The sequence below is a fragment of the Aedes aegypti genome, chromosome 1, assembly GCF_002204515.2.
Source record: "Aedes aegypti strain LVP_AGWG chromosome 1, AaegL5.0 Primary Assembly, whole genome shotgun sequence".
NCBI classification, from domain to species: domain Eukaryota; kingdom Metazoa; phylum Arthropoda; class Insecta; order Diptera; family Culicidae; genus Aedes; species Aedes aegypti.
The window spans coordinates 105717369-105861547 of NC_035107.1; positions in this window are offsets into that span (position 1 = coordinate 105717369).

Sequence of the window (144179 nt, forward strand, 5' to 3'; positions counted from 1 at the left end):
CGCCCCCAAGATGGTCGATTGAGAATTTTTTCCACAAGGTCGACAGGATGATGACCGAACTAGCCAATTGGCAGCCAGTAGTGATTGCTGATGACAGTAATGCATGGGCAGTGGGGAGTGGGGTAGCTGCTGCATCAACCCAAGAGGCCAACTATTGTTGGAATCCCTAGCCGCATTAAATGTAGAGCACTACCAAGCTACATGGAGCTGCTCGAGGAACATAACCCCCACGGAACCAGTGAAGGAACAATCGTCGAACCAGCAGATGATCTACGAGAGGCAATCAGGTTGCTTCTGGATTCGCAGCGAACCCTTATGACATCCCAGGCTGCAGCTTCGAACAACGTGTCGCAGTTGGCTGATCAAATCGGTTCCATAAGTCTTTCCCATCCGGTTGCTGACGTTCAAGCGTCCGGTGGCAAGTTCCACTCGAGGTACGCTTGCCAACAATAGCCATCCCAGTCTTCAGAGGCGACCGGAAACACTGGACCTCCTTCAAGGATCTTTTCGAAAGCTGCATTCACTCGAAAAACCTCAAAAACTCCGCGAAGCTGCAGTTCCTGCTTACCCACCTGGATTGAGAATCGAAAAAGTTGGTTAGTTCCTTCATTATCACCGACGCCAACTATGTAGAAGTATGGGAGAAGCGGAACGAGTTTGGCGACAAGAAGAAGTACACCATCGCGGCACTTTTCAAGGAATTTGTGGACCAGCACGAAACCCGGTAAGCAAATTCAAAGCTTCCTTGCAAGCACCCAGCAGCCTTGCCCGCAGTGCTCTGAGGCTTACACTATATACCAGTGTGTCAACTTCAAAAGGATGGCAGCGAATGACCGTCGACATTTAGTGCAACGAGCCAAGCTCTGCTTCAGTTGCCTTAAAGTGACCCATACTGTGAAGAACTGCACGCCTGCAGTGGTGTGCAAACAATGCACAATGGTCCAGATAGCAAGTTTAGGCGGACATGAACTTTTCGACGTCATTTTGTGGTATTAGTGTATAGGTTGCTTCCCAAAAGTGTCTCAAAATTAGTTGTACTACAATTCGCACGAAAAGGATTTTTTTTCTGCACTAATCGCAATAGTGTCCTATACGCCAACTTTTTTATGTAAATAGATAGCAAGTTGGTACATTCAGCAAAGTTGTAGCATATTTCAATACAAAAACTTTGTAGAACAATTTTTTTCTCTATCTCTTATACTTTCTGAGATAATTTACCTTTTATATATGAAAAAATGAAGAAAACCATTTTTTCACTCATAAGTCATTTATTTACAAATTTTAGCAGTCTACTATGTTCTACAAAATTTTTGGTACTGCTTTATTCTACAACTATGGTGAATATACCACAGTTGTATTTCTTCTCGTTTTCTTTTTGTCTTCTTCTTCTTCCTGACGTAACGTCCCAAAGAAGATTTTAATTTAAAATCATGCCGTATTAAAAGTCATAAATAGTAATATGTTGCAAGAGTTGAGAGGCATTCAATTTATTTATCTTGAGTCTTTGATTTATGTGTAGCAGTAATTATTGCAGTAGTTAAAGTCGATTTGAAATCAGTCATAGTAACCATGTCAAAAAATACAATTGCGATTGCTACTCACATCAGATCCAGTGATCTCACTGACAAATCGTCGAATCGCACAGAAGCATTCGGAATTGCTCGAAGAAGCGCAAGAATTATTGAAAATGTTTTGAATATTATGCTTTTTAACAAATATAGTACACTCTACAATATCTTAACAGGTGTTGATTATTTCATACCGAATCGCGGCGGCCATGACTTTTGTGTGTTTTATAAAAAAGACGACTAATTAATGTGTTTTAATTGCAAATCACCCGTCATTGAAAATAGTCTTAAAATATATATAAACATAATATATTCACCAAATTTCACTCAAATACTCTTTAAGGGGTGTAGAGTAGACTGATGCAAATTTTGAAGTTTTTGCTCCCCTATGCTTAAACGATGTCAATTATGATGAAAATGATCCTCCCAAAATTTGAAGTGATTCGGTAGAAATTTGGTTGTGCACACGCTATTTGAAGTTTATATGGAAATTACTATGGAAAACGCAAACCTTTTGTGTTCAGTCCTCTAATAGCTCGTCATTATAATCCATGAAAAAGTGAACACACTCATCTCGTGTGGAAACTTCCTAGCTACAACTTTGCCGAAGACCACATTTTGATGGGCCGTAAGGATAATTTGTTATTATTGACACCAAAGTCTATATCATGCTGAGATGATCATTCAATTACTTTCAGAGCAACACTGCTTTTTTGCTGTAGAACATAGTAGCCTGGATTATTTTGATCTATTCTTCCCGCCAGGAGCACCACTGTTGCCTGCCGAACAGTTGGTGAAGCATGTTACTTGCTAACCAACTTTATGATGATGAATAACAATTTATCCTGACGTCTAATCAAAAAGTGGTGTTCGGCAAAGTTGTAGCTGGGAGGTTTTCACATGAGATGGGTGTGTTCACTTTTCCATAAAATATTATGACGAAGAGATGGAGGGCTGAACACAAAAGATTGGTGTTTTCCATAGAAATCTCCATATAAACTTCAAATGGCGTGTGCACAATCAAATTTCTTCCGAATCATTTCAAACTTTGGGAGGATGCTATTTACCATAATTAAAATCGTTTAAGCATAGGGGAGCTAAAATTTCAAAATTTGCATCACTCTAGTGTAGAGCCACGGTGTGACAGGTAGGTTCATTTTCAAGTGCATCTTTGCGAGTTATTTGGCCTGCAATACGGTATGATTTTAAATTAATATCTCCTACAATAAGAAAACCAGAAGAAACACAATTGTGGTATATTCACCAAAGTTGTAGAATATAATAGTACCAAAAACTTTGTAGAACATAGTAGGCTGCTAAAATTTGTAAATAAATGACTTATGAGTGAAAAAATGATTTTCTTCATTTTTTTATATAAAATCTCAATTATTTCAGAAAGTATAAGAGATAGAGAAAAAGTTTGTTCTACAAAGTTTTTTGTATTGAAATATGCTACAACTTTGCTCAATATACCAACTTGCTATCTATTAACATAAAAAAGTTGGCGTATAGGACACTTTTGCGCTTAGTGCAGAAAAAAAATCCCTTTCGTACGAATTGTAGGACAACTAATTTCGAGACACTTTTGGGAAGCAACCTATACTCTAAAACCACAAAACGACGTCGAAAAGTTCATGTCCGCTTAAACTTGCTATCTGGACCACTGTGCAATGCAAGAAAAAACATCACTCACTGCTTTGCACAAGTGGTGACAGCTCTGCCTCCGATTCCGGCCAGCCCCGTGAAGGATCAGCAGCAGCAAATCAGCAACATTGAAGTGAAGCGGAACAAACGGCATCATATATCGGGGATCTCAAAACGAGCTGTCCAGTGAACTTCCTCAGTTTGCTGCCTACGGCTGCCGTTAAAGTGTTGGGGAAGAACAACGTCCATGGAGAGGAAATGCAGCATCAATCCAGAATTACAACAACACTAACAGAAGTTCATGACTGAGTACGAGATTCTCGGTCACATGGAGAAGATACAGCCATGCGAGGTGGCGGTCGCACCGGAACAATCCTTCTATCTTCCACATCATGGGGTGTGGAAAGTGGACAGCGAAACGACGAAACTTCGCGTCGTTTTCGACGCCTCGAGCAAGAGTGCTCCCGGGGTGTCACTTAATGATCGCCTGCTAGTGGGACCGAACTTGAACGAATCGCTCTTCAACGTTTTCATCCGCTGGCGCACCTACAAGATTGCCTTATGTGCCAACATCGAAAAAATGTATCGGCAAGTTCTTGTCGCCAAGGAGGATGCCGATTTCCAGCGAATAGTGTGGCACAACCATCCGGTGCAACCTCTGGAACATTATCGTTTGCTGACCGTCACCTACGGTACGGCGATCACGGCATTCCAAGCTGTGGCGACCTTACAATAGGTAGCAGAGGATAACAAGAAAACTCATCCGATGGCGACAGAGCGAAAAACTTCTACGTGGACGATCTGCTCTCTGGGGCGGATTCCATCGAGGAAGCCAAGTTTCTCCGAAACGACATCGTTCAGGTACTCAACTATAGGGGCTTCGGTTTGCGCAAGTGAAGCTCTAACGATCCGCAGCTATTGGAAGTTGACGCGGTACAGGATGCTCCCATTCACTTGAAGCTACCCCAAGAAGATGATTCCATCAAAGCTTTGGGGATCAGATGGAATCCGCAAGAAGACTCGTTCTCCTTCAAACTCACGTTCGACATCGATAGCACGAATACTAAACGACAGCTGCTATCCGATTCGTAGAAGTTCTTCGATCCATTCGGGTGGATCGCCCGATTGTCATCCGAATGAAAATACTTTTCCAACATCTATGGCTCTACGACTTGAGTTGAGACGATCCACTTCCTGCTTTCATCCTGGAAGAGTGGATAGCTTTGAAGGAGACACTGCACCATATCGAGAGAATCCGAATCAGAAGATGGATTCCGCACTCTGGAGGGAAGCTACAACTCCACGGATTCGCCGACGCTTCTGAAGCTGCATACGCACAACTCTAGCCCGTCCTTTCGTGCACTGTGGTGTCGACTATGCAGGCCCAATCCTTCTGCGCTCATATAACCTTCATATGGCAAAAACTATTAAGGGCTACGTCGCTGTCTTCGTTTGCCTTGCAACAAAAGAAATACATTTGGAAGCGGTCTCAGATCATTCGACTAATGCATTTTTGGCCGCCTTGAAACGCTTCTGTGGTCGTCCTGGTCTTTGTAGCGAAATTCTGTCTGACCTCGGAACAAGTTTTGTGGGTACTGATCATGCCATCCGTGAACATCTGCAATCACCGGAATTCAACCAAGCAGTGAGTCGATACCTCTTGGACCTGAAAGTAAAATGGACATTTATCACTCCATCCGCTCCCCACATGGGGGGAATCCGGGAGACCGCTGTGAAAAGTTTTAAGAAGCATCTCCGAGTCGTGCTTGCAAAACAACGCTTACGTACGAGGTGCTTTCAACCGTCTCGACGCAAATTGTGGCGTGTTTAAATTCGCGTCCGTTATGCCAGCTATCAACATCGGTCGACTCATACGAGGCCCTAACGCCAACCAACCGATAAATTTGCTTCGCGAGCCGAACATCAAACACATCCAGGAGGATCGTCTGAACAGATGGCAACGTGTACAACGACACGTGGACGATATTCGTACACGATGGAGGAACGAATATGTTGCTACACATCAACCTCGTAACAAGGTGAACGGATTCAGCAGAATCTGAATTCGGGGCAATTGGTCCTCATCAAAAATGATAATACAACGCCAGCGGCATGGGAACTCGCCAGAATTGTCGCTACCCATCCGGATCAGTATGGTGTTGTACGCACAGTTACTGTACGACGTGGACAGAACGAGTATCAGTGAGCGGTGCACAAGCTGGTTCCGCTTCCTATGGATTGAGGCATCCGTCTAAAGGGCCGGGTGGATGTTCACGTGCAGATCATCCCTACATGCTGTGTAGACTTCGTGCACATCCCTCGCCAAACGTCACCATCGTAGCCGCGCGCTGCCAACATTATTCCATTTCCCTTTCCCGCTAGGAAAAAAGTATAGTCATCCGACCAACCGGGCGTAATAAGTGTGCTCACTAAAAGTAAAATTAAAGTTTAGTTAAATACAGTCCGTTTTGAAGTCGAATGTAGTCTGCCGTGTTTTATTACATCCCGTTAGCTCCCTCGCGTACAGGCACGTTATTGGAGAGGTTGATCCTTAAGGTGAAGCGGCGTGTAACTCAAAGAATCATTAGAATTATCATTGATGCAACAGTAGTAGTGTCGCCTTTCCATGCATATTTTCAAAACAAACAAACAAAAAATATAACATTTGTGTTAAGCATATTTTTATGTAAACACATGGAAAATTTAGTAGATTAACGAGTATTGGAAATCAAAATCAACTGTTCAATAGTACATATCAAAAGAAAACATTACAATTTAATGAAAGGCAACGGAATTTCTCTGTTTTTTATTAGATTTATCGCATATTTTTGTTATGCATCGGTATGGTTTATGTTTGCAAAGGATGGCGGTGTTGCCAGGTGATTGGTGACAGAATTTTCTAGCAATTGTTATATGCTTGTTTTCGGAACATTTGCTGCATATTATAAAAACTTATCATTTTGCAAATAGTTTTCCATCACAAAATCACTGATTTAATAAAGTTTTAATGATTTTTGTGATCAATCCACATTAAATGCTATGATTTTACAGATAGCAACTCTGACATCACTGCGCTAAACGATCGCGATGATTGTGCACACACGATAGACGCGTCCCGACGCATCCCGACGCATCGCACTGTGGAGCTTTTCAATTATTTTAGGTGGTCCAAATTGATAACACTTGGTATGATTTTATGCTTCGTAGAGATGGTTTCTGTAATTTGAGAGAATCGAAGAACAAACAACGTATGAGTTTCAAGTTTCTATGCTTTGCCCAACCTTTCCGCACTGAAAATTAACAGAAAAACAGAACAGAAAAAAAGTTGAATATTTTAGACTATAAACACAGGCCTGTCTCAGTGTGCGGCGGCGGCGTCGATTCGCAACAAGTGAAAACCATCGCCATCATTGCTTTGAGTGATGCGGTTGACAAAACTTTATAAATATTGAAATCCCGGTGGAAATGTGTTCCTTTAAGGAAAGTGAATAATAGATTTGTTTAGTGGAAGTGTAGTGAACGCAATATGGAATCCGAAACACAAATGCTTGCCGCTGAATTATAATCGAAAAGGTAAGCACCTTCTATTTACAAGTGTAGTTGTGTGAGGCAATGAAATGCGTCATTAAATCGGAGATTTTTTTGAGAATATAAATCTCATGTATATTGTCGCTAAATTGATAATGCTGTATCTGAAAGTGTTGATTAAATATTGAAATACCACCTGAAGCATTTTTCTTCGCATAAATTATCCATTTAATCAGGTGATAAGTAGTTATATTTCATCGATGTTGCAAATACCAATACTATCATAACAATATGTTAATGATTTTGGAAGAAGCCATTTTGTGATGATGCACCAAAAGGCCTTAACAGGCAAATACCGTATACGGAATGTGCGGATCTACTCCTGACGCTATCCGTTCGGTCGTCCAGACAGCTGAGGAGCATACAAGGAGCGGCATCCGTTACTGCACGGTTGTCACTCTGGATGTGAAGAATGCGTTCAACAGTGCAAGCTAAGAAGTAATATCCCAACGCACTTTACCACCTAAAGGTACAGGAGCAGTTGTGTAAGCATCTAGAAAACTATTTCGATGGTAGGATTCTACTGTTTGACTCAGAGGAGGGGCAGAATAGCGTTCGAATTACCGCAGGAGTTCCTCAAGGTTCAAATCTGGGCCCGATGTTTTGGAATGCGATGTACGATGACGTAGGCTGCACCTTCGCTGACGACAGCATCCTAGTGGTCTATGACGAATCAATGGAGGAAGTAGAGTTGACAGCAGTGCACTCTATTTCCATAGTGGATGAATGAATGAGGTCTAGGAAACTAGGACTGGCCCGTTACAAGACTGAGGTGGAGGTTCGAGCAACGGGCGCTTATCTCGGTAGGTGATTGCACCATAGAGTCCAAGCGATCCCTTAGGCATCTTGGGGTAATGATCGATGATAAGCTCAGCTTTGCTAGTCACGTTGAATATGCATGGATTAGATTTTTCTTCAAAAAAAAAACTAGATACCGTAATTTTGGGTGAAATTGATCATTTTTCACTGTTTTCCATGTCTGTTTTCTATGATGTTTCCAATTCCAAACAACTTAATGCAGGAAAAAAAGTACGACGGTGAGCTTCATTGGTTTATATACTTAAATTTTCATACAGTTGTGATTTTAGTGCTGAAAATCGTCTCTAAAATAAATCAAGAAATTCCATTTCGGGGTGAAAATCACCTGTTAAAACAATTATTGTAAGTTTTGAAAACAACTTTACTTATTCAATTTGAGCCTCCTGAATCCAAATATGCTTGCCAAATTCTTAACAATGCAAAATTTATGGAAATAATTAACAATTAATTTTCAGTAATACCGCAGAAAACGCCTAAATGTAGGCAATTCCCAAAGCAATTTGATGATATCTATACAAAAATTGAATTATTACAACAAAATGAACAAATTGGTACGAATTTTGATGATACAATTCGTTTTGGAGATATATTTCAAGCATCCTTACAAATTTTCAGGTTGACACCATGTCCAAATCCTTGTTTAAAACTACAAGTTTATTGATGTCTGCCAATACCACACAGAACACGATGATGTAATTTCCTATTATTTTAATAGAAATAAACATTCCATAACAAAAAACGCTTCACAACATGCAATTTGACAATAGTTAAGACAAACAACGTTCATTGGTTTCTGTGCTCTATTAGAGGGAAATAAAATCGTGTGACACAGTGATCAATTTCACCCAAATTTACGGTACCGCAGTTTGTTTTGTTGTTGAATCCATTGTCGTTCTGAGAAATATCATATTACGTAAGGTTTTTAAAATATTGGCCAGTTGATAAATGCATACAGAATTCAGTCAACTTGCATACAAGTTTATCAGATTACATGGTGTTTTATGTGCTTGATTTGCTACAGAAATGAGTGTTCTAAAGCTTTACAATAAGGATTAGAAATTCGCGTAGCACTCAATCCAAAAATGTACCTTTAGATATTTTGGAAAGGTATTGCATTCAACCATAACGTTTCATGATTGTTTTCATCGCTTCTGTACTCCCTAAGTGGTGCATTCTTGTTGGTAACCCGATCTGTCATGAAATAACTTCATCCATTCAAGTGAGCGCAAATGAATTATTGAAAGCTGCTAATGAATACATTGAGGGAATAAATAGCTCTGGACGCTTGAAAAAAAAATATAAATGTGACCAGGATCCACCGCCGGGCACAGAGGCACTATTTCACATGAGAATTCAATGCTGTGGCTTTGTATTTAATTAATGGATGCATTCATTTTATGAATTGCCACGATATGCATGTGGTCTATATTTCTCCGGGATCATTGATAATGGTTGATAAAGCGACTAAATAAATACATGTAGCAAACATGGGGAAAATGTATCATTTGTTGGAGCTTGTTTTCTAAATGTGAATCCAACCGTATGCTAGAAGAAAAGTAATCGGATGACTGATTGTCATAGATTCATTTTTCCACGTGGTTTTTCCTATTGGCTTAGTAGAAGGAGGATTTATTTATCGGTCAAGCATAATTTTCCGCACTCGTTGACACACGAAATAAACGCGGCGACCATATGCTATCGATCACAAATTACCCAATTCCTGGAACAGCGTTAAATCTGCTAGCACAAACAAACCGACAAACTTCGTTCATCGGGTAGACATTTATGATATTAGTTACAACGGTTCGTAGTACCCCTCAGCAGTTTATTGAGAACGCCTACAGATAAACTACCCTCCTTTAACTTGTATTCAAGTTCACCCAGGTTGACAGATAGAGGGATAGAGTGACAGCCCTATAGACAGACGAGTTATGACAACAGATCACGGCTTTTATGTATCGCAAATTTCATTCATATATGAAAGAATCAAAATCTTTTCAGAGCACAGTTAGAAAAGGGAATATTTGGAGGGTTTCCGTAAATTCGTTTCCTGGGTCTTAAGAATCGCTAATTGAACTTGTGACCCAAATTCTGAAGAGTTTTTATACATATGATTCAAAACTACTCTGTATGTACTCAAGTATGTACAAATCACTACTATGCGTTGATCTCAATGTCTGATTGTCTGTGCATTGCACTACTGTTTTTCGACTTACTTCTCCCGCCTACATATGTTTGCATTAGCATTAGCAAAAACAAAGACGCCAAACAGAAAACAACACGACCGTGAACCAATTTCAGGCTTTCGAGGGCGATTTGGCCAATGACGATGCCCGCCTCTGCTCGGCCATATAGTTAACCTAACCTCTCTTTCGGTATGGTAGGTAAATAGTTTTTCCCGCGTCTGGCGTTTTCCGGCAAAACGGCATTTTTGGCGCTCGCTCATCGTACCGTAAAACGGAGTTCCTTTGAAAATGCGGGTAACTCTGATAGTGATAACTACACGAGAGAAATTCTCGCTGAAATCAGTTGTTAAACTTCCACTAGGCTGATTAGCCGTAAACCACGAATCATAATTAATTTAAACAAGCATTTTTTATTAGTTAAAGTGACCAGACGTCCCGGATTGTGCGGGACAGTCCCGGATTTGAGCAACCTGTCCCGCATCACCAAGCGTCCCGGAAACGTGCTGCTTCCACTTTTCGATCACCTTACGCTCGTCCGTCAAAATGCTCCCTTCTACAGGAATAGGCAAAATGATTGAGATAGGCAAAATTTTGCCCAAATTCAAATGCTTATAACTTTATGAAAAATGGATGAAATTGGATGCATCTGGAAGCAGTCGACGGCAAATTTGGTCCAGTTTTAGGAACTTCCTTGGCCATGCATATTGGCCACTGGACACCGGAGATGTTCCGGATTTTCTGAGGTCATGTCCAAATGTCATTTTTTCTGTCGCATGTATTTTTGTGTGGTGTAAAGTTAGATAGATGTTTGCAATTTTCCTAGAAACTAGAACTAATAGGAAGTTGAATGCCACCGGACGCATTAAGATTGGTTGGAAATCTTCAGAAATATGACCATTTCCGTAAAACTGGTTCCGGAAAGCATGGTCAGTCATGTTTGTATTTCCAATCATGTAAATATTATCCGGAGCTATATCCAAGCGGACACCAACCTTAAAAATGATGTTTCCTGCAGCGTATTCAGAACCATTAGATGCACAGACCACTCTATAGAACGTTCCAGGTGCCCTGGGGGAAGTGGTCAATTAGGAACATATCCGGAACCATATCAATATGGGCATCAAACTTCATTATTTTCAAAGGTTATGCTTTCCGAAGCATTTCCAGCATCACCGGCTGCCATAACCACTTTATAGTAGGTTACAGGTGCCCCGGGGGATGTGGCCAATTCGAAACATGCCCGAAAACACATCACACTTCGGTGAATCGTGCGACAATCGAAAGCTTAACCATCCGATTGATTTACCATATGAGAATTGACTAAAAAAATATAATAATTGAAAAAACAGACATACTAAAAATACTACTACGAAAATTAAGGTTTAACTTTCAAGGAATTTCGGCATGGGAAACTTTTTATCAGATTAATGGCTAAAACAATGTAACAAAATTGGCCAATAACATTCCAGCAATAAATTCTTTTTTTGATTTTGATTCAATGTTTTAAATATTCGCATGAATAAATTTATTGCTTTAACTATATTATTTCAAGAAAATTTATTATTTCATAAATTATTTGATTGATTTCCTACACATTTGTAGCAAATTATTTTCAAATAACTTTTCGATATTATTCAAAGAATATTATTATTATCAAATTCCTCAAGGAATATTGAAGGGTGGCTTCAGAACTTTTGCAAATCTCATGGAAATTAATCAAATAATATTTTTCATACCTTCAAAGCGAATTCTTCCTGGTGGACATCCATTCCTTCTATGTCTACTTTTCATTAGCAAGTTGATTCCAGAATACGTTCCCGGATTTGCCAAAAAAAAAATGTTTCTTCTGTCAAATCTAATGCTGGGATATTTCACTGAAAGTTCTACTAGAAATTATTCTGTGAATTTCTTTCAATATTTCACTAAAATTTTATAACAAATTCTTTTGCGTCGCTCATCAATGGTCCTTAAGAAATGTTTCCAAAATACATCACAAGTTGCGTCAAATTAATCTTTGCTTTTTTTCGAGACATTTTGCTTCAAATATCCGGTTGATTCATGAATTGGAAAGAAAATTGTATTTGAAACATCTCTTGCCTTCGAATCTTCAAAAGAAATTTGTTGAAATACCCCTGGAAAACTTTAGCTTCCAAAGCTAGCACGGCGGAAAAGGAATTTTTAGTGAAACATGTAGTAAAATAACTGGGAAGGGGGAAAGGATATTTTAAGATATTCATAAAGAAATTTTTATTGATCTTTCCTAAAACACTTGCATAGAAATAATTTTACCAATTATTGTCCAAATTCCTATATTTTTGGCCGGAATTTCTAGAGGCTTTCTGGCAGAATCCTAGAAAATTAGAAGTCAAAGAAGGATAGATTTCAAAAATAATTACTAAAGATGATTCTGATGGAATCTTAAAAAGGTAAATTGTAGGAGTTTTGAAAAATTTCAGAATTCTTAAACGTATGGTTCTTGATTTCTGAAAGTTCATCAACAAATTTTCAAAGTAATGTACAATACATCTTTGGTAATGTTCTTAAAAAATACCAGCAATATTTCAGCTTTTAACTTCTACTGTACTACAAAATAATCGATAATAGATTCAATTTAGTTTGTTTGATATTTCGAAAGGTAGGAAAAAATGGTTTTTACTACATCAATATGTTCACAATATAGTATCATGACACTTCGGAGTTCATACAAAATATTAGCTAAGATTTTGATATTATTTTACTTTCAGTAAAACTGCGTTTTAACACCTATAATTTTTTTATTATAAAAGACGATTATGAATTTTACGACAGGAATGCAGTAAATTTTTCCGAATTAAATGTCAGCTGCAATTATTAAAAAAATACCTACAAAGTTCTTTCAATCCTTTTTTGTATGTGTTTTTTTAGAAATCTGATATGGAGTAAAGGAATTTATAAAGCAATTCCTAAAAGTATTGCGATATTCAAAGAGTAGTTTTTGAACCAAAGTATGGAGAGTGGATAAAGAGTTCTGTTTGATCTTTCGACCTTGACGCTTGCTCCTACGGGGGCCAGCGACGAGGGCAGGATCAAACATGTCGCGCGTCGGTCTAGTAAGTGAAAAAGTGGCGTGATCGGTTAGTTCTTTTTGATCCTTTGACCTTGACGCTTGCTGCTGGGCAGTGCGTCAAGAAAGCCAAGTTTTTTTTTCCTTTTCGGGTCGCGCGCCTATTTTTTTCTGAGTGCTTTTATATAGCCGAGCAAACGAGTGAGGCTGAGAGTGGATTGTGGCTGCACAGTGAAGGATAAAGGATCAATTGGTGAGCTCGTTTCATGCTACTTTTTCTAATCTATAAAATATATATGACTGCACATTTAATCGTTACAATTGTGGGACGTAAATATGAATTTTCAACAAACTATGAATTGTTCGTCACTGTGAGTGTCGACACAAACTCTGATTCATGAATTATTTATGTTTCACATTTTTTTTTCAGAACACCCCTTTTTACCTTTATTTTTGTAATTAAAAAAAAACTTTGAATGGTTCGACACTACAAGTGTAGACTTACGAAAGGTTCACTTTATTCAACAAACTTTGGATAGTTCGCCACTGTAAGTGTCGGCATAAGAATAAGAGTGTTCTATGATGTTCCAACCAATCGAGTTTTTTTGTTTCTTTTCAAATAAGTAAAATATAATAACACATGCTTTCGTCCTGACAGCTGTAGGAATGTTACATTTAGGTATTTGTTCAACAAACTTTGAATGGTTCGTCACCTCAAGTGTCGGCATAATTTTCCGCTACATAGAAATTGTTCATATCAAATGAAAATATTATATTTACAAATAAGCATGTATCTTGTCTTGTTTCTGGCGTTACGTCCCAACTGGGACAAAGCCTGCTTCTCAGCTTAGTGTTCTTATGAGCACTTCCACAGTTATTAACTGAGAGCTTTCTTTGCCGATTGACCATTTTTGCATGTGTATATCGTGTGGCAGGTACGAAGATACTCTATGCCCTGGGAATCGAGAAAATTTCCTTTACGAAAAGATCCTCGACCAGCGGGATTCGAACCCACGACCCTCAGCATGGTCATGCTGAATAGCTGCGCGTTTACCGCTACGGCTATCTGGGCCCCTAAATAAGCATGTATATATCTCACAAATCATTATTTATCATGGTCTAATCGCTTATCAAAGTGAATCCTGTGACCCAACGATCCTTCCCATTAACAAACATCCCTCCCAGTAACCTTTGTGGAGATGCAGAGGCAAACATGGTCTCGAAATAGCAAAGGTTACACACTAACATTCCTTCCCCCAATCCCACCTGACTGCAAGGACGTGGCCGGCGCCGTTATTGACCCTGTATAAATAGAGGCACTGAATTATGCACATTGAAGAAGATTATGGCCAATCCCAGCCGAACTTCTAGTTGATTCTTTGTGCATTTCGGTCAATCACGTCAGTCATCAGTCTAAGCTAAGCTAAGTATGGAGAGTGGATAAATTTTTAAATGTTACTTATGAAAGAATCATGAGATTACTAATAAAAAAATGAAATGATTTCTAGAACCTAAAATAATACTTGATGGAATTTCTGGAGATATTTTTTGAGAAGTTCAAGAATGAATTGCAAAATCTTAGTAAATCAATGAAAAATTTCTTCAAAAAAATTCTTTCGGGAATTTTTGGAGGATTTTCTTTTGGGAACTTTGTTAGTGCGGTTTGAAGAAAAAAAATCTCTGGAAAATACTTAGATGAATGATTTAATTTTCTCAGATATCCCTGAACAAATTGCTCTGGAAATCTTTGAGTATTTTCGTGGAAGAGTTTTTGAAAGAAAAGTTCAACGGTTTCCGCTAGGAACTTTATAAAAATGTTAGAATATTTAAAACATTTCTTAGTTAAGCAAAGCAAAGAAAATAAAACAAAAATTCCGAGGAAGTTAAACATTTAGTATCAAACTCCATCCATGGAGTCCACCAAAGGGAAAATTTGATGTATTATCACTTGAATAAATTCGTTTTTTTTGCTGGGATGTTGCTCCTTGGGATGTTGCTCCTTGATTTAAGAGAAATATAAAAAATGCAGGTAGATCTGCGTTGATGATAGATTGGCTTTTCAGTCCTGACAAAATTTAAAAAAAATAATTTCGATCGAATAACACCTAGTTTTTAAATTGGGATAGCTTCCACGGTGAAGAATTGATCGGAATGATCGTTTTAAGCTTTTGAAACCGTGTGAAGAAAATAACAAAAGTCAAAAGCTCAGAGGATTTATATTTCTAAAGTTAGGGATTTGTATTTTTTGATTGCAGTTTTGATCCATTTAACTTTTTAAGGAACTAGGTTAATACGTCGCTTTATTTCTCATCCGACTTCTGGAAGTGCTTTATATTAATTAGAGCAAATACATCGCATAGGGTCGGTGTTCCCTTAGTAGACAGTCCCCTATATTCGCACTAGTAGCTTTTTACGACCGTTTTTCTATAAATCGTTGCAAAATATTTTTTGACATGAATGTCAGGAGTTATTTATCTAAGTGCCATTGATTCACAGCTCAATTTTGTTCAAGAAATAATTTTTTGCTTAAAATTCTACTCTTGCACCTATAGTACACATACTGTTCCTATAGTAGAGAAACTTTGTTTTTTTTTGAATAAACATACGATTTTGATTTTTTTTTTTGTTTTGCCTACGCCGTAAAGCTATTGAAACAGGAATTAGAAATAGTGCTACTATAGTCACATATGTTCCTATAGGCACAAGCGATAATTAATGCAAAAGTTTGAATTTTCGTTGTTTCCATATTTTTACAAAACCAAGGTGAAAAGCACTTTCAGTTTACGTAAAAATAATGCCACAATACAATCCATGCAAGATGAGTGAAATATTGAATGGCTTGTATATTGAGCAGCATCGCAATGCCGTAGAACGGAATTCACATTTTTAAACATTTAGTATCAAACTCCATCCATGGAGTCCACCAAAGGGAAAATTTGATGTATTATCACTTGAATAAATTCGTTTTTTTAATCTTCCTTCGTATGAAACATTAGTTTTGTTACAGTTTATTTTATTTTGTTATTATTCGGTCACTATTCGGCCTATTCGGCCGAATAACAGATTTCATTATTCGGCAGACCGAATATTCGGCAAAATCAAAATAATCGAGATATTAGGCCCGAATATTCGGCCGGCCGAATATTCGGTACATCTCTAAACAGCACTGTAGGGCTTCAAAAGCAAACTGTTCTGAGGAAATCGTGAAATGAATCCTTGCTTGGTGATCTTGAAGACATTTTTGGTGTTTTTTCTGATTTAAATCCTAAACAAATTATTAATGAGCAACTGGAGGACACTTTAAATTAACAGTTTATATGTAACTAGTGGTCCGGGCAAACTTCGTCTTGCCATCAAGTAGGCTGTTGAAAGCCGTTATAAATCTTCCCATACAAAATGACAGTTCCGTTCACTTTCGCTTTCCCGACTTTCTCGGTGAATATCCTGGAACTTTTATTCACACGAACACGTCGGAACCCTTGACGATCAAAATGGAGAAAGAATCATCCAAACTTGTTGACCCGTTCGTAAGCCATTTCGTGACATACAAACACCATTCCATATTTATTTATATATTAGTGGTCCCGGCAAACTTCGTCTTGCCTTCAAGTAGGCTGTTGAAAAACGCTTTTGATTGTCCCATAAAAAATTACAGTTTCATTTGCGCTCGTTTTTTTAACTTTCCCGGTGAATATCCTGGGATTTTTATACACACAAACACGTCGGAACCCTTGACGAACAAAACTGAGAAAGAATCATTCAAATCCGTTGATCCGTTCGTAAGCCATTTCGTGACATACAAACACCATTCCATTTTTATTTATATAGATAGATATAAATATAAATATAATAATAAGTACGTAGAGGACCTTCCTTAAAAGAATTTCTAATACATTTTCTGGCCGAATTCTTCAAGAGATTGCTTAGGTAATTCGATACAAATTCTTCGAGAATTTTTTTGGTGAGATCAGAAAGTCTGGGTATGATTTACTGTGGAAAGCCCAGGATGAACTTCGTGAAAACCGGTAAAAGAGTTCTTGATGAAAGCACTGAAAATTATGAAAATAATTCATAGCGAAATTTCCTTAGGAATTCTAAGAGGAATCTCTTCATGAACATGATTTAATCCTTGAAAAAATCGTGGAAGAATCACAAAAGACGTTCCTTGTGATTTTTTCGCTAGAATTCTTGAAGGATTACAAAAAGAATGAATTCGTACATTTAAACTACAAATGAAACTGCCCAAGTAACATTTTTAGTTTTTTCATTTACTACAAGCTGTTGTTACCACCATATCGTTAAAACTCATTTCAGAACTTATTAGTCTTAATAACCTTAATAAACCTTTGATAAAACTCCGTTAAGCCCGAAAAGGCCCACACTACAGGAGGTTGTTAAGACTATACCTTAAAACCGTTTCTAAACTTCTTAGTTTTGTATCGTATGAATACATCTACCCTTGTAGTATGCTATAAAACATTCATAAAAGCTATTGTATAGCCTTATTGAGTTCAACTAGCGGTATTAAATCTTTTACGATATCCTAATACACGGAATAAAACCAATGTTAAGTGCTTATGATTGAACATACATCAACCAATAAGTTGTTTATAAGCCATAACTTTTTTTTTAATTGAAACCATCATGATGTCTGCCGACTCATAATAATCAATTAAAACAATATTTTTTTGCGTGGCAGAAAATTTTCTTACGATCGCGTGAAATTCCTGCCAATAAAAATTTACTGGTGGAATAACATAAAATTTTTCGATTTACAGCAACGCGCCACAGTTACGACTAATCTCCACTGGCTATCTAATATTTTACTCCATTCCATTTTCAGAATGATTTCATGCTCATCTTAATCATAAATTGAAATTTCCCACGCATATTGTAATTATCAATCCGAAACGGCGACAATAAAAATGGATTCCATCCAGTTAAATCTTGCTGGTCTTGTCTGGGATAGTTTAAGATCATTTGGTGATTATTCTGAACAATATAATCATTCAAAAGCGCTTTTGATCCTAAGAACCCGTGCGCAAAACCCTCACTGGCTAAAATATTCCTAAATCAGAATATTTGTTCTGCACTAAGACAAATAGGTTTTTTGGGAGCCTTGATTTAAACTTAATGCACTCAGGAAAGCTAGTGCTGTCAAAAAGGTAAACAAAAAGGAAGATTCAGTTTTGTGATGAAATTCATTTTATTGAATTCGTGCCGTTATGTATCTAAATGTTTTATTGGACTTGATCGTGGTTAATCGGTTGTAAGTGATAAGTGCCTGAAAAATGAAAGCTTTTTTCGTGTAGCTCAGCTGTTGTGTGCAGCATAGTTGTCCCACTAGAACGGGAAGTTCAGGCAAGCATGGGAAAAATATGCTTTATGAGGTAGTCTGTTAATTCTTCGAGAGGAATATTTGTCATTTCTATGTTTGCGTTCTGATTAATCCATCATTCACTACATGATTATCCTTATCAACATAATGATATTGATAACCACACGCAGATTGCTTTCCAATAACATGCATCAGACAGTTGAGATTTAAGAAGGCTTTAACATTACTTAGTGTGGCCTTAGAAGTTTTACTTATGCCTTGACAAGACAAACAAGATGATGTTTTATATATAGGTTTTAATAGACACTACACAGCTCCTTCAAAATATAATTTATTATCAACAAGTGTGGCCAGCAAATAAGTTTTAACGGGAGCTCTTATAGATATCTACAAAGCATTTTAAAGTGGGTTTTACTGAAAAGAACGTTTGGCACTTTGCAATGCTTTATTAAATCTGTTAGGAATGTATACATCTCTAATAAAACCTCCATAAATAACATCTAAGATCAAGAAGCACTGAAATTGTTACTTGGGTGATGTGCCGCGAAATGAGACTAAATCACAAATTATTAAAATCAATACAAATCTGTTAAAAATACGAAATTTGTGAAAATCGTGATTATCGCGACCGGAGATGAACCAGCCGTGGGCTGAAAATCTCCCTGATAGACATAATAATAATAATACATCTGTAAAAACAGGTATATGCTAGGCCCCCTCCAGACAAAAATCCTAGCTACGCCAATGTCGTCCAGGCGGCGTTTTTCCTCCCGAATGAGGCGGGTCTCCTGTTGCCGTTTCCGTCTATAACGTTCCACGTTCTGGCGGGTTCCTTGCTGCAGCATGACCGCCCGCGCTGCGTTCTTCTCCTCCAAAAGCTCCTGGCACTCCTCGTCGGACCAATAGTTCCGTCGACTCCGTCCCACGAACCCGACGTTGCTCCCAGCTGCATTGTTGATGGCTGCTTTCACAGTTCTCCAGCAGTCCTCAAGAGCGGCTTCATCCAGCTCACCCTCTTCCGGTAATGCAGCCTCGAGGTGCTGCGCGTATGCAGTTGCGATATCCGGTTGCTTAAGCCGCTCTAGGTCATACCGGGGCGGCCTTCGGTACCGTCCGTTGTTAACGACGGAGTGTTTTGGACGCAGTTTAACCATCACCAGATAGTGGTCAGAGTCGATGTTAGCGTCACGGTAAGTCCTGACGTCGATAATGTCGGAGAAGTGCCATCCATCAATCAAAACGTGGTCGAATTGTGATTCTGTCTGCTGTGGTGATCTCCAGGTGTATTGGTATGGCAGGCTGTGCTGGAAGTAGAAGCCATATGCTTGGAGGCACCGAAATCAATTGGTCGTAAGTCGTAAGGCAGCTGTCGTACTTCCCGATCACGTGACTCTGCATATCACCCATCAGGGACAGACGCTGTTGGGAGCCGTTCCAAACATGGAGTACTGGCACTACAAGTTTGCAGAAGCCAACAGCCCCTTTTTATAGAATTTTCGCACTTCTAGCAAAGCTAGAAACTTTCACATAACCCGGCTAGCTGGGGAGCACATGGGGCTTAGGCTCTGTTGTTCTCACTTAATGGTCTACAGCGGATGCAGATCTCGAGTGCGGTAACAGAGAAAAAAAGGGAAAACAGATTTGTACCACGCCACTTTTCTTTGGCTTGGGCTACAAGTCCGATGTCCCCCTGGAACTACCTCATGGTATTACTTCCGGGGGCGGAGAGCATGTTGATGCCTCTACGCCTTATCGTCACCTCTTGCTCTATTTGATCTGGCTGCAATTTGTCTCTTCAACGTCACTCACATTATTAGGCCGAGTATGAGATTCCGGTTGGAGGATGGCTTCCGGTTCACTGGCACTCCGACGCTTCAAGCCGGTGATACGCTCGTACTACTCAGAATAGCCCCCGACGATGGATCTATCCTACTCCAACGAAGATTTCCCCGGCGGCGGAAGATCTTTCGAACCGATGCTATCCGGGCAGATGCCGAGGTCGGTCCTGCGAATCCGGTGGAAGGAAACATCCGGTTCACCGATCATTTGCCGGTGCTGTTTCGCGATCTACTGCGCTAGTCCCCGGCGGAGGATCTAGCCTACTCCGATCGCGTCCGATGGTCTCCTCTCATAAACAGACTGACTTGTCGAGTGCCGAGGTCGGTCCGACAATTCCGGTAGAAGGTTGGCTTCTGGTTCATCAGCGCCCCGACGCCAAGCACTACCAACAAAGTGTGTGAAGTTGGACGTTGTTACATCTGGGTCAGCCTGAAGAGTCTTCACGTTCCGGAGTCAGTGCACCGGCGGTCGTGTCTGTGCATTACCCGCTTCAGAGTACGATGCTATTTCGCATCCCGGTCACGTGTCGGGAGATTCTGCGTCTACGAAAAGAAGTTTAAGATTCATCATGAGCCTGTTCGATCCCCTTGGCGTATATCCCACGTCCTTATATATGGAAAGATCGTCATTCAAGATCTGTGGCGGAGTAAAGTCGGATGGGATGATCCTTTCTCTGAAGAAGTCGATGGAGATTGGAGGAGATTTGTAGATATTTTCGGTAGGCCGAACCAGACGCAAGTGCCCCGCTGTTACTTTCCCGATTACGACAGGAACAGCTATGATACTTTGAAGCTCCATATGTTTGCCGATGCAAGTTTGTCAGCGTTTTCGTGTGTGGCGTTCTTCCGCATCATTGATCGAAGGCAGGTACGGTGTTCGTTAGTGGCTTCGAAGGCGAAAGTAGCACCGCTTATGCCATTATCGTTTCCGCGACTGGAGTTGAATGTTGCGTCGTTTGGCGAAGTCCATTATCGACAGTCATTTCCTGGAGATCAAGATGCGATACTGCTGGACTGATTCCAGAACCGTGCAACTGTGGATACGGTTAGATGCCAGGAGATATCGTCAGTATGTTGCCGTGCGAATAGGTGAAATCCTCGACGACATCACGGTACTGGAGGGGAGACACGTGCCGTCGGAACTCAACGTTGCCGATGATGCGATGAAATGGAAAGGCGCGCCATATCTGACTCCAACCAACCGCTGGTTCAGGGGTCCGGACTTTTTGTATAAGATGGAGAGTGAATGGCCACATCAAGGGATTGAATACGTCGGAGATCCGGCAAAGTTACGGGCAGCAGCGGTACATGTGCACCGCGAAGTCATCAACGGAGTTTTCATTGATGCAGCCGATTCTCGAAATCAACTGCGTATGTTTTCCTATTCGTTCGTTAGTGTTGTGGCACACGAAGTACTGTGGAGGCACTTGGAAGGTTGGATCAAGAGGATTTTCAGAAAACGGAGCGGGAATTGTGGAGAATCGCGCAAAAGGATGCGTATTTAAATGAGTTAAATGCTTAAGAGCAGATAAGATCTGAATATAACAACGAAGCGATCAGCGAAGTGGAAAAATGCAGTCCGTTGAGGAAGCTATCGCCGTTCATCGGTGAAGGTGGTGTGATGCGCATGGGCGGTCGTATTGAAGCTTCGCCATTTGCTACATACGATGCAAAATTTCCTGTCATATTGCCCAAAAGACATCAAGTTACCAATCTCATCATCGACAAGTACCATCGGATGTACGGGCATCAGAATGGTGAAACTGTGGTAAACGAACTAAGGCAGAAATACCACATGCAGAAGTTCGCAGGATGACTAGGAAGTGTCAATGGTGCCGCATATACAAAGCAGAACCACAGATCCCTCGGATGACTCCGCTGCCAAAGGAACGTGTTACGCCGTTTGTAAGGCCGTTTTCATGTGTCGGGATAGACTATTTCGGTCCGTATTCTATCAAGATCGGCAGGAGTCTCGTCAAACGATGGGTCGTACTTTACACCTGCCTTGCAGTTAGAGTAGTGCACCTGGAGATTGCGGCATCTCTGTCTACAGAGTCGTGTATGCTGGCACTTCGTCGGTTCATCGCTAGACGAGGAGCACCGGAGAAAATTTTCACCGACAACGGTACAAACTTTGTTGGCGCAGAAAGGGAGCTAGCGAAGCAACTGAAGGACGTCAACATGAAGATATCCGAAAGTTTCACCAACACAAACACGAAATGGAGTTTCATTCCTTCTGCCTCCTTACACATGGGGAAAGGATGGTCAGAGCGGTAAAGGTGGACATGAACTCGGTCAACCATCCAAGAACCCCTTCGGAAGAAGTCCTCCAAACGGTTATATGCGAAGCTGAGTCCATCGTCAACTCGAGACCTTTAACGTACGTCCCCTTGGAAAGTTCGGATCAGGAAGCTCTCATGCCAAACCATTTCATTTTGAGGAGCTCGACGGGGGTACAACAAACTAAGAAGCTGCCTATGGAGGAAAGAAGAACACTTCGAAACAACTGGAATCTCTGCCAACATATGCTGGATCAGTTCCGGTACAGGTGAATTCGGGATACTTACTTGATACTTGATGGGCTACAATTCGCTAAGATGAATCTGCGCCGAATGGATGAGTCTTCTTCACTGGGCTCGGTCCTGGGCCAATCGCTTCCAGTCGCCCTGAACGTTAAGTGCCCTTAAGTCCTCCTCAACCGCAAAAAGCCATCGTGTGCGCGGCCTGCCACGAAGTCGGCGGCCTCGTCCGGGTTCTCTGTTGAATATTATCTTTGCTTGTCGTTCTTCCGGCATACGGGCAACGTGACCAGCCCAACGCAGCCTGCCGTGTTTTATGCGCTTGACAATATCCACCTCTTTATACACTTGGTACAACTCGTGATTCATACGACGCCGCCAGATGCCGTTTTCTAGTTTACCGCCGAGTATTGTTCGCAGCACTTTACGTTCAAACACCCCGAAAGCTCTCCGGTCGACTTCCTTCAATGTCCATGATTCATGGCCATATAGGACAACCGGAAGGATCAGTGTCTTGTATAACGCGAGATTTGTTTTCGTTTGCAGGCTACGGGACTTCAGCTGGTTACGGAGCCGTAGAAAGCCCGACTCGCAGCTGCAATACGTCTTTTCACCTCGCGGGTAACATCATTATCGCATGTCACTAGTGTTCCAAGATACACAAATTCTTCCACCACTTCAAACTTTTCACCACCTAGCACCATTTCGTTACCACTAACACGTCCGGACCCACGTTGACCACCGGCTATCATGTACTTCGTTTTTGTGGTGTTGATCGTGAGCCCAATCCTCGCTGTCTCCCTCTTGAAAGGCACGAACGCCTCTTCCACTGCCCGACGGTCAATTCCGATGATGTGGATATCGTCCGCAAAGCCAAGGAGCATATGGGAACGTGTGATAATGGTACCGCTTCTCTGCACACCGGCTCTCCTGATAGCACCTTCGAGCGCCATGTTAAACAGCAAGTTAGAAAGAGCGTCACCCTGTTTCAATCCTTCTAAGGTTACGAACGATGACGAAATCTTGTCCACCACCCGCACACTTGATTTCGATCCATCAAGCGTTGCACGAATCAGTCTAATCAGCTTCGCCGGAAAGCCATGTTCGGACATAATTTGCCACAACTCGTTTCTCTTCACTGAATCGTACGCTGCTTTGAAATCTACAAACAGATGATGAGTCTGCAAGTTGTACTCCCGGAATTTATCTAGGATTTGACGCAGGGTAAACATTTGATCCGTCGTTGATCGGCCCTCTCGAAAACCAGCTTGGTATTCGCCGACAAAGGACTCCTCATACGGTCTCAATCTGTTGAACAGAATTCCAGACATGATTTTGTACGCCGAATTAAGGGGGAATTCGGGAATACCTGCCAAATATTACACGAAGGACCGAAGTGGTTCGCAGAAACTAAGCCCATCGCAGTTTGAAATGTAGTCTTCACAGTAGACGGAAGTCTTCGAAATCGCTGGACGAGAGGTGTAGTGACAGCTGTATTCCCGGGTTCCGACGGCCGTATCAAACAAGCGGAAGTTCAAACTAGCTTGGTAAAACTACGTAGACCCGTAGCAACGCTCGCGGTAATTGATATATGTCATGAAGGTAAAGCTCAAGGAACCGAGTCGCTTTACGGAGCGGGGAATGTTATGAGCGTTACGAGCAGCACAGAACCCATTCTAAGCTCGACGGAGAAACGTTCACTCGGTATCGAGAAGGTTGGATAAACGACGGTCTCCTGTCCCTCTCCTGACATTGACGGATAGAGAAGAAGTTGTCAAACACTGATGATGTATGGGAGATGATATGAGTCAGCAAAATAGAAGAATCAAAAGTTAGATTTGAGTCTCAGCACTGTTTCAATTTATTGAGCTATCTTTTACTGTTTATGTATCTTAAAATTACGCGAGTATATTATATCTGAATTGCTAATTGGAAGAATTTCTATGTGAGTTACGAACTTTCTTTAATTTGTATATTATAAAAATATTATGAATCACTTAAAACTATAGGGTGTAATCTTCGAAAAGGAGTTAATTTGGAGTCATAGCTACGAATTTGAATAAGATTAGCCGTTGTTTTTGATTGTAAGTACTTTTTACAATGAATAAAGAGTTTATTCCAATGCAAACATTACCCATTGAATTAGGGTGTAAACTCAGGTGCCACATTCGTCGACCGGAAGTAGATTTGGTGTTAAGAGTCACCGGAATTGTAAGGCTAAATTACTTCTATCACCACTATCAATTTGACTAATTTTGCTGTATTTTAGCTTTAAAGCGCTGTTAAATAAATGGTACAGTTTCGCTAAAAGATCCGTGAATCCTGTTCTTAATGTCGACGTCACAACACCCCCCTTCTCTAAGAGAGCATCATGCCAAACACTGAATCCCACTGTAATCACGAAAATATTTGCATTTTCCAATGAAATCTTCAAGAAATATTTAAAAAATGCTAATCAACGTTACCCCGGTTTGCGGTACCAACGAAGCCGGTCCATCCGCATGTGGAGAACGGGCGCAAATATTGACTTGGGCCACTGCGGATCTCCGACGGTATGTTCCTTTCCTTGGCGGCGCCATCCGGAAATGCTTTTGGCTGAAGGCACGGTAGTGTTGGTGGGCGCTGGGTGATTGTTAGCCTAATAATATATCATTGGCTTGGTTGGTAGACTTTTTTTACGTTCCCGCAAATGAGAGATATTTGTATGACCCAACTAGGGTGGAAAATCCCGCCGAAAGTTTCACTACACGTTTTACGGTTGTTTGAACGCCACGTGTGTGACGTCAGTGGTTTGAGAGTCTCTGTTTTCGTGTTTTTCTGGGGATTTGTTTTCACAAGCACACTCCAGTAAACATGAGTGTTTTGGAATGTGACGAGATAAAACTCGTGTTGTTGCATTAGAGGAGTGGCGGTTCGGTGGTTGAGGGCAATTGCAAAGTTGTTGGAATATTAGTTTGAGCAGGAAGAGAGATTTTCGTTTTGGAGAAGCAAGAATAGCTTGCTTATAGAAGAAGTAGAACGAAATTGGAATAATGGTCATGGTTACCGAGTTGATTCGATATCAAAAATCAAAGTTAGGTAGGGTTTCCAGCAGTAAATATCTCTAAGACCAGACGTGCTATGACATTTTTGGAAACAAAAATATATTCAGCAACCTAAAATTAAGTCAAAAGTGGTATTATAATAGTTAGGACAGAAAAACTGAAAACTAAATGTGGGTGGTGTCTTACGAGAAATCTTATTGTGCTTTGTGACAGATATGAGTTCGAACAACAGAAAAAAAAAAAGTTATTTCACAACCACAAAGCCATAATCTACCTTCAAGCTAAATGAGTTGTATGTTCATTTATAGCAATTCCCAGCTGGTCGATGTGAATGCTCCATTTGTTGTATTGCTATCAAGCTGAGCGTCGGAACAAGCTTCTTGCTTCTCGGTAATGTTCTCTTCCCAGCAGGAACCGTATCATGCTTGAAAACAATAACCCGGTAGTCAGTCAGCGTGACCCGTTTCGTAGTATCATGTAGTTTCGATGCAAACGTCTCCGGAAGAAAAATTATGCTGCATTGGAGCTGCAGTTTACTTGGTGATATGCATTCCCTTGAGAATCCTCTTCGGTAATGGAAAGAAACTTCAAAGTGCGTAATCAGTCTAGGGTCGAAGAAAAATGAATAGAAATGAAAGGACAGCAGGAAACGTAAGACAAAGGTCTCTGGTCGCATTTAATTTATACACAGAAACCTCATTTCACGTAAATTAAATTTACGTGATTTCCATTAACGTAATATTACGTATTAGCCTTCGTATCTACAGGCTTAAACACAAATCATTTGAAGGTTTATGAATTAGGTTCATATTCAAGCAGACCCATGCAACATATATTTTAACAAGTTTGGAGTCAAACGGCTTCTACGGTTATCCAAGAACTCCGTAACCAGTAATCTCATGAATCAACATGTTGGCTCACACAGTTAAGATAAACTAAGTTTAACAATTTCTGGTAATCGATACGCTGAAGCGCTAGCTCTCCATTTTGAAGATTTACGAACGATTTTCTGATTTTTTCACATCAAATTTAAGTGTGCATATCTTGTAAAGTTGCAAGTAGTAGCAGCTAATTTTAGCATCATGCTGTTCCTCAATCTATACCCTTTTAATATTTGTACGAATAATTGCGGGGTCACGCGGGGCTCATCGCAGTTTGTTTAATTGAAAATTGTATTTCCCATAATTAAATATAAATTTTTGAGGTTTTTTATATATGTGGTATAGTTTTTAAGTATTGTTTTCATTTTGCTTTGGAATTTTTAATGTTTGCCCATTTTAAACGATGATAAAATGTTATGTTTTACAGTTTTTGTCAAAATTTGAACAGTTATATTTTTTAAAGTAATATTTATTTTTTCATGTATCTGACAACATTTTTATAAGTGTATCAAATAGCTAAATACCGCTATAAGAATAAAATCAACTGATCAACTGATTCAAAAAACTACAATCTTAGTAATAAAAAAAATTGAATTGCACTCCTAAGAACATTAAAACATAGAAAGATACAAATTTGTTTTGATACCTATCAAGGACATTGCTTGGATATCTATTATAGCGTATATCTGTATATGTATTGATTTCCTAGATTTGCAAAATTACAAAAAGTGACAGACGGTATCTAGCATAGGGACAAAATTGAGTATTTAAGGATTAATAAAACTGTGTTTAACTATTAATAAGCCTGATACACTTGAAAAAATCCGATAATTTTCACGGAAACAACAACTTTTCCTCTATAGCCGTGTCAAATTGAAACTTGAACAGTAAACATTATAAATTTGCCGTTTAAAATGGTCCAAGAGTTAAATATCATAACAAAACATAAAAAAAAATTAAAAGATAGAAAAAAACAATAATTAAAATTTAGAAAACATACATTTATTCATAGGAAATACAATTTTCAATTAAACAAACTGCGATGAGCCCCGCTTGACCCCGCAATTATTCGTACATATATTAAAAGGGTATAGGTTGAGGAACAGCATGATGCTAAAATTAGCTGCTACTACTTGCAACTTTACAAGATATGCACACTTAAATTTGATGTGAAAAAATCAGAAAATCGTTCTTAAATCTTCAAAATGGAGAGCTAGCGCTTCAGTGTCTTCGGCAAACATGTGTATTTTTACAGTACCTTAAACATTGTAGAACATTCTAAAAATGTAAAAATTCAAATTTAGAAGTTATTAAGAAAATATGAGTTTTAAGGGGGTACCCATCATTTTTACCCCCTAACTTCATCAGTGTAGGAGATAGAGCTTTCCTGTCTTCGACAAACTTTCATGAAATGATGTCGCCTACAATACTTCCTTTGACAGTTTTCAATTTTGACAATAATTAAAAAAGTTAATTTATTTTCTCAGTGTATATCACTTCAAGTGAAATTTTTTTCAGTGTCTAAATTAAGTACTCAACAAATGATGAAACTTTGTAGAACATGTCGAAACGCTAAACCCAATAGTTTCAGCACAAACACACATGTCCCACTTTTTTTGATTTCGTCCCACTGTGCGGCACCGCTAAAACGTCAGATAATGAACTCGTGCATAGGCCCATACACATACAAACATATTGCATCAAATTTGGAGTCCTAATGCTTTTTAGGGTCCTTTGGGTACAGGACTTAAGATAAACAAACATATCAAGATAAATCAACAATGTTTTCAGTTATTGTGGGCTCATAAAGATATGTCCAATCCCCAGCGAATATTTGTTTCCGGGTCTTCAAGGGTAATTAGTAATTTCTCAAAGTGCAACTTGGTGTAGCACAGTGTTATTATCCTGCATGAATACAACCCAGATTATCAAATCAATGTGAAGGAACTGATATTCCTAATAGTTCCATTTTGAATGGAAGTCTAACCAACTGCACTGGAAATGGAACTAACCAAGTTCAAGCACAACTTCACGGCCAGAATGATTGCGTCTAAAAAGTAACACGTTATATCGTGCCAACATATTCCAACAGACTGAATTTGTCTCGTATGTCGTATCATCGAATAGCTTACAACCAATGAGAATATATTCCGAGATGAGAAGAAGACATTTAGTGTGCATGACATCCGTGTACGGTGCAAATTGTTTCACAACTACAAGCGAGCGAGCGAGATGATTTTTTTGAGAAATCCCTTGAGAATTCGTGATGCGATTCCTGGGTAACGCGTGATGGAATCCTTGGAACTAACTTCTAGAGAAATTTGTGAAGAAATCTATGAAAAAATTGTTATAACAATCTGGACGAATTCTAGGAGGCAGCCTTGGATTTTTTGGACAGATCTTTGAAGGAATCAGTGGTTGAAATCCACAATAATTTGTAGAGAAACCTCTAAAGGAATCTTTGGAAAAATTCCTCCTGAAGGTATGCCTGAAGAATGTTCCCCGGAGAAATTTCTGGTTGAATCTGTGGATAAATTTCTAAAGGAATTATTGATAAAATTCGTGAAAAAATCCCAGGAAGAGCTTTTGGTGGAATCCTTAGTATAGCTTATTGATTCCTGGAAAAACTTCAAAGCAGAACAAATAGAGGAAACGACTAAAAGATTCTGGATAGAATCTTTGAAAAAAAAACCCTCGGCCATTCCCATATCAATGACTGCTCAGAATATTTCCCGAGAGAGACCCGTCATGATTTCTGAGTTTTGCTGGAATATTTCGTACGAGTTATAACTGGAATTCCTCTTAAATATTTATTTCTTCCGGTACTTAATATTTGGTTGAATATTCTTCTCTTGCTTACTGCGATTATTGCCAGAAAATCACGAAAAGATTCTCCCTCACAGCCACAGCATTCGAAAAAATAATAATCACATATTCACTAGACTCTCGGCAAGTCTAAAAAATGCAAAGAAATATCGTGTTGCTGCAACCAACCTTGACAGTTGTTCAAACGGTTGAATCAACATAAGTCGGTTTGACCAACTTGGGGGCGGAGTCAATGTTGGTCAAACCGTCTGAGCGTCTGTGGGGTGCATAAGAAGCCGTGTAAATTATTGACATAGTTATTTTTGTTTACGTTTTTTATCTCTTCTAATACATAGCCTTTGCTTCTTCTTCTTCTACACCTTAGTATATATTCTCATTGACTTACAACCTCTAGCCCGAAGCTAGGTACCGATCCAAAGCCAAACTCTAATGCACCGCTCAGACGGTTTGACCAACTCCATCAAAATTTTCTCCGGGAATTCCATTAGGAGTACTGCTAAACTTTCAATCGAACTCACGAAGGATTACACCAGGAGTTCCACCAGGGTTTCCATCTGAAGTTCCTCTAGGGTCCAGGGATTCCATTGGAAGTTTCTCTAGGAATTCCATCAGGGGGATTTCATCAGATGTTTTTCTAGGGATTCCATCAGGAGTTCCTCTTCAGTGTTTCCATCAAGAGATCCTTCAGAGATTCCACCTGAAATTTCTCCAGGGATTCTATCAGGAGTTCTTTTAGGGATCCCATCAGGAGTTTTTCTAAGGATTTCATCAGGAGTTTCTCCAATGATTCCATCAACAGTTCCTTCAAGGATTCGATCAGGAATTGCTCCAGAGATACCATCAGGAGTTCCTACAGGGATTCTATCAGGATTATTTTTAGGGCTTCCATCAGAGTACTTCTGGGGATTTCATCAGGAGTTCTTCCAGGGATTCCATCAAGAGTTTCTTCTGGGATTTCAGCTGGAATTCCTCAAGAGATTCTATCAGGAATTCCTCTAGAGATTATTTCAGGAGTTCCTCGAGGAATTTCATCAGGATTTTTTTTAGGGATATCATAAGGAGTTCCTCTAAGAATTCAATCAGGAGTTCCATCAGGAATCTTATCAGGGATTCCTCCAGGGGTTTCATCAAAAGTTCCTATAGAAATTCCATCAGGATTTCTTCTAGGGAATTCATCACGAGTTCCTCCAATGATTTCATCTGGAGTTACAGTATGGCCCATAAAAAAATGCGAAAATCGTCATATCATGTTTTATTGAAGTTTTTACATAGAAAATATGAATGAAACATAAATATTATTCATTACTTGTGTTGTTTCATCTATTTAGAGTCAGTTTTTCGCTTTGGATATGATTTTTATCTGTTACACTCACCTTACCACAGAGGAATTGGAAGCATACCTTTAAATTTTATCATGCAGACGTCGAGTTCAATATCTGTGTGATGAAAGCTTCTAAAACATCAACGATGGCGTGGCAATCTTCACAGGCCTTGTCTTCAGCAGACGCCCATATCAAATGATAGAATTGGTTCATACCTGGGTAATTGGAGACTTAAACATATTTTCGAAATAATGGCTCATTTTGGAGAGCTTTGATTGAACCTTCTTATAAGTGTGATAAGCGGCTCCGTTTTGCTCGAAACCTTTGAGCTAGTATTGATATAAGTTGTCACTAACCGAAGGAACAAATTTCATCCTCAAAAATCTGTTATAGGCCTCCGTATTTATTTTTTATTCATCCTTAACAAATAATAAAGGCATATCAAACCTATAAGACGCGAATGCCCTCCAAACTATGACCCTGGCAAAATATTTTATTGTGATCATGAAAAACACTTTCTCTAAGAACTCCTCCATCCTCTGATACCAAACAAACTAAAATTTTCAACAATAAAGTGTGATTTTTGAAGGTGGAAAGTTTATCACCAGAGTATACGACAATCAGACGCTGTTTCTAGCTTTGGGTGGACAAAACCTTTGAACTTATTTACTTTATTACATAATTTAGGACAGTAAGAAAAATATGACAAAAATTATCCTGGATAGCGAAGCTGTGCCAGAATATACTACAATAATCAGAAATTACATTCACTATCAAAAACAATGAAAATAACGCTTGTGGATGCTATATTCACGTTCAAACAATTTTCGCATTTTTTATGGGCCATACTGTATTTTTATAATATCTTTGAGAATTCCTACAAGTATTCCATCAGAAGCTCCTCCAGGGATTCCATGAGGAGTTGTCATAGGGATTTTATCAAGAGTATCAGGGTTTCCATCATAGTTCTTCTGGGGATTTCATCAGGTGTTCCTCCAGGGATTCCATCTAGAACTCCTTCAGAAATTTCACCAGGAATTCCTCGAGAGAATATATCAGGAATTCCACCAAAGCTCCAAGGAATATATCAGGAGTTCTATCAAGAATCTTATCAGAAATTCCTCCAGGGATTGCATCAGGAACTCTTCTAGTTAATTTATCAGAAATTCTTCCAATGATTCCATCAGGTGTTCCTTTAGTATGCTATCAAGAATATCTTTAGGGCTTCCATCAGAGTTCTTCTGGGGATCTCATTAATAATTCCTTCATTGATTTCACCTGGAATTCTTCCAGATATTCTATCAGGAGTTCCAAAAGAGATTATATCAGGAGTTCCTCTAGAAATTCCATCATGATTTCTTGTAGGGATATCATAAGGAGTTCCTCTAGGGATTCTATCAGGAATTCTTCTTCTTTCTGGCGTTACGTCCCTACTGGGACAGAGCCTGCTTCTCAGCTTAGTGTTCTTATGAGCACTTCCACAGTTATTAACTGAGAGCTTACCATGCCAATGACCATTTTTGCATGCGTAATATCGTGTGGCAGGTACGATGATACTCTATGCCCTGGGAAGTCGAGAAAATTTCCAACCCGAAAAGATCCTCGACCGGTGGGATTCGAACCCACGACCCTCAGCTTGGTCTTGCTGAATAGCTGCGCGTTTACCGCTACGGCTATCTGGGCCCCATATCATCAGGAATCTTACCAAGAATTTCTCCAGGGATTGCAGCAGGAGATCCTATAGGAATTCCATCAGGATTTTTTCTAGAGATTTCATCAGAAATTTCTTCAGAGATATCACCTGAAATTCTTCTAAAAATTATGTATGGATTACCTCAAGGACATGCATCAGGATTTCATTTAGGGATTGCATAAGGTGTTCCAGTGATTCCATCAGGAATTTCTTCAGTAATCTTATCAGTAATTTCTTCAGAAATTTCAACAGGAGTTCTCAAAGGGATTTCCTCAAAAGTTCCTCTAGAGATTACATCAGAAGTTTCTTCAGATATTCCACCTGGAATTCCTCCACAAAATCATCAGGAGTTTCATCAGAAATTCTGAAATTCAGGTTCTTCCAAGGATTCCATCTGATGTTTCTCTAGGCATTTCATCAAGAGTCTTTCAATAGATTTCATTGGGAGTTTCTACAGGGATTCCATCAAAAGTTCTTCCATGGATTCCTTTGAAAATACTTCTAAGATTTCGTTACAAAATTCTCTTGGCACTCCATCATGAACACCTTCTGGGGTTCCAGGTTTGTCAGGTATTATATCAGGAATTTTTCCTGAAAAGGTTCCTACAGGAATTCCCCTAAGATTTTTCTGGGTTCCATTTGGCTATTTGCTACGGATTCCACCCGGATTTTATTAAGGGATTCTACCAGAGTTTCGTTCCAGGGGTTTTTCTAGGAAATTCTTCAAGGGAGTCCTCCCGGAACTGATCAAGGGATGCCTTCCGAAATTCTTTAACGAATTAATACCTCTAAGGGTTATCAGGAATTCCTAATGGGATTTTAACATAAATTTCTTGAAAGGATTTGATTGGCGCAATTACTCAAGCGCAATGTCTCCAAGGATTCTTGGGGTTTTCAGGAATTCCTCCAACAACCCTACCAAATATTTCTTATAAGGAACCACAAGTAATTTGGGAATCCACCAGTATTCAAAATGCATTTCCCGGAAGGGATTCTTCCAAGAATTCCTTCAGTAATTCCACCAGGAATTCCTTCGAAAATTCCGCTAAAATTTCCTCAAAAGGTTCCAACTAAAAGTTGTTGTTGTTGTTGTTTGAGAGGGACTTTAACTCGAAGGTCATTCGTCCCTCAACTAAAAGTCCTACAGGGATTCATCTAAGGATTCCACCAGAGGTTCTTCCATGGATTGCATCTGGAATTCACCCATATAATTCTCCATGATTTGCATCAGGAAAACCTTCAAGAATACCAGCTGAAATTCTCAATGGAATCTCACTAGATATTGTATCAGAAAATCCACCAATATTTTTCCAGTGATTTTACCGGGAATTGAAAAAATACTAAAGGGGTAACTTTGATAATGCGGGTAACTTTGATAGTGGGAGACCAACAACATACTAAACGAAATAAAAAAGTTTCTGTTTATCAGTTAAGCAAAACGAATACAAACTTAAAGAATATAAGCATGACACTTCATGTCAAAGCTATTTTCGTTGGAATCAAGTGCGTTTGAGGATTTATATTCAGATATTAAAAATTTATAAGATTTAAGCATTTTTGCAACGTTTACAAACAATCTGTTCTACGATCACTATTTTATGAAGTCATAATGAGTTCGTCACTTATCCTTGACAGGCTAGTTGTAGTAGAACATGAATTCGGTCTCAAATTTCTTAGTGAAAACCATTTTCACAAACTGGTACCATTTTTGTAACCTAAGTCAGAAAATTCCATATAGCGTTAAACGCCTAGAGGTATGCAACGCCCTATAAATGTTCCGTAATTCATTCAATTTTGTTCGATTGATACTCCATTATCAAAGTTACCCCAAAACAGAAAATCGACTTTCGATAATTTGTTAAATTATAAATCAATTCAGAATAAATCTTTTGGCAATCTATCAACTGTATTCGATAGTTAGGACACCAGTACTTGTTTTAAAAATATAAATTATAATTCTTTGAAACAGCATGCATAAATATTGAAGTTTTCTTCGAAAAAACTACCAAAGTTACCCCGTTATACGGTACTTCTAAAACATTCTGGCAAAATCCTCCAAGGGTTCCGCTAAGATGATGTCCAAAGTTTCCTAATGAAGAGGGTTGAAAAAAGCATTTTTCTAAATGTTTTCAGGTTGAATCCCTGAAAACATATTTTGGAAAATTTCTGGTAAAATTCACGGAACAGTTTATTGTGAAATTCTTGGAGGAACTACCAAAGAAATCATTAGAGAAATTCCTTAACATATCTCTGGAAGAACTTTTAAAGCAATCCTGCAGGAAAAAATTCTTTTAAGATATAGTGGAAGGAATTGATGGATAAATTCCTTAAGGAATCCTCGGAGAAATTTCTGGTAGATTCTTGAAGTAAAAATTCAAAAACCACTGGTCGAATGCCTCATAGGTTCCCTTCAGAGACACAAGGAAGAATCTTTGAAGGAAACACTGGAAGAATTTAGAAAATAATTTATTGAAGATTCCCTAGAAGAATCCTCTAAGAGTAACCTGGGGTAAAATTTCATGCGGGATCTCTAAATGAATTCTTGAAGGAAGCCTTGTAGTATTTCTTGTGGAATTCCTGCAAGTTTCCTGGTGGAATCCCTGGAGGAACTCCTTGATGAATTCTTGGAGAAATTCTCGGTAGAAACACTGTAAGAGTTCCTGGAATAAATCTCGGCATGTATTTCTGTAGGAATTATTGAAGGAATTTCTAGCGACTCCCTGAAGCAATCCCAATGTTTGGATTAATAACTTTTTTGGAGGTATTCCTAGGGATACACTGGGAGGTTTTTGATAGTAGCAATTCCTGGTGGATTTTTTTAGGGAATTCCTGTATTCATTGAGAACAACTTTCCCGGGAAGATTGATTCAAGCAACAATGGAAGTAGTGCAAAATATTTTCTGGCGAGGTTTGATCAAATTTATTGATGTCGAACCAAATAAACACATAATAATGCACATGCAAAAAATGGTAAATTGTCAAAGAAAGCTATAAGTTAATAATAGTGAAAGAACACTAAGCTAAGAAGCAATTTTAGTAGGAATGATCGCCAGAAAGAAGAAGAAAAAAATATCAAGAGCTGAAAGTCTGACTCTGACTTGCTAGGCTGAGATTCGAATCATGCCTCATTATTACATTATTTTTTAATTTACACTTAGATTGATTTTTATCCGCAAGCAATATTGTTCGACAGTTGGCTTCAAACTTTGTTTGATCCCAGTCAACAAATTAACGGACGGAAACCTTCCCCACAGCCAAAATTCTGCTTTGTGAGAAATAGTCAACCTTGCACCCCCCAAGAGTCAAGAATAGCTCTCACTTCTTGAAATGATGACGACGACGGTATAATCCGTGGAAGGTAAGAAAGCGCGCCACGTCACGACAACGACAGCAGACCCAGGAGTGCCACACTGAGCGAGTGGAACTAAATAGAGTGAAAGGGAACTTAATCAAAAGGCAGCTAACGATGAGAAATCACAGCCAGGGGAACGTCCACAAATACCGCTATTTGTTTCATGTATGGTTGCTGAATTCATTGTCGCTTTCAAAAGTATCATAGCACGTCTGGTTTGAAGATAATGTCTGTTGAAAAAGCATTATGTAACGATTTCAGTGAACTTGCATGCAAGTTTGCCAGCTTGCATGGCGGTTTATTGGCTTAATTTAAAACAGAATTAAAAAACTTTTGAAATTACTTGACAGCAAAGTTCATAATACTATCGATGCTCAAAATTTATTTTTAGGGCTGACATTCTGGAATATTTCTGAAAACTGCATCAGATTCAGAAACAATTTAAAAGAAGCATATGTATAATAATAAAACTTCGAACTCTTTAGTGGAATATCTGTAAATAAAAGCAAATCCAAAATTTTGTACTATACCATTTAATTCCAAGGACGCCAAGGACCTGGGATCGAATCCCATCCCAGAGATTGTCACTTATGCCGAGAAAGTTAAAGTGACGACTTCCTTAGGAACGGAAGTAAACCCGTTGGTCGCAAGATGAGCTAGTCCAAGGCTTAAAATCTTATTAATACAGATAGAAACAAATCCACAAGAGTTTTCTAGACTCTAGTTTAACTAAGTGATATAGTACTAAATTCGGGTTATTGTACTTATGTTGTTTTTCTTTCGCTGTTTTATGTAATCTACTTTTCAAACTTTTAATATGAATCTCTTAAAATGTTGTATGGATCGCCAAACTTGCTAAAAATTATTTAACCTTTTCTCAACTCATAACGTAATTCATGGATGCGGCAGAAGCAGGCAAACGATAATTTACTTTTTGCTATTGCCATCCCACTGCAGAGTGGTGGCTCAGAGTTTGTCTTTAACACCGGTGAGATTCCGGATGAAGAATGTCCTCCTTGTCGCAGTGAGAATCCTTCCAGTCTTACTGCAAAGCTCCCAACTAGGACATTTCACCCTATCAGCAACCATCATTCGTTTCTCATTCGGTTCATGAATCAGTTCATTTGAGCAACCTACCGGTGGAAATCGGTGATAAATTTCACCTGACAGACAATTCGGCAGTTAGGATAAGTGCGAAATTGTCATGATTTATTCGATGCCGAACGAGGCGAAGTGGAGTAGAAATATTGGATTGTAAGCATTTGCAGATGTACGGTTCGGTTTTCCTGGAGAGCCATGGACATATTGCGCTGCCTGTGGAAGATGGCGTTTGCATTTCCTGTATCGTGAAAGAAGTATAGTAAACTATGTGTACCCTTCAAGAACGATTTTTTTTTCAATACACAAGGTTTCGAGTATATTTTTATAATTTCTATTAGTTAACTTTTTTTGAGAACTTTAGAAAAATAAACCGCACCCTAGTAGAAAAGCAATTAACACAGCTGAAGAGTTTTGTACAAACAGCATCGTATCCAATTAGTTTACTACATCACTCGATGTCCAGCGCCACAAAAACGGCATTAGCAGAAGACATCAACAACCGGCAGCTACCGAAAGTGCCCAAATACAACATGTCCAACTGAAGGACCTATCTGAGTTTAGTGTTTCCTTTTCCCCCGTTTCGATTTCCCAATCATGTGTTGTGCTTCCTACCAATATTAGAGCATACTTATTAAGCTTGTTGTTGAAACGACCCCATTTCCTACCTCCGAAAAACATCAACAAGAGTTTGTTTTTCCGAGCAGCCCTTTGACGGTTGGCACTTGAGGCATCTTCCACTGCGGAAGACGCACAAATCGGTCATCCTCTTGATCCGACCCACTACATCCTTTTGAAAACGGGATACGAGATCTTTTACGGGATACACTAGGAAAACATACCCTTATCTGTTTATCCTTTTGGATAACGAATCTATCGTCGGCATCATCATCGCTTTGGGGCATCATTCGGTGGTTTCAGCAGTGGGTTCGATCTGTATCGGTTGTTTTTATTAACACATTTGAGGGTTATTGAGAATTCACGAAAACACAAACAGGAATCGAGAAGGAGAGGTTTGTAAATACATACAGAATTTGAATTTTCGCTAGAACCAATGATATGGTAATGCATGTGATCTGATTGGGATGTTTAATGATTTGAATGATGCAGTTCCTTGTGGGTTTATCAAAAGAGCAGATTTTTCCAACTATAACACAATTTCATTGCGCTTCAATATGGTCGGCGTTAAGTCAGAGTGGACCAAGTGACATTTTTCATATTTTGAGAAAAACGGGCTCAAAGTCTAACGCTTTGTATTTTTTTATCTCAGTAAAATTTTGGTTCAATATTTCTACCCATCCTTGTGTTACTTTCAAACAATATAATGTGAAGTGATAAACATGAAAAATCACAATCCGAAACTCTGATAGAACGATTTTTTGATGGACTATGTGCACTTGGTCCACTCTGACTGAACAGTTTCAAGAAAAAGAACAATCATTTAATGCTTGCGTGGTCAAACTGGGTGCATATCTTTAAGCTGAACATATTATCAAGACCCTTCGACATCAGTATCGTAAATTCTTCAATAATCCATATCTTCAATCTCAAAATCAGTGGCATTACGATACCTTGGAAATTAAGGTTTTGAAGGGTCAGGTCGTTGAAGACCAGAAATATTCAAATATGCGTTCAGTCAGAGTGGACCAAGTGCACATAGTCCATGAAAATCTTGAGTACTGACCAAAATATACTGGTCCAATAAGCGGGTTCTAGGACAGTCCATACATACACCATAGAACTACCATAAACTTCTATCGAACTCTGAAATCGACTCAAAAAATGCAATAATCAATCAGTTTGTTGCTTTTTGACACTTGGTCCACTCTGTCTGCACAGAAATTGTTGCAATTTCTGATCACCTACTCAAATACGGTAAATGGCCAGATATCAAAATAAGATCCATCGCATTACGACATGTTTATGAGTTTCTATTGATGGATGGGAAGAAGAATCATTCCATGTCAAAAAATCTGGAAAATAACTTGAAATGTCTTGCATTTTCTAGACTTTCTCAGCGCATCGATCGTTTTCGTTGTTATGGTATAGAGCACTTGGTCCACTCTGACTGCATACTTTTATTGATTTTTATTGATCATCCAGAGTAAATTTGTTACTTATCTCTCTCAATTTTCAACATTCATCAAATCGGATCAAAGTGAAATGGAGATAACGTTATTTTGCATCTAATGTCAGAATAATCCAATTTTCTCAAGTTTTGTACTTGGTCCACTCTGACTTAACGCCGACCATATCTTAATATGATTATTGTATATGTTAAAAATATATTGCGATTTGTGGACTCAATCACATTTCAATTCACATAATGACAGCTCATCCCTCAGTAAAGTTTACCAAGGCATGAATCACAAAAGATTTCCATACCAATTTCAAACGTATTTTAATAATAGTTCCAAGGTACGTAAAATTTTGAAACTTTAATATCTGGCCTAATTTTTACCGTAACATCAGTGTTATGATACAAAATATGAGTCATTTTGATCCATAATAAGGATCCACCTCTTCCACTGATCCATATCTGTGATGTGGACAACTTTTGCGATATCTAAACTCTTAAAAATAATAAAATTTACTCTAGACGTGATTAATGATAAGACGACAAAAAAAGGGCTTCTGAAGTTGTGTCGAATAAAAAATATAAGTTCTTGTTGGACATGAGAAGTATGGAAGCCTATTGTCATGTCCATGTCGTTGAAGCACACCATCAGGTATCAGAGGGCAGGCTCCAGAGGCACGTTTCCCGTCATCTGAGAGATTTGTACCATCGTCATATTCGAGCCTGTTTTTTTTTTTTTGTTTTTTACAAGGGGGAAATCTGCAAACAGATCCCCTGAGAAGATAACTCAGGGAATGCGGGGATGACGCACCAACGACGACCCGCTAAAACCAGCCTATGCACTGTGCATGAGCAATTCATTTAGAATTGCTCAAGTGGTGAACAGTGCATCGACATGACCCTTGGACTCAGACCCTCATCTCCCCGGAACCACCTTACGGTATTTCTTCGGGAAGGGACCAGTGCATATAGCACAACACGTGTAGCAGAAGTAGCCTAGGCAAACTGCTTCTCCTAGCCGACTTAAACAATGTTACAAGGGACCAGCCTCGGCAGGGCTAATCCTCTGCAGCCAACTCTTGGTCGGCGCGCCATAGACGCTGCAATTCTAACATAATGTGAGTGACAGCCGTAGTTACTGCATTCCAGCACTCGGCATCCGCACACATTCTCTCTATAATATTGTCGGGGGACGTGTCCCCTCCGCATGTAGTGAGCATGCGACCTCTCACAACAATGAAACGGGGGCAATCGAACACGACATGCTCCGCTGTTTCCTCTACACCAGCACAATTGGGGCACGCAGGAGATTCTGAGTGCCCGAACCTATGCAGGTACTGTCTATAGCAACCATGTCCTGACAGAAACTGCGTCAGGTGGAAGTTCACTTCCCCATGGCTTCTACCATACCAATCTGACACATTTGGTATTAGTCGATGGGTCCATCTACCCTTAGTGGAGTTATCCCATTCCTGCTGCCAGCTTCTGAGCGTTTCCTCTTTACACGTGTCGCGGACTCCTCTGGTACCCCTTTGGTTGAAGCATTGAACATCTTCCTTGATGATGAGCCCGATGGGCGTCATCCCGGCTATGATGCACACGGCCTCTTTAGATACCGTCCGGTATGCACTTGCTACTCTTAAGCACATTATCCTGTACGTGCTTTCCAACCGCTTTAGGTTTCTGTTCGTTCTAAGCGCTTTTGACCAGATTGGTCCTCCATACCTTAGTATGGATAGCGCCACGCTTGCCAGCAGCTTGCGTTTGCTGGCAATTACAGCAGAGCTGTTAGACATCATCCTCGAAAGCGCCGCTATAGCCGTAGATGCCCTTTTACAGGCATATTCAACGTGGCTAGCGAAGCTCAGCTTGTCATCGATCATTACCCCAAGATGCCTAAGGGATCGCTTGGACTCTATGATGCAATCACCTACCGATATAAGCGCCCGTTGCTCGGACTTGCGGTTGTTGACCACCACCACCTCAGTCTTGTGACGGGCCAGTCCTAGTTTCCTAGACTTCATCCATTCCTCAACCAGAGAAATAGAGTGCGCTGCTGTCAACTCTACTTCCTCCATCGATTCACCATAGACCACTAGGGTGATATCGTCGGCGAAGCCAACAATCTTAACACCCGTCGGAAGGGGCAGCCTCAGTACGTCATCGTACATCGCATTCCATAACAGCGGGCCCAGGATTGAACCTTGAGGTACTCCCGCGGTAATTCGAACGCTTTTCTGCCCCTCCTCTGTGTCATACAGTAGAATCCTACCATCAAAATAGCTTTCTAGAAGCTTACACAACTGCACCGGTACCTTGAGGCGGTGAAGCGCGTGTGCTATTGCTTCCCAGCTTGCGCTGTTGAACGCATTCTTCACATCCAGAGTGACAACCGCGCAGTAACGGATGCCGCTCCTTTTATGCTCGATTGCCACCTCAGCTGTTTGAACGACCGACTGGATGGCGTCCAGAGTAGATTTACCTTTTCTGAATCCAAACTGGTTGTTGGACAGGCCGTCCGCACTCTCCGTATACGGTACTAGTCTGTTGAGAATCAACCTCTCCAATAACTTGCCCGTCGTATCTAGTAGACAGATAGGTCTATACGCCGACGGGTCACCTGGTGGTTTCCCCGCCTTTGGTAGTAGCACCAATTTCTGTCGCTTCCATACATCCGGGAAGATTCCTTGATCAATGCAGCGTTGCATCGTAGTTCTGAACATGTCCGGATCCGTGTTCACTGCCGCTTTTAAGGCAACATTCGGGATACCATCGGGTCCCGGTGCCTTGTTTGACGCGAATGATTTCACGACTTCTGCCAGCTCTTCGTTCGTCACTCTCGCCACTTCTTCTCCTTCATCTGCCGCATACGGCGCTGGGGGCCATGGGCTTATGGGATGGTGCGGGAAGAGTACATCGATTATCGATCGCAGCAACTCGGGCGATTTCTCTTGGGGCGCTATGGCTCCTTTGGTCTTAGCCATTACCACTCTGTAGGCGTCACCCCATGGACTAGAATTGGCACTCTCGCATAGACTTTCAAAGCATGCCCGTTTTCGACTCTTGATTTCCTTTTTGAGAGCCAACTTTGCCTCTCTGAATGCTGCACCGCGTTCCTCTCTTTGTGCTTCTGTGCGTGCGCGTTGCATTCTTCGTCTAGCCCGAAGGCAGATTGCTCGAAGATTTGCAATTGATTCGCACCACCAATACACTGGCGGCCTGTTCTCTCTAGGAGGGGCTTTTCTCGGCATGGAAGCATCACACGCTCGTGATATCATAGCAACTAGCTCTTCACCGTTTAGGTCCAGAGTGTTTCGTTCGCGCCTCAGGGCTTCAGTGAATACTTCGCCGTCGAAGCGCGCTGTTTTCCATCCTCGGGCTTGGGTCGAGTTACATCGCGCTGCCTTCTGCCCGCCTGGTATTATACTATAGCGAATCGATTGATGATCGCTATGAGTATAACCGTCATCAACGCGCCAGTTCATGGTACCTAAAAGGTTAGGACTACAAAACGTCACGTCGATGATCGATTCTGCACCATTTCTGCGGAAGGTACTCACTGTACCCACATTTGCCAGCTCTACATTTAATGCGGCCAGGGATTCCAACAATAGCTGGCCTCTTTGATTGGTGCAGCGGCTACCCCACTCCACTGCCCATGCATTAAAGTCGCCAGCTATCACTACTGGCTGCCGATTAGCTAGTTCGGCCATCATCCTGTCAATCATGTGGGAAAATTCCTCAATCGACCACCTTGGGGGCGCGTAACAACTGCAATAGAACACGCCGTTGATTTTTGCTATCGCAAAACCACATCGCACATCTTACTTCTGTCGGGACCATTGCAATTCCACGACTTATGGCCCTTCCCGAAACACTTGAAGCAAACTTCAGGAGGCTGTTGTATGCTCAGCCGGCCAGTTGCTTATAGACTGCACCCTTTTCCTTGGCGTCCTTCTTTAAGACTAGGATCATTTCACCAATCCTAGTTCGCCTTATGCTTCGCACGTCTGCGCCCAATGGCGATAGCTTCTCTGTGCTTCGCATCGCCTTCAGAACCTCGGCGTATTTTGCTTCCTCCGTTTTGATAACGAGGGCTTCGCCTAAATTCCTACGTTTCGCTGTTTTCGGTTTAGCGCTCTCCTTGGGCTCCGTTTTCGGTTTCCTCTGTTTTTTCTTATTTCCAACTCGAATCCACGGGTTGCTGTTGCCTTGCGCCCGTGGTTCCTGTGGATGCACTGCCTGGTTCCGGTTAACCCGTGGCTCCTTTTTCTTGGCTTTCTTGGCCTTAGGATTGGTGTTGGCCTCTCCTTTGTTGCCATGTCCTCTTGATCGCGGGGCTTGGCTCGTGCCAGCTTTTCCGCTTTGGAGGACGGCCGCGTAGGTCACTTTTCCCTTAGCAACCATACGTCTTTTCGCCACGTATTCATCCCCGGAAGCTTCCCTCTTCCGCATCGCGTATCGAATAATATCATCAGATATATTCGCGTTGCCTGTGAAGGAAAACACTTCGGTCTGACACGACCTAGTGTTTTTTTGGCCTTCTACCTTACCCAGTTGTTCCTTGGCTTTCTCGTAGTCCTGCTTTGCAGCTAGGACTGATTGTCGCAATTTCAGTAGACTTGTTTTCAAGTCTTTGCTGATATTTGTTTTGCTTTTAACATATTCGATGATGACATCAAGTTGCTCAGCAGCTACCTGCATTTTAGGGAGGTACTCCCTATTGCGATCCATGGCCTCGATTAGTCCCGGGCCATCGGTCACCACACATGTTGCACTGGAGCGGCCAGTGCCTGCCGTCGTCACAGTATCTAGGCTTTTGCCCACACTGTTTTCAATAAAGTTGGTCGCCTCCTTCCTTGGCGGGAACCTTAGCCGGTTACTGATAGGTCCAGAAGCCTCTCCTTCACATTCCGCTAGTTGTTTGTTTTGGTTGATCATCTCTTATGGGTCCCCCTAAGAGCCGCTATCCATCTCCGCTGGAATAGTCGCCTTTATAATCCCATGGTTATCTATGCAAGCAGGGAGGCCATGCTAGGGTTGACATAGTCCTTTATGGGGTACTATGTTCAGAGCCGGATCGGCGCAGGTCAGGTAATGGCATCTGAGCCTACTCCCGCCCAGTTGGAACAACCAGGCGACGGATTTGGAACGTACTCTAAGGCCTGCCACGGTTTTACGGGACGGGGGCAGCCTGCGCCATTAACCCACTTGCCGTTTCGGGCCAGTGTCACCCGACCCTACTAAGGGAGTAGAATGTCGCCGCTGTCAGCCTCAAAGCATATTATCCAGTACATATACCGTTACTTGTCCTTTGTCGTGCGCTGCCAGTATACATAATTGGGGCCGTACTGGCGTTGGTCCCAATGTGCTCGAAGCACTCCTACTCGTAATTCCATGCCTTGTCCGTTTGTATCGCGACCAGTATGCCGTAATCAGGATCTCACTGGTATCAATCCTGATGTGCCGGTTGGCACTCCTGTTAGTTTGGGCTATGGTACTTTAAGCGGCACCGGTCGCTGTGACAGAGTTGCATTCGGATTTTTGTGGTTTTTATGAAGGTTCATCAGAGCCCACTGCGAACTTCACCACATCCTGGGCAACTCCCCAACTCGCAGAGGTCCTGGGGGGGGGGTCCGTTAAGCCCCTGGACTGTCGTCCCTTCTGCCCCAACAAAAAAAAACGCATAATGCGAAGCCATAAGGGTGAAAAATTTAAACTAATTTACAACATCCTTATAATCCCACCCTTATTTAGCCTCAGGGTTGAGACTGAAGAAGGGAAGCCGATTGTCTCGGAGAAACACAAGGTCACCTGCACCATTGCTCCGGGTAGCACAGGAAGGGCACAATACTGTAGAGGGCGCCCTGGTACTCCACAGGCTCCGTTTGCGGTTAGGTTTTTTTTAGACCCCCCTAACCATTCATTCTTAGGCACGGTAAGCTTAAAGCGGCATGAATTAGGGGTCACCTGTGAGATGGACTTATACCACCGGAACAGGCAGTCCGTAGTGTTAATTCTTAGCCAATTGAAACAACCGCTACCGACACTACACGGCTATCTAGGCTGTTCGGGAAAAGGAAGTTAACATTGATGATTAACTCCTGACGTGCCCAAACAGCCCATTCGAGCCTGTAGCATCATCTACCCGATGGAAGAGGAAACGAAAGTGAAAGATGGTAGGAAATACAGTGAGAGGCAAAATAAAGTGCCCACCTTACCAGTTTTCGAATTTCTCTCATTGATTTGGTTCAAATTAAAGTTAACACACCTAAATCTTTTGTGATATTTTATTTTTGATGTTCTTTTAAAGTTGCACTTACGAAATTTTGATTAAAAAAAGAATTTTACTTAAAGAAAAAGAAAATCAATTTGTATTGAAAAAAAAGTAGTGACAAAAATAAGTGCCCACTTCCTTCTTGGCCCCAGAAAAGATGATTTAAGAAAAATAAAAAGCAATTTAATAGTTAATGTGTCCTCCTTTGGCCTTAAGGACTTGCTGGAGGCTCTTCGGCATGCTTTTCACCAGGTTTTGTAGGTGTTGTGGATCTAGTTCTTCCCAGGCGCGCTCCAAGGCTTCAAAATAATTATTTTTGTTGGTAACACCAGTTTTTTCAACCCTGGCATCGAGAATCGCCCACAAATTCTCGATGGGGTTGAGGTCTGGGCTTTGTGGAGGCCATTCCAGCGGTTTAATCCGACAAGACCGGAAGAAAGACTTGGTCTTCTTTCCAGTATGCTTCGGGTCGTTGTTCTAGAGAAATATGAATTTCTCTTCAAGGCCCGTCTGGATCAGCGAAACCTCCAGATTTTCCAGCAAGATGTTAATGTAGGAATCTGCCGTCATTATTCCGTCGATTTTCACGACGCTTCCTACTCCACTCCATGAAAAACACCCCCAGACCATCACATTTCATCACATCACACTTCCATGCGTCACCGTTCCTTGGATGTGGCGCTCCTGAAGCTCGAGCTGTCTAACCGAGAGCGGCGGGCTCGTGTGTGATGCAGAGCACCACATCCAAGGAACGGTGAAGCATGGAGGAGGAAATGTGATGGTCTGGGGGTGTTTTTCATGGAGTGGAGTAGAAAACCTCGTGAAAATCGACGGAATAATGATGGCAGATTCCTACATTAACATCTTGCTGGAAAATCTGGAGGTTTCGCTGATCCAGACGGGCCTTGAAGAGAAATTCATATTTCTCTAGAACAACGACCCGAAGCATACTGGAAAGAAGACCAAGTCTTTTTTCCGGTCTTGTCGGATTAAACCGCTGGAATGGCCTCCACAAAGCCCAGACCTCAACCCCATCGAGAATTTGTGGGCGATTCTCGATGCCAGGGTTGAAAAAACTGGTGTTACCAACAAAAATAATTATTTTGAAGCCTTGGAGCGCGCCTGGGAAGAACTAGATCCACAACACCTACAAAACCTGGTGAAAAGCATGCCGAAGAGCCTCCAGCAAGTCCTTAAGGCCAAAGGAGGACACATTAACTATTAAATTGCTTTTTATTTTTCTTAAATCATCTTTTCTGGGGCCAAGAAGGAAGTGGGCACTTATTTTTGTCACTACTTTTTTTTCAATACAAATTGATTTTCTTTTTCTTTAAGTAAAATTCTTTTTTTTATCAAAATTTCGTAAGTGCAACTTTAAAAGATCATCAAAAATAAAATATCACAAAAGATTTAGGTGTGTTAACTTTAATTTGAACCAAATCAATGAGAGAAATTCGAAAACTGGTAAGGTGGGCACTTTATTTTGCCTCTCACTGTAGGAGAGAGGTTCTTTTTTTTTGTTTTTTTTACAAGTCTTTAAACAGATCCGCTGAGAAGGTAATTCAGGGAATGCGGGTATGACGCACCAACGACGATTCGCTAAACCCAGCCCACTGTGAGAATTGCTGTGGTGTACAGTGCATCGACATGACCCTTGGCCACAGACACTTATCTCCCCGGAACCAACTTACAGTATTTCTTCGGGGAGGGGCCAGTGCATATAGCACAACACACGTAGCAGAAGTAGCCTAGGCAAACTGCTTCTCCTAGCCGACTTAAACAATGTTACAAGGGATCAGCCTCGGCAGGGTTGATCCTCTGCAGCCAACTCTTGGTCGGCGAGCCATAGGCGCTGCAATTCTAAAATAATGTGAATGACAGCCGTACTTTGTTACCAAACTGGTACGTTAACCCTATAACATCAATCCGGAGCTAGAGAAACAGTAGGAGAGAAAATATTTGTGTTGCCATACTAGAATTCACAATGAATCAGATATAGGATACATATGAATATTATATTGAAAAGGATCCATTCACCGTGCATTTGGGTTTCAACTGAAACGCAATAAAAATTCTAATTTGCATTAAATCTCATAGCTCATACGATGAAATACATCTTTCTAATAGTATCCACAGTAGCATTCTTCTTGGGCTCCGTTTTCGGTTTCCTCTGTTTTTTCTTATTTCCAACTCGTATCCACGGGTTTCTGTTGCGCCTGTGGGTCCTGTAGATGCACTGCCTGGTTATCCCTTCTTCTTCTTCTTCTTCTCCTTCTTCTCCTTCTTCTTCTTCTTCTTCTTCTTCTTCTTCTTCTTCTTCTTCTTCTTCTTCTTCTCCTTCTTCTTCTTCTTCTTCTTCTTGGCATTACGTCCTCACTGGGACAGAGCCTGCTGCTCAGCTTAGTGTTCTATGAGCACTTCCGCAGTCACTTTTCCCTTAGCTGCCCCGCACAGATAACAGATGTTTATGCCAGAACAAAAAATCTTATGAAAACCTGTGAAAATATTTATACTGAAACACGTTGCTAGCGCCGCGATACAGCGTATTGCGTCTATCAGTGGTGAATATTAGTATCTTGGAATATTTTTTATATTCACCACTGACATCTTCATGGGAACTTAGCGATGACAGCGCCACCACGATATTGCTACTTGTGTTGCCATTTAAAATGATCATTAATTGTCTTACACAGTTTTACAATCGGACTTAAACGTCTGTTATCTATCTGGACACTAACGATGATTCCGACGTGAAGCTAGATCCGGAGTTTACCGAATTATCCAATGAAGATTATTTTGTTTGTTGATAATTTTTCTTTTGTTGTTCATTTTAGGTGTCGATACGCAGAATGCGAGGAATTATGAGCTTCGACTGAGCTTTATTACCGAAAGTTATTGCTTGGAACGATGTCGTGAAGGCGATGCAGAAACTGTGCACGGCTTGTACAACAAGGTAAAACAAACTCAATAATTCCATGAGTTGATGGTCCCTTCAGATATCGAATTATGGAGGTTTGACTGTATTATATTTAAGAATAGCCTGAGAAGATAGTATCATTATGCAAAAATCATTCCATTACACATTGATTTACTAAAGAAGGCAATATTACCGAAATAGATAATTAAACATCCTAGGGCATTAGAAAGATCCAACTGAGAGTCCGGATGGTGTTAATGTTCCCAATCGCCATCTTGCCCTTTGCAAAATATGCTCTAATTTAGAACGCGATAAGCGCAAATATATAGTCTAAACTTTCCCAAACCAGCCCGGACTAGACTCATTGAGCCCTAGTTTAAATTATTCAGTGCAATTCCGTCAGATGGATTATCCTCTCGGGACCGCGTGGAACTAACTGCCACCAGTCCATGTAAATCTCCCAGTAGTACAGTTCTCTTCATGTTCAAAGTGGCCCCGAAGGTAGGCAAGTACCTATACCTTCTTAAGCTGAAGGAGTAATACAGAGCGTATAATTTATAAACGCACTTTCTTCGCCAAGTTATTCCGATAAATCATCACACCACAACCGGTGGCGGCGCGTAACGTTGAAGATTTTTCAACATCCATCCATAAACAGTACGGTGGTAGATAGGCTTCCGGCGAATTTTCTCTTTCTCTTTGTGCTTAGTTAACCAGGTAGGTAGCAGTAGCTTTCGCCGTGCGAGTTCAACTTCGAAACGCTATAGGAAAGAAGGTGTACTGGATATTCCGGGCTTTTAGAAAGAGTGGGCCCAGATGGATGGCATTAATGAAAATGTTATTATTTATGATTTTTGAGCTTTGGGTTATTCACAGTTTATGTTATGAAAATGGAATTACATGTTATACTACAACGATTGGGGGTCGTTCAAAAACAACGTGATCCGTTAGGGGAGGATGAGGAATCTGACGAGATACCATGGAAGCACGAGCAGTATAGATTGGTTTAAAAGGTGAACTATCTCCTTCTTCTTGGGATTACGTCCTCACTGGGACAGAACATGCTTCTTAGCTTAGCGGGAAGCAAGGATCACATTATTTCTCCGCAAGATTTTCCCAAGCTTTTCACTACATTTGACAGACGAAACGCATGCTGGAAGTGAGGATTGCAGAACACAAGAATGACAGCAAAAAGAGGAATCCAAAATCGGGATTAGCAGTGCACACGATCGAAGAAGGCCATGTCTGTGATTTCGAAAAAACGACTGTTTTGGAACGCATCGAGAACCCAGAGACCAGGATGATCGCAGAGGTCTTCCATATCAAAAAGCAGGGAGAAAGAGAGACCGTAAACCTGCAACGTGAGTGCGGTAATTTCAACTCCACGTACAATGGTCTATTGGCGAGACTGCGTGGAGAGCCACATACACGGACGACTGAGAGAGGAAACATTGACGAAAATGAAACTGGGAGATGAGCAAGCTGCGCTCGTTAATTGGGGTTTTGGGAAAACCATTAGTATAGTTGTGACAGACCAATCTGTAAGGTTGCGTTCAGCATGTTGTAAGTGTTTATGTGAAAATTGAAATGTTCTTTGTAAATTGTAACTGTTTAATAAATGTAATTTTAGGCGTCTGATGAGGGCTAAAGTGAAGTAAGCCGAAACGCGTAACGCAAAAAATGCTGTTTTTGTCTGTTGTCACCGAGAAAAGCCAATATATAATATAAAATAGAAGTTCACGATGATCAATTCAACCAATATTCTTAGCTTAGCGTTCAATGAGCACTTCCACAGTTATTAACCGAGAGCTTTCTTTGCCAAAGTTGCCATTTTCGCATTCGTATATCGTGTGGCAGGTACGATGAGACTCTATGCCCAGGGAAGTCAATGAAATTTCTATTACGAAGAGATCCTGGACCAACCGGAAACCTTCAGCATGGCTTTGCTTTGGGGCAGAGTTGCCTAATATCAATCATATCAGCTGATGGCTGATGGTCTAAAACTATCACTATCACTTGCGAACTATCAATATCACTTTGAATTGACAACCAACAGCAGTGATGCGACATCGCACTCTGGAATATAATCATTGCGGAATGAGTGATCACGTAGTAATTATCAATGCTATTACTGTTTTTCAGTGACCAACAAATAGTTTCAATCTATTGGCAACACTGTCAAAGATATCGTACTTGATTGATATTTTAACTGCTTAATTTAAGGCTAAACTTAACCCATCAGTGATATCCATAGTCTATCGCCATCATAGCACTTGTGATGGAGATGGTACACAAATTATGTCACGCTAATTTTCAACTTTTTCGACCTCCTCCCCCCCCCCTTGTCACGTTTTTTGTATGAGTCCTCCGAAAATTTTGTAAGGCTTGACCCCCTCCCCCCTCGGAGCGTGACGTAATTTGTGCATGACCCCTTTGAGGTCGATGATGGACTTTCTGTCTTCCCGACGAATGTATTGGCGACGTAGCTTCCCCACTCGACCGCCCAAGCATTGAAGTCGCTGGCTGTGACGAATAGTCTACGATCGGTGAGCTCTTTCGTTAATCTGCCTAGCATAGTGTTGAATTCTTCTAACGGCCATCGCGGAGGTGCGTAGCAACTACAGATGTACACACCATCAACTTTGGCGATTACGAAGCCTTCTTCTGCGCATTCCATATTGCCGCTGTTTTACTTGTATCTGCTACCCAATTCCCATCTCTAGGTGAGATTCGGTATGACTCAGAGATGATAGCTACGTCACACTTCATTTCCGCTACGGACTGCCACATCAAATGCTGAGCAACCTCACCAATGGTTCAAGTTTACTTGCAGATATGTGGTTTTTTGTAGAGATTCAACAGAGCCCACTGTTGAACCCCCACCACACCCTAGGCAGACTCTGCTTGAGCTTCTGTTCTGATGGACCAGTAGCTCGGCCACCTCACGGAGGAAGTGCCAAAGATGGTATTTCATACGGATGTATGAATGTGTGTCGCTTGGGATAGGAAAAAATCCCAAGCTACCACCCAATACTTCCTTGAGGTGGTCTTGGGGCTAGAATAGTTAGATAGATCTTTAAAAAGATATCTTTATTTAAGAGATCTTCAGTCCGAGGCTGGCTCATCTCTTTAGAAAACAGGTTGGTTTGTTAGTTGGGTTAGGCATGGCAACTCTGTAGCATGAATCGTTAAAATTTGCAAAAAGGTTCAAATCATATGTCTTTTTCATAGGGTATCGTATTTCAAAATTGGTGGTATGCCTCCAAATATTTAAGTGAATTTTCTAGATATTCTCAAAGAATTTTGTGTTCATCAAAGACTTCAGCAGTTATGATAACTTTGGTGTACAAGCAGACTGGAACATGTTATAATGCCTTTTGTGCATGTCTCTCTTAAAAAAAAAACTTTAGGTAAAGGGAAACGACAATGTACTACTAAGAGTATATATACCATGTTACGGCGAAACAAGACTTTGTCGATGAAAACATCTCAAAGAGCGGATAATGAATGGGGTAAGCTGACTAAAGACTGCACCGAAAGAAACCTACACGAAAGAAAGCGTTGTTCGGTGGGTAGTTGTGGAAGGAGGAGAACGAGGCGATGACTTAAAACTTGTTTTCTGCTGAATCGTTTTCCCTGGAGTTCTGCTTTTCTGTGACCCTTCACGTGCTTCCGCCGACATATGTACATATTTTCACGTTTCTCGTACGTGGACTGAAGAATGGCTCAGGTGTTTGGTGTAATTAATTTTCGACGATGGTGAAATTTCGTTTTGAGGAACGAATCTTTTCAGTTGTGTAAGAAAGCAGCTTGAAGGCAGCGATGTCAGATGTACAGAAAATTTCAGGATTGGGCACTTATTGAGGATTTGTGAGTTGAGAATTAAAGTTTGCAGGACGTTTTGATTATACTCCAAAATTCGGTTTTCTAAACATTCGAAAGTTAAACCTTCATTTTCTTATATTATATCTACGGAATCGCTCAAGGAGAATCTTGGTTGCACTGCATTTTGGCTCAGTTTCTCCCTCCATCACGTTTAGATTGAAAACGTTTTGATTGTTAACAAACATACATATGCTTTGGGAACAAAAGCTCATGGCAGTCTTCAGCAGACATGGCGTTCAAAAACGAATTAGCAGCGTCTTTCGGTTTATTGCGAAATGAGAGTTTCATTTGCAGAACATTCGTAAGTGTGTGGGTTATGTGTAAAATGTAATTTATTTACTTCCATGACACAACACGTAATAAAGTGACATTCATTCGTCACAAACTGCTCACATTTGATTTGTTGCTTTTGAGCTGTGTTAAAACTTGTCGATGACATGTCTGTATCTCGAAGTAAAACTGATAATGAAAATAAGTTTCACATATAATTTTTATTCTGATCTTTAACTAAACGTTTCGTTGTGGTGTACGAGCTGACATTGTTGAATCAATCTTATGAAATCTTTACCCGATTTTTTTGTCGATTTTCATAATCTGAAGAACAATTATAACGATGATAACATTTCGCATCATAAGTTTCCTACCAATATCGATGCGCGGGATCGATGGCTAAATGCCATTGCTAACGCGGATAAAAATTGTTAAGAAAACCGAAGACTTTCAATGCACATTCTCACATACCAGCTATGCGCAGTTTTTGTCTTGTTTGGCGCATTTTGTCCCATTTTCTCTTATACAGATGGTAAACATTCAACAAATATATGAGTGTGCGTGAAAATTGCAAATGGTGTATAAATTTATGCTCCCGATAAGAAGGCACAACAAGACCTGTCAAATATCATATTGAAAACCTATGATGCCATCCCTCTGCAATTTCCTCCTGATGGACATGTCTACTATTTAATAGAAAACTGTTTCCGGAATATAATCCCGGATTTACAAAAAAATGTTACCTAATCTTTTAAAAGTTCAGCATTCCTCTAAAAATAATTGATTCTGTGAAATCTTATACTGAGATATTTCGCTGAAAGGTGTATAAGAAATTCTTCTGTTCCTTCAAAAAGTTTTCCCAAAAAATTGATTACTAATTCTTTCACGAAGTTTATCAAAAGCCCTTGAGAAATATTTCTAAAATACATAAATAAATTGCGTCAAAAATTCTCTTATGTTTTCCTTTTCTAGACATTTTGCTTCAAGTCCCCGGATTATTCAAGAATTGAAAAGAAAATTGTTTTTAGATTGTCTCTTGCTTGCGAATCTTCGAAGGAAATTAGTTGAAAAACTCCAGGAATTTTTTGCTTACAAAATAAGCATAGTGGTAAAGAAATCTGTAGAGAACCATGTAGCGAAATAACAGGGAAGGGAGTGAGGATTTATTAAGATAGTCATAAAGACATTTGTATTGATCTTCCTTTAAAAAACTTCTTCAGAAATAATCTTACTATTTTTTGGCAGAATCCATATTTTTGGTTTGCATTTTTCAGCGGTACGAGGGCGGAATTTTAGGAGGCTTTTTGGCAGAATTCTAGAAAACCAGAAGTCAAGGAAGGATAGATTCCAAAGTCAATTTCCAAAGAGAATTCTGATGGAACTTCTTGGAAAATTTTTTTTATTTGTAAATTCATTAAAGAGGACACTTTGTTTATGCTATATGCTTTAAATTTATTGATTAAATCGAAATCGGTTTTCTGTGCCTCGTTCAACTATTATTCAATAATGCTATGAAAATATAAAATCTTAGAGAATGCTTTTGGTTGATGAGCTAAATAGTTTTTTCAAAAACTCATAAGAAAAGCTGTTCGTCAAAGTTTAACAATTATTATTCGCAAAACAAAAATCCTATTTTTTATGAACAAATTGTATGTTTGTATTCTTCACTATCCCACTGAAGGTAGAGCTTTAAAAAAATCAATTATATTCACCCAGGTAACTTTAGTGATTTACCCATTTATGGCCAAATTTACTGATACACCATCCTTTCACTCCCAGCAAAAGAGAAAAGTAGAAAGCGTGTTCAAAACTAGTTTGGCTTACTAAAGAAACTATATTTGTACAAACGAGAGCTAAATCGTGTGTTAAACCATAGTCTTAAGTAGAAATTTCACTGTTTATGGTAGTTTTACTAAAAAGTCTCATACTTTTAAAATCGTGTACGCTTATTTATCAATCTACAGCAAATTGTAAATGGTTTTCTTCAAATATTTCAATTGGTAATCTCAGAATAACATACTATGAAAATAATATGTGGAAAATTAAATCGATTTTTTTTACAGCAGTGTTGACAATTTTGATGATTGTCATTGTAATTTGAAAGGTCTTCTAAGAATAAAGCAATTGTGTTTCTAATGTTCTTTAAATGTGACGTGGGGACTAGATAAGTAACTTTATGAAGGCGTAAGTTGTTTTTCATATTAATACTATATTAAGACTTCCGTCAGGACATACTTTTAATCAAAAAAATCTACTCATATCAGTTCCCTTCAAATTCTAAATTGTTTTCTCTAGATTTTTTGTACTATTTTTTGGAGAAATTCTAAGTAATTTCTAACAATCCTAAACAAATTATAAATGAACTGCTGGAGGATTCTACGAACTTACAATTGGAATGTATATGTAATAAGTACGTAAATGACTTTGCAGGAGAAATCATTAAAAGAATTTCTAATGCATTCTCTGTCGTAATTCTTCTAGAGATTTTTTTGATCCAATTTGTTCGAGAAATTTTCTGGTGAGATCAGAAAGCTTGGTAAATGGTTTCCCTTTGGAATCCCAGGACAAACTCAGTGAAAACTAATAAATAAGTTTCTTAAGAAAGCACTGAAAACTACGAAAACAATGCAGGAACAAATCTCCGTAGGAATTCTCAGAGAAATCTCTTCAAAGCACATGTTTAAGTACTTGCGAAATTCGTAGAAGAATCACAAAGGACATTCCTTGTATGTTTTTTTTTTTTTCTAGAAATCTTGACTGGATTACAAGAAGAATAAATCTTTTCCGTTGTGAAAATTGAAAATAACAAATATCACTGATGTGCCGTGAAATGAAACAAAATAATAAATAAATAAAAATCCGTTGAAATTACGAAATTTGTGAAAATCCTACTTATTGCTGTTGACAGTACTTTTGAAATACAAGTATTTGCTAGGCCCCCCCTAGGCCCCCTCCTAGCTACGCCAATGCAAATCAAAAACAATATATGTTTATTATTTACTTCATTTGTATCACTTTATTCGTTATATTTATTTCTTATACTGTGCACCCGAGCTAATATAATTCAATTTCCCAAAAATTTCTCCCTAAAAGCCTTTCCCGCCAAGTAGAGCCAAACCAATTAGAACTTGAATAAAATACAATCATACATCATCTACGGTTTTGGTGGCTTCCATATTTATGGCACTAGTTTCAAAATTGCACATCCATATTCCCGACTTCTTCACACCAAGTGGCGACATCGCTTCGGACGGAAACTATACTAATACAGAGTTAGTTCCCAATTCTTCCACCCCCCAGAATATGTGCAGCATGCTTATCGTGGGGTATCAATTTCAGTGAATGTGGCACCAGTAGTAGCAACCAACAGCACAGCAGCTCGCCCATGGAAAGCTGTCCTGTTTCTGGCATTACATGGATTAAATCTGAGAGATAGGAGAGAAAAAAACCAGCAGCAGCAAACTTTGTCTGATCAAACCGAATTCCTCCCCCGCCATGTGTATGTGTGGGTTATCGTGCTAATAATTTTGGGAAATGAGGAAAGGAAGTAAAGATAAACCCGGGTAAAATTGAAGTTGTTGCTGCTAAGGGCATGCGATATGCGGTTTGTAATGTCGATACGGAACGAAACGATACACGGAATTTATAGCATTCTTAATGGTGAAACGAAACAAAATATGGAAACTTGACATGAAATCTAAAAATGTGTGAAATTTCTCGAAACGAAACGAAATTTTGATTATTGGTTTTCCAGAAAACATAGGTTTATTCCCTTTACTAGATGGCATGTGAAATCGACTGAAACTTTTCAGTATTGCGTGGACCAGATTGGACCAATACATTATAAGTGTAGTCTTTTCTTATGGGCTGTTTTTGAACGACATACATGAACATTTTGGTAACGTAAATTTAATAAATTCTTTTAACGGGAAAATTTTGTTGGTTAAACAAGGTTTTGGGGTAATTTACTGAATGCGTTTCGAATATTCCCTAAGCATTATCATTGGTTTTCAAATCATTTCCAAAGGTTTCCAAGAGATTCCAAAAAGGGGGCAGCTCATGAAACGTACAAAAATTAAAATCTGTCTATCTATATGTATTTGAATAAAAATGGAATGGTGCTTGTATGTCACAAATTGGCTGAAGAATGGGAATTGCATTATTCTTTCATTGATGCATCCTTCAAGGACTCCGACTTGTTCGTGTGTATAAAAAGTTGAGGAAATTCACATAAAAAAATCAGGAAAACCTAAAAAAAAATAAAAAAAAAATTGTACGGGATGTTAGAATGTCTGAATGAACAGCTTACTGAGTGTCAATTTAAGGTTTGCCGGTACAACTCATGGGACAACTAGTGAGCAATAAAAATAAATCCACAATTGCCAAAAAGTTCATAGCTTTCCAAAGGATTTCCAGAAGGTCATCAGGGGCTTCCAAAATAAATTAGGGATTCAGTGTTCCCAAGATTTTCCGAAGGGTTTGCAGAACTTCCCAAGGTTACCCTGATGTACTTACCTGATACGTTCTCAATCGTCTCCTTATAAAGCACTCAAAATCAACTTTCAAATAGGAACCTTGGGTAACTCATTTCGATATATAGTTATGTACGCATTCTCCAACCCCTCGACAACTTGAGCTTCAGTACACGCAGACGTCAGCAAAGTACGCGCCAGCCGAAATCCATCGTTACTAGGTACCAAACACGTGGAGACATCAGCGATCCACTTACCGGCCAACGGTCAGCCACAGGTACGCTGATGTTGCAACCCACATCCGGCCACCGCTATTGCATCAGCCAGGAGGAATCCGAGGAGTGAGCCGTTCGTCGCCTGCCAAGGAACAAAGGCCAGTCGACGCCACTTAATCGATCCCGCTGAGCCAGCAGTTACTAGTCCAGGTGACAGGTTTAGAGACAGGTAAGTCAGTTGTGAGTTGGGAGCGACAAGTCGCAGCGTAGTGTACTTTGTAAAATAAAATAATTAAGTGAATGAATAAAAGGTAAGGACTTAAAGTTTTTTTTCTAAAGTCTTCGATGACAATCAATACATAAGTATATATGTATATGGAATTTTATGACGTTACATTGAAACGTTGCAAACTTCTAGAATCCCATTGAGACATGAAAAACATTATTTTCCATTTTAACTTTTCTGGGGTTTATAAATTAATTTTCAAAAAATGCTTGCTTAACTGCATATGTATTGTTTTGCGGGGTAAAACGCCCCGCTAGAGTTCGGCGTTAGCCATGCTGTAAACGCACACAATCATGCTTGTATATGTGTTGCATACATCCGGGCGTTTGTTCAGATGTTATTGTTCAATAATAGTATACATGCTGATGCGAAAAATGTGCATTAATAAGGTTCCAATTTGTGCGTAACCTCAACGTGGCATTACGTTTGGTAGAATTTGAATTCAACGGCTGTTTTGGTGTTATGAAATAGGGGTGGGCGTTTTGCCCCCAGAGTTGATTAAAGTTTAGGTCCTTCGATAAGCTTTTTGAGGGCAAATTTAACATATGTTTTGCACGTAATACAATCTATGACAGTGCACAAGTTGGCTCTCGGCAATAGTTTCAGAAATTTAATTATTTATCGACCTAAAATATGACATTGAAAATCGCATGAAATTGCAACGAAAACAGCGAAAAACGTTTTATACGATTTTATCGATATGGTTGAGAAAAACACATAAACACATATTAGGAAAAGCATTCTTATCCATTTTCTATGTTCTAGGGTGAAAAAAAATGCATTCTAAAACACATAGTTCGTCTAAATCGATGGTGGCGCGTTTTGCCCCCTATGGGCATATTACCCCCAGTCACCCTACCGCCAGAAAACAATGTACAGGAAGTCAGGCAAGTATGAGTGGCGTACCGCTGCCTGAGCAATCCTGCAGCGAAAAAATAGATTGGGAGTTATCTGATGATTTGGACTACTTACCAAAGAAGTCCAAGCAAAGGAGGTAAGTGTTAAACAGCATTGTTAACTAACAGCCTACCACTTCCTTCAAGACCCTCAGGATTACGTCGGAACGGTCTGATGTCTTCACTGCCCTTGTTCATCTTCTCACGCTGAACAAGTAAATCGAAGACATCAGAACGATCCGACGTGATCCTGCACTTTTTTTTTCACCATCCCGAACGTGCCATTTTAATGGACTACACTAAATATTATAAAACAATACTACAGTAATCCCTCCATATATGCGCGTTTCACAAACTTGCATACCACCGCTTTTTGTTATTTATTACGTTTCAAACTTTCTTCAATTTCCTCACACAATTTGACATTTGGAATACTTGAAAAATAATTACCATATTGAATTACTGCTGTGGTGGTGGAGGTGGAAGACTGTGAGTACATGGGGAACTGCTGAATCAAACCCAATAGTTTTAAGTTCCTCAAATTATTGATACTAACCTGTAATATTAGAATTTCTATTATACACATCCTGATCCTTTAATATCCATCTGACGGAATGCCCAATCCACAAATGGTTGGTGAAGTGGTGGAAGGGACCAAAACCAGGACTGACACCGATTACCGAGCCGATGAAACCGATAGATCATTATTGGGGTCACCTCGAATTATTCCTATGTAAGTATTTATTTCAACGATGACGCTAATTTAAAACAGATTCTAATCACTTTCGTTTTAACTTCTACGTCAAGTTTAGAACGGAGAACGATTTTTTATGAACGTAAACAATCTAAATCTTCAGACTCTGCTCTAGCTTGACACTCAATTCCAACTAAACTGTGTACGGTGTCGAACTTCTTTTCTTTTGGCGTTTACTGCGAACATTATTTCGACTTTTTCTTATGAGCATCTTGGAAACATGGTTCGCAATAAAAGTCAAAAATTAAAAATACAGCGCACACATCCTATAGGTTAGATGTCTTAATTTAAGTAAAATGTTGTATAAATTTCCGACCGATTGGTGTGAGAATATTGATAATCTACCGGTAAATGGCTGAATAATTAGTATTCAAAATCTTACATAGTTTCTTGACGGCCGCAACATTTTCAATTGACACCCAGTATATTGCCGTAAGACGTAGTTAACGTCAAAATAATGATAACGAAGAAGTGAACGAACTCACGACAGATTTGAGTCGATTGATCGAGCTCCAAATGAGTACTGCAGAGTTCACGGCCCAATCCCGCAATGAACAACCCCTGGTGCCAAGGTTGAACCCACCACATTCAGTTGGCAAATATCGATCGGATGCTGATGCAGATCATCACTCATAATGGAAAGGATTCGAGCGTCGTTAAGTTTATTCGAGATGCGTCTCTCCATCGACGTTCTCCTTTGCCAATAAAAATAATTTTTGTCGACTAAGCGAACGTCAAACCTGATCATAAGTGTCAAGGTTCATTTATGGACCCATTTTTTAAATTAAACTTGAAATAAGATAAAGCGGGTTTTCAAGTGAGAAAAATTGCTAAAGTAGTTTCAATTACATGTTCTTTCGTGTCATTAAATGAAAACGAGATTTCATTAAACATTTTAAGACCCTATTTAGCGTGACATAATTTGTGTACCATCCCAAACCGACCGATATTTGCGTAACAATACAAATATAATCGACCTATGTATTGGGGAGGTCAGATTGATTTTTTTTTTGCTAAATTGAATGCATTCATTGATAATATCCCTTATAGCTTTTATGATTAATGTACTGGCTTGCATACACTGCTTCGCAATGAATAATGTGTGAGGAGTTCAATTTTTCACAGCGAATGCGACATTCAAACCACAAAAAACAGGCGTAACACTCAGAACAAACATTATTGAAATTAGTTCATACTACCATCATCTGTTCAGCATGCTGCACGAAGTACTGTTTTGTACTACAAGATCTGCAGATGATGATAGTGTGAAACGTCAAAAACAAAGTAAAACGAGGCATGCCTCTGAGTATTGTTCGTTTTGCTGGCGAATAGATTGCTGTAAAAATTTTCAATGTGGGGAAATAAATACTCACACGTCAGTTTATACGGAAATTCAGCAGATGCACGCACCTTGTATACAATGCAAAATCCAGCAGTGTGCGTTACATGTTGGTGTTGTTAGCTACGACGCCATCCAATATATGATGTTTGCCACAATATTTTGGTGAGATTAAATTTTTCAGGTGTTTGTTTATTTGAAGGTAAATCTCCAATTTGAGATTTGAAACATAGCAAGTTTGAAATGATCGTTAAATGAGTGGTCGATGGGAATTTCTTAAGTGTGACGTCTGTTTATCTGTGTTCAAACATTTTAGGAATCAATGCAAAAGATTAAGAAGATTTCAAAAGATTCGGCGAGTATAACAAAAACCAATGCCCGTCAGGGAAGATAAAAATATCCAGAATTTTACGTTCAGTGTTTTTCAATTTTGACATGCGTGAGTAAACAATGGATTCCTCTCGGCCGCGATCAAGGTTGAAAATATTTTCAGTTCGTTGAATCGGTTGAATCCAGCAGAAGTCAATTTTTTTTAAAATACTTGTTTCTTGCTACCACAAATGTCTGTTAATAGTGTGTGCTATAAGAATTAATTAGTCTTTCGTAAAATATGATTTAAAATGCGGGAAGTTGGGGTGCGTTGGGAGTGATTTATGCGGTTCAATTGTAGCTGAGAGGATCAGATTTGGCCAGTCGCTCATGTTTCACCGGGGGATAACAACTGTAAAGAGACCATCAGATCTGCAAGATTCGACATGCAAATAAAATTCAATCCAGGCGGAGTCTTGCGTTAGGAATTGATGGTAAACCCCTGAAGGAAGATGACCAGGAAATGGTCGAAGATGACGTTGTATTTGTAAGAACTATTGTAAATATGAATGCTGTCGCAGTAAATCTTATGATAATTGAGAAAACGTTAAAATGGTTTATGGTTCTTCGATAATTTTCCCAAAATAGTAAACTATAGAATCGGCTTTACGAATTCTCGTCTAGCGACTTTCTAATGATTTGTTTACCGAATCATAGTTCTAATGAACCAAAATGGTCCCACATCGACTCCACAATCGCTTTTTGGTGTTTCTGGGCAATGTGATTGTGAATTGTTTGTTAAATACGTGCCTAGACTACTACCGACACTTTCAAATGGTTTATTAAAGAATTAGGATTCTGATGTATCAAATTGGTCACCCTTTGGCTCTAGAATTGTTGTTTTTTAAAATGATCCTCCTCCAATCATATGTACTGTTTGAAGAAGGAGTCTGTGGTTAGAATCGAATTTTGTAGCTTCGAAAATCTCTCATTTGAAATCTATTTATAGAAGCATAACATAAGAAAAAGTGTTTTGTGTGTGCATGACCAGTATCGACTCCCTATAGTGTGGCTTAGAAAGAAGAATAATTTGATTAGCTTTCAATATTTTTATCAATGAAACAAAAGCTGCTCTTCTTTGCCAAGGCAATGAGCCAAGTGAGAATTCACGTAATCCTTAATTATGCCTTTCCATAGTCTGAATCGAAATTCACTCGAGTTGGCAACCGTGAGTGGCGCATAGATACTGTCCTGCTGACCATAGTTACTTTCTATGCTCCTTCAACTAGCTTCCTACCCAAATCTAATCTGTCTACATCTACTGGTAAGCAGTATGTTCTGGATTTATTCATAATTAGGTAAATATGTAGCAGACAGTATGCCGTAATGATTTTCTGAGCTCTATCTGGTGAACAATAAAGAGTTTTTTTTTTTATTTTTGGCAAGCCGATTTTGCACACAAAATTCCAAATGCATTTTCAATGCATCGTCTGGCTCTACTCAATCTGTAGTTAAAAATCTTCTCTTTATCTGTAAATCCTCTCGAACTATACGGTTTCATGATTCTTTTACAAAGTGGAAAGGCATTGTCAGCAACGAAGAAGAATGCAAGCTTTAAGGGCTATTCTCATTGCGCCGTGCCGGGCCGGGGCCGGGACTCATCCGGGGCCTGACCGGGTTATTTTTTGAATTACTTTCTTGTGCTTTATATGTGAACGTTCACACCAAAGCTACCGTGCCGGGCTCAAACCGGGAAGTAACCGGGCTGTCAAAAAATATCGTCGGCAACGATATTTGAGGCTCTCCGGTGGCTGCACGGCTGGCAGCATATTCTTTCTCATGTGTGTAGTTGTGAGTTCGCTGTGCATTACCAATATGAAGCAAAGGTGTCATATTTGTTTTTATTTATGTTGTCGTTCGGGAAAAACATGAAACGCACCCGAGAAGGATGATTTCGGAGGTTGTTTTGGTGGTGATTGATTAGTGATAAATTATCTGAGAATTCTCTGAACAATTCCCTGGTGAATAATTATTGATTATTTGAATGCAATCCAGCAATTTGAGCATTGATGCCTATAATTTGTTGAAAATGCGAATGAAAGGAAAGTTTTGAAACCAGCGGCGGGGTCATCAGTTCTGAAAATGGTTTGAATTTCGTTGGACTTTTTGTTGTCTCTGAGGATGTTTGCAAATATTCTTGATTTAATTAGGACTTTAAGGAAACAGTGTTTTGATTCTTTGAAATTATATTTGACTGTGACAGAGCCTGTTTTACAGTATAGTGTTACATAAGCACTAGGGCGGGTAATATGAAAAGGCGCAAATTTTAATGTACACAACCAGATTAATGTTTTTTCAGATCCATTTGGGGTCACAAACAACTTTGCGAGTCTGTACGAAAATTTGCGCGCATCGAGATTGAAACTTGAATGGATATGTATATACACAATGTTTGGAACATTTTTCGAAATCAAACTGAGTTATCCATTTATTACGTAAGAGCTATACAACAGGTGAGAACTGAAGAACAATTGAAATTGTTTTACGTAAATAATTACCAGTCCCTTTTTTTAAATTTATTACATAAATTTATCCAAAGATCTTCCATCTCTATGAAATTTGCTTCAGTAATTAAGATCCTAGGCTTCCTTAATCATTTCATTCATAGAGTTTTTAAAAATACTCCTGAGGTTCTTGAATTACTTTTTCAAAATTATTTCCAGGATTTTTGCCAGGGATTGCCTAAAGTATTCAGTACTTCCTGCAAAGGTTGCCATGAAAAAACCTTCAAGAACTTCACATATTCACCTCCAAGGATTCCTACAATAATTCCTCCAGGGATTGTTCCGAAAATTTCTCCAGAAATTTCTTTATGAAGCTGATCAATTCACTGAAAGCATTCCTTGAAGAATTCATATGGGAGTTCCTTCACTTTTTCTTGAGAAATATTTAGAGGAATTCCTGAACAAACTCCTGCAAGAATTCCTTAAGGAAGTCCTGGAATTCCTGTTGGACTTCCTGGAGGAATTCCTGAAGCATCTCCAGGAAGTCCTGGAGGAATTGCTGGAAGAATTCCAACACGAATTGCTAGAGGAATTTTTGGAGGAATTCCGGAGGGAATACTAGGAAGACGGACGGAACTCCTAGAGGAATTCATTAAGGAACTCCATTAGGAATTGCTGAAAGAACTCCCTTAGGAATTCTTAAGGAACTCCTGGAACAATTCCAAAAGGAACTTCTGGAGGAATTCTTGAAGTAACTCCTGGAGAAATTCCTGAAGAAGCTCCTGGAAAAAAATCCTGAAGGCATTCTTGGAAGAATCCCTAAAAGAACTCCTGGAGGAATTCCTGAAAAAAACTCTTGGAGGAATTCCTTAAAGATCTTCTAGAGAAATTCCTGAAAGAGTTCCTCCAGGATTTCCTTCAGGAATTCCTCCACGTGTTCTTTAAGAGATTCTTCCTAAAGGAATTCTAGAAGGATATTTTGGTGAAATTTCTAATGAAACTTCTATGGGAAGTGTTGAAAGAACTTCAACGATTCTTCAATTTCAATTCAATTTATTCAGAAATTCCTCCAGGAGTTCCTTGAGGATATTTTTTTCCAGGAGTTTCTTCAGGATTTCCTTCAGCAATTCCTCCAAGAACTCCTTTAAGATTTGCTCCAGGAGTTCATTCAGGAATTCCTCCAGGAGTTTAATCAGGAATACCTTCAGGAGTTCATTCAGGGATGCCCCAGGAATTCCTTCAGCAATTCCTCCTGGAGTATCTTCAGGAATTTCTCCAAGAGTTCCCATCAGGGATGGAACCTTAATGAGAAATTCCCTTCAAGGGGAATCCTGGAGTTCCTTAAGGGATTCCTCCTGGAGCTACTCCATGTATTACTCTAAATATATTTCATATATTTATTTTTATTTATTACAAATACTTGCTAAGTAAGGACAATCCTTTTAAAATTTAGCAATCGGAATTCAATTTTCAAATTATTATGTTATTAACATTATGGTTATACAACATCTATTCTTAAACATTAACTTTAATTCCTTCCTGAAAAGTGTTGTGTGCTTTGCCTACGGAACTCTGATATATTAGAACATAATTTTGTTTCGGACGATAGCTGATTCCAGTATACAATACCACGAAAGAATAACGATGCTCCATAATGTGAGGTGTTATTTTGCGGTATTACAAAATTATTTACTCGAATACTTTGAAATGGTTGAAATTTGTCTGATAAGAAACGTGACGTTTTAGTGGTAATTATTTTGAAAATAGCTATAACTGTTCTGATTTTGAAGAATTCATAAAAACTGCATCCGAGTAACTCTGGTTGCAGGTGTGTGACTCTGGAGTAGAACGATAGATTGAAGACCCAACGAACGCAACAGTTTAAAGCTATCCGTAATCTGTCGATAGCTCTTGCTGAGGCGTTGAGAATTAACTCGAGACCGTATGTAAAATGAGGTAAAAGTAAGGCCTTAAAGAGTCGAAGCAGGACATGAGTTGGTAACATGCTTCCTGTTTGTTTCAAGTGTCTCAAACCTCCAAAAAATTTTCCACACTGGGAATCAATGTGTGAGTCCCACTCAAGGTCGTTTTGGAAAATAATACCGAGGCTGGATGCTTTATTAACATAGCTGATTATGTCATTGCAAATTCTAATTTCAGGTAAAATGCTAGGTGCGCTGCGTGACCGTAAAATAAACATTATTTTTGTTTTCGATGAATTTATAGGGAGAAGATTAAGAGTCGACCAAGCCATTATATGTGAAAGATCATAGTTAATTAGACGCGCTAATTCTGATTCAGAAAGATTGGTAGAGCAAATATAGATTTGAACATCATCAGCAAACATATGTATGCTACAATATCACAAGATAGAAGGTAAATCATTAATAAACAATGAAAACAAGAGTGGACCTAAAACTGATCCTTGGGGGACTCCAGACGTTATGCCAGCTTTTCTAGACATTTTTCCATCCACATCAACTATCTGAAAACGGTCGGTTAGATACGAGCGTATAAGGTTCACAGCATCTCTGGTGAAGTAAAATTGAGTTGAAAGCTTTCTTAATAAATGATAATGTGAAACCCTATCGAAAGCTTTCGAAAAATCAATGAGAAGTAGAAGCGCTTTTCCCCTCTGATCAATAGTTTTGTGAATATCGTCATGTACTTTCAAAAGAGCACTAGAAGTATTGTGTCCTGATCTGAAACCAGATTGCAGTGGGTGTAAAAGACTAAAATCGGTAAGAAATTCCTGAATTTGATTTTTCAAATTTTTTTCTGATTCTATACCATTACCCGGAATACCATTTCCCGGAATGCAATTTACCGGAATACCACTTACCGGAATGTACCATTACCCGGAAAAACTATTTACCGGAATGTACCATTTACCGGAATGCACCATTACCTGGAAATCCAAATCTTCCATTTTTGACGACCTTTTTCAGTACATTTGTATACAATTTTTATTCTCATTCAATGATGCTCAGCACAAATTATGCCACGCTTTTCATGGACATTCTTGACTCCCTGGTTTTCTATAAACACTTTTTCAAAAGACATCTTCAAACATCTATGGACCAAATATGTTTATCTTCTTGCCGGCATTACGAGTCAACTGGGACAAAGCTATTCTAGTAACATTTCTACAGTTAATAGCTGAAAGCCTATGTCAATCGACCACTTTTGCATTTGTACATAGTTTGACAAGTATGTAAGTACTCTAGCTCTGAAACGTCGTCAAATTTGCCAACTAGAAATAATTTTGAACCGACGGTATTCAATTCTACCAACCTCAGCTTGAAGTTTCTGAATAGCTTCACTTTGTCACAACGAATATTACAATACCAAATTTTAATTGCATATGTCATTTATTTGCGATTTTGTTAGAAAAGAATCGCCTGATAGTGTGCAGAGCTACTTAAGCACTTCTTCAGGCTTTTCTCGGCCGAATTATTTGAAATTTTGCAAAAAGAGACACTACAGTACGACGCACATTGTGGCCATATATAAACTAAGTAGCTTTCAAAAAAAAAACCCACTACCAAAGTGAATCGAAAGTGCCAAGAATATGATTGAAAAACTATATCTTCAAATTAAGGCTATAAAACTATACATTGCAGGCAAGGATAAAAAGAATGAAAAGAAATATTTTCGATTTGTATATTTGATGTCAAATATTAACGATGTCAATATAAATCGAAAAAATCGCCTAACTATTAGAGTTGGGTGCATTGTAGTAAATGGAATATCTCAGCATATGAAAATGTTTGGATTTATGATGGTTTTCTTATTCCCTTCAAATCACAGTTTTGAATCCAATTGAAATATTATATCAAAAAAAAAAAAAAAATAAATAAATAAAAAATTAACCTTGCGAGGGAATTGGCATACAATAGTGCAACTCTCATTTTAGCTTTAAGGCTCCCCCAAATCAACACGATTTTTTAAACGACATCGACTAAACATCGACGCGATTTCCTTTATGAGTCACTGCAAGCACTCTTATATGGAATCATCACGACACGACGAAAATCGCTGCGAAATTGCGTCGCTCATGTGCATGTCGCTGTCACCGTAAAAAAATCACCTTGATTTAGGGGAGCCTTTATGGTTTGAGGAAATGTAAAAAAATCAAGTGCCTTGGTGATCGAGAGTAGGGACACTTTACGCCATTGAGACGTTCATCTCTGGATTCCGAAATTTTGAACCTCAATAGACCTACTTTTCCTTTGAATTTGCTTGATTGTGCTATTTTTCTACGAATGTCATAACGCCGAATGTCTGTACCCCGAATCCAATGCTAGGATAATATACTAGAAAGAACAGTAAGCAATCATAAGAAGAAGATTTATGATCATTTTCGACTAAACACATTTTGCCAAAAATACCGATATCGGTGGAAGTCGAAAGAACCGCCAACCAAATAAAGAAGGGTGAATATCAGATGACCCGTAAAGGGTCATTCTAGAAAAAGGGATACACGGAGGATTTGCATTCGGTTGATTAACGTTTACAGAAACGGCATTTGGTGAATTGACACTCGTTGACAAAGTTACATAATTGTAATCAAATTTAGCCAGTTCAGCCAAGACAAGCTGCAAAGATAAGTTGAAAGAACAGCTTATGTTTAAAAGAAGGGTGAATCATCTATGAAATGCAAATATATGGTGCATATTGACATGATCAAGTATGGGGCTGTCCATTAATTACGTAAGGGGTTTTGGGGGGGGGGGGGTGATATTTCTTACGGGCCATACAATTTATTTTGGATTTTCATACAAAAAATCTTACCATGGGGGGAGGGGGGGTTGAAAAATCCCGAAAATTGTCTTACGTAATTAGTGGACCGCCCCTATGAAGATATCTTAGACTCGTCTAAGCATCGAATGTATTTTTAAGAGAGAATATCCCCTGTCCATTATCGTTGGTGATCATTTTTAACATTTCAAGTCAAAATACTGACCTAAATGACCGCAAAGCGGTTAAAAGGACGTTAATGAAAAAGGCGAGAAATAGAGAAATATTTTTCCGGTAAATGGTCCTTCCGGGTAATGGTTTTCCGGTAAATGTGTCATTCCGGTAAATGGTTTTCCGGTTAATGGTCTTCCGGTAAATTGCATTCCGGGTAATGGTTTTCCGGGTAATGTCGGAGAACCATTTTTTCTAGTGCTTTTGATAAAGCGCACAATATACTTATCGGTCTTAAGTTATGTATATCACTCTTCCTTGTTTTTTTCTTATAGGAATTACTTTTGAAAGCTTCCAAACAGTAGGAAATTTACAACTTTTGATAATAGTGTTAAACACATGAGTTATAGGAGTAATAATGAAAGCTAAGATTAGTTTAACAAATTTAAGAGGAATTCCATCTAATCCCAACGCATTAGATTTTATAGCATTGATTGCGTTTGAAACAGAATATTCGTCGGTTAATGTAAATTTGAAGCCATGTTCATTAGGTACTGCGAGTGGTGGTAAATTTTGATCTACATTGAAATTTGAGCAAAAATATTCATTAATCTCATCACAGGTATTTTCTAACGGAATTGCACAAGTATCAGTAGTGACATTGATATCCTTAAGTTTTTTCTAAAGATTTTTGTTGGTGATATGAGAATCCAAAACATTAGTAACATAATTGCATTTTGCTTCCTTAATCATGTTCGTAACATGGTTTCGAATTCTCTTATATTGTTCATGATCAAGATGATTTTTACTTCTGACCCAAGACCGATAAGCAATATCACGCTCTATCATAGCCAACGAAATCGCATTATTGAACCACGGGTTACATCTCTTAGGTTTATGTCTGCGAAGAGGAATAAAAGTATCATATAACTGGGAAACGTATTGATTCAAAATATTTAATGCCAAATCCGAGTCATTGATAGCGTAAAACAGTGACCAATCAGTACAATTTAAGGTGTTTTCTAAACTAGCTCTATCCAAACGAGAGTAATCTCTGAAGTACGAAACAGACTTTGGCTCAGTGCGTCGAATATTCAAAGAAGAAAATATTATATCGTGATAAGAAAATCCTGGAGCAGCAACTTGATTAAAATTCACGATGAAATCAGTATCACTTGTCAATAAAAGATCAATCAAGGAGCTGCTTTCTGAAGAACAATGCGTTGATTCAGAACCAATGCAACTAAAACCTAAATTGTCTATAACGCTACGGAACCTATTAGATCTGTTATCATGCTTCATGAGATCAGTGTTGAAATTACCAATTAGAATGCATTTTTAATATTGCAAGGATAGATTTGTAAGCTTTTCAAAAAGGAATTCGGCGCAGTCACACCTAGGTGGATTGTAAAAAACACCCAGCAAGAATTTTTCGTTACGTACAGTAACTTCAACTAACTAACTATCCCTGTAGAGATTCCTTGATGAACCTCTAGAGGGATAATCAGAGAATTTTCCATAAGGATTTTTGTAGGAATTACTTAGGGAATCTCTGAATTAACTTCCATTATAGATTCCTGAAAGTTTTTTTTTTCAAGAAATTTCATAATGATTTAACTTTTAAAATTTAAAAAATGTCAATGTTGGAGGTATTTCGACAAAATATTTCTTCCAAAATAATCTGAGATTTTGACCAGAAATTCCTTTTCCATTTTTCTGGAAACTCCACATGGACTTGTTCAGGAATTATTTTTTAGTTGTGTACTGGATTGCCACAAGGAATCACTTAAATTCTTACAAAAATTCTTCCATAACTGCATTCATTTTTTTTCAGAATTGATCCAAATAAACATTACACCATACAAACATTCATAAATTATTCCAGGTATTCCTCCACAAGTTCATTCACTACAGGCTCTAAACCAAACATGACTGTACAAACACTCATAATCTCTTGGCTTCTGTCTAAAATTACTGCAAGGATGAAACAACAGGAATGTTTTAAGTATTTTTCCCTAAATTTCTTCAGAAATTTTCTAAGGTTCCTTTCAAAACTCTAACATATGCATATGGCATCTACAGGATCTTTATGTAATTTCATCATGGATCACTATAGTAGGAGCGTTGTTATACCTTATTCCATACATACGATGAGAGAAATTTATCCAGATATTTGTCTTCGCGTTTTTACAAGATTTTTTTCCAAAATTGTTTCAGAAGTTCATCAAAAATTATTTAGAAAAATTTCAATAATCACTCCAGGAATATTACAAAATTTCATCTAGTGGAAAACAAGCTACAAGCATTCAATATACATAATATTTTTAAGATAATCACTTCAGAAGTTACTTCAGAAAATTCATTATTAGTTTCTAAGATTTTTTTAATAAATACTCGAAAAAATTATCAAATAATTAGTTAAGAAATTAAGTCAGGATCAATTGTAAGAATTACTGTATCATCTTAGAGTATTATAGAGTTGAAAGTATATTTAAATAAAAGTTTCAAGTAATTTCTCGACGAATCCCTAAAAGAGAAAGGGTAGAAATGCCTAGAAGTATTACTAGGATGTACTGGCACGCCCCACATGGTAGAACAATCCCCGAAATACTACTTTCGGGACGCCTAATTATTTCTATAAATGAACACTGGTGTATCTTTGGAAAAAAAGTTTCACTGCAGAAAAAAAAGTTTCACTGCAGAAAAAAAAAGTTCCACTGCAGAAAAAAAACTTCAGTTGTATGCCCTTCTTATATAATCCAGTAGTTGCTTACTCTAAGGAAATCAGATTGATCCAGGAATACCTACCAACTTAGGCATAAATCGCTACCATTCACCTTATAGTTTTCCTGATCAAATAACAACGTATTTTTTGCAAAATTACAGTACATTGCCAAAAATCTATCAAGAATACGAGAAAAAAATGCAGTTATTCATTTATCTCTGAATTTCCACAGTAACGTAATCAGAAATCAAAATCTGTAAAAACAGAACCATTCGACAGTTTCGTCATAGTGTGCGTGCAACCTCGCATCATGAAAACCCGGTACACTCCCGGTAAGCACGGTCGCAGTGTGAACTGAGCGAAAAAGCCCCGTTGCGAAATGCAAACTTCCCGGCTCCGGTCACGGCCCGGCACGGCGCAATGAGAATAGCCCTTTAAAGTATTTGTCTAACACGCCCGTGCTGTGGTTTGTTCTCGTTCGTACAATTTTATCTCTTACTCTATTCTACAGCACGTATAAGCATCACAGACAAACATAGAGAATCTAGTACAACATGAGTTTAGTACAACATGCATCTAGTACCACATCACTTTGACAAGTGAACAGGGGTTTGCATATTGTATTCTCATGTAACAGTTGCAGATACCATGAATCTGTAAAAACAAAAACATAATTGATCCAAGAAAACATTATTGATGACGGAAAATAATTAAATCTGTTGAATGACATCTTGTTCCACCCTCCGCATGCATTTTTTTCTATGTGAAAACGTTTCCTCAGTTACCCAATGCATCTTTATCGGTACTCGCTCAAGAACGATAGCTAATTTAAGTTATGGAGGAATATGGGGCCCAGATAGCCGTAGCGATTAACGCGCAGCTATTCAGCAAGACCAAGCTGAGGGTCGTGGGTTCGAATCCCACCAGTCGAAGATCTTTTCGGGTTGGAAATTTTCTCGACTTCCCAGGGCATAGAGTATCTTCGTACCTGCCACACGATATACGCATGCAAAAATGGTCATTGACATAGTAAGCTCTCAGTTAATAACTGTGGAAGTGCTCATAAGAAGCTGAGAAGCAGGCTCTGTACCAGTGGGGACGTAACGCCAGAAAGAAGAAGAAGAAGAATAACTACTTTATTTTTCCTTAAACCTATTTCTTTTCATCTGCATGCTTAGCTTAAGTTGTTTTGTTTTCATTCTTCCTTCCGTTCCACAGTAATTTTTCCTATCAGGGCAATCAACACGTCCTTCTTGCAGTGAAAACAGATCAGCTTCTTCTTCATCCACTTCGCTCCGGAAAAAAACAGCATCTCCACCCGTCGAGGATGACGATTCAAACCCACGACGCTTCGTTTCTTCATCCAGCAGTCGACATTTCACAAACTCGAGCGATAGATTTTCTTCAGGCATAGTCTCGAGTGCCGTAACTACTCCGGAATACGAAGGACCAAGCGTTAGTAAACCACGCCCAAATCCTTCAGGACAGCACCAGTCGATCGATATTCAGGTATACCAGCTTATCAAAGCGAAGAAAATGTTGCTGTAAATTTCCTCCATCGAATCGCACCTGCAGCATCTCCCGCTTCAAATGCCTCCGGCTTGCGATGCTGCGACGCTCGAAAACACGATGCAGGGCATCCCATATGTCTTTGGGAAACTGCTTGCCTTGAATATATTCGAGCTGCGTATCGTGGATTCTCAACGTCATCAGCGACTTACACCGGCGGTCCTTCTTCATACGCTTCTCTAGTTTCTTCACTTTTGCGGCTTTCACCTCGTTTGTGTCACGCTCCTAGACGATCAGCTCATCCACCTCCGCTGCATACGAGTGGATGACTCTTCGAGAAGAGGCATATGTTCGGAGGACTTTTGATAGCTGCAGTGGTGACGGCTTCACCTGGGAAGATTTTCGAGTGGCCGAGACGTGAGAGGAGTCTCAATCTGCGGCGGATGATGCACATGACACACAGAAACGGATTGCAATACTCGATTTTGGCGATGCAGGAACTCGATAAGTGCATTGTATGACGGATCGTTGGTAGTACCAGGCATGATCGTCTCAGGATTTGAGTGTATCATCCGGGAAGAGGACGCATCTAGTATGGTGCTCCAAGTGTTAACTGGTTCTCCGAGTTGCCGTAGGGTTTTGGTGTGCCGCTCGAAGTCGTCGACGATGCCATGCAACGCTGATGTTGTCTCCTCAGACAGACGTTTAGGCAGGAACAAATTTATTCAAAATTCCTGTGTAAATTCTACCGTGGGGAGCAAATTGCTACAGTACAGTGACTGTTCGTAAATGCACGTGGCTTCAACTTCTCGCTTACCACCCAGTCCACCACCCACTGAACAAAAATATCAAAACAATCACTTTAAAAATGATTCACACAATTGCGATACTTTCACGCCAATTCATATTACATGAGTAACGATCATCCAAAGTTATTATACTAGCATCAATCTGTGAGTAAATTAAATGCCAACTTGTGGTAAAAATTACAAATGATTTAATTAACTTTTACATGAGATGTTAGATCCAAAAGGGAATATCACCCACCTAGCGGAAAAAAGGTGCATAGTTTTTAGCGTTGAGTACGTTGGATGCGGGAGAGAGTGCTTTGCAAAGACCCAAGCAGTCCGATTCATTTTCGTGCGCACGGAGTGTATTTTCGCTGGCTTCGTTCGTTTGCCCAGTGCTTTGCGAAGGCCAGAGCAGAATGCGTGGTCTTTTGATTTGGTTGCGTGTTCCGAACGCGCGACGGAATTAAAACAAATCGTGTTTGGTTCGCGTCATTCGAGTGCAAAAAAATCGACAACAGTGCGTGGTCTTTTGATTCGGTTGCATGTTCCGGTGGGCAGGTACGATGATATTTCCATTACGAAGAGATTCTGGACCAACTGGAAATCGAACCCAGCTACCTCCAGCATGGCTTTGCTTTATAGCCACGGACTCTAAACACTCGGCTAAGGAAGGCTCCTCACGTTATATGTGTGACAGTTATATACTGCTGTTGTAGTGATTGGGTTTGGCCACATGGTCGATAACTTTTGATCGTGCCATATTACAAAATGCATAGGAATTGCAACAACCGCAGTATGTTGTCATTACAACCCTGGTTGTCTATTAGATTGAACATCTAGATTCAAGAAATAAGTGTAATGGTTGATGAAGATTTGTTAAAAAAATTGAAATATCGCATATCCTTAGTTGGTTGCATCGGCGGCGAGACGACCGGTTGGCTGGAGGCGATGGCGACAATGTCGACAGAATGCTTCTTTTGCCACCAGCTGCCGTTACAAGGGCGTTTTCGCCAAAGTCGAAGTCTTGCCACGTGAACGATGATAACCAGGGGGGAGGGTGGTGAGGATGAGGGCAGAGAATGACTGCTGGTTAAAATTATCTGTTATTGCAGAGCTGGCAATAACAATCGGATGATATTGGAAAAAGCTGTCGCAACGACGACCGGCTCGGTATTTGTGGGGGCATTGAAAAAGGACGACAGGGTGCACAGATAAGTTTCCTGATTCCTTACTTGGTTTTACGCATCAGTACCATGCAGATAATGGAGTTTTTTTTTTTCATGAAGTGGGTTGTTTGAACTGCTGAACGAGCTTTGCGGTGACTTTATAGCGGTACCATTTCAGCGTTGGCATTATCTATTTCGTAGAGAAAGGATATGATCTAGTTTCCAGAAAAGTTGAATAAAATGAAGTGTCAGGTTTAAGGCATGTTATCGACATTATAGTGGTTAAATCAATGATGGGGGACACCCATATAACGGAAACGATAAAGCAGAAAGATCAAGTTGTAAGTCGTGAGATCGATCTTTTCTTAATGGAAGTTTTCTAGATTTGCCAGAACGTACAGTATCTTCGTACCTGTTGGCAGAGTCAAACCAGCAGCAGGAAGTGAGAAACCAAAGGGGTCCCACCACTTTCCTACTATTACTTACTTACCAATACCTTTTCCGTGTCCTCTAGGACTTTCCGGGTGACTCTGCTCGGACATCACGGTTCGGACGTTGCTAAAGAAAATAAGCCAAAAAGTAAACTTCTAATAAATGGCCTTCCGCCTTCTTTATTCAAGTTCACAAGCCGGGTTGCCGACCGAAAACTAGTTGAACTGAACTGGTCAAGTGACCGAACTACCCTACTCTGCTACATTCTACTCTAGCGATGTCTAACCTAACTGCTGACACTGTTGCCGTTTTTGTTCTTGCTATTTCATATGATTTTATTTACATCCATCTGTCATCTCTTGTGGAGGGCCGGCTACCAAATGTATATGCCCTCCTGTACTTTTACTGTTTACGGCTAACGTTACCTAATGATAAATTACATATTTCAACAGTACCTTCCACGCGATATACACATGAGCCATTAAAATCACTGATGAATGCAATCCTTCATTCACGAAAATTTATTCGAGAACGAATGTTTGGATGTCTGATTGCTGACTGCGTGTTGTGACTAAAACGTTTCCACTTGGTGCTCTTTATCTCTCTTCTTCAGAACCTCAAATCCTCAAGTAAATAAATTTTTTCTATCGTTTTTCCGAAGCAAACCTAATGAAAGAATTTTAGAATGAAACGAAGCTGCATACAAAAAAACATCCTGCTGCAAGTAGATGAAGAGTGGTGATTTTTTATGTAGAACACAATCTAATTACAGCTTGTAGGCTGGAAACCTTGATACCTGGAAACTTCAAAATGCATCCACAAAATATATCCAGTTTTATAAGCGGCCAATTAAATCGCCAATCAAGAAGACAGATGAATAGCCCAAAAATCAGAAAAGAATCCTACCTTACACAGTTATGAATCAAAGACAATGTGATTCCAAAAAGAAACGCCAAAACATGCTTCCACTAAACATGTTTAAACTCGCAAATAAATTACTGATGTAGTGTTCTGATCTATAATATGGGTCTGACTGATTCATAGGGCAGGAATGCCAAATCAATTAAAAAAATCTGGAAGATTTTGAAAATTTGTCTGGAAAAGTCTGGATATCCTATGTCATATATGGAGAAACTTACAAATTATTTACAAAACCTTACAAATTCGTTAACTTTTATATCTAGATCTCCCAATTTTTTGTAGAATGGGGTCTCAAAAATCTGGAATATTCCAGATAATTCTGGATGGTTGGCAACGCTGCATAAGAGGTCGTCCATAAACCACGTGGTCATGAAAGATCTAGAGGGGTGGGGGTTTACCACGGTCATACAAATTTTAACCATTTTGTATGGATAAAAGAACACAAGAAAGATAGTGAAGGGGGTTGGTGGTATAAATTTCGAAAAATAATGACCAGTATACTGAGGCGAATATTTGATTTGGATTGATACAGAACCAGACAAATGATTGATTTCACTATGATGTCTTATGGTTTATGCCTGCCTAATATTTACACATTTGACGAAGCGTGTATGTACTGCTAGTGCTAACTTTACGGACCTACGCTCTTACTGATTTACATTTGAGTGTCCATTGCCCGGTCATTTTGTTCGTCCCTTGATTTCGGCATAAAAAATCCCAGGAATCCTAAAATTCTCATTAATTTTGGTTGAAATGGAAGTACAAATTCAACAATACAATGTTTATTATAATGTAACTTTCCCAGATAATTCTTCTTCTTCTTCTTTCAGGTAAATGTTGTGGACGAAAAACTGTCATGTTCGGGCAATGTAAGCTGCAAGAATATTGTGGACGGGAAGATAAATTATGCTGATACCGAATTGATGGTGAAAATAGAATTTGAACTTGATATTTTTGTGGAAAATAAGACGGTAATCTCCTGTTGCTGTGCTATGGATGGGAATTCTATATTCTAACGGTGGAAAAAATTTGAAAATAACAAGTGACCTTGAACAATTGGAGCTGATGATTGCTTAACACAAAAAAACCATAATGAAACGAACGCTCTAAGGTGTTAGCATTGCATGGTGATGTTTAAGGTATGAGAAAGAAGCGTTCTTGAAGTAGAGTGAAGTGTAAAGTGAAAAAACAAATGGCTTAGGAAATTTTGTGATTTAGTGAGATATGCTACAAGATCCAAAGTGCATGGAAATTAGATAAAAGTGCAAGTGTACATTCAAATGTTATTGAGTTTTGCCCCGAGGGACAGCTTTCCTGAAAACATGTAGCCAAAGGTTGAGCACTACTCCGACCGAGGTTTTGAGATTGGATTTCGAAGGTGTCATAATCGTGCGCTGTCTAGGGGTGTTTTGCAGAACAAAGACGGAGAGGAAGGAAGAGGACTTTAGTTTTTCGTAACTGTTGGTTAGGATAATTTGTTTGTTAAACCGACAGTGAATTTCTGGTACTCGCTGCAAGGAAGAAAAACAAAAAGAGTGAAAGCTGTACAGCATTCAAAATTGAAATACTGCCACCCCAAATTATGAAAAGGACACATATATGGATCAATGTAGGATTCAATTGAGAATTCCTCATCTAATATAGTTGGAATTACGCAGAACATATTTTACCTACGTGAACAATAAATCTGTAAGCATCGCAATCAATTGTAATTTGCTTAATCATATTTTTTCCGTCTGTAGGAATTAAAATGTCAACCATATTCCTATGATCGTTGATTCATAACTGGGCATTAAACATCGTACCACAGTCATGAATCAAAAATAAGACGATTCCGAAATAAGCCATTTTACTAGACGTTCGAGTGACGTTTTCTGGCAGGCCGCTCATTGTTGTTCAAAAAACTAGCATGATATCTGAACACTGAGGAAAGCAAACGTAAGACTGTCATAAGATTTGCTTATGGAATTACGACACAAGAAAAATCTTTGAAATTCATAAGACCATCGTAAGGTTTTCGGCAGATGTTGTTTCCATAATACACCTCGAAGGAATTTCGTACGATGATCTTATGAACCAGCATTGACTTGATAACAAAATCCATAGATAGTCTTATGAATTACGTTCTGATCCATTCTTGGTTCCATAAGACTGTCTTGTGTAATTTGAGCTTTAGATTATAAATTTCAATGAATGAATAATACTAATCCGCGTTGTAAAATAGGTTAACCAACTTGGGAAAATCAAATTTTCATCCATTTTGTCATGTCGCAATTCGATTAAAGCACTTTACTGTAAGCATTAGAATTCTCTAGTTGGCTAACCTATTTTGAACGCGAAGAAGTATATTATAGCAGCGAAACATTATTGAGAAAAGTTGTGAAGAACACCTGAATTGATGCAGGTTTACGTTAGGGGTGGATTAATGGATGAGGGGGGTTTGTGATTTCTTACGCGTCATACAAATTGTTTTGAATTTTCATTCAAAAATCTTATTCTTAGGATCCAATTCCTTAATCTGATTGAAAGGAAGTGTTAGTTACAGCGGAAGTGATGATAAATAGAAAATATTTACCCTTTGATGCATTAGAAACCGAGTTAGCCAGCGACAAATCAACAAACACGTCCATTTCGGAAGCCATATTGAATTTCTGATGGTGAAATGGCTGTACCGAGAAAATTTGCCTCACGTGGTTCTTGACAATGATGAGCAATGAGGTTCATAAGCGTTCTTATGACATTGACAATTGATTGTTATGAAAAAATTACACTTGTCTTATGAATCTCAATCTCGTCGAATGAAATACGCAAGTATCTTATGAACCAACAAAAAAATAATGAAAAACGCGTTCATTAGTGTGATCTTATGAAAATCATGCGAGATTTTTGCCTCAGTGAATGGCGCTGATAACATTTTTGTTGGCGATGACGTCCCCATCTCTTTCAGCACATGTTTCTATCCGGTTATGAAAAGATATTTTTCATCTACAGGTATATGACACATTCCACGCACATCTACGCCAGGATATCAAAAATTCAAACTCTGAAATATTTCCAAAGCTATGCAGAACATGAAAGACAATATGTTGAATTGTATGAAAAACATAAATTTGATTGAAAATACTGTGAAAAACATACCTGAAAATTTATATAAAGTTTATATAATTTATTGGTGAGAAATTGAGACATTAAGCAACTTTTTTATAAAAGCCCTGTATCATAGTTTATCAAGTGTAATATGATTGTCTTATCCGTTAACTAAAAGGGTATTAGATGACATTGTTATGTGTGGGTTTAATTTTTTCAAACAAATTATTGGTTCTTTGAAAACGTATTTTTTCAAATAGTCACATTATTATGGTGTCGCGTTACGAAAAAAGCCTTATTTTTGACATTGTAAAATAAATACTTCTTATGGAACTCTTATATTTTGGATTCTCTTCCTACTCGTCAAGATACGTGTTTCCATAAAAAAAGATTTAAAATCGGACCATTCTTCGAAAAGTTACACTAGGTGCAAAGTTTTGGTGTCGCGTTACGTTAATTTTCACCCTAAATTTTCAGGATGAAACTATAAATTTCAAAATGCTCGTTCTCAGCAATGCTACAACCAATTTTCGAAATTTTTGATTTTTAGTAGATGGAAATAGTTATACTAGCTTTCAGCGTTGGTGGCACCCCACTAAAACCCTCCCCGTTTTTGTGAAATGTGGGTATGACTGTTTTCTCTTGTTTTTCTCTCAAATCTGATAATATAGCTCTGGTTTTTAATGGCTAGTGACCCAAATCTTATCAGACAGGTGCCGTTTAGTGCAGGAATAGTCTCTTACATGTTGTGGAATACTTGGCTTCGATTGTAAACAACGTGGTTCTCCAGCGGATAATCCGGAATATCCGTAAAAATGGGCAATTCATGAAAATAATCCAAGACAGTTTTTCTTTTTTTGCAAACTCACCAGAACTCCTTATTATAAAACGCAATAGATTATTTGAATTGTTCATGGACCTAGGTGGTCACAATAATGACCTCCGGAAGATCCGGAACATCCGTAAACATGGTCATTTCGTGAAAATCACTGCGCTGTTTTTCAAAACATATCAGAAATCAATTACTAAACATAACGGATGATTGAGATTGTTCTTGGATATAGGTGGCCATTATAAAGCTTGTGAGAGGATCTGCAGCAACCGTAAAAAAATGGTCATCTTGTAAAAATCAACTTAGACACGTAGTTTTTTTTTCAAATCTTCTGGATGTCTTGTCATGACATTTATCTATGTTGACATTCATCTTTACGTTGTACAATAATTAATTAGATTAATTTTGCAATAAACTTCGGTGATCAAGGTGGTGTTTAATTTCAATAAAAATTATACTTCTTCTTCTTCCTTGCGTTACGTCCTCACTGGGACAGAACATGCTTCTCAGTTTAATGTTCTTATGATACTTCCACAGTTGTTAACTGAGAGCTTTCTTTGCCAAAGTTGTAATTTTCACATTCGTATATCTTGTGGCAGGTACGATTATACTCTATGCACAGGGAAGTCAAGTAAATTTGCTTTACGAAAAGATCCTCAACCGACCGGAAATTGAACCCAGACATGACTTTGCTTTATAGCCGCGGATTTTAACCGCTCGGCTAAGAAATGCCCCCAATTATACGTGTATTACAAATTTTATATGTTCTTTAATTATGATTTTTACGTGTTAAAAAAAAAACGCGCAGTGGTCTAGGATGATTTTTACGACCAGTTTTGTGGATTTTACAAAGGGAGTTGTAGTGGCCCATGGCAGCCCTGATTGGATGATTTTATAAATTGATAATTTTTATGAATATTAACCAACCATTCTTAAAACTAGACCTAAAACCAGATTTTTGTGAAAAAAAGAAAAAAAGAAACATAGGGAAAGTGTACCAGTTATGGCCATAGTAGTTCCCTATTTGGCCATATGTAAAACTATCACATTTTAAATCTTTTTGAATGTTTTTACATCAAGATATATGTTAAATCTAACTACTACAACACACACACATTTTCAAAATTTGAAGACACTAAAGTAATCACGTATGGCGAAACAGGGACTCACTATGTCCATAACTGGTACACCTACCCTATTTACCTCTCACTAAAACGTGGAAGGTTTCAGAAGAATTGCGCCAACGCTTAAATCTGGTGCAACTATTTCCTTTCAATGAAAGCTCAAACAATCGGTTGAATAATTGAGGAACTGTATTTTATGAGTTAAAATGAATTCGCAGTTTCGCCTAATAATCTGATATAATAACTCTTCTGTGCAGTAGAATTCCATGATATTCAGATCACTATTTTGAGACCATAAACGTCCTAAACAATTTTGCTAAAACATGATCCTCAAAATACTACATGGCTACGTTGAAATTTTTTTGGCCCAATATCTGGTTCAATTACACCCCTGTACCACAAATTCTGTATCCTTCAGACCGCCATTAGTAAATCATAAACACTTGCACACGGTATGTCTGAACCAGCAGATTATAAAAATCGAATGTACATCGGATATTCTCATCATCTTCAAAAGAGATCGTTCCTTTGACAAATTACCCAAAACAACAAATTAACAAATTGAACCCAAAAAAAGTGCAATTACCCCACTGTACAGCAGCTCTACATATTTTTCGTCCCATCATTGGGAAGCTTTTATGGTCGTCTACAAATTTCTGAAACAATATTCTCAAAATAATTTATTGAATCTTTTTAAAATTTTATCCATTTATCAGATCCATTAACTCCACTGTGTTATTGAATTTCGTATAGTTCCGACAATCATACATGTCTGCTTGTCGACTTTGCCGAAAGCATACTTTTAAAAGTACATCGTTGAAAGGTTTACATAATTTTATTTTACAATCAAATTCAATCATCCTAACATGTATCAAAGCTCAAGATTATTCGCGCCGCCATCCGAAAGCACTGTACCGGAAACATTCTGAAAAAATCACAGAAATATCGTAACATTATTGCAAAGAATTTAGTCAAATTTAAATGGTGACCATAAGTGCCATCTACGCTTTTACAAAGCACGACATTCTCAAAAGGTTTCACAGAAACATTAAATTAATTTTAACCAGTGTCGGATCAAATTACCCCACTGTGAGACAGAATGTCGAATGTATTAAACAAATAACAATACTAGATATACATTTTTTCTGAATCCCGAAAGCAACATTACCGAATTTATCAATAAAAAAAAATGCTTTTTGCGTAACGCGACACCATTTGCAGAACCCTGTTGGAAGATAAACGTAACGCGGCGCTCATAAAATGAAATCAATGATTTCTGCAATTATTCAATATTTCCATCCAGTTTGAAGTCACACTCTGATTCTTATCAATACATAGAAGGATTGCCTAGAACAAACCCGGATTGTAAACATTATAGCAGAGCAGATATAGGCGATTATGGAGTGACGTTTCAAAAAGTGCATTTCAGCGATGGTGTCGCGTTACGAAATGCAACTGCTTTTAATTACCATATATGCAGTGTTATGTTTCAAAATGAATTTCACAACATCAAGTACATTTAATATGCATGATATAAAACCTATTTTATCACATGGTCACAAAGCATATTTTCGAGAACATGCCTAATTTGATAATGAAAGTCGGTTCCTCGTGGTGTCGCGTTACGCTGGAATGTGTCATATGATACCAACACATCAAAAATTACTGCGCAGAAATATTGCTGTTATAGTGCTCTGATCCATAGTATGAGTCGATTCGATCCATAATTGAGTGTTCATTTCCCGGAAATTTGGTTTTCCCGGGATTCGGGACAAAAGTTGATGCTTGTCCCGGGAAATCCCGGGATTTTTCAGATTTTCAAGAAAACTAGTATTTTTGTTAAAATGAATGTAAAATATCATCAACGCAATGTTTTTAAAATAAAATATAGAGAGACAAAAATTCTTCCAAGATAAGAAGTTAATTACAACATATTGTATTTTATATGTATTAGGGCGAGATCATAAATTATGCGAAATTTGGAATCGTCATCATATTAATATTCAATTTATTCACATTCTTCTATTATGCATTCCTATTTTATCGAATAAAATATAAGTGTGAGGAAAGATGTCATTATTTTGCAATAAAATTTAGTGGTTTTCTTCAGCATTTACTTTCATTTCGGGAAACCCGGGATTCCCGGGACGTCACATCTTATATCCCGGGATACGGGAAATCCCGAAATTCCTCCAATCCCGGGATTTTTTTGTCCCGGGATGGACACTCTAATCCATAATGTCCCAAAAACAATGTGAACGGCAGCACGGTACAACGGCAAAACGGCAAGCCCATCTTCAATCTGATTTAGTCGACATTGACCAGAAATTGACATGTCATTCAAATTAGTGTTGCCGTTTTGCCGTAATGCCGTTGCATTGTGTTTGACCCTTAACTCCTCCTGCGTTCCGCTTCGCACTATTGGCGATCAAAAGTGAGGTTAGGTTGCAAAAGTTTTTCAAATTAAAATGAAGATATACGTTTTCCTGTGCCTTAAACTGCAAAAATCTTGTCAGTGAAATGATTGTGATGATTTTTCTTCCAAATATATCACAAGAAATTTCGATTGAAATGCACTAATCCCTATTCTAGAAGAGCGCCATCTACGCATTTTGGCTTTGCGTTAGATTACCAGCAGACCGATATTTTTTCACTCATTCTTCTTTTTGCCGTCGGAATGAGAATATGGTCTGACGGGTTATTCATTCTCGTTTTGCGTTTGGACACGCGTCTCAGTTGAATGTAGTTTAATAAAAAAAATCGATTGCTCAAACTGGTGAAGACCAATGAAGTACCTACTGTTTTTGTAGAAATTAATTTAGCAATATTCGAATCCCAAGGGATAACATAACAAAAAATTGTAAAATAGTGATCAATTTGCCTCCGGATCACTGTACTAAAAAGAACTGTTTTTCACATAGCCAAAAAACTATCTTTATTTCATTCATCCATCACCATAGATATCGACGCACTAAGTTTTTCTTTCCAGATGACCCTGATTAGGAAGTAACAGATGCCGTCATTGAATAGACTACTCTACAAACAAAGCTTAATTTCCTATACTAATTTTCAACCTATCACACCCCACCCTAACATTCTAACAGACTTGCAATTACATTTCGCTTCAACGTCACAAACGGTATTGATTCCAAACCTCAAACCAACAACCGGCATCGTTACTCGATGCTATCGGAAACCGGAAGGTCGTCAAATCGAACACTTAACGCAGAAACCGGCAGACCGTACACCAAGAGACCAATCCGACGAATGTGTTTCGATTAATCGTGAAGAATTTGCATAAATAGCAAGAAACTGGAAGCTATTTCTGTTCGGTTATCTCCCCAAGCCCGTGAACTCCTTTTGCCCGTAACCTTCCATCCCAGCAATAATCCATGACCTATTAGAAAAGCTTGCTCTGGGTGGCCTCCATCGAGAGCAAACGTGCCAAAGAGGACCGTACGAAACATTCCTGCTGCTGCCGGTGCTGGAATGTGTGTGCCGTTGCTGCATTTCTTGTTGTCGTCGGTAAGGCCACCTTCTCCGTGCTGGTATCGGTTTTTACCTCCACCCTCGAATGGTGGTGGTGTTCTTGCGAGACCTTTGTCGCACGGTTCCGGTACCCGATGGATCTAACCTACATATAAACCAGCACCGTTCCAATAGTCAACAACTTCCAGGATGAGAGGAAAGCAGAGAAAGTGATGCTGACGGAAGAGGCCATTCGGTCAGGACCTTGAGTTGACTGACAATGACGACGGCAATGAGCCTCATACCAATGACGATGGTTTGTAACTTGGATGGTGTGAACTATAGGATTGATGCTCACGTCTCAGCCGCTCTCTCTGCTGATGAACTTTTTAGAGCAATATATGATTTGGGCTCAGATAGCCGTAGCGGCAAACGCGCATTTATCAGCAAGACCAAGCTGAGGGTCGTGGGTTAGAATCCCACCCGTAGATGATCTTTTCGTCATGGAAGTTTTCTTGACTTCCTTTGGCATAAAATATCTTCGTATCTGCCGTACGATATACACATACTCTCAGCCAGTGCTGGGAATGGTTATAGTAGTAGGCTTGAATTTTCGCGAAAATCACGTGGCTCTCCAGTACAGTAGTTCAAAAACGTGAATCTCATCAAGTAGCTATGTTGGTTGCACGAATTTTCTAAATCATGAGTATCATTGAAGGCTCAAAATGCGGGAAATTCTGGGTTGCCCTTAGCAACGGGTGTTTTGCTATTTTCAAGGCTTTTTGCCTACAGCAGCGATGGGCGTGAGTTTCACTGGCTTCGCTGACTGTGATTGGCTTTGCTTGGCTACTGTAGAGTGAATTTCAAGATTTTTCCCAACCCAGATCTCAGCACTCTCAGTTGATAGCTGTTGTATTGCTCAAAAGAACACTAAACTAAGAAGCAGGCTCTTTTCCCAGGAACTCTTTACAAAATTGAATAATCAAAATATAATTATTTTGAAGAAAAGCAAATATAACATAAGCCGCAAGCCGCACTAATTCGTAAATGATTACAGTCCTGGGTCATGATGGAAGCATTCAGCTTCCGCTTTGGAGGGGTTAAAAATGTCATTCAACAGTTCAAGAACAATAAAGCAGCTGGCAAGGATGATATGGAAGCTGAACTCTTCTAGATGGGCTCGGATAAGTTAACCATTTGTTTGCACCGGCTTATAGGTACCTACAGTTGTGTTCAGAATAATAGTAGTGAAAGCCGATTTTCATACAAAATGCTCAACTTGGGCAGGCTGTAACTTTGTTTCCATGTGCGAAATCGGCATGAAATTTTGGCAGTGAACTACAAATATACTCAATTTCATTATCACAAAATTTGAAAAAAAAACCGGCTAAAAAGTTAAGCACCAGGTGAAACTGCTCAAAATAATAGTTAAATACACACTAATTTTTCATAACAAAAATTGATCAAGCCCAAAAAAAGCAGTTTTTCTTAAAACTAAGTCAAATGTGAAATGTTGGTGACTTTTTTCGCACGATCAGGCAAAATTCACTAAACTTGAAGATACAGTCATCCCTCCATGAGTCGATGTTCTATTACTCGATATCGACTCATGGAACCATACTAAAAACATAAAATCATGGTTACTATGATGGTCCCTTCAAACAGCTTTCCAAAGAATAGCTGTTCCATGACTCGATATTTCCATGAGTCGATGGTCCCTTCAATATCGACTCATGGAGGTTTTACTGTAATATGTGAATTAGGGGTTATTTGTAAATTTCTCTGCGAGCTCATATGGGTCGAACTTTTACCACACTATGGGCCGAAAATTGGTTCCAATCAATTATGTAGTATCTAATACACCTCAAAGCATCCTTATGATGCCTAGAAACGCCCTTACATAAAAAATCAAAGAAAATTGTATGCTTTTTTATTTCCATACCATAAAAGTGTCAAAAACCAACAAATAGCCATATTTTTTCCAAATCTCAATCGATTCATATATTTGTAGTGAAAGCGTCTTGTGTTCAATGTGGCATTTATAAACTTTGATTTGAATTGAGATAAAAATCTTAAAAAGACAATCTTGTCCCACTCGAACTTTTGCCCTACTCTCTCTAGTAAATTTGGGCTACTAAAAATCGAAAAATAAATCCGGCTGGTCTTAAAATATAAATGTACGACTGAGAAATACATAACTACTGAAAAACACATGAGCTCATGCTTGACAAACAATCATTTTTTATACAGTAGGTTGACAAAGTAACGCCTAAGTAACGGCTGTTTGATTGGACTTCGTAAGATAAGGAATCTGAGACAAGAGAAATTTAAGAATGTTAAGTGAATTCACATGCATAACATTCTAATGTTAGTGTGACTTACAGAAAATTGATTGCAGTTAGGCTTTCTAGGCTTGATCAAACTTGCAATAAAAACATATAAAAAACAAACCAGTACATCATTGATATCTCGTCAGTAATCTCGAAACAAGTTTTACCCATTTTTCTTACAAATTACTGAAATTTTACATGAATGCATATAAATTTAAAACGAAAAAACATCTCTGTACCGAATTGATGTGGGGACGGACCTTGTGTAGCGGTTAGAACACATGCCAAGGATCTGGGATCAAATCCCATCCCGGAGATAGTCACTTATGCCTTAAAAAGTTATAGTGCACAGAAAAAAATCCGTTCTCGTATCCGTGAACAGCAGACACGAACTCGTCAACAAGCAAAAATACACCGTGAACTAGATCATGTATCTGTGACCAATTATGGTAGTTCACGGTGTATTTTTGACAGTTAACGTTTTCCAGAACGCTTTTTTGAGCGTGTGGTGACTTCATTTGGAAGGGAAATAAAGCTGTTGGTCTCAAGATGAACTAGCCTAGGGATAAGGCTAAGTAGCCCGTCATTCGTTTTGGCAACAATGATGACTTTTCAGCTTGCATTTTAAAGTGATAAAACTCAATCATGATAGTTTATAATGTCTTGAAAAAGAATCACTGTACGCGCTAACATGCCTTATGTATGCTGATACTTTTTCAGCTATGTCAGTGCAAAACTAACTGATTTTCTTTAATTCGAAATCGTGAGATGAATTAGCAACAATCATCAACGTCGCATACAAATTTCAATGACGGCCTACTTCGCCTTAAAAATCTCGTTGACAAGAACAAAAAAGAGTTGATGTAATGTCCATATAACTTACGTAAGACGCCAAAAAATGTTGCGTAAGAAACTTAATAAAAATAAATAAAAAATGTCATATTATGAACACTAATAGAAGAATTAAAAGCGTGTCTAAAAACAATCTTCAGTATGAATAAGGTTTTACGTTTGTTCTACAGAAACAAATAGTAACATGGTCTTATTATTTTTTCAATCTAAAAAACTTCAGAAAATTGGGGGGGGTGTGGGGTTGGCAATCCCATGATTGGGGGGGGGGGGCATGTCCCCCCTGGCCCCTCCCTATTTACGCCAATGTCCATAGGCCACCGAAGTGCGATGCTTTTATCGGATTAAAATGCCATCCGATACCATTGTCTGCACATTCTCGGGCAACGGACTGCTCATGCTGTTTGCTTCGAACTAGTTGCCGCAATTCATTAGCGGCTCCGATGAAATTTCGTCCGTTATCGCTGTAGATTTCACGACACAGTCCGCGGCGTGACACGAATCGTCTTAGCGCCGTGCTCAAATTGATGACCAGTTCCAAATGCACAGCGCGTGTCGAAAAACAAACAAAAACCGCGACATAGGCCTTTCTTGGGGCAGCTCGGCGGTTTGCTGGTTGGAGTGTGATCGGCCCCCAATAGTCAATACCAGTTACCGTGAAGGGTAAATTGTTCCAGTACCTTTGGACGAGCTCGAGTACATTGGATGCAGTTGTGAACAATTGATCTGGCTAGATTTCTGGCCCCTGTGATCCAGTATCGCAATCGAAGTATTGTGATCAAAAGCTGCGGAGCTGCATGTAAGTGCCTTTCATGAAACGCTCGCACTAGGAGCTTGGAAAAAGCGTGTTTCGCTGGGAGTAAAATTTGATGTTTGGAGTCATACGGCTGCGAAGCTTGGTTTAAACGACTACCGATTCGAATCAATTGATCAGTTGAGATGAACGGATTGAACCAACGTAATGGAGACTTTGGCGACACAGGTTTGGATCGTGCTAGCTGATTCCATTCGTTCGGGTAAGTTTGACGTTCAATGATTTGGATTAAGGTAATTTCAGCTGCATTTTGTTCTTCCGTAAATACATATAGCGTATGGGCATTCGTTGATAATCGTCGGCAAGGTTGAATGAACCGCTGGCAGTAAGCAGTTACTCGCAGCATGCGATTGTAATCGGAAAACCTTTCAACAAACATATCGGCGAAAGACGGTTCGGCCATTTTTGCTGTCACGGAATAGGCAAACGATTTATGTTTTCCCGCCTCTTGAAGAGTGCAGTCTGGAGTGGCCAAAGTCTTGAGAGTATTGAAAGACAGTGGTTACACTAAGGAACGGAGGTTAATTACAGACTAAACTGATGATCAACTGGTGAACATATTTTTTTTTCACTTGTTGATACTTCCAAACAATCGGGTTACCAGGCTATGTCTTGATCGGGTTACTGAGATAGCATATTGGATACTCGATTACTCGATCTCAAACACCCTCTCTTAATCAGACAATCCTTTATGCTCTCTCATTTTACGGGACGGACAGATCCTAGCATTAGACTGCAATGATTTGATGTCAGGAGGACGCTTCACCTGTTGCCAAACGCTATTCGAATGTAATGATTTTGATTTCTGATTTACCGCTTTCATCCAGCTTGCTTCATAAGGTCGGCCAAAATTCTTGTGATCATCTCGAGGTATGCAATCTACTTTCCAACATCCTGCTGAATCAGCGGTTGAATCGGTCAGTTTGTGTTCTCTGTGTTGCATTTCAAAATGTTGATCGGGAAACATGTGCTGCCATTCGATACGTGTCCTAGTCACAGTTTGTGAATGAGTTCCGCAAGAAGCGTCTTGGGCAGCTTCTTCAATATCAAAAATTAAGACCTCTCCATCGTCAAATCCATGCTTCTCCCTCTCTTGCTCAAGTCTTCCAATAGTATGTTGATTCAAACTTCGGTATTTAGCGTTTTCAGTATTACACAAATTTTCTGCCGCCGGTAGAAAAATGTCCAATTCGTAAAAACTTCATCTCATTGGACATACACCTATCATATCGCCATCTTGGCTGTCGTTGCTTCAAGGGAAACGATAACGTCTGCTTCAGTCAGCTTTTTGACCGATAGTAAATTTGCTCGTAGATCTGGGACAAACAGAACATGTTCCACAGTGCACGTAACACCCAGACTATTGGTTCCTACAATTCTTCCTTTGTGCAAAGCGATAATGGATTGATCGTTTTTTTGCCACACAAATTTCAATCGGATGCTTCAACTTCTCCTTAGAAATGTAATATTTTTTTCCGATTCACAAGATGATTACTAGCACCGGAGTCCAGCTTGAAAGAAACTTTCCTTCCGTCTCTACAATTAGTTGACTTATCGGTCATGAACGTAACAGCTTGTCCACCACTTGCAACATTGGCTTCGGATTCGAATTCATATCTGCAATCTTTGGCCTTATGTCCCTTTTTGTGACACCGGTTACACTTTCCTTGGAACTTCCATGACTCGTTTCGTTGTCCATTCCATGACTTCTGGAGGCTTCCCACAAACGCTGATGGATCTTCCTTATACACGTCGGTCATTCTATCACATTTCTTCATAACTTCTGCTAATAATCGTTCTCTAACAGCATCCAATGTTAATTTGTCTTCATCTAGGTTCTCCAACGCAGTCACCGATGGATCGTACGACTCCGGAAGGGTGACGAAAAGCTGTGATACTAAATCAGCTTCTTCAAGTTTGGCTCCTGCTGATTTCAGTTTCCTGATAAGCTCGTCAAATGTCTTCAGATGGTCCCTGATGGATGAATCTTCTGCCATTTTGAGTTTCGCCAGTTGCTTGCGTATAAGAGTTTGTGATGAAACCGACTTCTTTGCGTAAATACCTTCCAACGTATTCCAAATGCCTTTGGCTGTTTCTTTTTCCCGAATCAAATCCAGTAAATCGTCGTGGATAAACGAAATTATCATGTTCGAAGCCTTTCCGTCCATTGCTTCGAACTTCACTAAGTCAGCTTCAACAGTTGGCGCATCCTTTTTGACCGCGTCCAGTAATCCAACCGACTTCAGTAGTTTCTCCACTCATAAACTTCCAATTCTCAAAACCGGCACCGGTTGCTAATTCTCTGCGCGAAGGGTCCATAACCTCTTGAGAGTATTGAAAGACAGTGGTTACACTAAGGAACAAATTATATTTGATCTTCACTGAACGGAGGTTAAGGCTAAGTAGCCCGTCATTCGTTTTGGCAACAATGATAACTTTTCAGCTTGCATTTCAAAATGATAAAACTAAGTCTTGATAGTTCATATTGACTTGAAAAAGTATCACTGTACGCGCTAACATGCTTTAAGTATGCTGATACTTTTTCAGCTTTGTCAGTGCAAAACCAACTGATTTTCTTTGATTTGAATTCGTGAGATGAATTAACAACAATCATCAACTACGCGTACAAATTTCAATGACGGCCTACTTCGCCTTAATTACAGACTGGTGAACATATTTTTTTTTCACTTGTTGATACTTCCAAACAATCGGTTTACCAGGCTATGTCTTGATCGGGTTACTGAGATAGCATATTGGATACTCGATTACTCGATCTCCAACACAAAGTTTGTTCGGACGGCCAGTATTGTTGATCTTGTTGAAGCCATTTGGGACCTTGCCACCACAACTGATTGCCGATTATATTCTCAACTGGGATCCCAAGAGAGAGAGATAATCTGCAGGATTTTCTTGTCCGGCGACATGGTGCCAAGAACAATTTTCCGTTGCCAGCTGAATTTTAGAAACACGATTGGCTACAAAGGTGGTCCAGGTTGAAGGTGTAGCTTTTAACCAGCAAATAACGGTTGTCGAGTCGATCCAAAAGAAAGCCTTTCCGGGGAGTTCGAGAGAAGAAGACACCTTTTGGAAAATTTCAGTTGCAAGGAGAGCTCCACATAGTTCCATGCGAGGAATGCTTTGTTGTTTCAATGGTGCAACTTTGGATCTAGCAGTTAGCAAAGCTACTTTGATTGCTCCTGATGAATCTATTGATCGAATGTAGCAGCATGCCCCATATGCGTGCTTTGAAGCATCGGAAAAAAATGGTACTGGATGGAGATTGGAGCGAAAGCAAGAATATATCTATTTATTCGCAGCTCGTTTAAGAGTGGTAGTTGCAAACGAAAAGAACACCATGCTTCTTTGAATTGCTCTGGGAGCTCTTGATCCCAGCCAAATATCTTGCCATCGTCATCCTTAAGAGTCCAAAGTGCTTGCATGTAAAGCTTAGCAGTAATAACCACTGGTCCCAACAAACCAAGGGGATCGAACAAACGAGCGATTTGAGAGAGGGCGATGCGTTTAGTTAGTGTTAGAGGCAATGTTTCCGGCGGTAGGTCAATGCGATACCTTAATATATCCGTTGCTGGTTCCCAGTGAAGTCCTAGGGACTTGATACACTGATTACGATCGAGATCAAACGAGGTTTGAAGGGCACACTGCTTCCTCATTTGAAGCCCATTTTCGAAGCGCTTTGAGAGAAGAGCTTCAAGTTGCTGCTGGAGTTTCGTGGCTTGTTCAACGCTCTCTGCCCAAGAAAACAGATCATCTACGTAAAAGTCTTTACGCAACACTTGAGCTGCGCTCGGAAAATTGACTTGTTCATCGTCTGCTAGTTGTTAGAGAACACGAGTAGGTAGAAACGGTGCACTTGCTGTACCGTATGTAACTGGAGCTCGTAAGTGCCCAGAGGCAGATCTGGTGATGATCGCCAAATGATTCGTTGTAACGGAGTGTCACGCTGATCAACAAGGACTTGACGATACATCTGCTTGGCGTCTGCTATGATCATAACTGGACGTATTCTGGATCGCATGAAAATTGAACGGATGTCTTGCTGGACAGTTGGGCCTACCATTAGTGCCTCGTTGAGTGATGGACCCTCTGGAGTTTTACAAGACGCGTCGAATACAACCCTTAGTTTTGTCGTGGTACTGTCTTCACGAAAAATCGCATGGTGTGGAAGATGATAACATGGTGATGGAGGTGCCTGGTAGTCATGAACGGGTTTCATGTGCCCCAACGCCAGATATTCATCCATAAAGGATCGATATTGTTCAGCGATAGTAGGGTTGCGCTCGAAGCGACTTTCTAACATACGGAATCGACGTATTGCGCTATTGCGGTTGTCACCGAGATGGCATATGACATTGTCCTTGATGGGAAGCCTTACGTTGTACCGTACGAGGGTATTACGTGCCACCGTTTGCCGAAAATGGTTTTCGCATGCAGTTTCTTCGACAGAGTACTCACTTATATTCTCACTTATATTCCGCACTGGGACAGAGCCTGCTTCTCAGCTTAGTGTTCTTATGAGCACTTCCACAGTTATTAACTGAGAGCTTAGTATGCCAATGAATATTTTTGCATGCGTATTTCGTGTGGCAGGTACGATGATACTCTATGCCCTGGGAATTCGAGAAAATTTCCAACCCGAAAAGATCCTTGACCGGTGGGATTCGAACCCACGACCCTCAGCTTGGTCTTGCTGAATAGCTGCGCGTTTACCGCTACGGCTATCTGGGCCCCTGATGCTTGTCCTATACCCGAAATAGGAAATGAAACCTTGCGGCGCTGTGCCTTGACAAGTTGAGAGAACGACTCAGTAATGAAACAACATTCACTACCGGAGTCAAGAAGTGCTCTGGCAACGTGTGCTGTACGATTATCGTCAACCAGTTTGACGACTGCTGTGGCCAGTAGTACACCCTTTTGCATTTGTCCTGTGCTTGTATGACTGGTCAACTCCATGACGTTGGCTGACACAGATGCCCTTGGTAGTTCTCGAGTCGTTGGCGTTGACGATTCAGTGGCATTGGAGTTCACGATGATTTTATCCTTTGAGAACAACTGTGTATGATGGCGACCTTGACATTTCCGACACAGGCTGGACGATGAACAGTCTCTTGCCTGATGTCCCTGTCGAAGACAGTTTCGACAAAGCTGATGACGACCTCTTTCTCTTTGGCTTCTACAGTGAGTCTTGCGAATGGTTGACACATATAGAGCGGATGATGGTCTGAGCACATCACACATTTCCGATCGGATTGGCCTTGGCTAGCCCCATGGCTAGTAAATGAGCGCGTTGCTGGCCTTTTGGTTTGTTTAGGAGTAGCTGGAGTGTCGACAGCCTTCCCCTGAAGAGTTTGCAATAAATTTACCCTCCGTTGGATAAACGATGTCAAATCCTTGAACGTTACGACTTGGTTCGATGAAGAGAATTCTTCCCAGTCCCTTCGCGTAGTTGGGTCTAACCGAAAACTGGTCATGCGAATGAGAATGATATCCCAGAATTAGGTACGTTCGCCAAGCTGTTTCAGAACCTTTACGTTGGCTTCAAAGCGAATGTAGTTCGGCCGCTGATTCACGTTTCAGTGTACCAAACTCGAAGAGCGCATCTAGATATGATTGCTTCAAGCGTGTGGGGTCAACTAATAAGCTCCAAGCTACTATATAGTTGTTTGCGCTGATGGTTATCGATTGAATCAGCTTCAAAGCGTCTCCCGCCAATGACGATCGAAGGTAATAAAACTTCTGTATTTTGGACAACTTGACCAAAGACTGGACCAGCGAAATGAATAGGTCATGGAAATTCAACCATGTGTCGATATTTCCGCAGAATACAGGTAATTTAACGTCGGGCAAGCGCACATGCGACGACGGAGCCGGGACTTGCGAGCCTGAAGAAGAAGACGTACTCGCAGGTGATGATACGGGAGATTTATTCACTGCCAATAGTACGCCCTTTACTCGATACTAGGCGGTTTCGAAATCGGTGCGATCCATGATCTGCTCATCGACGGAGGCCTCTTCGAGTGATTCCAATTCGGATTGTGCTCTTTGGATGTCCGCCTACAGTTTTTTGAGGTTTTTCAACCGAACAGGAACTTCAAAGGCGTCTCGTTCTTCTTGGTAGTCCTCAAAGAAATTCTTAATAAGATTGAAGGAAGCGATTAGGCTCTTCAGCCTATTTTTTAGCCCCTTAATGCGCCACTCCGTAGATATGATGGATTATGAGCTGGGTCTGAAATAATGGAAGACCGCGTAGCTCACACGGAGAGCATGTAAAGGAAAGGAATGCTAATCACCTTTTGAAGGCAATTCAATGCCTTGTATGAATCAGGTACATCAGCAAGCGTGATGGCAAAATACAATAGCAGGCCTCCCGGATGATTTCCGGACGAAACGTCGGATGTGAAGTAAGGAATCCGTGGATCAAGAAGAGCTGGGTTTGTAAAGCAAAGACCGCGTAGCTCAATTGGGAAGGATGGTATATAATGGAAATTTAATTACCTTGTTAAAGGCAATGTACTGCCTTGAGTTATTCTTTCTACGATGGCGGAATCCTGAAACGGCGTGAGTCCTATGATGTCCACGATGGCGGCCTTCGGGTAGAACGTCTCTTTCTGAAATGGCGGTTCCGGACTGGACGGAGTTCGACGGCCAAATCCGGCTCGAAGGACCAGATGTTGTTAACTCGTTGCAAACAGTGGTTCTGTGCTAAAATAATAGCACCGCACAACGGGGACACAGGTGAGTAGTTGCTATTTTCTTCTTGCCTTTCTTTCAGGCACTTCACAATGGCGAATTCACAGTCCAACACAGGTAAGTTCAAATTAACTTAACTTTATTACTACTTATCATTAACTTCTCTATATTTCACTACCCAGTTGCTCTGCATCACTCATGGGTACTATCATCGATCGAAACATACTTTCCATGTCATAATAGTACTCCTGAAATGTCTCATTCCTTTGCTGACGTCTTTGGTATATTCTGGTGCGTACCAACGAATCAAGTTCGGGATGCGCAAAAGCTTTACGAAGTTCGCTGACAAGATGTTGCCAGCTTGCCAGCCTCCCCGAAGATCGCATTGTCATATACCAGTTAAGGGCTGGTCCGGTAAATAAATGCAAAGCAGAATCGAAAAGCTCGGGCTCAGAAATTCTTTCCGATAAAGCTAGCTGTGACACCAGAACAAGAAACTCGTTCAGCTTAAGTCCCTGATTGGTCCCGGCATATTTGTTCAGTTTCCATTTCGAAACCGGAAGCGATTTGTGCCCAAACTGGCCACGACATGCTTCCATGGTACTGGCTGGATGCTGAATGGATTGAGCAGTATGGTGCCCTAATTGACTATTAGAAGTCATACTATTGAAATTATTGTTAGTGCTCATCTGTTGTCCCTGTAACCCCATTGTAGACGTCAGGGTGGGAATTGAATTCGTGACCGGTGAAATCGTTGCCTTCCATGGATCAACAGACGGTCGAATCCAGTTCATTGATTCGCGTTCGAACTGTGATGCAGCGGTGGTATTGAAACCGATAGTTTCTGGTACCGTAAAATGGGGTGAAGTTGATCACTTTTGAGCGATTCTGTTCTATAATTCGTAGTAGGATACATGTTTTCTCACCCAAATATTTTTAAAACCTGTACTGGTTGGATGTTTATCGAATTATACAAACGAAATTTTTACGAATCGTTATCATAACAACAAAAACATTTTTTAGATATAAAAAAATTGAATTTTAGATTCCGGGGTGAAGTTGATCAATTACTGTCACACGTTTCCTAAAATAAAGAGACATGCTTTTTACTAAATTTGGGATCACTGATCCCGAATCAAGTCTCAAAAATCTTACAACTTATTGATAAATCGGTCAATTTTAGAATTGAATGTTGTGAAATCCAGAATACACCAAATAAAACGCCTAAAGGTATGCAATTTTCTTTTGAAATTAGCAACTTGCTCACAAAAAGAACATTTTTATCACTGAAAATGATTTGTAATCCTCAATGCAAATATAAAACTGGGTCCACAGAACATATATGGAATGTACGAAACAGTTTATTTAAATGGTGTCATTATATAGCCTTGGCAATAGTCGAATGTTTGTGGTAGAACCCTTCAATGGTTCATCGAACATTTCCTTAAAAATCTGTTTTTCATGATATAACTATCTTGAACGACGAACCGAATTTGGAAACATCAAGAGTAGCTATCAGGTAATACGCTATGACATAACTTGTGATAATCGAAAACGGATGATAGCTCTCTTGGCAGTTTATACATGTGGGTACGGGAATGATCAACTTCTCCCCACTGATCAAGTACACCCCGAATTACGGTACGTTAAATTGAACCTGAGATGTTTACAGGCAACCCATTGCTAAATATGGGTTGGCGGCATACATGGTACTTGTGACACGAGGACCTGTGCTGGTTGTCGATGTCAGAGTCTGAAAGTTTATCATAGGGTACGAAGTCGATAACTCGGGAACGAGCCTAGGGTCAACGGCCCTCGCTATAGAATAGCTTGGGGTTGTGCCCGAAGACACAAAAGAACTCATCGAATTATGAACAGTGGGGTCATCGAAGCAAAACTATCTATACCACCCGAAGTGAATGAATGACTAGCCTCTGCAAGTGGTCCCCATTGATTCGAAGGTCCACTAGAAGCAGCTAGACTCGACCTTGTATTCTTAGGTACCGTTCCAGTATAGGTGGTACGATTCACTTGTGGCAAGTGTGCATCTATTATGGTCGGAGTCTGGTTGTCCGGTAAAATCGAATGCAAATCTCGAAATCTCCTGAGTAAATTAATTTCATACTCTAGAGACAATAACGCATCTTTCACATCGGTTACCTCGACTCGCGGCAAATTATTTGTGTTTAGTAAGCCTAATCTCTGTAAGGACTCGACGATGTCCTTTTCGTCTTCCAATAATGACCCCGTTTTCATCTGCCCCGTTGAAGACGGTTGAGTGATTTGGCCAATCGCCTCATCCTCACGTCCTACTGGATTTTCACTCTCAATGAACAACCTATCGATTCCCGTATCCTCCTGTTCCTCAGATACAACCGATCGCTTTCCATAAAAATACCTATTCAAATACGAGAGCACTGCTTCCTGCATTTTCATTAATTTTTCCCTTTCTTCTTCTGATATTAAAGCCTCTAACAGAATCAATCGGTTTCCTAGATGAAGTAATCTAGATTGACATCTGGGTGGCAACCCTTTCGCTGAAATTTTTATCGTTCCTTCAATCTCTGCAAATTTAGCTATGCAGGCTTGGAAATCCTCTGATGGACTTCGTTTGAGCATGTAAACCGGATTTTCTGCTGACTTTTCATTCTTAAGCATTTCTCTGAGAGCTCGCCTCTTCCTAGTCATGGATTCAATATCATCCAAAACTATTTCTCTGATTTCGAGTTCAAAATCTAACTCGTCCTCATTCAAATGATCTACACGAATGTCAAAGAAATGTTGCTTGAGCTTTTCAGCCACTAATTCATGTATACTAACACCCATTTTTGTATAAAATTAGAATAAAAAGGGTTCAATTGTTCAATCAAATAATTCAATTCTATAATTCTATAAAAGTAATTAAATCCTAATAATTCTTTGTAATTCAGTTATTTATAATTTTAAGTCAATTCCTTAATATTAATTTCAATTCCAATCCATTCGCTTTTTAACTTATTCTCGAGTAAGTGAAAAAAATTTCTTATAAGAAGAATATTTTTGGATTTGGTTGGATCGCCAATTGTTAATTACGGCTAGCCCCACGGCTTTACCCTCTCAGGGTCGGCGTCAGCTTACTCAGGGAGAACTCACACAACCACACACGTGAACCAAGAGTAGCCCAGCACTAGGGAAAGTAGGCAATCTTTCGTAAAGTGGCAACAAACACAAGAAGTAAGCTTAAACATTATTTATTAAGAAGAAATTACATTGTTTGGGGGGGTTCGTTGGGTCTTCCCGTTAACGCTCTCTCTCTCTCTCTCTCTCTCTCTCTCTCTCTCTCTCTCTCTCTCTCTCTCTCTCTCTCTCTCTCTCTCTCTCTCTCTCTCTCTCTCTCTCTCTCTCTCTCTCTCTCTCTCTCTCTCTCTCTCTCTCTCTCTCTCTCTCTCTCTCTCTCTCTCTCTCTCTCTCTCTCTCTCTCTCTCTCTCTCTCTCTCTCTCTCTCTCTCTCTCTCTCTCTCTCTCTCTCTCTCTCTCTCTCTCTCTCTCTCTCTCTCTCTCTCTCTCTCTCTCTCTCTCTCTCTCTCTCTCTCTCTCTCTCTCTCTCTCTCTCTCTCTCTCTCTCTCTCTCTCTCTCTCTCTCTCTCTCTCTCTCTCTCTCTCTCTCTCTCTCTCTCTCTCTCTCTCTCTCTCTCTCTCTCTCTCTCTCTCTCTCTCTCTCTCTCTCTCTCTCTCTCTCTCTCTCTCTCTCTCTCTCTCTCTCTCTCTCTCTCTCTCTCTCTCTCTCTCTCTCTCTCTCTCTCTCTCTCTCTCTCTCTCTCTCTCTCTCTCTCTCTCTCTCTCTCTCTCTCTCTCTCTCTCTCTCTCTCTCTCTCTCTCTCTCTCTCTCTCTCTCTCTCTCTCTCTCTCTCTCTCTCTCTCTCTCTCTCTCTCTCTCTCTCTCTCTCTCTCTTCTCTTCTCTTCTCTTCTTTCTCTTCTCTTCTCTTCTCAACCTCATCCGGAATCAGTCATACCACCTGCTTTGAATAGCAGATGCGCTACTCCGACAATCCTCAAGACGAGGGGTATTAAGACTAAAGGTATATTTTGTAGAACAAATTTCTAATTTAAAGTTATTTTCCATCCAGTTAAGGCCCAAGTCAGTGGCGCGTCTGAAATGCGCGCGGGCTACTTTGATCGCAATTTTAACAAATTTGTTGCGGCCAATTCACTTGATCAGCGAAATAATGGACTGTAATATTGTTTGTGGAACAACTAACACATTGTTTTTCAACTCAAAACGATTTAATGAATAAAAATTGACTTTACATGTGTTTGCGTTCACTGCTCTCGAAAGAATGAAAAAGCGAATGGAAAAAAAAGTTTTTTTTTCTTCTTGTTGGTGCCACTGGTACGCTTCCGTCACGTTCGTCCATCATGGTAGGCACCGCCACTGGTAAAACCAAAATTCATCGCAGCAACCGTGCTGCTGGTTTTGCAGCAAATTTTCATTTACTTCAAATCACCGAAGCTTGAAGATGGGTTTCCATCGAACATCCTGCCCCGCGGCTGCGAAGCTGACTTCGAACTTTCCTGGAGGTAGTCGTTGTCTTCAATTGGTAGCGGAGCCAGCTTGGAGATTGGCCGTTTGAAAATCCCTGAAGAAGTTTTGACGTCCACGACTCGTACAAGTGAATCCCTTCCTGCGTACGTTTTCAAAATTATTCCCATAGTCCAGGTTTGCGGCGGAAGATTATCCTCAATCAGAAGCACAACCATTCCTGGCTGAACGTTGGATTCCCTTGATGTCCATTTACTACGGGTTTGAAGCGTTGTCAAGTACTCTCGTGACCATCGGCCCCAGAAGTGCTCTTTCAGCCTATCCAAATATCTCCACCTCGATAGACGATTCACCGGAACATCAAGACAGATAGGCTTTGAAACACTTTGCAACGGTCTGCCAATTTGTAGATGAGCTGGAGTAATTGGCATCGGATCGTCTGGATTGTCGTTCAAGCTGAACAGTGGACGTGAATTCAAAATAGCCTCAACGTGTGTCAAGGCAGTGGCAAACTCTTCAAAAGTAAGAACTGCATTCTGGAAAGTTCTTTTCAGGTGAGTTTTGGTGCTTTTCACTCCAGCCTCCCAAAGGCCACCAAAATTTGGTGCCTTGGGAGGGATAAAATGCCACTCGATCTCTCTTGGCAACAACAAATTGTTTATACCTTGAGATTGTACATCATCATGGAGCTGCTGGTACAACTGACGAAGCTCACGTGACGCTCCCACGAAATTTGTTCCGTTATCAGAGAACATTTTTCGCACCAATCCTCGACGGTTCACGAAGCGTTCCAATGCAGCTATGAACGCTTCTGTTGTTAGTTCGGACACTAACTCCAAATGTATATTTTTTGTCGCCAAGCATACAAAAACGGCGATATAACCTTTGACCAGTTTCGGACGATATTTACCTTGCTTTACTGTTACAGGGCCCGCATAATCGACTCCAGTGTACTCGAAAGGTGCGGAGACGTTTACTCGTTCATCGGGTAGACTACCCATTAGCTGCTGGATCCTCGATGGTTTGGTTCGGAAACAGTTCAAGCACCGACGAATAATTTTTCGAACCGCAGATCGACCACGCAGTAACCAAAATTGCCGACGAACAATTGCAAGCAGTCCGGTCGGCCCAACGTGCATATTTTCTACGTGGAGGGTCCGGATCAGTGCTTCAGTCACAGGATGCGGCGGCAGTATCAACTGATGCTTTGACTCGAATGGCAGGTTGGCATTTTCCAAACGCCCCCCCACTCTCAACAAATTGTCACGGTCCATGAAGGGGCTCAAACCGGCAAAACGCTTCGACGGTTCACCTCTCTCAACAGCTCTTACTTCTTCTGGCAACTCCATCATTTGGATCACCATAACGATATACTTCAACGCTTGTCTCATTTCAGGAACGGTGAGGTATTTCGATACGATCTTTGGTTGATTGATGACGCGGCTTCGACAATTGAAAATGAATCTACGCACATACGCAATCACTCGTTGCAGTTTCCGAAAATCACTGTATCTGGTGAAAGACCGGCAGCATCTCTTCAACGCAAATAGAATCTGATATAACCAGGGTCTTAATCTCCGGAATCTCATTTTCTGGAACCGGTGGGGGTTCCTCTACCACGTACTCCGATTGTTGCAGAAACGCTGGTCCCTGCCACCACAGCTTGTTCACACTCAACAGTAATGGCATTTGCCCACGTGATACAATGTCGGCAGGGTTTTCAGTGGTTCTCACATACTTCCACGTACAACTAGCAGTGAGATTGTTGATCTGTACCACCCGATTACGAACGAACACCTCAAGGGTTCCGGGTGCTCGTTTCAACCATGCCAGTACAATTTGGCTATCGGACCATAACACAGTAGCGGACACATTTATCTGGACGATGGTTGCCACCTTGGAAACGAGGCGGGATAGCAAAAGAGCCGCAAGAAGCTCCATCCTCGGAATGGTAATGCCCTTCAACGGAGCGACTCTTGATTTTGCACACAGTAAACTCGTAGTTATCAAGTCGCCTTCTCCTAGGCACCGTAAGTATACACATGCACCGTACGCAAGGAGTGAGGCATCCGCAAATCCATGGAGCTCCAAGCGCACGACGCCACTACTCAAGACACACCGCGGCACACTGATTTTGGTAAGTGTAGGCATTGAGCGCTGAAAATTCTTCCACTCTTGGAGAATATCTCCCTCCAACTCTTCGTCCCAGTTCAATTGACATGCCCACAACTTTTGCAACAACATTTTAGCTAACACTACCACCGGTGACACTAAGCCCAACGGGTCGAACAGTTTCGCAATGGTCGAAAGTACATATCTTTTCGTAATCTTATCACTTTCTTCTTGTTTGCACTCAATGCCAAAAAGCAATTTGTCTTCTCGTGGATCCCACAATACACCCAATGCCTTTGTTGCTTCACCACACTCTTGAATTTTAATTAGTTTTTCTTGATTTTCTTCAGGTACGTTTTTTAACACTGCTGGCGAATTCGAGCACCACTTTCTTATGGGGAATCCTCCTTCTGCTAGAAGCTCCGTCACTTCACGTTGGCGTTCGATGGCTTCTTCTTCCGTTGCGGCACCTGACAGCAAATCATCCACGTACACATCCTTTTTGACCATTTCGGACGCAACCGGATACCGTTCTGCTTCCTCTTCTGCCAATTGAACCAAGCACCTAGTTGCCAGATAGGGAGCCGACGATGTCCCATATGTGACCGTTGCCAGTTCAAGTACTCGAATAGGATCCGCAGGATGCTTTCTCCAGAAAATTCTCAAAAAAGCAGTTTGGCTGGCGTCTATACCAATCTGCCTATACATTTTGGTTACGTCACCCGAAAAGGCATACAAGTAGCAGCGAAATCGAAGAAGGACAGAGAACAGGTCACTCTGCACAGTCGGGCCGATCTTCAATACCTCGTTTAGCGAATATCGGCCAGATTTTGAACTGGCATTGAAGACCACCCTCAACTTCGTCGACGAACTGGATGGTTTCAGGACCGCATGGTGCGGTAAGTAATAACTTCCTTTGCCGGGTACGTCGTCTTTCTCGTAAACCTCTTTGCAGTGTCCGAGTGCCTCATATTCTTCGATGAATGCTGTGTACTGCCGCTTTAATTCCGGATTACGCGACAATCTCCTTTCAAGCTGATGAAACCTTTTGAGGGCAAGTTCACGATTGTCGTCTAGCTCACTGACGATATCCTTGAAAGGCATTTTCACAACAAACCTGCCGGTTTCATCTCGGCGATACGTTTCTAGGAAGTGTGCTTCAACTTCCATTTCTTCATTGGTGTTTGGCGAAGAGTCGCCTATTTCTTCGACCATCCAAAATTTCTCAATGGCATCGTGCAAGGGTTCTTGCAAAGTAACGTTGGAAAGCAAAATGGATTGACTCACCTGAGCATAAGGATCAAACGTACCAGTTACGATCCATCCCAAGTCTGTTTCTCGAAGTGAAGTAGTACCGTTGGCTAATTTCACAGTATTCATTCGCAGCAGGTCCCAAACGTAATTTGATGCCAAAATAAGATCAACCTCGTGTGGCTCGTAGAAACGTGGATCCGCGAGCTGTATTCCGTCGGGGATGTTCCATTCTGTCACGTTGATTGTTGCTCCAGGTATCGTTCCGGTTGGACGATCTGAGACCAAACACTCAATACGGTCCTTGTAGTTCGAGTATCGGGACGAAAATTCTATAATCATCCCCTTTCTAGCCTGAGTTTTCACAGCATTTGCTCCAACAACCATGACGTTGCATTTTGTAGACGGCAATTCCAGGACTCGTGCCATGGACTCCGACAGAATATGAGCCTGTGAGCCGGAATCCAGCAACGTGCGGCACGGATGCAGCCGCCCATGCTTGTCCACTACGTCAATAATGGCTGTTTGCAGAAATACCTTTTTAGTTGACTGAAGCATTCCTCCGTTGTAGCACGGCGTTGTTACCGACGCACTATTCCTGGTATTCGGCTCTACTGGTACGGAACTGGTCGGTTCAACAGCACCTGACTGCACCAGTGGACCAGTGGCTTGCACAGCACTAACATTTGCTTTATCTTCCTGCTTAGGTGGCGGCAACGATCGAGATGATTCTTCCTCTGGATGCAACATTCCGTGATGCTTGGCACTACACTTGGAACAACTTCGCTCAGATGTACATGCAGCACTACGATGTCCTTTCCGCAGACAGTTGAAGCACACATTTGCTTGCTTCGCTTTTGCATATCTTTGACTGACACTCATGCTTCGAAATGCACTGCACTTAAAGTTCAAATGAGATCCACCACATAGCTCGCAAACAATTTCACTGGTTGTTGATACTGCAGCGGACACTTTAGTGGAACTCTTCATTGACGTCGATCCTTTGGAAACTACCGGCTTGGCAGATGATATCACTGATTTACTCGTTTCACAACGCTCAAGAACAAGACACCTTTTCTTCAAGAACTCCACTGTTTCTTCATATTCCGGCAGCTCGCCATGTTCAATGGTACTTTCCCACAATTCACGGGTTTCATTGTCCAAACACGAAGCAAGAATGTGCACCACAATCAACTCGGACACACCTGTAAGCTCTTGATCATGGAACCGCAGGTTCTCGACATGCCTTGTACACTCATTAATTAGCTCTCTTAGCTCTCTGGATGATTTCTTCTCAACTTTCTTCAGCTGCAAAATACCTTCAATATGGATGTCGATGATTCGTCGCTTGTTTTCGTATCGTTCCTCCAGGATCCTCCAGGCCTGCTGGTAGTTATTGTCCTGGATGGTCTTGGCGTCCAGGATACCTTCAGCCTCGCCTACTAGGGCCTTCTCCAGGTGGAATAATTTAATAGCATCGGAATCTGGCGAGTTTCTCATCAAGTCAACGAACATTGATTTAAACTTCGGCCAGTTTTCATATTTCCCGTTGAAAGTGGGCAAAGGCGCCTTCAAAGATTGCTGGTGAATCACATACTGTGGTTTGCCAGCAACGACCGACCCACTCTGTGGGTTCTCCTGCTGAACTGCTGTAGCGTGAGCATCCAGAAGCGTTTCGATGACCACCAGTGTGTTGTTATAGATGTCTTCGAACTCGATCAGCTTGCCTTCGTGAACTTCCACTTGCTTATCCGGGACCAGCGAAATGATCCGGTCGTTGACCTCGTTGTACTCGGTGTAGTACTTCTCGATATTTCTTGCGTGGACTCGTAGCTGCTGCTGGGAGATTGTCAGCTCCTGTCCTGGATCAGTCTGGATAGCGTTCCAGATTCGGGTAACTTTCCCTTTAACCTGGCCACGCTTGGTGATGAGTGACTTCAGCTCTTGTTCAGCCATTTTTAATTTCCTCTTTTGCTGCTTTGTGTTCGGAGTATCTTTCTCGGTGCTCTCTACATGGGTTGACTCCAGCTTCTCATCGTCTTCTTGACCCACAAGCTTTCGCCACATAGGAACCACGGGATGCTAACGGAACTGCTTTCCGTCGTTGGTACACAACAGGAATTTTCACCGAGGAATCTCCACGCTTTGGAAACTTCTCGACAAAATGGCGGCACTCAACCCAAACACGACGCTTCTTGCACTCGCGCTGCGGTCAATGCACTACGATACTTTCCGATGCGACTCGACGAGATTCACGATGTTGGAGCCTCGTGAAACGCTCTTGTCCGGAACTCATCCGGTTCGAAGGACCAATGTTGCGGCCAATTCACTTGATCGGCGAAATAATGGACTGTAATATTGTTTGTGGAATAACTAACACATTGTTTTTCAACTCAAAACGATTTAATGAATAAAAATTGACTTTACATGTGTTTGCGTTCACTGCTCTCGAAAGAATGAAAAAGCGAATGGAATGATGCAAAGAAAAGAGCAAAAGTTTTTTTTTCTTCTTGTTGGTGCCACTGGTACGCTTCCGTCACGTTCGTCCATCATGGTAGGCACCGCCACTGGTAAAACCAAAATTCATCGCAGCAACCGTGCTGCTGGTTTTGCAGCAAATTTTCATTTACTTCAAATCACCGAAGCTTGAAGATGGGTTTCCATCGAACAAAATTTGACCACTTTTTTCAAAATTCTAAACTCACTTGTCTCTTCGAAATTAAAAGGAGATTATTTCTTGTGAAGAAACCATGTTCATAAAGTTATTAGATTTAGCTGGAATGTCTTTTGAGTGGTAAATGAAATGCCGAAAATATAAGACATTGCTTGCTATTTCATCTGATAGAAGCTGTTTGGGGGCATATTTTGAAAATTGGAAAACATCCATCGATAGATATTTCCTCAAGGATTATTCCTGTAAAAAAATATTTCCAATAAAATTGGGCAGGAATACGGGAATGTCTTTTAAACGCGATTTAAAAATCATCATTTTTCTCATAAAATTAGCCATCAAATTGCCAACGATAGCCATGCAACGATCGATGAATCAGGCATAGTTCATCCAAGTGGGCAAAATGAATTCTAGGAGTAATCCACGTTGCAGCTAATGGGAAACTTTCTGGTGGTTGATGAGTTTTGATGATAGAGATATTTTGTTTCTTGGATAAGTACAATTTCATGGTGAAAATTCATAATGATACTTATTTCACTACTGGACTATCGCAAAAGTTTTTACAAGTGCGGGAACGCTAATGAAAGTGCGCGATGGCATCAAATCGAGTCAGTTACTTCAGCGGGATTATTCATCGCAGTCCAAAGAATAAATGATCTGAAGACACCACTATGATTCGAAGCAATCTCGCACTTTTATTCCCAGTTCAGCAGTAAAAGAAATATACAACAACTTGATAAAACTTTTGCGCGAGTTAGAATTGATTTGACGCTTCCACACTAATTATGATTTGCATGAGGGAACAGATGTCAACAATATATAAAATTATGTTTGATAAAACCTGATAAGGAAGTGTTGTTATGTTCCATGGTTATTTGAAAATGATGAGTAAACTACCTATCCAACTGATGCTTTTCTGAAATAAATTTGACTGCTCCAATTGCAATATTGAAATTATATGAAAATTCGCATGCCCACCCTAGCCGTTGAAGAAATGAACCGTTACTCTTTGAACGTGGCAAAGGATGGTATTAGCATGGATGGTGGGTGCGCTCGTAAGACATGCAGTTGTTTGCCCCAAGATTATTTGGTTTTCTAATATGAAAGCATACATTTTTTTATATACCAATGAATTGCTGAGAAAATTTGCAATCTATTGGTGCTAATTATAAGGCTGAAAAATAAAATTCATAGCATACTTTTTCAATTTCCATTTCATGCGCAAATGATTTCCGCTGCAACAGCAGCGGGCCGTGGGAAGAAGGAATACGAAAAACCGACCAACAAGCGATAAATGAAATGTGTTCATCTAACTGTGAGTCATTTTGCTAATGATGTAGGATGGGTGATCTGTTGATATTGATATTGGTATCACGTGTTGATTACTTCGAGCCTCAAATTCTTGGATCAATTTTAATTTTATCTGCAAATTGTTCTGAACAAATCTTCTTAATTTTGTTGAACAAAATATATATGGGGGATTAGAGATTTCTAAATTTGTAAATAATACGTCATAAGTCATTTTTAATTTCAGAACGATCGGTTCTCAGCTTGCTCCTGGCGATCAACATGCTCGTGCTGTATGTATCAAGCGAGCGTGCTTGTGCGAAATGTACTAAGTATACGATGCAACTGATCTTGAATTAAATATTTCAAATTACAATTGGCATTGGAAATTCCAATTATATATTTATCTCAAGGCTTTCTAAGTTGGATGCTCGAAATTCATTGAAAATTTTCTAATTGTTTGTGGCTGAGAACTTTGGACAGACAATTTGAATGTGATTATTGGGATTTTGCTGAATATTTTCCAATTACTGGTAGACACTGAAAAAGGCTGCAATATGAAAAGATGATTGCTTAAAAAGTCTTTGATAAAGTGTACAATATTTTGAAATACATCGAGTTGAAAACAAACAAAGCTATGACAAGAACACTATTTGTATGACATGTAGGTTTATTAAAATAAATCCTAATAATATTTGAGATTTTTATGGAATAATTTGAATATTTCCGAATACCTGATGACAAATGGGCATTCCAGACAAATATTTGAATGAGATGAGGAGCTTTTCCAAAATTTTGAGTAATACATTACATTCAAATGAAATAAGGGTTTCTAAAAAAACGGTTCAATGTATAAACGAAATGAGTGTTATCTAATAAACTCTCGAATATTTGAATGCTCTCTCGAAACATTCGCATATTTTCGAATACCTGGGCATTTCAAAGATTCCGACAACTTTTTTTTTAATAAGATTAGGGTATAAGATTTTTTTTAATAATTGAAGTTGCTGAGTATTTTTTCAGCAACTTAGAAATACTTGTGTTTTGTGGAATTCTTTAAATTATTCTGAATGTATGATGGCGATTGAGAATTTCTGACTTATATTTGAATTAGATTAGAATATTAGAAAATTTCTGAAAAAATAGAGTATCTCGTCAGTGATATTTGCATAAAAGGAATGTTTTTAAAGAAATTCTGAAGAATGCATGATTGAGATTAGTATTTATTAGTGCAATTTTAAATAAGACGTCTCAATATTATATGGATAAAATAAAAGAATATATGTTCCTTTTTAAAGAATTACCGCTGAATGTTTGACTGAGATGAGAATATTTTAAATGACTCCGGAATAATTCAGTTCTTTATGAATATTTTGAATATTTCTGAATATTCGATGTTATTTGAGAACTTCTGGCAAATATTCAATGCGATGAGGATTTTGAAAAATTTAAGTATAACAAAAAATTTAAATAAAATGAGTTTCTCGTGAATAATATTCATATATGGTTTCTGAATGAAATTTTGATAAATGTATGGATAAGATGAGTATTTTTATTTCACTTCAATATTTAAAATATTATGGAGTTCTTTGGAAAAAATCCGAATTATCGATGGCAATATAAAATTTCTGACAAATATTTTAATGAGATGAGGATTTTTACGAAAATTCGGAGAAATATAAGAATGCGATAAGTATCTTGTAAACAATATTCGAATAAGACTGAATTTCTAAAATAAATACGGTATCATGCATGAATGATACGAGTGTTTTCTAAATAACTCTCGACTATTTGAATGCTCTCTGGAATCTTCCGCATATTTTCGAATATCTGCGAATTTCAAAGATTCTGACAACTTTTTCAATAAGATAAGAATATAAGAAAATTTCTAATAATAGGAGATAAACATCTCGAAAGTAATATTTGCATATAAAGAAGTGTTTCAAAAGAAATTCTGACGAGAATGGGATAGATATTTTCTCAATATAATTTCAAATGATATGAGTGTCAGAAAATTTCTTAATAATATATGAATAAGATGAGTATCTCATGAATGACAATTGAGTAATATGCTTTTTACAGGAATTCCGCTAAATGTATGACTAAGATGAGTAATTTTTTAATCACTCCGGAATACTCGAATAATTTATGAAATACTTTGAACAGTTACGAATTATCGATGCCATCATGCCAATCGAGAATTTCTGACAAATATTTTAATGAGAAGAGGATTTCAAAATATTTCTGAAAAATATATAAATGTGATGGGAATCTGTAAATGATATTAAAATTATAGAAAGGTTTCTTGAAGAAATTCTGAGAAATATATAAATGCACTGATTATATTTGCAGTAACTTCGAAATACTTGAGTGTTTTGTGGAATTCTTTAAATTGATCGCAATTGAGCATAACTGATATTTGAATAAATGAAATGTTTTAAAATAAATTCTGAAGAATAGATAAAGTATTTTTTTAATTCAATTTTAAATAAGACGTCAATTGTCATGTTTGAAGGCCGGTAGTTCGGTGTGCAATGATCCGAATGGCATGAAATTGCGGTGGTGAACTAAACATAAAGTGAATTTACTACTTTTGTTGGATTTTAATATTTTTTATACACATGTCTTAAAGTTCCGGACGGTTTTAAAATGGAAATAAAAAAGTAAACAACATCAATGTTAAATAACTTAAAACATATATATATATATTACAAAATCATCCCATAGTTTTTTTTTTGTGTAAGGGCTGTGCCGGATTACAAACCTAATTTGGTAAAAAATCATATTTGTTTTCATTCCTAAGTTATAAGACCTTGTTGTTGTTTACTTTTTTATTTCCAATATCAATCCGTCTAAATTTTTTGGGCATGTGTATAATAATCTCAAAATCCAATGAATATGCTAAATTCACGCTATTTTTTGTTCGCCATCGAATTTCATGTCATTTTGATAAGTACGCATAGAGCTATATACCTCCAAACATGACCATTTTTAAAAATTGGCATTTGTTTACTTTTTTATTCCCAATACTGTATATCCAATATATAATGGTATCTTAAAGTCTTAGGTATCTTAAATAAGTTCTGAAAAATGTATGCATGAGATGAATAATTTTTCAATGATTTCGGAATATTTGAGTGTTTTATGGAGTACTTTTAAAAATTCTGAAAACTTTAGGCTATTGAGAAATCGAACATATATCGAAAATTTATTCCTTGTGTTCTCGTTTTATATAAAATTGAGTTAAGACAATACTTATTCATACAAATATATGTTCTAATGTCTCAATTGCTAAAAATTGTACGAAATTTGAAAAAAAATCCATGAAATACTCAAGTATTCCGGAGTCGTTGAAACATATTGCATCTCATTCATACATTCTTTAGAATTTCGTTTAGAAACAATTATATCACTCAAATGTCATTTACAAAATACACATTTCATTGAAATATTATTTGGAATCCTCAACTCATTCAAATATTTGTCATAAATTCGCAATTGTCATCGAGAATTTAGATTTTTCAAAAAGTTCCATAACATTTTAAGCATTACATAGTCTTAAAAAAAATAATCGCATCCATACATTTGTCATATTCTCTTTTAGAAACCCTTCAAATAACATTTACGAGATACTTATTTCAATAATAATTTTCTCAAATTTTCTTTCATCCTCATCTCTTTCAAATATTTTTCAGAAGTTCTCAATTGGCGTCAGGCGTATTTGGAAATATTCACAGTACTCCATAATTTACTTAAATATTGCGGAATCATTACTAATCTCAGTTATACGTTCAGCGGAATTACTTTAAAAAAAGTATTTGTGTTATTTAAATGCCATTCACTCATCTTATTAATATATTATTAAAATGTTTTGTAGTATCCCCGTATTATTTGAAATTGAATTAAGGTAAAAATTGTCCTATTCATGCATTCTGCAGAATTTGTTTTAAAACACTTATTTTATGCAAATATCACTCACACTTATCTCCAATTTTTTCAGATATTTTCTAAAATCCTTATCTTATTCAAAACATGAATTTGTCAATTGCCATCAAATAAAAAGAATAATTCAATGAATAGCACTAAGCACTCAAGTATTCCGAAGTCAATGAAAAACACTCATCTTCTTCTTTCCTGGCGTTACGTCCCCACTGGGACAGAGCCTGCTTCTCAGCTTAGTGTTCTTATGAGCACTTCCACAGTTATCAACTGAGAGCTTACTATGCCAATGACCATTTTTGCATGCGTATATCGTGTGGCAGCCCACGACCCTCAGCTTGGTCTTTATAGGAAAAACACTCATAATTCATACAATTTTCAGAATTTATATGAGAAATCATTATATAATTCAAATATAACTTATAAGGTGGAAACCTCATTTCTACTTTCATTATCTATCTTTATTAAAAAGGCTTTCAGTCGTTGGTAGGCTCGTCTCTGTCTCATTTTTTTATATATAAGAAATATTTTGGAATCCTTATCTCATTCAAATAGTTGTCAGAAATTTTCAATTGCTATCGATAATTAGAATTTTTCAAAGAATTCCATAATGTTTCTTATATTAAAGTAATTTAAAAATACTTAAATCATTCATACATTCATTAGTATTTCAACCAGATAAACCTGTCGTACATGAATATCATTCACGAGATACTCAACTCATTTTTTTTTCTTTCTAAAATTTTCTTGAATCCTCATCTTATAAAATATTTGTCAGAAGTCCTCAATTAGCATCGAGTATTCGGAAATACTCAAAGCATTTAATAAATTACTCAAATATTCCGGAGTCATTTTAAAGATTCTCATCCCAGTCATATATTTTAGCGGAAATTCTTTAAAAACCACTTATATTGTTCAATGGCATTTACGAGATTTTTATCATATACATATAATAAAAAGAGACTTTCTAGTATCCTCGGTTCAATTTAATTTAAACTAAAAAAATATTTTTCTAATTCATACATTCTTTAGAATTTCCTTAAAAAACACTTGCGGTATGCAAATATTACTTACGAAATGCTTATCTCCTATTTTTCAGAAACCATCTAATATCATAGTCTTATTCAGAAAATTTTCAAAAACTGCCCAGGATGCCCAGGTATTCAAAAATATGTGAAAGATTTCAGAGAGCATTGCAATATTCAAGAGTTATTTAGAATATTTTCTTTCGTATTTAATTCAGAAATTCTATCTTATTCAAATGCAATTTACGAAATACTCATTTTATTATTACATTTCTCAATCATATATTTGTCAGAAATTTTCAATTGCCATCTGGAATTCTAATTTTTTTTAAAGAATTCCAGAACATTTAAAATATTTAAGACAATTTAAAATTTCATTCAGAAACCCTTATTGTATATAAATATCATTCACGAGAAACTGATCTCATTTATATATCTTGTATTCTAAAAATTTCTAGAATCATTAAAATATTTGCCAGAAGTTCTCAATTGGCATCAAAAATTTAGAAATATTCAAAGTTTTCATGAATAACTGAAATATTTCGGAGTCATTTAAAAGATTCTCGTCCCAGTCATATTTAGCGGAAATTCTAAAAAAAGTATTTATATTGTTTGAATATCATTCACGAGATATTAATTTTATTATTGTATCAATACATTTCTAGATTTTTTTTTAAATTGAATGAAACAAAAAATACTTATCTCATGCATGCATTCTTCAAAACTTTTTGTCAAACACTTTTTATATGCATAAAATAGAAATTTTATAATATCCTAAAATCATTCAAGCATATGTCAGAATTTCTCAATTGGCATCAAGTATTCGAAACATTTGAAAGAATTTCATAAAACACTCAAGTATTCCAGAGTCATTGATAAAATTCTTATCTCATTCATGTATTTTTCAGGATTTCTTTAGGAAACAATTATGTAATTCAAATAACAAGACACGCATTTCATTTATATGTTATTCAGATATATTTTGGAATCCTCATCTTATTCAAACGCTTGTAAGAAATTCTCAATTGCTATCAAGACCGGATTTTTCAACAAATTTCATTACATTTCAAATATTACAGTCAATTAAAAATACTCATCTCATTCATACATTCATTAGAATTTCATCAAGAAACCCTTATCGTATATAAATAACATTCACGAGAAATTTCACTCATATATTTTTTTCTGAAATTATCTGGAATCCTCATCTTATTAAAATATTTATCAGAAGTACTAAATAGGCATCGAGTATTCGGAAATATTCAAAGTTTTCATAAATTACTAAAATATTGCGGAGTCAATTCAAAGATTCTCATTTCAGTCACACATTCAGCGGAAGTTATTTTACACTTATATTGTTTGAATATCATTCACGAGATGTTCATTTTATTCATTTATTATATGGATATTTTCTAGTATCCTCGTCTTATTTAGAATTGATTTATAAAAATACTCTACTTATCTCATTCATGCTTTCTTCAAAAATTTCTTTTAAAACACTCCTTTTATGCAAATATCGCTGAAGAGATACTCCAACTTTTTTCAGAAATTGTCTAATATTCTATTCAAATATATGCCAGAAATTCTCAATCACCATCAAGTATTCAGAATAATTTGAAGAATTCCACAAAACACTCAAGAATTTAGAAGTTACTGAAAAAATACTCAGCGCATTTACACATTTCTCAGAATTTCTTTAAGAAACCTTTCTATAATTTTAATATCATTTACAGATTCCCATCACATTTATATATTTTTCAGAAATATTTTGAAATCCTCTTCTCATTAAAATATTTGTCAGAAATTCCCGATTGGCATGATGGCATCGATAATTCGAGTATTCCGGAGTGATTAAAAAATTACTCATCTTAGTCATACATTTAGCGGAATTCCTGTAAAAAGCATATAACTCAATTGTCATTCATGAGATACTCATCTTATTCATATATTATTAAGAAATTTTCTGACACTCATATCATTTGAAATTATATTGAGAAAATATCTATCCCATTCTCGTCAGAATTTCTTTTGAAACACTTCTTTATATGCAAATATTACTTTCGAGATGTTTATCTCCTATTATTAGAAATTTTCTTATATTCTTATCTTATTGAAAAGGTTGTCAGAATCTATGAAATTCGCAGATATTCGAAAATATGCGAAAGATTCCAGAGAGCATTCAAATAGTCGAGAGTTATTTAGAAAACACTCGTATCATTCATGCATGATACCGTATTTATTTTAGAAATTCAGTCTTATTCGAATGTTGTTTACAAGATACTTATCGCATTCTTATATTTCTCAGAATTTGCGTAAAAATCCTCATCTCATTAAAATATTTGTCAGAAATTTTATATTGCCATCGATAATTCGGATTTTTTCCAAAGAACTCCATAATATTTTAAATATTGAAGTGAAATAAACATACTCATCTTATCCATACATTTATCAAAATTTCATTCAGAATCCATATATGAATATTATTCACGAGAAACTCATTTCATTTAAATATTTTGTTATACTTAAATTGTTCAAAATGCTCATCGCATTAAAATATTTGCCAGAAGTTCTCAAATACAGTGAAACCTCCATGAGTCGATATTGAAGGGGCCATCGACTCATGGAAATATCGAGTCATTGAACAGTAATTTTCTAGGGACCATCATAGTAACCATGAAATTTCGTTTCTAGTATGGTTCCATGAGTCGATATCGAGTCATGGAACATCGACTCATGGAGGTATTACTGTAACATCGAATATTCAGAAATATTCAAAATTTTCATAAATAACTGAATTATTCCGGAGTCATTTAAAATATTCTCATCTCAGTCAAACATTCAGCGGTAATTCTTAAAAAAGGAACATATATTGTTTAAACATTTTATTTAATTTTATTCATATAATATTGAAACGTCTTATTTAAAATTGCATTAAAAAATACTTATCTCAATCATGCATACTTCAGAATTTCTTTAAAAACATTCCTTTTATGCAAATATCACTGACGAGATACTCTATTTTTTCAGAAATTTTCTAATATTCTAATCCTATTCAAATATAAGTCAGAAATTCTCAATCGCCATCAAATATTCAAAATAATTTAAAGAATTCCACAAAACACAAGTATTTCTAAGTTGCTGAAAAAATACTCAGCAACTTCTAAAATTAAAAAAAAATTCTTATACCCTAATCTCATTAAAAAAAAAGTTGTCGGAATCTTTGAAATGCCCAGGTATTCGAAAATATGCGAATGTTTCGAGAGAGCATTTTTAGAAACCCTTATTTAATTTGAATGTAATGTATTACTCAAAATTTTGGAAAAGCTCCTCATCTCATTCAAATATTTGTCTGGAATGCCCATTTGTCATCAGGTATTCGGAAATATTCAAATTATTCCATAAAAATTTCAAATATTATTAGGATTTATTTTAATAAACCTACATGTCATACAAATAGTGTTCTTGTCATAGCTTTGTTTGTTTTCAACTCGATGTATTTCAAAATATTGTACACTTTATCAAAGACTTTTTAAGCAATCATCTTTTCATATTGCAGCCTTTTTCAGTGTCTACCAGTAATTGGAAAATATTCAGCAAATTCCCAATAATCACATTCAAATTGTCTGTCCAAAGTTCTCAGCCACAAACAATTAGAAAATTTTCAATGAATTTCGAGCATCCCACTTAGAAAGCCTTGAGATAAATATATAATTGGAATTTCCAATGCCAATTGTAATTTGAAATATTTAATTCAAGATCAGTTGCATCGTATACTTAGTACATTTCGCACAAGCACGCTCGCTTGATACATACAGCACGAGCATGTTGATCGCCAGGAGCAAGCTGAGAACCGATCGTTCTGAAATTAAAAATGACTTATGACGTATTATTTACAAATTTAGAAATCTCTAATCCCCCATATATATTTTGTTCAACAAAATTAAGAAGATTTGTTCAGAACAATTTGCAGATAAAATTAAAATTGATCCAAGAATTTGAGGCTCGAAGTAATCAACACGTGATACCAATATCAATATCAACAGATCACCCATCCTACATCATTAGCAAAATGACTCACAGTTAGATGAACACATTTCATTTATCGCTTGTTGGTCGGTTTTTCGTATTCCTTCTTCCCACGGCCCGCTGCTGTTGCAGCGGAAATCATTTGCGCATGAAATGGAAATTGAAAAAGTATGCTATGAATTTTATTTTTCAGCCTTATAATTAGCACCAATAGATTGCAAATTTTCTCAGCAATTCATTGGTATATAAAAAAATGTATGCTTTCATATTAGAAAACCAAATAATCTTGGGGCAAACAACTGCATGTCTTACGAGCGCACCCACCATCCATGCTAATACCATCCTTTGCCACGTTCAAAGAGTAACGGTTCATTTCTTCAACGGCTAGGGTGGGCATGCGAATTTTCATATAATTTCAATATTGCAATTGGAGCAGTCAAATTTATTTCAGAAAAGCTTCAGTTAGATAGGTAGTTTACTCATCATTTTCAAATAAACATGGAACATAACAACACCTCTTTATCAGGTTTTAGCAAACATATTTTTATATTTTGTTGACATCTATTCCCTTGTGATAATATTGCTAATAGTGGGAGTTCATACCCGGAGGACAACGAGATCTTTCTGTCTCTGGAAGTTGGTATTGAACTGTTGTGGTCGTGCATCAATTTTGTATTCGTTGGCAATTTGCAATAGAATTATTTACTGAATATTTTTGACGGGATATTTGAATCCTTGTAATGCAATTATGAAGTGGCATTATCCTATATGTGCATTCTTTATATGATAAACCATATCATGCATGGTGACTTGGATTGCTATACTGAGGGATTATAAATAAAGAAAAGTTTATTATTTTTAAAGCTAAGTGGTACTGGTAGATTTTTAAATATTGTGGATAAACATTCATAATATTATCGCATTTTCTCATGTGGAGGATAACAATACTTTTTCCGGTAGAGAAATATTCCCTTGCGAATGTGGTAGTGATTAGTTCATTTCGGTAAAGATGTTCATTCAATAAATTTCAAATTGTCGGTTGATTCCAGATCCTCCACTGACTTGGGCCTTAATTAGACAACTCAAACTCCTATCAATAAAAAACAACTCATAGCCCTGGCAGATTATACTACTCCCCAGGGATGGTTACTACTATTGTTTCCACTAAGTTGGTAACAAGTATTGCAATCTAATGCTAAGGATGCACGTTCTGTGGAGCTTATTTTTGTGGCTACTATGCTTGGAAATTGGCCAATTTTGTTTTCGAATTGAACTTTTGAAAATAAGCCATGGGAGACCTTCAAATCGATGCCGATGTAACAAATTTCACATCACATTGTTATCAGTAACATTACAGTTATTATTGTGGCTTTTCGCCCTCGGCGAGTTTACCTCTGAATATTTGATTTTTGTGTATATTCTTCAGCCGTTTAAAGTGAAAATCGCACATTGGAAGACTAAATTTGTAGTTGAAACGAACTTTCAACTTGACAATCTCAATTGACTTCGTGTAATACTTGGATAAATTGGAATACATTTTGCTAAGAATTGTAATAAAAACATAGAATGAATTATATCTGAAATAAGCGTATTTCGTACATTTCTAATAATAAGAGAAATAAACCACTGAATTAGATTTACAAAGGAGAAGGAAAAGAGAGTAATGTGACGAAGTAATGAACTGTAATTGAATTGATAAGCAGGCTTAGAGATTTAAGAAACAAACAGACTGTCAGTTATTGGTCTAATCTTGGCTCACAAAGATGCATCTCAAGTTAACTATACCTAGTAATGGAGTCACTGTCAGCCAACGCATATTATCCAGTACATATACCGTAACTTATCCTTAGTCATGCGCTGCCAGTATACATAATTGGGGCCGTACTGGCGTTGGTCCCTTTGCGCTCGAAGCACTCCTCCAGTATGTCCGTTTGTGTCTCGATCAGTATGCCATAATAAGGATCAATCCTGATGTACCGGTTGAAACTCCTGTTAGTTTGTGCGAAGGTGCTTTGGTACTTTAAGCGGCACCGGTCGCTTTGACAGGGTTCATCAGAGCCCACAGTTAACTCCATGACATCCTGGGCAACATCTTAACTCGAAGAGGTCTTAGAGGTGGGGGGGGGGTTCCGTTAAGCTCCTGGACTTTCACCACTGCTGCCCGGTAGATCTTACCTCGTAACGCATAACGTAATGGTGATCTACATGCGTTACGGGATACTTCTGCTACACTTGTTAAGTGCTATTTAGATTCTCGCTCCAGTCCACTTTTTGGAATGTCCCATAACAACTGTGCAAAATTTCAGCTTGATCGGAGAAACTATATTTTAGCGCCAGCCGTTCAAAGCTTGCATGGGATTTACTATGGGAAAACTTACTTTTGCAAAGAAAAATCGCCACAGGTCGCCCATTGACCTCTATAAAAGTTCTGAACACAGACCTCGATTGGTATTTCTACGATGAAGAATATTGCCGAAGACCGCAAAGCAATCCGACGCTTGTGAAAAAAGTTATTCAATGAAAACCTATTGACAAGGCGGAGTTGATTAACACGTAAAGGAATAACAATAATAACAAAATCGGGCAAAATTACCGAATAGTCTGCGCTTAAGAACTTTTTTCACAAGCATCGGATTGCTATGCGGTCTTCAGCAATGTCCTGTCTTCAGCAAATATCTATCGAGATCTGTGTTCAGAATTTTTATAGAAGATAATGGGCGACCTCTGCCTTTTTTTTTTTCTTTTGCAAAAGTAAGTTTTCCCATAGTAAATCTCATACAAACTTTGAACGGCTGGCGCTAAAATATAGTTTCTCCGATCAAGCTGAAATTTTGCACAGTTATTATGGGACCTAAATGCAATCCAAAAAGTAAACTGGAGCGAGAATCTAAATTTTTCATATAAACGTGTCCCAGGCTAATGTCCACTGACCCCTTCACGACGAAATACCTTAAGGTAGTTGCGGAAGAAAAGGGTTCAATGCCAACGGTGCATTCTGTTAACTGCTTGAGCAATTCAGCGAGAATTGCTCATCTACAGTGTATATGCTGGTTTTAGTGGGTCGTCGTTTGTGCGACATCCCCACACTTCCTGAGTTTCCTGCTCAGGGGTCTGTTTACAGATTTCCCCCTTGTAAAAAAATAGAGTTAAAAAAGCACGGTTTAGTGGAAAAGCGCTAATTTTCGACCTACAAGAAATCTGAGCCAATATTCGGGTTTTATACAAAGGGATGGTACACAAATTATGTCACGCTAAATTTCAATTTTTTTGACCCCCTCCCCCCCTTTGTCTCACTTTTTGAATGAGTCCTCCAAAATTTTTGTAAGGCTTGTCACGCTTGGCTTGACCCCCTCCCCCCCTTAGAGCGTGACATAATTTGTGTACGACCCCAAAGTACACATGCAAAAATTGTCAAATGACAAAGAAAATTTTCAGTTAATATGGCCGTGCTCATAAGAACACTAAGCAGAGAAGCAGGCTTAGTTGGAACGTAATACCAGGAAGGAGAAGAAGAATATTAAGTAGAGAAGCAGGCGGAGTACCAGTGGAGAAGTAATGTCAACAAGAAGAATTCACTTGGTACAATCTAGATTCAGGGATCTATGGACCTATGCACGGGTTCACTATTTGACGTTTTAGCGGTGCCGTGTTATTTACGTCACCATGGAAACTAGTGAATTCGGCATCGCTCAAACGTCAAATCAGTGAATTCGTGCATCGGTCCATTCTGAAGATAGTGGCACGTACAAATTTATGGAGGTCAGGTTCACCAAATGAATGACCTCAACGTCAACCTCACTGTAAATATTTTGATGTGAGCGCACATCAAATCTACAAATCCTTTACGTAAAACAAGAAAATATTTTTGATTGCCTCTGAAAATGGGAACCGGTCGCAATGAAAAAGAACCGAATCCAATTTGACACGGATTGGACTCAAGCTGCCGGCTTCATTAGTTCTGACTAAGCGCTATATTTTACTGCGTCCCAAAATGGTAACCAGGTGTCAAAACGGGAAGCACTAATTGACCCAAGACCTGATCCCCGCGCCGGTAGTAAAAACGTTAACTGGGTCAACTGCGTCAGCTTTTGGAAACGATGCCTGTTTCTTTAACGAGGCAATGCACAGTGGGAAGAAATGGACCCAGAATGGCACCCAATTCAAGCGGTTGATTGCGGCTCTTGCAAAACCTTCAAATCTTATGCAAAAAAAAAAAAAAAACATCAAGGGCTCAAAAGGTGATAGCTTTATTCACCGGAATCGTGTATGTGTAAATGCTATTCCAACCATTGGCATTAATTGGAGTGTGTTCCATCATATTGTCCAGATTTTTCTACACAAGTAAAACTATGTTTAGTCAGCCGCAATCAGGTACAACTGTTCTTTATCACAGAAAAGGGCATTTTTTAAGAGCAAAATGGGAACCCCGGTGAATACAACTATCGCCATCCGATGCTTTGGAAAGTTTTCGAGAACCGCCATTCAGCCACATGAATTAGGTACCGTTTCGAGTCCATTTTTTCCCACTGTGCAATGAGTTGCAACCTTCCGGCTCCACTCTTCAAAATGCCGAATGTGCAGAACGGCACGCAGCGATCATAATTGAAATCAGATAAATCATTTTTAATTTGACAGCTGCTGCCAGTAGGTAATAGCGAGAGCTACTTGCTTTCCACCTACCAGGCAGCCTCAGAAGTTCAAGGCAGTGTCGAGTTGTAATCCCGCTGTTCTGCGATGTAAAGTGGTTCCCAGAAGAAAAGGAACCGACAGCCAGTGGTTAGAGATTTATGACTTTATTGAGGTTAAATTTATATTTTCGCCATCACGTGCTGGGGCTGGGGCTGATCCATCGTCTTGCTCCACGAGGTAACATGCTTCTCGGTTCGAGCTCTGTTCAGAAACGCATCGATCTTGTGCAAACATGCATCTATTGACGTATCATTTGCTGAACACTCAAAATCAATTAGGCAGCAGAAAAGTCTGACGATTTGATTCTACGAGATTGGTACCAATTTACTCCGTTTTCTCTAATCTGGTTTCCATAGGCGTAGGACCAGGGAGTGGAGAACCATACCCTTCAAAAGAACTGAGGAAAATTCAGCGAGGTAGGAGCCTTGTTTGAGTTTTGAATTTTAAGCTCTCGATTTGTACACATTGAGAACGATCATAAGCTAATCCCAAGCCCCAATCTTTAAATCTATGTGCATGTGCAACTTCTAAAAATGTCTATAATATTCCTTCAAGGGATCCTTGTAGGAATTGCGAGAGGAATTCTCGAATCCATCAATGCAATTTCCTGAGGAATTGGTTATTCTTGGACAAATCTTACGTTGAAACAAAATAATCCTAGCTACGCCAATGCAGTGGTTGCCACCATCCATCGCCTCGTCATCGTCGGCCCCTAATCTCTTCCAGCGCCACAATCAGCTGCAATCCAACTTCCATCCTGGCAGACTGGACTTTGCATGGAACCCGAACAGATTCCCTAATCATTTGTGGGCACTTTTTGCATCTATTCTAATCTGCTCCCCCGTCTCCATTTAGCAAATCGTAATCCACTTCCTTTCTAGGGCGGGTAAATATGATGGCAATGGATCGTCTTGTCGTCGTCATCATCCGTTCCATTCCCATTCGCCATTTGGCAGTACAACGTGCCATCAAGCCAGTAGAAGACGAGTCCATTGGAATCAAATTCAATTTGTTTTCATTTCCTATAAATCAGCTTGTCAGTTTACACTCTTGCAGCAATTGAATTGATTTTAACCATCATGGAGAAGCACCCCGACCAGAATTACACAACACACATTTATATCAACAAATATTTATATAATTATTCTATAAAAATGGCTTTGCTCTTAACTTGTTACATTTTTTGTAACAGATTTGTAACTACATTTTTGACATTGTATTTGTCAGTTTGTTGTAAACCACATCCAAAGTTTTGAACAGTAACATAATTGGCAATAATTTTGTTATTGTGTAACATCGTTGAAACACATTCTGTAATAAATTTGTTATGAGATTTGTTATACCGTGATGAATCAATACCCGGACGCTTAAGCAGTGCCAAATGATCTGATACTAATTTCAATCCATTTCCGTTTGATATTATGAATGTACCACCATGTCGCGAATCGTTTGGACATTATTCTTCATGAAAATGACAAGTATTCTAGTTAAAACAAAGAATTTAATTCTTAAATAACGATATTACACAAGTCTTGTTTTTAAATCCGGACATATAAATCAAAAAGCGCGGTAAATGGCTGGGCATGGCGTACCATTGGTACCTCGCGTACCTGCAGGAATAAAATAGACCCCTTTGTGCGGTCCTGAGCCTCTTGCCCAGCAACTCCTATCCCTACCTCCTCGTGGTACTGGCCGGGGTACGAGTAACCTTGGGGAAGATCGGGTAACCAACTCCCGGTGGGAATTTTGGTCGTATGCTGACAGGGAAGGGGGGGTTTGCTTTTGCTTTTGCAAACCTGGAGCGTCTGTACTCCATGTTAGGAGCGGCTCACAACAGCGTCTGTTCCCCATGTCAGGGGCGGCTGATCATCGTCCGAGTGCCAGAGAAGGACTCTAAGCTAAACTGCACACTATGGTCCTCCGAACATTTAGGGGGAATGGTCCTCTGGAAATCTAGGGGGTTGGTGTCAGGCCCTGCAAGCCAACCGTAAAAACACATCAGCACAGGAACGTCAACGAGAGAATACGGACCGGAACAATCGGCAAAGACCACAGCGACGAAAAAGGACTAGCGATTGGAAACTCGGTACGTAGAACTGCAAATCTCTCAACTTAATTGCAATTACTCGCATACTCTCCGATGTATCGAAGACCCGCGGTTTCGACATCATAGCGCTGCAGGAGGTGTGCTGGACATGAGCATTGGTGCGAACGTTTAGAGGTAATCATACCATCTACCAGAGCTGCGGCAACACACGCGAGCTGGGAACAGCTTTCATAGTGATGGGTGATATGCAGGACAAAGAGAACTTTTACAGTCAACTCAATGCTGTCGTGGATAAGATTCCGAAGGGTGATATCAAGATCTACATGGGCGACTTCAATGCGAAGATTGGATCCGACAACTCGAGCTATGAGCCTGTCATGGGACGCCATGGTCTCGGAGAAATGAGCGAAAACGGAGAACTGTTGGCAGAGTTTTGTGGCAATAACGACATGGTGATCGGGGGATCGCTCTTCCCCCATCGTCCGGTTCACAAGGTCACGTGGGTCTCCCGTGACGGCTTTACCGAAAATCAAATTGATCACATCTGTATCAGCCGAAAGTGGAAACGGAGCCTTCTTGATGTGCGGAATAAACGTAGCGCTGACATCGCATCCGACCATCACCTCCTCATCGGCGAGGTGCGTCTGCGCATTGCGCGGATTCGTCGACAGGAGGAAAGAGTCGGACGTCGATTTAACACACGCCGACTGGAAGATGCCACAGTGAAAAGGTCCTTCGTCGAAGAACTGGAGACTCTTGCTGCTAATATTTCGGAAGGTGGCAGCGTAGAAGAGCAATGGACCGCCATCAAGAATGCCTTCATCACTACCAGCGAAAATAATCTGGGTGAGCTACGCACTCGGAGAAAACAGTGGATTACCGATGAAACCTGGAGGAAGATAGAGGAGCGGAGAGAAGCCAAAGCCGCGATAGAGCGGGCGAAAACCAGAGGAGCCAAGGCACTTTCCCGTCAACGATATTCGGCTCTAGAAAGGGAAGTTAAACGCTCATGTAGGCGGGACAAACGAGCGTGGGCGGACTCCCTTGCTGACGAAGGTGAGAAAGCCGCAGCAACCGGCGACATTCGTCTTCTCTACGATATCTCACGACGCCTTAGCGGGGCAAAGATGAATACGACGATGCCCGTGAAAGACACGACTGGACAACTGTTAACCGACCCCACTGACCAGCTAAAACGCTGGTTTGAGCACTTCGAACAACTTTTCCAAGTGTCAACCCGGCCACCAACACCTCAGCATGATCCGCCTAGGGTTCGGCGTATTAGTCGCGTTAACACCGAAGCTCCATCACTGCATGAGATAGAAACAGCCATCCAAAGTATGAAATCCAACAAAGCCCCTGGGGTCGATCGCATATCAGCCGAGATGCTCAAAGCAGACCCCGCAATATCCGCACAACTGTTGCATCAACTATTCCGCAATATCTGGGACACCGCGACTTTTCCGGCCGACTGGATGCAAGGCGTGTTAGTGAAGGTACCCAAAAAGGGTGACCTCACTGTATGCGATAATTGGCGGGGCATCATGTTGCTATGTATTGTTCTCAAAGTTCTATGCAAAGTGATCCTAAACCGGATCCAGGAGAAGATCGATGCGACTCTCCGTCGACAGCAAGCGGGATTCCGTGCCGGACGATCCTGTGTGGACCATATTGTCACGCTCCGTATCATCCTGGAGCAAGTCAATGAGTCCCTGTATATGGTATTCATTGACTACGAAAAAGCTTTCGACCGACTCAATCACGAAAATTTGTGGGGTGCCCTGAGACGCAAGGGTGTTCCTGAGAAAATCATCGGCCTCATCGAAGCGCAGTACGAGGCCTTTACGTGCAGAGTATTGCACAACGGGGTCTTGTCTGAACCCATCCGGGTTGTAGCTGGAGTGAGGCAAGGATGTATACTATCACCACTACTGTTCCTCATCGTAATTGACGAGATCCTGATAGGCGCCATTGACCGTGAACAAAACCGTGGGCTGCTGTGGCAGCCTATTACTATGGAGCACTTAAATGATCTCGATTTGGCTGATGATATTGCTATACTAGCTCAACGGCGCTCTGATATGCAGTTCGATCTTGCCGAACGCTCCTCAGCGGCAGGTCTCAACATCAATGTCAACAAGACCAAATCGTTGGATGTAAACACGGCCGGCCCTTCCAGCTTCACAGTAGCCGGGCAAACAGTGGAGAACGTCGAAAACTTCCAATATCTTGGTAGCCAACTGGCGTCTGACGGCGGTACCAAGATCGACATAGGTGCACGGATCAAGAAGGCGAGGGCTGCTTTTGCGAGCTTAAGAAATATTTGGAAGAACAGTCAGATTAGTCAACGCACCAAAATTCGAATATTCAATTCCAATGTCAAATCTGTGCTGCTATACGCCTGTGAAACGTGGTGTGTATCAGCGGAGAACACTCAACGGCTTCAGGTGTTCATCAACAGATGCCTGCGGTATATAATTCGGGCATGGTGGCCACACAACTGGATTTCTAATGCTGACCTCCATCGTCGGTGCCACCAGCAACCGATACAAACCGAAATTCGACAACGAAAGTGGGGGTGGGTCGGCCACACTCTACGTCGGGGCGGAAACGAAATCTGCAAACAAGCGCTGGAATGGAATCCAGCAGGACATCGCAGCAGAGGCAGACCCAGAGGATCATGGCGGCGCAGCCTCAACAAAGAAATAAAAGAAGTCGACGGCAATTTGACCTGGCCGCAGGTCAAGGCGATAGCTGGTAATCGCCCAGGATGGAAATCTTTCACGTCGGCCCTATGCACCAGAATGGGTGCCCAGGACCCATAAGTAAAAGTAAGTAAGGGTGATATGCAGAGGTGCGTGATCTGGTGGTGGCCGATCAATGAACGAATGTGCAAGTTAAGAATCAAAGGCCGATTCTTTAAATTCAGCATAATCAACGTGGATAGCCCACACTCCGGAAGCACTGATGACGACAAGGACGCATTTTACGCGCAGCTCGAACGCGAGTACGACAGCTGCCCAAGCCACGACGTCAAGATCATCATAGGAGATTTGAACGCTCAGGTTGGCCAGGAGGAGGAGTTCAGACCGACGATTAGAAAGTTCAGCGCCCACCGGCTGACGAACGAGAACGGCCTACGACTGATAGATTTTCCCGCCTTCAAGAACATGGCCATTCGTAGCACCTATTTCCAGCACAGCCTCCCGTATCGGTACACCTGGAGATCACCTCAGCAGACAGAATCGCAAATCGACCACGTTTTGATCGATGGACGGCACTTCTCCGACATAACCGACGTCAGAACCTATCGTGGCGCTAACATTGACTCCGACCACTACCTGGTGATGGTGAAACTGCGCCCAAAACTATCCGTCATCAATGATGTACGGTACCGACACCCGCCCCGGTACAAGGGCGAGCTCGATAGGGCCCCTCTTGAGGACTGCTGGAGGACAGTCAAAGCAGCCATTAACGACGCTGCCGAAAGCATTGTCGGATATGTGGAACGGAGCTCAAGAAACGATTGGTTCGACGAGGAGTGCCAGGAGGTTTTAGAGGAGAAGAATGCAGCGTGGGCTGCAATGCTGCAGCATGGTACGCGGCAAAACGTGGAACGATACAGACTGAAGGGGAAACAGCAAACCCGCCTATTCCGGGACAACAAGCGCCGCCTGGAAGAGGTGGAATGCCAAGAGATGGAGTTGCTGTACCGTTCTCAAGAAACCCGGAAGTTGTATCAGAAGCTCAACACATCCCGCAAAGGCTTCGTGCCGCTAGCTGAGATGTGCCGGGATAAGGATGGGAGCATCTTGACGGTCGGACGCGAGGTGATCGAAAGGTGGAAGCAGCACTACGATGAACACCTAAATGGCGCAGAGAACACAGGCACAGAAGGTCAGGACAACGAAGGCGATGGCTACGTCAGCACAGCGGACAGCGGAAACCAACCAGCTCCCATGATGGTGGAAATTAAAGATGCTATTCAACAGCTCAAGAACAACAAGGCCGCTGGCAAGCATGGTACCGGAGCCGAACTCATCAAGATGGGCCCGGACAGGTTGGCCGCTTGTCTGCATCGGCTGATAGTCAGAATCTGGGAAACGGAACAACTACCGGAGGAGTGGAAGCAAGGCGTATATGCCCTATCTACAAAAGGGCGACAAACTGGAGTGTGAAAATTATCGTGCAATCACCATCCTAAACGCCGCCTACAAAGTGTTATCCCAGATTCTCTTCCGTCGTCTATCACCTATAGCAAACGAGTTCGGGGGAAGTTATCAAGCAGGTTCATCGACGGCCGCTCGACAACGGACCAGATCTTTTTCGTGCGGCAAATCCTCCAGAAATGCCGTGAGTACCAGGTCCTACGCACCATTTGTTCATCGATTTCAAGGCGGCATACGATAGTATCGACCGCGTAGAGCTATGGAAATTCATGGACGAGAACAGCTTTCCCGGGAAGCTCACAAGATTGATCAGAGCATCGATGGACTACGACAGGGCGATGGACTTTCGTGCCTGTTGTTCAATATTGCGCTTGAAGGTGTTATGCGGAGAGCCGGACTTCACAGTCGAGTTTAGCTAAAGCTGGAAGGATACGCTGGGCAGGGCATGTTGCAAGAATGCCTAACAACAACCCTGTAAAGATGTGTTCGCTACGAATCCGGTCGGAACAAGAAGGCGTGGGAAAGGGGCCCAAATAGCCGTAGCGGTAAACGCGCAGCTATTCAGCATGACCATGCTGAGGGTCGTGGGTTCGAATCCCGCTGGTCGAGGATCTTTTCGTAAAGGAAATTTTCTCGATTCCCAGGGCATAGAGTATCCTCGTACCTGCCACACGATATACACATGCAAAAATGGTCAATCGGCAAAGAAAGCTCTCAGTTAATAACTGTGGAAGTGCTCATAAGAACACTAATCTGAGAAGCAGGCTTTGTCCCAGTTGGGACGTAACGCCAGAAAGAAGAAGAGAAGAAGAAGAAGGCGTGGGCGCAGCGAGCTAGGTGGATTGACCAGGTGCACCAGGATCTGGAGAGCGTGGGTCACAGTCGAGGATGGAGAGAAGCGGATATGAACCGAGTGAATTGGCGCATTATTGTTGGCGAGGCTTCATCAAGATAATTGATGTAAAGCCAAATAAGAAGAAAATGAATCAAAAAGCCGGACACTTTTGAATCAAATTCCGGACACTCGTATTCTAGCTAGTTGAATTCAAATTAAATAAAAAAAAAATCATTTAAATGTGACCTTAAGACTACACTTGATGAAACTAATTACATGGAAACACATTATAATGATTTGAAGAATAAACTGTTAATAATATTTCATATTTCGGTTACTCACTCCCTTTGGTTGTAGTAAGGCTCCGATTACCTGTAATAATTACAGTGGGATTCCGTTTTTGGCATGCTCCGTTTTTGACATGCTCCGATTTTGGCACCCCCCGATTTTGGCAACAAAATGGATCCGTTTTTGGCAACAATTTTCAGTACCATTAAAATTTGTATTTTTTTTTGTAAATATTATCGTGTCTGTTGCTTTAGTCATTTGAACAGCATGTCACCTCCACACTGATTGCATTCCAGAGCTCCATTTTCGTCGATATTTCCCCAAATTTCACCAACTACTAAAGACTCGCATACGCGCTTATTTACTTCAGAATGGTCATTGGTCATACATTGACAACGTTTCATGAGGCCAATAATCTCCACCAGTATCTCAACTAAAGACTCTTTCCTTAGGCATTCATATTGAGTGTCCAGCCCACTTGAGTCTGCCAGTAGGTGATACAGTAAAAAACACTTTTCTTCAGATTTGGAACAGCTAGTTTTAACAAAGCACCAGCACCGACATAAGAGCATAATCTATGACTCACACAGAGTTACAATCATTAATCTTGTCTCATATTTTTGGCTCACTGTCTTTATAATTATGGATTTACGAACATAGCGCATGTAATAACACACCGCAATAATATATACAAATATGTACAGCAAAATGTCGTGCATCATAACTTTTAATAAATTTCATTAAATAACATGACAAATGCGAATACAGTCCAAACTACAATTTATTCTCAATAATATCATTGAAGCGTGCAATAAATACGACTGAGAGTGTTTTAACTATTTGTCTGTGGTATTGGTGTGTATATTGATCTCTCTGCGTCAACTATTTAAAGCTACGTTTCCTTTTTTCTATAGACTCTGTAAGGCGTTAGATTTGTTAAGAGACGATCCAGAATTCTGTAATCAAGCATACGTGTCTTAACATCATCAAAATGTTCCTTACGAGCTGAGTCTATGAGATTCCTAACTGTACCCTGGAGAATCCTTAAGGGATTCTTGGTTCTTGTGGGACTTTCCAGAAATTTTAACGAATTCATGAGGATATCTGCAGATTCCGAGTGGACACTGAAGGCTTCTTGGGGGATCCTTAGAGTGTATAAATGGTTATGAAGAATTATGTCCAAAATCTGGTAATCCCTAATAAACACTAGGGCGTCCTGTAAATTTTAAGCGGGATAATGTGAATTTCTAGTGGTATTTTTAATATTTCCAGCGAAAGCTTGGGAGTTTTGAAAAGGTTCTCAGAGGAATTTGAGGTGTGCTAGTGGTAGCCTAATAATAATAAACTTAAAATGTTTTTTCATCGGAGACTTGAGAATTTTCAGCAACATCGCAGCGGAATTCCAAGATATTAACTCCTAGCAAAATCCTTAGCAAAATCCTGAGAACTCTATGTAAGATCCTGCGGATGCTTAGCAAGATGCTTCAGAGCTCAAGCATTTTTCTGTATATTTTTTATGAGAACCTGAAGATTCCTATTAGGTTCTTGAGGTTTCATAACAGGATCCTGTAAATTTCAGTTGATTTCATAAGGTAGGTGTAAAACATATATCAAGCTCAATGAAAAATTATTTCAAGTAAAAATTGAATTCTACAGAATTACAAGTCACATTTATGCATCATCTCATCTTTATGTTTGCCCTTTTGATTGCAGTCAACCGTTCATTATAAAATGCTTTACTTTATCAGAAACATAAATTGAAAGAGCAATTCTAAACTTACCGAATTTTTCAAATTTTACGCTTAAGTCCAAAAGTTAAACTGATTTTAAATGTTCATTCAATTAGAAAAAAGCTAATACCGTTTTGCAATACCCAGCGCTTTTGATTCGTAAATACGTCTTTATAAGAAAATAAAAATAAAAATATTTTGTTCTTTCATAGTTTTAAGAAAATGTCTAGTTCTTGAATAAAGGTCACTTATGCGATTATTGGTTTTACAAGGCCCTTTTATACAAAAATTAAATAAGCTTTAATTGAAGACGTTGAGGCGTAAAAACGCCACCAGAAAAACGTTTGCCAGATTTAACATTACGGGGCTATAGATTCATAGCATAGTATAACCCTTCGGAAAAATACTTCGAAGTGAACCTTTTCGAAGTCTCAAAGCCTTATGATTCCATAAAAATAATGTATTAACATTGTAATGATGTTTTCAAAACCAATAATTGAAAAATAAAATTTGAAATATGGGTTCCGATTTTGGCACGGTTCCGTTTTTGGCAACTGAAAATTTAAACTTTGTTGCCAAAAACGGAATCCCACTGTATTATCATTGGAGCTATTTTTCCACAATTATTCAATTTTCATCCGAACATATCCTTGTTTTGGCTTTCCTTCAAGTTTTCTCCCCATTTTTCTTCCCGAATAGTTATTTACTGAAGCAAAATATAACTCGAACGCGTAGTGTCCGGATCCATCGCTGAACCGGATGCTCCTTATTCGATTGAAAAATATCCTTCTACACTACTTTTCGCCGCTTCGATATATTTATATTGTTCATTAACTAGTTTGTGCACACTAATGTTACCAACACTTCACAAACAATTCACTTTTCAATAAATTATCGTTCACTCAACGTTCCTCTTATTTGGCTGACGAGCTAGAACCACAAAAGCTGCACTTTGAAAATATGTTTTCAATCTGGGGTTACAGTTATGTTTTTATTTTTATGAATTTTCTGCCAATGATTACCGTGGTGAATCAAAATCCGGACGGTATCAATATCCGGACACTCGAATATTATTCATTAATTAAACGTTTAATTGAGTATTAAACTGTTTGGAATTATTCACAATTTCAACTTATAATAATACTGATTATTTTACTATCGTTTATAATCTAGTTGCCATTGCTAAATAAAAAAGAAAAATAAATACAAAAATGTTCCTCCAGTTGAACGTCATTCTTCTACAGTGCAAGTTTAATTGCTTATCACTCACGCAAAAGTGTAATTGATAATATCTAGTTTTAACTTTATTTTTTGGCAACTTTTCCATCATAAAAATGAACGAAGTGATAGTTCAACAGTCTGACAACACAACTGCCGTGAAATATTGAGCGAATATACATTAATTGGCGTTAAAAGCTGCTGTCCGGAATTATGTGCAAGTGACATCAAATCCGGACATCGTACTAAGACCTTGCGTTCTGCCTGCGTATGTGAATATTTATGAAATGACTTTTTGTGGAAACGTGAAAAATAGTTATTAAAAGTGTTATGGATTATCAGAATGCTGTTTAATTCTAAAATAAACTACGTTAATGTAGCTTCGTGGTTGCAGTTTGAACAAACCACCCTTAACAGGATGCCAGCAGTTTTATGAGAGGTAATTACGAAATTAATTCGCTTACAAATAGCTCTGTAGACTATTCTGGAGCCCATTTATTCTAGAAATTCATACGATTGTTATATTCAATTGAGTTGGGACATGTTTTATAAATCGATTCAAGAGTTTTCAATGTTAAAATGCTGCTGTCCGGATTTTGATTCAGTAGTGTCCGGATTTAAAGCCAAAGCTTGCTTCAGATGTCCGGATTTAAGTACAAGACATACTACATTGTTAAACCGAATTTCATTACATTACAGTAGTTTTTACCATGATATTCATCATTACTCCCATGATCTGATGTAAGACTGTTAGTAGTATAATTGAACTTCAACTTAATCTGAAGAAAACTTAGTGAAAATAGTGTTTGAACATTTGGTCTTGCTGAAGTGTCCGGGTATTGATGCATCACGGTACTAGATGAGAAATCGTAGTGAAGTGACAAGCAATGTTACAAAAGTAAGATGTAAATAATGAAAACCACATGATTTTTCAAATTTACAATCAATTAATGTTATCGGAGTGTCCGGATATTGGTACCGTCCGGATTTTGATTCATCACGGTATTCTTGCATAATTTATATCAGGGAAACATATTCTGCCATAACCATGTTTCTTCCGTCTGATCGGGACTGCTGGCCGGATGACGCCTCGGAACATTAGTGTTTGTCTGTGCGCCAGATGTGCACTGGAACATGTTTTCTTTGCCTCTAATGGAAGCAGCCATCATCGTCATCATTATCGACACCATTATGGTCTGCATTATTGGTCCGGATTGGCACTTCCGCAGAAGCAGCTTAGGTTCGTAAAAATATCCATTCTCGTTTACAGCTATAATCAGACAAAGATGAGGATAGCTGAAGCAATTTTTCATATATAATTGTAACAATTTATATATGAAGAACAGTTCTTCCACGCCAAATAAAAATATGTAAAAATTTCTATCACTTACAAACGCAATATGGAGCAGCAGCGAGATTCGAATAAACTGGAGTGTTCGTCAGAGATCTTCACGCAGTTTGCAACCGTCCATCGTTGCTCTAATCAATCTTGTCCTGGAATAAGCGAATCGCTGTTTCCATTTCAGTCTGTATCGTTCTACGTTTTGTCACGTACCATACTGCAGCATTGCAGCCTGCACTGCATTCTTCTCCACCAGAACCTCCTGGAATTTATCGTCGAACTAATCGTTTCTTTAATTTCGTTCCAGCATCTTTGATGGTTGCTTTGACTGTCCTCCAGTAGCCATCTAGAGGTACACTATCGAGCTCGCCGTCATCCGGCAACTCTGCCTCAAGATGCTGCGCGTACGCATTGCACATTGGTCCAGGAAGCTAATTTAGGTGGACATGAGGTTTTCGTCAAGATTTATTGATTTTAGAGCCATAGTTTCTTCTGAGAATATGTTCAGAATTTTCAGTACTACACATTTTTTGTTTTACGGTGGTCGCAAGAGTGACGTATACGCCAACTTTTTTATTTTAACGAATCGTAAGTTGGTATGTTCAGCAAAGTTGTAGCAAATGATCACAGAAACAACTTTGCCGAACAAACTTTTTCTCGTTTTGCTTAAAAGCTGAGATAATTAAGTATTTTTAATAAAAAATGTTTTTTTGTTCTTAAGTGTTTTATTGACCTACTATGTTCAACAAAGTTTTTATACTTATCATTTGCTACAACTTTGCTGAACATGACAAAGTTGTATTTCTTATGGTTTTAATGTTATTTGAATTTTCATCATAAAATTGACTATTTTGTGTGCCTTGTATCTCAACTATGCATAGTTGAGTTGAGTGCTCATGAGCACCTCAAAAAATATATCTTTGCACCAAATGATTTTGCAGTCTTTCAAGTACCTGTGAGTAAAATTTGGAAAAAATGATATTTTTCTATCTCGTTTAAAATCAATTTTTCTAATAGACGATATGAGAAAAATCCATATTTATTGAATATTCATATAAGGTACAGTGGGGGAAGTGTATCAGTGGGGTAAGTGGATCATTCGTCCATATTAAGTATAAATACTTGAATATTTCTTTTTTTTTTTTTTTTTTTTTTTTTTTTTTTTTTTTTTTTTTTTTATTTCTTTATTAGTATCATTCCAAACATTACATTCATTTCTTATATCTAGGTGTTCTGTGTTATTTGACAACACTATCATCCTAATTTGGTAAAACAAATTTAAGATTTTATTAACATTTTGTTAACAACATATTACATTTCATTTGCCGTAGCAGTTCAGTTTTTTTACAGGTGAGTTGATTTCACCTGCTTATAAGAGAAAAAAAAAACGTTTTTAATATACTTAACCTAACTTAACCTAAACATATAACGCATCAATCGTGGCAATAGAAGATTGTAACGATTTTTGCCTGAAATTATTAATGATTGTATTTGACATTTGTTCCAATGTTTCAACATTTCTATTCTATGTAACTCATTGGTACTATACCAGAGAGGAAGCCTCAGAATCATTTTCAAAATTTTATTTTGAATTCTCTGCAGAGCTTTCTTCCTGGTATTACAACAGCTAGTCCATATTGGTACAGCATACAACATGGCTGGCCTGAAAATTTGTTTGAATAAATACTTGAATATGTTGAATGTTTTTGCACCATTGCTTCGTTTTAGGTTATATTCTTACGCCCACACTGATACTATTGCAAAACTGGTACTACACGTACACTAACACAAGCAAACTTGTGAGCTGCAAAAATTGATTAATTTGAAACTTGTTTTCTATCAATCAAAAATCCATTGTATCTCTGTCCAAAATCGAATTCTATTATTTTTTTCGACACATGGTGAGCATTTCAGTTCTTATTGAATGATCCACAACAAAAAATATGTGATTTTCATAAATAAATACTAATATATTGGACATGGTACACTTACCCCTACTTTTTAATGGGGTGGGGTAAGTGGATCAAGTATTATTATCACTAATTGGCAGACTGCTTACGAGGATTTTATTAAGATTTAATATCCGCAAATGTTGTTTTTCTTTATTTTTTTCCATTCCCAGCTTGAATTTGTCAAACATTAATTATTATTCACGTTAGCTATACATAACAATGAAGTTAACTATTGATTTTTATGTATCCACTTACCCCACGGTACCTTACATGTTCAACTCACAAAAGTCATGGCTACCTAAGCACATCAAACCAAAGGTAACACGTGTATTTATGTAGAAAGCTAAAGTACCTCGTTTTTCAGTTTTTTACGATTGACTTGGAAGCTTCTGTCTTTTCCTCTACCAGTATTTAATTTTTTTCTAAGCAAGATCATCGGGTTGGAAGTTAATATAAACCATATAAAATACATCTACAAAATTTACAGTCCAATTGAATTCTGTGGCATGATTTTCCCAGAATCTTCTGATGGATTCCACGTTTCATGTTTTTCTTTAGTAATGCGGCCTGCCGGACAACACCACTTCCGTGTAATAGTTGTACTCCACTATGCCGCCAAAGAATGCGGAATAAATCCATCAGGAGATTCCGTGTAAATTATGCCACAAAATTCAATCGAATCGTAAATTTTGTATATGTATTTTATATGGCTTACGTTGACTTCCAACTCGATGATCTTGCTTAGGAAATACTGGTAAAGGAATAGACGATGAATTTATAGCAGAAGCTTCCAAGTCAATCGAAAACAACTGAAAAACGATATACTTTATATAAATACACGTTTGATGTGCTTAGGAAGCCATGACTTTTGTGAGTTGAACATGTATGAATATTCAATGAATGGATTTTTCTCATATCGTCTATTAGTAAAATAGATTTTAAAGAAGATAGAAAAATATCATCTTCTCCAAATTTTGCTCACAGACACTTGCAAGACTGTAAAATCAATGCAAAGATATATTTTTTGAGGTGCCCATAGTTGAGATACAAGGCATACAAAATAGTCAATTTTAAGATGAAAAACTCAAATAACATGAAAACCATAAGAAATACAACTTTAGTATGTTCAGCAAAGTTGTAGCAAATGATAAGTTGTTGAACATAGTAGGCCAATAAAACTAAAATATAGAGCACTTAAGAGCAAAAAACCATTTTTTATTAAAAATACTTAATTATCTCGACTCTTAAGCAAAACCGAGGAAAAATTTGTTCGGCAAAGTTGTTTCTATGATCATTAGCTACAACCATGCTGAACATACCAACTTACGATTCGTTAAAATAAAAAAGTTGGCGTATACGTCACTCTTGCGATTACCGTATTTTTTTTTGATTCGTACATTTTGTAGTATTAAAAATTCTGAACATATTCTCAGGAAAAACTATGGCTAAAATCAATAAAGGTGTCCACGATGAAATTGCCACACACAACATTGATTCACAAAATTCGAGTTTTCATCCGATTGCCATCAAATTTTCAGGGAATAACTGTTAAACTTCATTTTACCCTTTTACTCGTGTTTTATTTACACTCCATACGCAAATGCCCGCACCTTGGCCTTAACCCCGGCCATATGATTCTGCACAACCTGTGAATCAACCGTTTTTTGCATGTAAACCCATACATTCTTCAGTTCCTCGTCTATCTTCACTACCTTAGGTCATTTAAGAAGGTACTGCTTCATAATCGCCCAGTACTTGTCGATGGGACGGAGCTCCGGAGTGTTGGGAGGGTTGAACATTTTCGGCACGAAATTGGCCTTATTGTCCGCATACCACTTCAGCACGTCCTTGGAGTAGTGGAATGAAGCCAAATCCGGCCAGAAGATTGTTGGGACGTTGTGGGCCTTCAGAAGAGGAAGCAGCCGCTTCTGGAGACACTCTTTCATGTACAACTGTCCGTTCATCGTGTCCTGGGTCACGAAAGGTGCACTCCGCTTCCCGCACGTGCATATGGCTTGACAAACCAGAAATTTCTTCGCAAATTTGGACATCTTCTGAGTGCGGACATGCTCCGGAACGCTGAACTTATCATTGGCCGTGAAAAACAGGTTGCCGGGGATTTGTTTGAAGTCAGCCTTTTCATATCTTTCGTCGTCCATGATGCAGCATTCAACTTTCGTCAGCATGTTGAGGTACAACTTCCTGGCACGGGTTTTGGCGGACTTGTTCTGCTTCTCGTCGCGATTAGGGGCCTTTTGTACCTTGAACGTTCGAAGCACAGCCTTCTGGACAAAACATCGGCTAAGGTGCAGGTTTTTAGCCACATCCCGAACGGAAGCGTTCGGGTTTCGGTTGAAGGCCCCAACTACGCGGTTGTGAATTTTGGTGTTGTACGGAATACCTTTTCCTTCACTACTGGGCTTCCGATCGGTGGTCAATCGTTCCTCGAACCGCTTAATCACTCGCGACACCGTGGAATTCGCGACTCCCAACGTTTTAGCGATGGAACGAAGCGAGAGATCCTTGTTCTCGTGATGAATGCGCAAGATTTTATCACGCACGAGCTGTTCTTTCGACTCCATTTCCGCGAGTTTTGATCACAGGACTTTAAAACTTGCAGGATGTAAATAAATCCACCCAAATTTTCATTAAATTCTACCCAACGGTTAAAAAGTTAGAGCAATTTCATAGTGTGGCTATTTCATCGTGGACACCCTTTAAATTTAGACGAAAACCTCATGTCCGCCCTGAACCAGTGTGCATTGGCGACTTCGGATTGTATCAGTCGCGCTAGGCGAGGCAAGCGTCGGTACCGTACAACGTTGATGATGGATTGTTTTGGGCGCAGTTTCACCATCGCCAGGTAGTCAATGTAAGCGTCCTGATAGGTTCTGACGTTGATTATGTCAAAGAAATGTCGTTCATCGATAAAAACGTGGTTGATTTGTGATTCTGTCCAGGGATGGGAAATGTACTGTAGCAAACATTTACCACCTCGACATTCACATTTTTCTACACGACCATCAAAATCCAAAGCAAACCATGACCGTTCAAAACAAAAAAATGTCATGGCTCTTCAAAACTGTAATCTTCTTCTTCGCAACGTTTTTTCAAACCCGAATGCGAAATGACTCGAGCACAGTGGTGACACGATTTTTCCGGTTTTCGGGGTTTTGCATATTTGCTCGATAAAGGCAGCATGAATTTGAACTTGTTTATATGTATCACAACGGAATGATTGTGCTCTTGCTGTTAGCGCTAATAGATTTCAATTAGTTGAAAACACAAGCGAAATATTAGCGAATGAATGATTTAACATTTTTTTCAATTATTCACCTCGAGATGGCTGCCCGAAAACGGTCATAGTGGAGAGACAAAAACAGTCAAGCAGTGTGTGCACCGTTGGCAGCGCAACGCTTGATGGTATTGATGCTGCTTTGTGTTTTGGTTGACTGGCAGAATCGATGAACTGTGGCAAATTGTGATCACAGTTCTCTAGCCTGATTCTGTCAGCTGAGGTGATTTCCAGGTGTACCGATACGGGAGGCTGTGCTGGAAATAGGTGCTACGAATGGCCACATTCCTGGAGGCCGCGAAATCTATCAGTTGTAGGCCGTTCTCGTTCGTCAGGCGGTGGTCACTGAACTGTCCAATCGTATGTCTGTCTAACCTTTGATGATCTTCCGATGAAGTTAGGAGATTTACAGTTCTACGTACCGAGTTTCCAATCGCTAGTCCATTATCGTCGCTGTGGTCTTTGCCTATTGTTCTGCTCCATATTCTCTCGTTGAAGTTCTTGCGCTGATGTATTTTTACGGTCGACATGCAGGGCCTGATACCAACTCCCTAGGTTTCTGTAGTAGTAGATATTGTACCAAAATAATTAAGAAAAATAATACATTGTTTAATACAAAATACAATGCATAAATTACTTGAGTGTATGTCTTGCGATAGCAATTGTAACTCAGTGGCTCAGAACGGCCACAAAAGGACGAAGCGGATTTATCTGACGAATACCAGATTGTTCGCGAGAAGCAAGCTTGCTGGGCTGCCAGTAGACCCGACCCCTCTCGAGCCCACGCTGCGAAAGTCCCGCCGATTTTTGGAGTGGGGAAGGATGATGCCGTGCTTCGGAGCGAGCTTGCGGCCACACAAGTTTTCCCGTTCTACAAGCTCAGAAGATTATCTTCACCATCTGCGCCGACTATAATGTGGTGGACCAGTACCTACCTATCGTAAAGGCGTCAGGAGTATTACACCTACGATGCTCCCGGCAGCAAGGCAAGGTGCTACTTCGCGGCTTGCCGGAACACTCCCGGGAAGAAATCATCAGCGAGCTGCGGCTGGCCAAGCTGAAGCCCCAGATGGTGTTCCCAATTAGGAGGGAACCAGGAAGCACTCGGCGAGATCAGCTGTATCTGGTGCATCTCGATAAGAGCTCCGCTACAATGGCGGACGTTGCGAAGGGCCGGCCACTCTTCCAGATGATGGTCGCGTGGGAGAAATACCGGCCAAAGAAAAAGTCACGCAATGTGGCAAGTGCCTTGCCTTTGGCCATGGGGCGAAGAACTGTCACATGCTCCCACGATGCGGCAAGTGCACTCACGCACGCCTAACCGTAATATGTGCCCGGAAGAGATCCACCGAAGCTGCCAAAAGCGGGCCGAGTACATCGAAATCCGCAAGTGGGCATCCACCAAGAACAGGCGTGGGTGTGAAAGGCGTCCTCCATCTCCCTCGCTCACCGAGGAAAATTTCCCACGGCTCCGGTACCAAGTACCGAGCCTACCGCCTCTACAAACAAACCGTCGCGAGCAAGCCCCCCGTGAGGTCTTTGTGCATATTACTTACTTCTTTTATTGAGGAACTCGTGCACCAGTTTCTTGGCTGCTTCAACTCTCGGTAGCTTTGGCACCTTCGACCATGCACTGACCTGAAACTGTTGATGCTGCTGAAGCTGTTGGCGCTGCTGAAGCTGTTGCTGCTGCTCTCGAGGCTGCTGATGCCACTGTTGAAGCTGCTGCTGTTCCTCCTGATCGCGCTGCTGTTGCCCTAGCTGCGATGGTGTTGATCTTAATAAGCCACCTTTGGCGAAAGGGTTCGCCGCGCCTTCTTTTATTTCAATTAGACTCTCTTCCATTCTTCAGGGTCCTCCCTCTGGCCCGCTATTATTTCCCGCCGTACGTAGTCGCCTTTCATAATCCCATGCTTATCTATGCAAGCAGGGAGGCCATGCAAGGGTTGACACGATCTCTTATGAGAATCGTGTTCAGAGCCGGATCGGGGTTTGGTCATCCGAGCCGAGTACTCATCACTTAAGATGGACGGGTTCCTAACGTATCCAGAGGCCTGCCAAGGTTTTACCGGGACGGGGGCAATCGCACCATTAGCCTACTCGCCGTTTCTAGTTAGTACAGTCGGGTCTCCTATTAAACGCATTCCTATAACGTGCACTCCTATTACGCTCACTCCTATAAGACACACCAGAACGTTATAGGAGACCCAGGGCTTATGGGATTTCATCACTTTGGGGGTGTCGTTGAATATCTCGTATGCCAAAAGAGATAGCACAGTACTGTCTTCGGCGAAGTTTCAGTGCAAAGTACGATCTACCTTTAGGAGTTGAGGATCATCCTTTTAGTTGAGAACTTGGCTGGTAGAGGCGCTTTTTCTGATTTGCACTATATGAACCATGAGGGATAAGAAAGCAAAATTTTGTAACATATGATATCTCTAGATCCTGATGTTTTGGAAGGTTGGTGTCTTCGGAAGAGTTGTTCAGTAGCTCAAGGGCTGACATGCGGTGGTCATTCTGATACGGAATTACGCCACCAGGCGGCGCTAGTGGGCATGGAGTTTTTGTTTTGCGCATAGCTCAGTAGCCTGACCACTTAGAAAGATGGCGTCTTCGGCAAAGTTGCTCAGTATCACAAGGGCTAACATTATTTGAGCCGAAAGTTTCCAAATTTTGCCACTAGGCGGCGCTAGTGAGCAAATAATTTTTGTTTTGCGCATAGCTCAGTAGCCTGACCACTTAGAAAGATGGCGTCTTCGGCAAAGTTGCTCAGTATCACAAGGGCTAACATTATTTGAGCCGAAAGTTTCCAAATTTTGCCACTAGGCGGCGCTAGTGGGCATGGAGTTTTTGTTTTGCGCATAGCTCAGTAGCCTGACCACTTAGAAAGATGGCGTCTTCGGCAAAGTTGCTCAGTATCACAAGGGCTAACATTATTTGAGCCGAAAGTTTCCAAATTTTGCCACTAGGCGGCGCTAGTGAGCAAAGAATTTTTGTTTTGCGTGTAGCTCAGTAGCCTGACCACTTAGAAAGATGGCGTCTTCGGCAAAGTTGCTCAGTATCACAAGTGCTAACATTATTTGAGCCGAAAGTTTCCAAATTTTGCCACTAGGCGGCGCTAGTGAGCAAAGAATTTTTGTTTTGCGCATAGCTCAGTAGCCTGACCACTTAGAACGATGGCGTTTTCGGCAAAGTTGCTCAGTATCACAAGGGCTAACATTATTTGAGCCGAAAGTTTCCAAATTTTGCCACTAGGCGGCGCTAGTGAGCAAAGAATTTTTGTTTTGCGCATAGCTCAGTAGCCTGACCACTTAGAAAGATGGCGTCTTCGGCAAAGTTGCTCAGTATCACAAGGGCTAACATTATTTGAGCCGAAAGTTTCCAAATTTTGCCACTAGGCGGCGCTAGTGAGCAAAGAATTTTTGTTTTGCGTGTAGCTCAGTAGCCTGACCACTTAGAACGATAGCGTTTTCGGCAAAGTTGCTCAGTATCACAAGGGCTAACATTATTTGGGCCGAACGTTTCCAAATTTCGCCACAAGGCGGCGCTAGTGAGCAAAGAATTTTTGTTTTGCGCATAGCTCAGTAGCCTGACCACTTAGAAAGATGGCGTCTTCTGCAAAGTTGCTCAGTATCACAAGGGCTAACATTATTTGAGCCGAGAGCTTCGAAATTTTATATATACGTAGAAATCAGGAGAAAAAGTTTTATTTTATAGGATTGAATTATCGTTATGAAAAAGAAGTTTTATATATTAAAAATATTCAAACACGAGTGTCGTGTAACTAAAAAGATTAGGCCAGACCTAGTTATCTCATTAAGATTGTTAGCGAATGGATTTCCCAATTGATTAGTAATGACTGACATTCCAACGTAACTTCATTTCTATCCAATGCATATCTTGGAAAATATTCAAGAAATGAAGTTCATGCAATGACGAAATAAAAATAAACATACATATTTTTTTCTTTGGTTCATATAAATAGCTAACGATCACACATTTGAGTAGTAAACGGATCCTCACTCTTTCTCATTGATCAAAAATTCTCCAAAATTGATCAAAAATTCTCCAAATCCGTCGAAAATACTCGGATACTAGCCACACTTTTATCCGATTGTGTAACAGAATGTTTTTATAATTCTCTAAGCACTTTTACTTAAACGTGACAATGCGAGGGAAATCGATAGCCCTTGTCATACTGAACAGCTTTGGTCGAGCTACTGAGCTATCCGCAAAACAAAAATTCTTTGCTCACTAGCGCCGCCTAGTGGCAAAATTTGGAAACTTTCGGCTCAAATAATGTTAGCCCTTGTGATACTGAGCAACTTTTCCGAAGACGCCATCTTTCTAAGTGGTCAGGCTACTGAGCTATGCGCAAAACAAAAACTTTATGCACACTAGCGCCGCCTAGTGGCAAAATTTGGAAACTTTCGGCTCAAATAATGTTAGCCCTTGTGGTACTGAGCAACTTTGCCGAAGACGCCATCTTTCTAAGTGGTCAGGCTACTGAGCTATGCGCAAAACAAAAATTCTTTGCTCACTAGCGCCGCCTAGTGGCAAAATTTGGAAACTTTCGGCTCAAATAATGTTTGCCCTTGTGATACTGAGCAACTTTGCCGAATACGCCATCTTTCTAAGTGGTCAGGCTACTGAGCTATGCGCAAAACAAAAACTCCATGCCCACTAGCGCCGCCTGGTGGCGTAATTCCGTACCAGAATGACCACCGCATGTTAGCCCTTGAGCAACTCTTCCGAAGACACCAACCTTCCAAAACATCAGGATCTAGAGATATCATATGTTACAAAATTAAGCATTCTTATCCCTCATGGTTCATATAGTGCAAATCAGAAAAAGCGCCTCTACCAGCCAAGTTCTCAACTAAAAGGATGATCCTCAACTCCTAAAGGTAGATCGTACTTTGCACTGAAACTTCGCCGAAGACAGTACTGTGCTATCTCTTTTGGCATACGAGATATTCAACGACACCCCCAAAGTGTTGAAATCCCATAAGCCCTGGGTCTTTTATAACGTAAATTCCTATTACGCCCCCCAACCATGTGTCTAATAGGAGACCTGACTGTATCACCCATCCTTACTCGGGAAATAGAATAACACGACTGCCAGCTCTGTGTCGCAATGCAGTGTGTAATCCGTAATCCGTGTCCTGTCCGTTGTTCTGCACCGTGACCAGTATACCATAATCAGGATTTCACTGGCATCCATCCTGATGTGCCGGTTGGCACTCCAGAGGGCTAAGGTACTTTGAAAGCGGTACCAGGTCGCTTGTTCAGGGATACTTGCAGATCTGTGGTTTTTTGTAGAGATTTACCAGAGCCAACTGGTGAACCCCCGCCACATCCTAGGTAGACCATGCTTGAGCCCCTGGTCAGATGGACCAGACTCTCGGCCACTTCCCAAAGGAAGTACTAAAGGTGGTATTCCATACGGCTGTATGTACATGTTTCGCTTGGAAAAGGTAAGAATCCCAAGCTCCCACCTGGCACCCCCTCACTCTAGCTGATGTCAGGAGGACAACAGTGCCCAGGTTGCACTACCAGCTAAGTACGTAACCCTTAGCTGGCGGTCTTTGTCATCGTTAGACCCGTGGAAGCGTGAGGTAGGGGCTTGTGAGGACCAGAGCTATGTTGGTCGCTCCTTTCTGGATGTCGACTCACCATTTTGCACCTAAAGTCATACTGAAGAACAATCTTGCTGTTTACAAATAGGTTAATCTTCCGATCATGAAATATGGTGTACCAATCTGGGAGAGCTGCGCCAAAACTCACCATCTGAGGTTCCAAAAGGCCCAAAATAAATTCCTTCGGGTGATTCTCAGCAGCCCTCAGAGAATGAGAACAACTGAGGTCCACCGTCTGGCCGAGATAAAAACACTCAATGAGCGTTTTGATGACTCGATCGATAGATATAGGGCTCGTAGTCAACAATCTGACCAGCAGGTCATCTGGGACCTCGTTCCCCAACCCAAGGTTATAAGATTTTTAGTAATCTTGTAAATAGTAGTTAGAATAACAAATTGTAATTTCTAAAAATACCAGAGCCTATAAGGCCAAATATTACAACTAGGGTAAAACCAATTTATAAACTTAACATGCAAATAAAAAAAGGACCCCTCGGTGGTCAACCTCTTGAGATGTAAAAATAATTTTAGTGTAAATGACAAAATAAAAATAAACATGAATTTAATACAACATGCAAATGCTTCTTCGCTTATTCTTCTTTTTGTCGCCAGACTGTGCACACGGTCGGGCGAGTCATTTTCTTATTGCGTTTGAACACGCTTCGCAGTTCTGTTTGGGACTAAAGTAATTTAATACAGAGATACTGGATTTCCGTAAATTGGCTCACCAACGCATCCGCGTGAGTAATGATTTTTTTTTATTCTGTAGTCCGATATTTCAGCAAAATTTGCTCAGTTGAACTATTCTTCACATGTAAAAATTTATAATCTTGGGATTGGAACTGGTTTGAAGAAAACACCACCTCAGGTGAAATTCATTTCAAACTTATTTTTATTCAGTTTTATGGTGTGGATAACCAAGAGAATAATGTAATTATAAAAATAACTATGTTAAACTACTTGTTTAAAGTCCAAATTCCTTGAAAATTAATTAAAGATGTGATACTCCCATACAATATGAAGCAAACTTTATTACTATTTTTTGCTATTTTCTTTTCTCAGTGGTACATAAACATTTGCGGGAATCCGGTAGGTACCTGTGTATTAATGTACTTAGGTTCGAGTGGGATGTATAACGCGAAGGACACACTGCTCGTTTAGAGCGATTCTCTTCAGAGAGATTAATCTTATTCCATTCTTATATCGTATAGGATACTTGTGGCTACGATGACATATCATGCCTGAAAAGTCAAGAAAATCTACATTATGAAGAAATCATGGATCGTCACGGAATTGAAATCAAAAACATGCAGTAAATGGTATGGCGTAGTTAACGTGTCTTGTATACAACCCCCTCTGATTTTCCAATCGAACGGATATAACCCCGATTAAAAACCATTCCCGTAAGGTGTGTCCCATATATCCGATATTTAAACGTGCCTTATTCAAATCTACTTGAAATTATTCTCCAAAAGCAAAGAAGGGTGTCTCTCCTGCAAAATCATGCCTTCACCCTG